The sequence below is a fragment of the Doryrhamphus excisus genome, chromosome 7, assembly GCF_030265055.1.
Source record: "Doryrhamphus excisus isolate RoL2022-K1 chromosome 7, RoL_Dexc_1.0, whole genome shotgun sequence".
Classification (NCBI taxonomy): domain Eukaryota; kingdom Metazoa; phylum Chordata; class Actinopteri; order Syngnathiformes; family Syngnathidae; genus Doryrhamphus; species Doryrhamphus excisus.
In genome coordinates this window covers 16,295,948-16,440,126 of record NC_080472.1, presented here as the reverse complement: position 1 = coordinate 16,440,126, position 144,179 = coordinate 16,295,948, and the positions used below count along the sequence as shown (strand labels likewise).

The 144,179-nt window shown below is 41.9% G+C and overlaps 5 protein-coding genes across 19 annotated transcripts; 3 read left to right on the top strand and 2 right to left on the bottom strand.

The window, feature by feature from the left end:
• Positions 1–75,268: 75,268 nt before the first annotated feature.
• Positions 75,269–78,955, top strand: pim3 (Pim-3 proto-oncogene, serine/threonine kinase). Its single transcript, XM_058078571.1, has 6 exons — positions 75,269–75,732; positions 75,818–75,927; positions 76,012–76,062; positions 76,151–76,514; positions 77,174–77,350; positions 77,440–78,955. Exons 1-6 carry the CDS (start codon positions 75,645–75,647, stop codon positions 77,643–77,645), a joined length of 996 nt encoding a protein of 331 aa, XP_057934554.1. The 5' UTR covers positions 75,269–75,644; the 3' UTR covers positions 77,646–78,955.
• A 1,587-nt stretch (positions 78,956–80,542) lies between these two features.
• On the top strand, positions 80,543–111,011 carry alg12 (ALG12 alpha-1,6-mannosyltransferase). 10 transcript variants are annotated; one of them, XM_058078442.1, is made up of 11 exons: positions 80,544–80,704; positions 81,458–81,582; positions 107,548–107,609; positions 107,690–107,745; positions 107,826–107,863; positions 108,031–108,225; positions 108,302–108,406; positions 108,494–108,716; positions 109,059–109,228; positions 109,296–109,371; positions 109,454–111,011. In XM_058078442.1, exons 2-11 carry the CDS (start codon positions 81,561–81,563, stop codon positions 109,698–109,700), a joined length of 1,194 nt encoding a protein of 397 aa, XP_057934425.1. In that variant the 5' UTR covers positions 80,544–80,704; positions 81,458–81,560; the 3' UTR covers positions 109,701–111,011. The 10 variants fall into 10 exon arrangements, with proteins under 10 accessions (XP_057934421.1, XP_057934425.1, XP_057934419.1 ...); XM_058078436.1 differs by adding an exon at positions 87,275–87,342 and having other exon boundaries at positions 107,477–107,609; positions 107,690–107,863; XM_058078441.1 differs by having other exon boundaries at positions 81,450–81,582.
• On the bottom strand, positions 103,617–106,821 carry creld2 (cysteine-rich with EGF-like domains 2). The gene is made up of 10 exons (XM_058078443.1): positions 106,489–106,821; positions 106,307–106,389; positions 106,019–106,129; positions 105,838–105,929; positions 105,287–105,463; positions 105,121–105,219; positions 104,958–105,041; positions 104,790–104,885; positions 103,971–104,111; positions 103,617–103,902 (listed from the first exon to the last, which is right to left on the bottom strand). Exons 1-10 carry the CDS (start codon positions 106,630–106,632, stop codon positions 103,850–103,852), a joined length of 1,080 nt encoding a protein of 359 aa, XP_057934426.1. The 5' UTR covers positions 106,633–106,821; the 3' UTR covers positions 103,617–103,849.
• Positions 111,012–111,899: 888 nt separating the features above from the next.
• Positions 111,900–118,378, bottom strand: zbed4 (zinc finger, BED-type containing 4). The gene is made up of 2 exons (XM_058077870.1): positions 118,100–118,378; positions 111,900–116,522 (listed from the first exon to the last, which is right to left on the bottom strand). The coding sequence occupies exon 2, from the start codon at positions 116,343–116,345 to the stop codon at positions 112,656–112,658; it is 3,690 nt and encodes a 1,229-aa protein (XP_057933853.1). The 5' UTR covers positions 116,346–116,522; positions 118,100–118,378; the 3' UTR covers positions 111,900–112,655.
• brd1a (bromodomain containing 1a) lies at positions 118,196–128,033 on the top strand. Of its 6 annotated transcripts, none has more exons than XM_058077867.1 (13): positions 118,201–119,128; positions 119,747–121,145; positions 121,614–121,782; positions 121,895–122,026; positions 122,094–122,222; positions 122,302–122,611; positions 123,300–123,593; positions 123,779–124,309; positions 124,412–124,553; positions 124,623–124,756; positions 125,182–125,291; positions 125,524–125,678; positions 126,614–128,030. In XM_058077867.1, exons 2-13 carry the CDS (start codon positions 119,764–119,766, stop codon positions 126,795–126,797), a joined length of 3,672 nt encoding a protein of 1,223 aa, XP_057933850.1. In that variant the 5' UTR covers positions 118,201–119,128; positions 119,747–119,763; the 3' UTR covers positions 126,798–128,030. The 6 variants fall into 6 exon arrangements, with proteins under 6 accessions (XP_057933849.1, XP_057933846.1, XP_057933847.1 ...); XM_058077869.1 differs by having other exon boundaries at positions 118,202–119,128; positions 121,614–121,770; positions 123,782–124,309; positions 126,614–128,029; XM_058077868.1 differs by having other exon boundaries at positions 118,203–119,128; positions 121,614–121,770; positions 126,614–128,028.
• The last annotated feature ends 16,146 nt before the right edge of the window (positions 128,034–144,179 follow it).

Genomic DNA, 144,179 nt, shown 5'->3' with positions numbered 1-144,179 from the left:
TATATATATACATCATGACTGGTTCAAGACTCTTCATCCTTGTATTTAGCAAACATCAACTGCTTGTATTGTTTCTTGAATTGGCTCATCGTTGTGCATTGTTTGAGGGTTTTACTCAATCCCTTCCATAGTTTGATTCCTCGTACTTCACAGTACTTCGGTACGAGGTGCATTATTTAAAAAAAAAAAACAAACAAACCTTAAACTGTATTATGGAAAGCAGGAAGTGAACAAATGTAACAGTTACTGATTGTAAAAGTACCAGATGGAGGGGTAGGATTTAATATGCTTTGCTTCTTCCTACTCCTTTTGGACATGTGGAACTGTGAACTGATTATGTGATGCATTCAATTGTAATCTGATGCATGTTCAAATGAAATTAAACCATTACCATTACCATTACATACTGAAATGCTATGGCTTTTTTAACGTAGTCCTAGCATAGAAGTGTTTCAAATTTAGTGGCTCAATCTGTGGTTCAATCTGTTATCAAAAGTGGCTATTGGTCTTGTTTTGTATCGTGTTTTCTTTTCTCTACTGCCCATTTTTACATTTGAAGAATTCCAATATGAAATGAGCTTGACTCCCCTGCCTCCGCCTATTGACACGTTGTTTGTGCTTCCGCTCCACATTGCGCTGCGCTTGCATTGCCCGCTTGCACATGTTGAGGCAAGACAAAGTCAATGCTGATGCAAACGCTGGGTCTTTACGGCTGAGGAGGATGGAAACTCTTCTGGCGAGGCAACGCTGATGCAAGACGCCGTGTTATGATGTCTCCGACACCTGCTGTGTTTCCTGCTTTATGTGCTTGTTTAAGCTGTTGGACAAAGAGCAAAGCAAATAAATGTATACAAGACCCCAGGGACCAGTTTAGATGCTGCTGGCGTTTGCCACGCGCACATCGCTCCTTGAAAAGAACTGGTGATTTCACATTAACCCCGCTTCCCTCTGGACCCTTCATTTTAACACAATGGCTCCTTCACTCCCGTTTTTGGATCCATGCTTGTCCTTTTGGACACAGGCTGCAAGGAAAGAGCCAAAAGACGCAAAATCCTCAGGTGAAACGTAATGGGGAATCTCTAAATCTGTGTCTATTTGAATGAATGACATCACACCCGCCTGCAAGCTCAGTTCAAAATATTTTTGCAGCATATTTCATAAAGCAGCAGAGCACTGTCTCATGTCACATAGAAGATCTGGTATATTAGTACGTGTGTGGATGTATTAACGAGAGGCATCAACTTAAATGTATTCATAGAAACACGCTTTATGAAGTACGTACATTTACTTGTAATCATTTATAGCAGGGGTCTCAAACTCAATTTACTTGGGGGCCACTGGAGCTAGGGTCTGGGTGAGACTGGGCCGCATCAGGTTTTTAAAAAAAAAAACAAAAAAACACATTTATTCAAAACAGAAAAATGAATAAACTTTGCTTTGGTTCTGATTTTCTACAAGAAAAGCTCTGATAAAACATTCCACTGTTCTCAAATATCTTACTTTTTATTTTTCTACACAAAATAAGATGAAAAATAAATAAACAAATCAAGGATAAAGAAAATCAATCAATCAGTAATAAATAAATAAATATAATAATAATAATAAAACGGCAAATAATAAAAACTTAAGAAACCACATATAGTTGGTGGGTAGACAAATTATTTTTTTCAGATTAAAATTAACAAAGCATTATTAGAGCCCTGTAGACATGACAAAACACGACTATAGTCACATTTATACTTTTTTTTATTTACAACATATTGCGCAACTGCAGGGTCTTGAGACACATGCTAACTCGCAAACTAGAGAGCTAGCGACCTAAACGGTAGCCTTCAAGTTATTTCCTTTAAACTTAAATAGCCAAAAACTTACCACTTCCACACGGATAGGGAGGATAACTATTAACAGTTATTTAACCTTTAACATGAACATTAAACAAACGTAATATTTTTTTCTGGGTACATGATACCATACAGCATCCATATCAAACTTGCGCGGGCCGCACAAACATTAAACTTTCATATCAAGGCGGGGGCCTCAAACTAGTGTCCTGCGGGCCACATTTGGCCCACGGGCCGCGTGTTTGAGACCCCTGATTTATAGCATAGCCTTGACACAGCATTGGAAAAAGCCACTCGATGCTGCGTCTACGTATCTATATGTATATGGCTGCAATGACGTCAGCCTCCCTGAGGCCTTTTTTGGGTCCTTTTCTCAAATGAAATGCATTATGGGAAGCACTTGCTTTCATTTTAAACTTGTTTTGGTACATGTTTGTATATTTTACAGATATACCTTTGGGGTATTAGGTTGCTGTGTGATGAATTTAGAGTTGTTATTAAAGTGTTCTAAGTAAGATCACACCGTGAGTCAGATTATGTTGTTATGCTGTTATAAGTATATAACAATCTTCTGCAATTTTCAATGGGTTGACAAGCGTGCACTGACAGCTGATGATTGGCTCCTGTCAAATAAAGAACTGGTCCTCACGAGGTCCTGGGTGCCATTTTATGACGTGGAAATTAGCCTTTCTGTGCACCACTGTAGCGGTGAACTGTCACTTTTTCACTTTTAGTGCAGACCTGCCAACATGTCTGCATTTATTGTACTCGGCATGCAATTTAACTCTTGAATACGCTTGTATGCTTCACTGCTCTCCGTTTTGCTGCATTTTACTGGTTTCAGTTTTGCATTCAGTCAGATAGATAAATACATATGATCAGGTTCTTGATCTCATTTCAAACCGTGGGGGCATGACAGAAAATAATTGAGAATCAGTGCTCTCCACTAATAAAATGTTTAATGTAAAAAAGTGAAGTGTAGCGGTAAACGTTATGTGTGCTGTGTTAATTATTACAAATCATTAAAAACGCACATGAATTGTAATTTCCTCTCGTATCTCAAAGATTAAAAAAAAAAAAACACACGATTAATTACCCCAATCTAATGCTCCTAACGCAGCCTCGAGCTTGGCGTACAACCGACCCTGCGCTAATTGTCTCTGCCGCTTCATTAAATGGTTTTTACACAAGGCACCGTGTGTGAAAGCATGCTTTGGAGATGCTAATAAAGGGAATTCATTACAGAAACAACGGCAAGGCAGTAATTAGCCCAACCCGCGACCCTCGTATAGAGGTATGCTAATGTGCACTCAGGAGGCCGAGCCGCACGTTTCTATTGTGGAGACAAATGTATGCTTTTTGTGTTGAGCCATATCACAGTCTATCATAGCAATCCCTCAGCAGCATAGAGATATGCCCTCTAGTGGCTGGGATTAGCATACAGGAGGAGGGGGCGGGGGTCAGAACAATATGATTGGAGCGGCCATGACTTTTGAACTAAAATTAATGAATTAAACAGAAATTAAATCAGTTCACATGACTAATCACCCAGAAAAGGGTTGGAAAAATAAACCCTAAAAATAACCCTAACGTCTCTTAAAATCCCATTTTGGTTTTCATTCATTCACTCATTTTCTACTGCTTATCCTCACGAGGGTCGCGGGGGGTGCTGGAGCCTATCCCAGCTGTCTTTGGGCGAGAGGCGAGGTACACCCTGGACTGGTGGCCAGCCAATCACAGGGCACATATAGACAAACAACCATTCACACTCACATTCATACCTATGGACAATTTGGAGTCGCCAATTGACCTAGCATGTTTTTGGAATGTGGGAGGAAACCGGAGTACCCGGAGAAAACCCACGCATGCACGGGGAGAACATGCAAACTCCACACAGAGATGGCAGAGGGTGGAATTGAACCCTGGTCTGTGCGCTAACCACTCGACCGCCGTGCCGCCGCCCATTTTGGTTTTATTTTATTATAATTTTTTTCAACATTTTTAAAATAACTGTTATGTTGTCACCCACTTCATACTCCAATATGTATGTTAATTTTATTTCATAACAACAACTATAATTAATTTTATTGCCATTTTTATTGTTTATTATTATATTTATTATTTTATAAGTTCTGAGTAAACCCTGTCTAAATGTTATGTCTTACATAGGCGTTGTATACCGTACAGCACAGCGTATGGTTCCGAACCCATTAAGCCTCTCATTCGAGAGCCGGTCACAGATGGTGCTGCTCTTTACACCGCCCTGGAAATGACTCCAGAAAGCTCCCCCGCAGCTAAACCTCCACCTCTAACTCACAGGTGGCTTCACGCATTGCACACATCAAGCCCGCGGTTATTAAGATAATAGACCCAGTATGGGGTTTGTCTCTTTCATGACTGATTTGAAATAATATGCAAGTTGAGGTTTTCCCATACGAAAAAAACCCACATTGCTTTAATCTCCTGTTTCACTTCCTTGATCAATACACCTACCCCGGCTTGTCTCTTCCCCCATCTGACAGCTCCTTTCTCTCCCGGCAAGCCCGTTGGGGAGCGGTATCAGGCCAGCCTCTGCCTCACCCCTGCTTGTCTGTCTCCAGGGCAAGCAGCTGTGATCGGGTCTAATTCACTATTGATCCCACGTCACCCGTAATATACCTGCTCATGCACACAAACACACCGGCACGCAGCATCAGAGAGTCATGCAAAATATACACAACCGTGAACATATAGTATATGAATATACATATATGCTAATTAGGCCATATATGATCCATGGGTCACAGGTTGCCCACAGTTGATCTTTCTGTGCCTTTCTGATTTGCCCCGCCCTTCTCTGGAGCTTGTAAATGTCAGCTTGTGTGCTCTGCTCGGTGGGAAAAACTGAAAACGGGTTTAGACCCACTTCTTTGTGAAAACCATGACCAGAATTGAGCTTTGACGACAACATAATAACATAATAATATAATATTCCGATTCACCTCGGTCAACATTCTCCTGATATTTTGTTGTCTTTAACTCCTAAATAAAAGTGTGGATGTACATTTTTGTCAACCCGCCCAAAAAAAGAAGCATTCAGGAACAGTCCTGTGTGGACAGGGCCTTGGGTTCTTGTTTTTCCTGGTGTGCCTGAACTGACGTTTTTGTTGTGTGTTTAGGGGTAGCCTGCCATCGTCTTTAATAAAGGTAAAAGTCATGTTAAATGTTTATTTTATCAATTTTATTTGTCATTTACGTGTATTTTGCAGTGTTTCTTCTTGTAACGCTATAATTATTTTCTATAAAAAGTATTTTACATTAATATTTATGTGTGTGAAGGGATTAATTGGTTTTACACTACATCTACATCAAAAATGTATTCGGTTTTCATACAATTCAGTTTTCAACAGACCCTGTGGAACGGATTAATCACAAAAAATGCCCCTGCCTCAAAACTGGTACAGTCCTGCGTAGATTATAATGCATCAGGGCGTATGTTCCAGGTATTTTCCATTTTATGGTACTTTAGATTCTTGGTTTGTTTATTTCATAACCCCCCCCCCCCCCTTGAGACTTGGCAGAGCGCCTTCATGAAAACCATACACATGCATCATTATGAAATCCAAGTATTTATTTGCAACTTTTCTCTGCAATGGGGTGCTTTGTGTTGATATGCAGACCACAGAGACAGTATATGTAAGTCATTAGTAGTATACTGTGAGCCTCTTTGTGATGGATTTCACTTCCCCGCTAAAGCACCTCCTATAAGACCTCAGAGGAATGCTCCCCCATTAAGCATCCAGGAAGAATTCCTCCTCTTGTCAAGTTGTCCCTCTTTGCTGTTTAGCGTACAATGGGAAAAAAAGACAAGGGATTTTTCTGAGAGTCCTCATTCATATGCACATCATACAGCCCTGCCTGGGAGATGTGCATCTTTATGCTACGTATTGTTCACGACAGATGGATTACTGTAATATACAGCATGGGTTAAATGGGCTTTTCCTCCAGAATGGCGTGTTCTCCTGTGGGTGGGAATTGAGAAGGCTCTTAAAGGGTTTTAGCAATGAATGCATGCATAGAGGAAACACTTGAATGTAAAGCATAATGAGCTTTATCGTGTTAAATGGCATTCAGGCACATTAACGGGTGATAGAATATTCTGGGCTTCTTTCATCATTTTAATCATTTTATGTTTTTTTTGTAGCCGTTCAATACTTTCAATACTTTACATTCAAAGGCAGAATTCTATTGATTGAGGTCCGAGAAGCCGTTATTATTAGTAACAGAAATAAATATAGACATACATATAAAAGAGAAGGAATGAATTATGTATGTTTGTTTTATATTGGAATATATTTGGTTGTCATATTGTTGCAACCGCTCTCTGTCTTATTTCCTACACACTGACAGCTGACTCATCGTCATCATCAACATCATGCAAGATGACGAATACACAACGTGGACATCCCTCAGCGTCCAGTGAATTAATGGCTGCTGGAAAGCTTTGAGATCAATAGACGAGACCAAGCGAAAACCCTTTGCCGTGCCGGAATATCAGCGTGTATTCTTACTACTCATCCACATATGCGCCTCTTCTTGACAGTGATGGCAAATCATTAGCGTTCTTGTTTTTTCTACTATCTGGTCCGTCCCCGCAAAGTGCTGCTGGGGCAGGATTAATTAGTAAACACAAAGTGCAAAGTGGAAAATCCTTTGCAGCACACAGATACGGATCGATGGCCAACATGTGACGTATGCTGGCTAATGGAGCTTAGGAAAGATGCTCACGGTTATTTCTCTTATTCATACATTCTATATAACTGTAAGAATAAAGAATACATATGAATTTAAACACATGGAAATAAATAGGATAAAAAATATATACTGTAGGGAGGAGGGGCATGTCCGTGTTGGAGATGGGATATCATGGTACATGAGCACACACACCCACACACGTGTTTACATGGAAGGTGGAAGTGTGTTTACATTTCCACTCAGCACTGCAGCGATCGGAAGACGACACGTGCGCTCTTTCTCAACACAAACATTTGCCTCATTGGCTCCTGCCTGGCAATGCTTGGAGGTGTGTCTAATTAACATATACACACGATCAATATACATGTGGATACTGGTTTGCAGTATTTATGGCCTTATTTTATCACTGGGTTAGGACATAATTGTGTTAATTTAATGTAAATGTTAATTTAATTTAACATAAAGTCAATGATGGAAAAAGTGCCGTTCAGGTCATGAGGAGCTGTTGTAGTTTTACTGGAAACCACTCTAAAGCTCAGTAGCCAATCACACGCTTTCATAATGTTACATGTCTTTGTATTGGCTGGTTATTGTGTTTTCTGCATATTTAAAGGTGACTTTTTTCAGTTTTCTGTGCATTCTAGCGTAAGAAACCAGTTAATATAAGCTAGCTAGCAACAGACGTCATGGGAAATGCCTATTTTGATGCGAAATCCCTCACAAAAAACCCTAAAAACATTGTGTTTCATTTACATAACTGACTTGTTTCTTAGCCAAGCTAAAGCGATATTATTATTATTATTATTGTAGCAACTAACATAAAATATTTTTATCTCACAGACTAACATGTAGCCTCGCTCATTGCTAGTCTCCTACCTGCCTAGCTCTCCATTTCGCTAAAAGACTCAACAAGATACTGGTTGCCGTCAGCATTCTATTGCGAGAAAAACAGTTAATATAAGCCAGCTACCAACAGACGTCATGGGAAATGCCTATTTTGATGCGAAAAAAAACATTGTGTTCCATTTACATAACTGACTTGTTTCTCAGCCAAGCTACAGCGATATTATTATTATTGTAGCAGCTAACATGAAAAACTATTTTTATCTCACAGAATAACACGCCGTCTCGCTAATCGCTAGTCTCCTACCTACCTAGCTCTCCATTTCGCTAAAAGACTCAACAAGATACTGGTTGCCGTCAGCATTCTAACACAAGAAAACCAGTTAATATAAGCTAGCTAGCAGCGGATGTCATCGAAAATTCCCATTTTGATGCGAAATTCCTCACAAAAATCTCTAAAAATAGTGTTCCATTTACATAACTGACTTGTTTCTCAGCCAAGCTACAGCGATATTATTATTATTGTAGCAGCTAACATGAAAAACAATTTTTATCTCACAGAATAACACGCCGTCTCGCTAATCGCTAGTCTCCTACCTACCTAGCTCTCCATTTCGCTAAAAGACTCAACAAGATACTGGTTGCCATCAGCATTCTAACACGAGAAAACCAGTTAATATAAGCTAGCTTGCAGCGGATGTCATCGAAAATTCCCATTTTGATGCGAAATTCCTCACAAAAATCTCTGAAAATAGTGTGCCATTTACATAACTGACTTGTTTCTCAGCCAAGCTACAGCGATATTATTATTATTGTAGCAGCTAACATGAAAAACTATTTTTATCTCACAGACTAACATGTCGCCTCGCTAATCGCTAGTCTCCTATCTACATAGCTCTCTGTATTTCGCTACAAAGACTTAACAAGATACTGGTTGCCGTCAGCATTCTAGTGTGAGAAAAAACAGTTAATATAAGCTAGCTAGCAACGGATGTCATGGGAAATGCCTATTTTGATGCGAAATCCCTCACAAAAACCCCCCAAAAAACAGTGTTCCATTTACATAACTGACTTGTTTCTTAGCCAAGCTACAGCAATATTATTATTATTATTGTAGCAGTTAACATGTAAACTATTTTTATCTCACAGACTAACACGTCGCCTCGCTAATCGCTACCTACCTAGCTCTCCATTTTGCTACAAAGACTTAACAAGATACTGGTTGCCGTCAGCATTCTGGTGCGAGAAAACCAGTTAATATAAGCTAGCTACCAACAGACGTCATGGGAAATGCCTATTTGGATGCAAAAAAACCATTGTGTTTTATTTACATAACTGACTTGTTTCTCAGCCAAGCTACAGCGATATTATTATTATTGTAGCAGCTAACATGAAATACTGTTTTTATCTCACGTACTAACACGCTGCCTCGCTAATCACTAGTCTCCTACCTACCTAGCTCTCCATTTTTTTACAAAGACTCAACAAGATACTGGTTGCTGTCAGCATTCTAGCGCGAGAAAGACAGTTAATACAAGCTAGCTAGCAACAGATGTCATGGGAAATGTTTATTTTGATGCGAAATCCCTCACAAAAACACCCTGAAAAAACAGTGTTCAATTTACATAACTGATTTGTTTTTCTTAGCCAAGCTTCAGCAATATTATTACTATTGTAGCAGCTAATGTGAAAATGTATTTTTATCTCACAGATTAACTCGCCGCGTCGCTAATAGCTGGTTGCCGTCAGCATTCTTACCTGAGGACTGGAGCACACATCATGTGCTGGAAGACACAGCCATCCCATTGAGAGCGGACATTGTAAGTGTTGTCGCTGTATCTATATATCTACTATATCTACTAGCATAATTATGTGTATCAATGCGCCCGAGGAAAGACGTTTCGGCAGTGTTTTAAATCATCGAAATAAGGCAAGATACGGCAACTATCACGTTATCATCAGTGTACGTGTTAATGCATTATCACACCATGCATATCAATTGATGCAACCCTCTTAGAGTTTTAGGCAGTGACAAACACCTTCCAGTTCATGCACCACCCCTCCCCCTCCAGAAATGACGAGTAATGCAATGTCTGATTAGCAAGAACACTCGAACCACGTTTACACTTGCATGCATTTGCCATGAAATGACCACACTCTCGCGCAATTGTCAAGTAGTGCTTATGTCTAGTGCATGACTATAGTACACACGACATATTTCCCATATGGGGATACATTGTCAACACCACTTCATGGCATTATTTAATACTGATGTGTCCTGTGTGATGAAATCCTCTATTTGCGAGGGATCTATAAAATGTTGAACACCATAGAAGAAGCTCATGAGAGAATGTGCAAAGAGCAGGAAGGAGGCAATAAACAACAAAAGAAGAGGCACTGACAGTGTTGGGGAATTGCTGACTTTGGGCATTATGTCTAGTTTCTAACAGAAATTCACAAGGAAGATCCGAGAGGCTATAAAAATTACTTGGGAATGAATTTAGAAATACTTTGGGGAGTCTGGCGTCTTACATGATAGAAAAGGGTTATTATCCAGTGCGATACACTCCATGATTTCTCCATTGATGTCCTTCACCCTGGAAATCGCTACAAGTCTTGGTTCCGCCTCTCCAAACCAACGCTTTGCAGTCATTGTTTAATATCCGAAGGAGACACGACAGACAGAATGTTAGTCGGGAATGAGCTAGCTTGTTAGTAGCCAACCATGCTTGTTTACACACTTCAGATACGGTTTAATGAGGTCATCATTTGAACGCCAGGAAAATAGGATAGTAAATAGCATAAAAAAAAAAATCATTATAGGGAAAAACCTGATAGTAATTGTGACCGATATTACATTTTAATAATAATATTGGACCAATAATATCGGCGGGCTGATATTATCGGACATCCGTAGTTACTACTAATACAAAACAACATGGAATCAACATGAGAAGTTTTTGTTGTGGTGACATTTTTTTCTTGAATTCCAGTCAGGAAATCTTGGCCTTTCCTTGTTAGAGTCAAGGTGACCCCCACTTGGCTTCCTGACCCCCCCCCCCCCCCCCCCCCCCCCCATTTGACTGCATTTTATCAACTCAACCATTCTTCCATCATCTGTACAAGCACATGGGTGTTTTTCCGCGACTCCATGTTATGACATAACACCCTCTTTTCCCAAAGAGCCGTAAACATGTTCACATAATCCCATTACACATGTTGTGTTACATGATCGGGGCAACACACACACACACACAAAGTCTTTTTCCAACAACACACAAACGCAGAGCAGTCGTTGGTCATTGTTATGAAGATGCAAGCAGCCACGGTGAACCTGGTGAACCAGAAAAACAATCGGCTCAGACTTCCTGCTGGCTTCCTCTATAGCCCCCCCGCCACAACACTCTCACTCACACCACACACACACACAAAAGTGTCATCTCCGCATCCTGTTTTTTACTATTTTGGTTGTACTGTACAGGAAGGGGTAGCCTCTTAGCGTATTTAAGGAAGAGGGGGAAGGCGTTCATAATAAAAACACGTCCTTATTTGGAGAGCTGACTCGCAAACAAAAACTCGTGGCAACAGCTCGGAACCAAAACACACGCTATTGTTTTTTTTACAGTGTCCTTGTCAACCAGCACAAGCCTTTTGTTGTTATTTCAGGACGCACTGAGATTATAATTAGACACTCGTACTATGTCGGCTCAGCGTGACAAACTACTACAACCTGCTGGACTCCGAAACAAAATACAGTCCATCATTGTACTTGTGCGATAGTGTGATAAATTCATTCATTCATGAATTACCAACCTCATAAAATTAATAAATAAACCTTACAATAACCAAGTCTTATGACATGAAAGTCATGAGATTACAAGAAGATAGTCACTATTTATTTAAATGCATCATTTCAATAAATATCATTGGAAAAAAATTTATTTATGTAACTATTCTGTCTAAATAACTCAATTAAATGATTTATATTTAATATATTTATATTTGAATGATTCATAGAAATTGTATATTAAATATATAATAAATATATAAATATATATATATTTTATAAATATATTTTTATATATTTTATATATATATTATATATTTATAAATATATATAAAAATATAAGATGTTATTCATTTGACATTTTTGTCTATACTGTGATATTTTTTCTTTTTTTAAGAAAAGATGACTTTGTTCATATACCATTTAATTACATACATTATATAAAATTATTTCAAACATAAATACTGATATATTATTCTAAAAAATACAGCTCACGGTCATGTATTAAATTAACAATAAAATAAATAAAATTTTCTCCTTATTTATTAAAATAGCCTAGAAAAAATATTTTTCTCAAAATAAATACAAATGTATAATAAATTTGTTAAATTTTTTATATGAATTTAGTTATTTTACTTGTTCTTCTTTTCAGTTTGTCAAGGATATTCTTTTGTAATTATTAATATCACCATTATTATTAAATAGAACTAAATGTGTACTTTAAGACGAGTGACTTTTACAGAACTAACGGTGCATTTAAGAAAACTTTGAACTTTTCAAACTGTACTAGAAGGCAATGGCAGCACCCAATAGGAATATAAAACATCAATTTTCATTAAAATTTATGCTGCTATGGTTAGTTATTTGCTAACATTTATCATATCGACGAGTTTGCTTTGTATCAGGTGACTGTTATGATATGCTGTGATATATTAGCAGTTCCTATAGCGCTTAATTCATTTTCTCAAGTTGTTAACACCAGTGCATCTCCCCATCTTTAAGTGAATTGCAATTTTCTTGTTAATAAAGAGCTAAAACTCCCCCCAGCAATGAAGTGGTACTGTAAGCAGGATGACTATGAGTCACTGGTTAGCATCGACAGGCACGTGGCTGCTGGAAAAACATCCTTTTAGCCAGAGGCGGACTTCTGCTGTTGTTGTTGTTGTTATTGTTGTGTTGAATTAAAAATAGCTGACACACATATAAAGCTCAGTTGTCTTTGAGGATGAGTCAGCATACAGGAAGTGATCATGTACTGCAGATTTGTTTGTTTGTTTGTTTTGCAGTAGGAGCTTTTAAAGGAGGATTTTAGACTGAATTTGAGCATGCAATCACTAGCGTGCAGAGGAAGGTGCCTTCAAGATGCCTTCAAATGATAGCGGAGTACACCCCGAGGTCATGTAGGGTGAAAGTAGGTAGTTTTGATCTACAAAGAGCTCCAGTGTGTTGTCACATGCATGCAAACAACAGGACGTTCTTGCAAATGACAGAAATAAATAGCTTGTAATTGTTTTGATGTGCTTTTTCTGAGTGCTAATGCTGAGAGCGTGCAGAGTGACACGTCCATCGTCTATACCACGTGTCCTCATTGGGGTCACGGGTATGCTGGAGCCTATCCCAGCTGGGTAAGCTAGTGGAACTTAAATGCAGGAAAAAAAATTCTTATTAAAAAAGTATGATGAATATAATAATGTAAGTTTAAAAAAGGTGTCATAATATACAGGACCGGTATCAGCTGAAAATATGATTATTTAATATAATCAATTACAGGGGAGCACAAAAAAAGGTTTTACGACAAAAAATGAATTTTAAATATTATATATTACATATACCAGGGTTCGATTCCGCCCTCGGCCATCTCTGTGTGGAGTTTGCATGTTCTCCCCGTGCATGCGTGGGTTTTCTCCGGGTACTCCGGTTTCCTCCCACATTCCAAAAACATGCTAGGTTAATTGGCGACTCCAAATTGTCCATAGGTATGAATGTGAGTGTGAATGGTTGTTTGTCTATATGTGCCCTGTGATTGCCTGGCGACCAGTCCAGGGTGTACCCCGCCTCTTGCCCAAAGACAGCTGGGATAGGCTCCAGCACCCCCGTGACCCTCGTGAATATATTACATATACCATATCCACCTATTCAATGTATTTTTTGTAAAGAAATCATGTTTTTATGTAAACATATTACATTTATACATATACTGTGATTGTTATAATTTGTACATATTATGTCCATATAAGTTGGCTTGTTTTTTTATTTTTAAAAAAACCTTTTAGTCTGCTCCACTTATTTACATAAATATTTGTATCACTTTTTTAAAATCACATTTCTGAAAAAAACACTAATTATTTGTATTAATTAAAAAAATGTAAGAAAAACATGCATTAATTCCTGAGTAACTACTGTATTGTTGTGTACCTTATTGGAATATTCATTTATTCCATTAAAAAATTTGGCTACACTTGGTCATTCAACAGAATAAAAAAGTGTCTCCACCAATCACCAATCATAGCTGATAGTGAAAACAAAGCCGACCTGCCCTGACCATCACAAGCTTGTCAAGGCGGCGGTGATGCCAGAAAATTGTTTTCTTTTTTGTGTGGGTTGTTAAAGTGACAGCACGAGGAAAACCTGCTTCATGTATGACACAAAAACAAATAGTATGTATTTCTAAACTCCATATTGTACTGTACTGTATACTGTATGTAGTATAAACCTGCATGTAGAGCTCCTTCTGTGCCTGCTTCGAGGTGCCAAGACCAGAGGGGTTACTATGTGTGTGTCTTGACGGCTGCTTTATTTTGGCTCTAGTTACCATAGCGACCCAGTGGGACTTTGTCTGCACCGGTGATCCAATCAGTGATCTCGCCGCAAGTGTGCGTCTGTTTGTTCCATTGCTAATGTATAAATAGACTTTGAATGAATGTCTATTAATAGGTTAACAAAACCATTATTCAAGTTCTGGTAAAGGCTTATCTGTTCCCAATCCTGACCGAGTGTTTACCTGAATGTGTCCTTATTCCGGAAAACTGTGGAAAAGACAACAGTTGAAAGCAAACAAACACAGGAGAACTTTAGAATGTTTTTTGAACAGTGTGCTTTATTTACACATGTCAGGTTTTTGTACGGAAAAGGTCGTGTTGTTCCCACGGAGGAGCATCGCTGCTATTGTGTACTCTTTTCTACAAACTAATTAACACTTTGGAGCCGCTGTTGTTTCTCTCGCCTTGATGAGTGCAGACAAAAAGCATGTGAGGCATGCACCGTGCACGCCTACCTGCTCACTTGTGAAAGAAGTGACGTGAATGCCAGCACTGCCAGCATTGTTTACCTTGTCAACGCATCATTCAGCCCTTCGTCTTCAAACCTTTAGGGGATTTTCTTACATTAAAGCAGTAATAATAGTGATTTTTGGGAACACGGGATTCAAGATGGTTGAGATAATTAAGATGAAAATCTGGTATCCTAAGTAGCACTCGGTTTTGTTGTTGTTTCCTTCTTCTTCAAACTTTTAGGTGTTTTTCTTACATGTTAAAGCAATAACTGTAGTGTTTTTTGGCAACACCGGATTCAAGATGGCTACGATAACTGCAATGAAAATCTGGTATTTTAAGTAGCGCTCTGGGAAGTTTTTGTTCCCTTCTTCTTCAAACTTTTAGGGGTTTTTCTTACAGTTAAAGCAATAATAGTAGTGATTTTTGGGAATGGCTATGATAACTACAATGAACATCTTGTATCCTAAGTAGCGCTCTGTGATGTTTTTGTTCAAAGCAATAATAGTAGTGATTTTTGTATTTGGCTAAGATAACTAGTAGTAGTAGTGATTTTTGGGGAACTCCAGACTCAAGATGGCTGAGATAACTACAATGAAAATCTGGTATCCTAAGTAGCACTCTGTGATGTTTTTGTTCCCTTCCTCTTCAAACTTTTAGGGGATTTTCTTAAATTAAAGCAATAATAGTAGTGACTTTTGGGAACGGCTAAGATAACTATGATGAAAATCTGGTATCCCAAGGCACGTTCTGGGAAGTTCTTGTTCCCATCTTCTTCAAACTTTTAGGTTTTTTTTTTTCTTACATGTTAAAGCAGTAACTGTAGTGATTTTTGGGAACACGGGACTCAAGATGGCTGAGATAACTATAATGAAAATCTGGTATCCTAAGTAGTGCTCGGTTTTGTTGTTGTTCCCATCTTCTTCAAACCTTTAGGGGATTTTCTTACATGTTAAAGCAGTAATAGTAGGGATTTTTGGGAATAGCTAAGATAACTACGATGAAAATCTGGTATCCTAAAATTTTTGTTTTTGTTTTTGTTCAAAGCAATAATAGTAGTGATTTTTGGGAATGGCGAAGATAACTAGTTGTAGTAGTGATTTTTGGGGAACACCAAACTCAAGATGGCTGAGATAATTAGAATATAAATCTGGTACCCTAAGTAGCACTCTGTGATGTTTTGTTCCCTTCTTCTTCAAACTTTTAGGTGATTTTCTTAAATTAAGGCAATAATAGTCGTGATTTTTGGGAATATGGGATTCAAGACGGCTGAGAAAACTAAGATGAAAATCTGGTATCCTAAGGCGCGATCTGTGATGTCTTTGTTCCCTTCTTCTTCGAACTTTTAGGGGTTTTTCTTACATGTTAAAGCAGTAATAGTAGTGATTTTTGGGAATGGCTGAGATAACTACAATGAAAATCTGGAATCCTAAGTAGCACTCTGTGATGTTTTTGTTCCCTTCTTCAAACTTTTAGTTTTTTTTTTCTTATGTGTTAAAGCAATAATAGATGATTTTGGGGAACATGGGATTCAAGATGGCTGAGATAACTACGATGAAAATCTGGTATCCCAATTAGCACTATGGGAAGTTTTTGTTCCCTTCTTCTTCAAACTTTTAAGGGTTTTTCTTACACATTATAGCAGTAATAATAGTGCTTTTTGGGAACACGGGATTCAAGATGGCTGAGATGATTAAGATGAAAATCTGGTATCCTAAAGCGCGATCTGTGATGTTATTGTTTATTCTTCAAACCTTTAGGTTTTTTTTCTTACACGTTAAAGCAATAATAGTAGTGATTTTTGGGAACATGGGACTCAAGGAGGCTGAGATAAGATAACGATGATGAAAATCTGGTATCCTATGTAGCACATGGTTATGTTGTTGTTCCCTTCTTCAAACTTTTAGGGGTTTTTCTTACATGTTAAAACAATAATAGTAGTGATTTTTGGGAGTGGCTGATAACTACAATAAAATCTGGTATCCTAAGTAGCGCTCTGTGATGTTTTTGTTCCCTTCTTCTTCAAACTTTTCGGGTATTTTCTTCCATGTCTTACATGTCTTAGATGTCTTACATGTCCGGGAACACCGGACTCAAGACGGCTGAGAAAACTAAGATGAAAGTCTGGTATCCAAAGCAGCGCTGTGATGCTTTTTGTTCCCTTCTATGTTCCCTTCTATGATTGTACACCTAACAGAAGGTAGCCAAGGTGGTTGAAGCTAAAAGTCAGCATATTCTTTTTCTTTTTCATTTTTTCTGATCAAAACAAAAGGGCCACCAGAGCAAGAGTCCTATTGGTTTTAAAATCCGCCCGTCAGGCTTTGCTACACATCTTTAAATCAAGCCAGCTATGAGACACGGTGGGGCTTTAAATGACGTAAAAACGTGTACACTGTAGCAAAGCTCTCTAAAGGGCACATAAGAAAACAAAGAAAGACTTATTCTACTTAGGAAGCATCCGCTGTTTCTAAAGCTTCCAGTGAGAGTGAAAAGATGAGAGAGGAATGCGGAAAAAAAAAGTTTTATAAGTTGAAAAGCCGATGAGCAAACATCAAGGCCGAGTTCCATTCACTTTTTTTCCTCAAATAAATTATTGACGCACGCTGCTAAAGATGAACCATTCAAGCTTTTTTTTTTCTCTCTCTTGCCTGTTGACCGTGAAACTCTTGGTTTTTATTTTGGTCTCCATTGACAAGTTTTGAAATATTGAAGTTGCGCAACCAAAAAGGAATATAAGCACATGAAGGAAATATTGACTTCGTTAAGTACCTCCTCGACATCGTGTTCTCGTCTGGCAAAAACAGGATGACATGACAAGGTGGTGTGTGTGTGTGTTGAACTGTCACATGACCTCTGCAGCTTCCTGACTTTTGCTCTCTCGATGCAAACATCAGCGAAACTCTCCAACTTCCTGCTGGAACGTGAACAGAACCATGTTAATCCAAGCAGAACAATTCCCAGGAGTTGCGTGCTTATATAATGTCTTGTACTTTCTATATTCATTTTTAGATATCATGAATATGTGTAAATATGTAATGTACTTCACTGTAACTGTGTTTAAGTATGTTCAAAATAAACTAAACCATTACTATTACCATAGGTGACTAATATTTCACAGCACATCATAGCAATCCCGAGCTATTTTGAGAATATCCCTCCTACTTACTTTGATAATTTAATGAGTCATTCTTATGCATGTTTGTCATACTTAAATGTTTCAGATTATCAAAGATATATAAATATTAGTCAATGACAACACAACTGAACTCAAAATGCAGTTTTTAAATGGAACTGTTTATTAATGGGCTGCACGGCGGTCAAGTGGTTTGAGCGCAGACCTCACAGCTGGGAGACCCGAGTTCAATCCCACCCTCGGCCATCTCATGTTCTCCTCGTGCATGCATGGGTTTTCTCCGGGTACTCCGGTTTCCTCCCACATTCCAAAAACATGCTAGGTTAATTGGCGACTCCAAATTGTCCATAGGTATGAATGTGAGTGTGAATGGTTGTTTGTCTATATGTGCCCCCTGTGATTGGCTGGCCATCAGTCCAGGGTGTACCCCGGCTCTCGCCCGACGACAGCTGGGATAGGATCCAGCACCCCCCATGACCCTCGTGAGAATAAGCAGTAGAAAATGAATGAATGTTTATTATTAATGGAGAAAAACTGTTAAAACCTAAATTCAATGAGATTAATTGAGTTCTATCAGTCTGGAAAAGGTTATAAAGCCATTTCTAAATTTTTGGGACTCTAGCAAACCACAATGAGAGCAACTATCCACAAATGGTTCAAACAGCTGTGAACCTTCCCAGAAGTGGTAGGCCAAAATTACCCCAAGAGCACAACAACGACTCATTAAAAAGGTCACAAAAGACCCCATAACAACAATTAAGGCTCGTCTTATTTTTGCCAAAAAATATCTTGATGATGATCCCCAAGACCTTTGGGGAAAAATTATTTATTTGGTCTGACGAGACAAAAGTTGAACTTTTTGGAAGGCGTGTGTCTTACATCTGGCGTAAAAGTCATATGAACAACAGTAAAATATGGTGGTGGTAGTGTGATGGTCTGGGGCGGTTTTGCTGGAAGACCTGCTGCGATAAACGGAACCATGAATTCTGCTGTCTACCAAAAAATCCTAACAGGAGAATGTGCAGTCATCTTAAACTGAAACCAAAACACACCAGCAAGTGAATGTCTGAAGAAAAACAAAACGAAGACCTCGTCGGCGGCCTCGTCAGGTTTTGCAGAACAAATTGCTACTTTGCTCATTCTGAGTGATGGGAATATCACTTCATGTAATTGATGCAACAGTCGTCATTGTGTCGTCACCTTTACTAAAACCTAGAGTACACATCTCGCAGGGTGTGTACATAGAACATTAGTCATTGTACATCCATTCATTCTAATGTAAACATCATGGCCGCCGCTGTGGCAGGTGCTGCTCGTGTGAGCGTGAGTCCACGTTTTGATTCATTTCACACATGATGATCCTGAAGGGGTCTGGCAGTGGCTGCTGTGTCAAATTCATGCACTCAGAACATATAAACCCTGCACGACGTCACTTGATCTCGAGTAGAGGTGGTTATAAATAAATGTTTTATAGCGGCCAATGTCAGCTGCTGGTGTGCTTTTATAAATAAAGACATGTGACTTCTAGATGACAGAGTTTAGCTGATGGAAAACGTGTTTTAATGAAAGCTTTCTGTTGACATTCAAGACTTATTGTGACTCATTATTCCTTCCACCAGGTGAGGAGGCACCGGCCTCTTCTCTGTAGCCAATGAGCTCCCTCTCTGCCCACGTCGTTCCCCTTCAATCTGACCAATCAGCTTTCTTCCTTACACACAGCTGCTTCTCATTTGACCAGTAAGTTCAGAGTCTATTTCACTTTCTGTTTGCTCTTCTTTGACCTTTGCTCATTCTGATGTGTTGTTATTGTCTTCCCAATGTATTATATTTTGAGCTATATCTGCTAGTTAGCATAGCTGGTTATAATTTAGCATAGTAGTTTACTGTTACATGTTGTGGTGTCATTTTTGTGTTGACACTCCAATTCTGTCATGTTCTGTCCAGTGACCCCCTTGCACATTTCACTCTGTGGCAGGCTGCACTTGGACTAATCTTTGTTGTCAAGTATGGTGCCAAATATCGTCCAAAGGGCTACAAATGGTTTGCGGGCCGCAAATTAGACCCCTGTTCTACATGCAAAGATATAACGAATTTTCTGTAATAATTCGCTCCGGAGTATAAGTCGCACAAGGCCAAAAATGCATAATTAGGTAGAAAAAAGCATACATAAGTCGCACAAGTCCAGAAATGCACCATTAGGTAGAAAAAACATACATAAGTCGCTCCGGAGTAGAAGTCGCACAAGTCCAGAAATGCATAATTAGGTAGAAAAAAAACATACATAAGTCGCTTCAGAGTATAAGTCGCACAAGGCCAGAAATATATAATTAGGTAGAAAAAAAACATACATAAGTCGCTCCGGAGTATAAGTCGCACAGGGTCAGAAATGCATAATTAGGTAGAAAAAAACATAGATAAGTCGCTCGGAGTATAAGTCGCACAGGGTCAGAAATGCATAATTAGGTAGAAAAAAACATACATAAGTCGCACTGGAGTATAAGTCGCATTTTTTTGTGGGTAATTTATTTTGCAAACTACTTGACCAAAACAGACATTACGTCCTCTTGGAAGGCAAGTTCTAACAATAAAAGAATAGAGAACAGGCTGAATAGGTGTAAGATATGCTAACACAATGGTTATTCAGCTACACAAAAAATAAACATGAACAGAAAAGGTGTCCAGTGTTTATGTAACATAAACACTTTTTTCATTTATAAGTCGCTCTGGAGTATAAGTCGCAGGAACGCAGGAGAATATGATATGTATATTTATGACAGGACTTCTGTTGTTTTTAAGGACCTATTGCAAAATGCCAATCAAAGATTTTCTATATGAAAGGAGCCTATTTTTAAGATTTTATTTCTAGTCAAAAGATCATCTCCTTGACAGGAGGACCTACTACGAATAGCACTAAAGAACAGCACTCTGCAGGGGATACTGCAAATAGGCAGTTGTATATCTGTAAAACAGCATTATTTACATGTGTTGCATCTTTTAATGTCCCCCTGATTTGAAGAAAATGATACATTTGTGGCTTTTTATGAAAAACCCACACAGCTGTGCATCACAGTGCACTTTGAGGCATGGCTGTGGTTTGAAACAGATGCTTTGAGACACGCACATGCTCAAGAGCAAGAACAAGTAGCGAGTCTGTCAAGGAAAAGTCCCCCAGAGAGCTCTCTCTCTCACCGCTTCTTGAGGCTGATCTTTGTACCCCCTGACAACCACGTACACACAGAAAAACACGTGCACACATGATGCTTTCAAGGAAAAAAAAAAGCACTATCTATGCCTAAAACATGAATATTCATGCACTTATTCCAGACATGCGTAAGTGTGTCCTTTCTCTTCTGTCACAACAACCTTGAAATGACTGGAATCACCCAGTCACGTGTCTGCAGGGCCCATAAAATAATCCACACCTTCCTCTTTCTTGTGCTCATAAACGCACACACACACACACACATACACACATAGTGTTGGGTAATACGAGGACTCCGCTTAACATCCCCTCTCACCTCCGGCAATAAAAACAAGCATATGACAAACAAAACGTGGCAAAGTTCAAGCTAGGAAGGAGTCACCACTGGACTATGCACCTGCCAACAGGAACAAATGTGTTTGTTATTGACAGCATTAATGACACAGAGTCATGCTGCTGAGTGATGCAGTGCTTAGTTTACATACACACTACATTCATCACCATCTTTAGGTGGCATCCATCACTTCAACCTCGTAGCGCCTCGTTCTCTCACTCCAAATTGAACTGCAGCTATTCATGTTTGAATGTGAAGGTATGCATTATCTAACAGCTATATGCGGAGTAAAGCTTGGTTTGTGTTTGTATCCATGCTGTACCGAGACATATTATGCAATTTATTTACAGATTAAAAGAGCCACTAAGTGTCTTAATCACACGCAAGCAAGTCTGTGACATGTGTTGGTCAAAATACCACAAGGATTAGGAATGAGCACACACTTAGTACAACCCTCTATAAACAGCCTTGTTCATAGCAGCCTGTTATACGGAGGGGGCATCCAGTTGCTCACCCCAAATTGGACAAATGATGTGTGTGATTTACTTGTAGGAATATACAGTACAGTGGAGTGAGGATGTGTTGGCCCCCGGAATGATTCCTCCCTTCCTAAATGTTTTAGATCATCAAACAATCATCTATTATTCATCCATTCATTCATTTTCTACCGCTTATCCTCACAAGGGTTGCGGGGGATGCTGGAGCCTATCCCAGCCGTCTTCAGGCGAGAGGCGGGGTACAACCTGGACTGGTTGCCAGCCAATCACAAGGCACATATAGACAAACAACCATTCACACTCACATTCATACCTATGGACAATTTGGAGTTGCCGGTAACATAGCATGTTTTTGGAATGTGGGAGGAAACCGGAGAAAACCCACGCATGCATGGGGAGAACATGCAAACTCCACACAGAGATGGCCGAGGGTGGAATTTCATCTATTATTAAGGGAGAAAAAAAATCTAGTAACTGGTTGGGCCAACCTAAGTAGCAACAACTGCAATCAAACGTTTGTGATAACTTGCAATGAGTCTCTTCCAGCACTGTGGAGGAATTCTGGCCCACTCTTCTTTGCTGAATTGTTGTCATTCAGCCACAGCGGAGGCTTTTCCATAAGGGCATGCCACAGCATCTCAATAAGATTCTGGTCAGGCCACTCCAAATACTTCCTGTTGTGTTTCCTCAAAGGTGGACTTGCTGGTGTGTTTTGGATCATTGTCCTGCTGCTGCAGAACCCAAGTTGGTTTCAACTTGAGATCGCATTTGTAGCAAATCTTCCATGTCCCGAAGTCACAAAACAGCCCGAGACCATCGCACTACCACCACCATATTTTACTGTTGATGTTACAATGACGTTCTTTTACTGAAATGTGCCGTTACTTGGGACACACCTTCCAAAAAGTTCAACTCTCGTTTTGTCAGAGCACAGAGTATTTAGGTAGAAAAAAACATACATAAGTCGCTCTGGAGTATAAGTCTCACAAGGCCAGAAATGCTTAATTAGGTAGAAAAAAACATACATAAGTTGCTTCGGAGTATAAGTCGCACAAGGCCAAAAATGCATAATTAGGTAGAAAAAAACATACATAAGTCGCTCCGCAGTATAAGTTGCACAGGGTCAGAAATGCATAATTAGGTAGAAAAAAATCATTCATAAGTCGCTCGGAGTATAAGTAGCACAAGGCCAGAAATGCATAATTAGGTAGAAAAAAACATACATAAGTCGCTCCGGCGTATAAGTCGCACAAGTCCAGAAATGCATCATTAGGTAGAAAAAAAACATACATAAGGCGCTCCGCAGTATAAGTTGCACAGGGTCAGAAATGCATAATTAGGTAGAAAAAAAACATACATAAGTCGCTCCGGAGTATAAGTCGCACAAGGCCAAAAATGCATAATTAGGTAGAAAAAAACATACATAAGTCGCTCCGCAGTATAAGTTGCACAGGGTCAGAAATGCATAATTAGGTAGAAAAAAAAACATACATAAGTCGCTCCGGAGTATAAGTCACACAAGGCCAGAAATGCATAATTAGGTAGACAGCAAATCTGTCCCAAAGTCACAAAACAGCCCCAGACCATCGCACTACCACCACCATATTTTACTGTTGATGTTACAATGATGTTATTTTTCTGAAATGTGGAGTTATTTGGGACACACCTTCCAAAAAGTTCAACTCTCGTCTTGTCAGACCACAGAGTATTTTCCCAAAGGTCTTGAGGATCATTAAGGTGTTTTGTGGCAAAATTGTTGCCCTGTGTCTTTCTTATTGTGAAGTGATGAACACCGATCTTGACTTTGGATGTTGTTGTGGGGTCTTTTGTGACCTCTTGGATGAGACGTCGCTACTCTCTTGGGGTCATTTTTGTTGGCCGCCCACTCCTGGGAAGGTTCACCACTGTTCAATGTTTTCTCTCTCACTAATGGCTTATAAATAAATAAATAAATATTACTCCAGACCCCATTCACTGTGCAATATCTGATCAACCTCCATGTGCAATATTAAGGGCTCTAAATGCAATATACTAAGTTCTATGTGAAGTATTTCCATAATGCCTCATATTAACTCTCTAACAAGATCTCAGTGTATCGACTGGTCATATATCTCATCTCGTTTCATATTATCTACATACTGTATTGTATATAACTCTGGGAAAAACTGTTGATTTTGTTAATACTTGGGTTGTTTATATTGTTTATTTTTCTATATTGTGTATTTTGTACTGCTTAACTGATTCTGTACTCTTGCTGCTGTGCAATACAAATTTCCCCACTGAGGGACGAATAAAGGCATATCTTAATCTTAATCTTAATCTTAAAGTAACTGTGTAAGAAAGTCACTTCTGGAAAAGACACAATATAATAATGCTGAATCACGGAAATGTGAAGTTGTGTAACAAAATAAATGTAACAAAAATATGTCTCTTAAGAAACAATAGCGGCCTTAAACAGTGATATGCACGACATTGACCCATGTGCATGTAAACATACAGTTGAAAACTTTCAGCTGGCAGGTGCAAAGGATTGCAATCACCATTTTGGTGTATTTGTGAGCTGCCAGCTTATAATGACTGTGCACAAATGTGCGTGTGTGTGAGAGCAGTGCTCGGGGGTCAAGTGGAGTATTGATAAATGGCTGAAAGTGGGCCAATGCGCTCTCAAGCATACTGGTCAACCATCAAGCACCCTTCCTTTATACTGTAGCTTGCTGCCGCAGCAGCAGGAGCCTGCTTGCAGGGTCAATTTCTCTCTAATGGCCCCTCATGCAGTTGCACTAATGATGAGAGATGGTGTGCTGAGACAAACACAAGCGGAGGGAAAAAGCCCAGGGTGGTAAAATAGAGATGAATTCTTTCAAAGAACTTTAACATACCCTCATAGTATTTCTCGCTTCGTAAAGTGAGTAACACGTTATCGTCAGTTGGTGTTTTGTCACGAAACGCCACCTTTTAAATATGTAACGACTTCGGGGTAACGGTTGATTTATTTCCCTTAATGCAAAAGACTTCCATACATGATTTCCATGTTTGCATCATCTTTTTCCACCGTGCAACAAGTGAGCTTCTTTCATAAAATGGAGCAAAAGCCACTTGATTCTCTTTAAAAACACGAGCGAGGTCCTTGGAGGTGAGGGGGTTGACCTTTGGACCAGAGAGAGAGGCCCTGGCTCGGTTATCCATTTGACAACTCGCAACTGTTACAGCTTCATTTTGCATTTGCCTTCATTGCTTCATCGCATGCAACATGACACCCCCCCCCCAAAAAAAATCGTCATATTGACATGCAGTTAAGTGATTAATCCCAGCCATATTTATTTTCCTGGTGACCTTTCCAGTCTTCCAGGCTGCTGATGCCTTTCCCTAATGCCCTATTTACGGTAGAAACATCATAAAGGGCTATTCTTGGGTGACCGACAAAAAAACACTCCAACTGATCTCATAGTGGGGGTTAAGAGGCAACCCCCCCTGCCTTTTTTCGGTGCCAAAAAAAGGCTCAGCTGCGCACGACACATAACTGCTGAGCGGTCAAGGAAGCGACAGCCAAAGAGCAGGACGACATCGTTTGCATTCCGTGGTAGCAGTTATCACTTTGACCTGACAGGCTGCCATGTTCCCCCGTCATATGTTTAACCACATGTATGTTAAGGACAAACTACTAGCGGGACACCACTTGATTTCTTCATATTTCAAGCTTCTCTATGTGCTCTTGTGTCATACACAGGATCTTTGAGTAGTATTAGTAGAGCAAACCACGGGATCTATTAAGACTATGCATGTCAATAATTCCAGTTACACGGTTATTAAACTCGAGCTTTGTCGGTTGTTTAAACAATTGCTTCCTGTTACGTGTTTTTTTTAGCAGGTTTTTACAAGCAATAAAAAAAAAATGCTAAAACATCTCAGTAAATGAGATCAGGGGTGTCCAAACTGCTTCCAGCCAGGACCACACATTGGAAAATGAAACAGTGCAAGGGCCACTTTGGTATTTTGTAAAGCAAAGTTATATATTGTATATATTTTAAGAAAAAGCTGTATCTCAGCTTTGTGGTACAGGCCAACAAATATTTTGGCTCTAAAAATTTTTTTTTTCATTTATATTCAACTATATGGCAATAAAATAGGAAAATGTTTTCCTCACAATATTATGAGTTCATTCTCATAAAAATTGCCACTTTTTTCTTGCTAGAATACAAGTTTTTCTCTCAATTTTTTTTATATTTTGTTTAATTTTTTAAAAATTTCTAAATGTTTCAATTTTCTTTTTTATTTTGACTTTATTTTCATAATAATCATTTTACAGCTTTTTTTTAACATCTTTAATATTTATACTTTACAGCAAAATTTTCCTCATAATATTATGGCTTTTTCACTAGGATGACAATTTTTTTCAGTTAATATTACATAATATATTGTATTTATATATTGGATTTTGCTGTTTTCTTGTTAAATTATATTTTTAGAATTTGCTGCGGGGCAATAAAAAAAACAGCTCAAACACTTGTTAGAATGTCTTTTAGAAGTTCATTTATTTCAGTCGCACAATTCAAAAAGTTAACCTAATATTCACACCTGATGAACTATTTCCGTAATAATGTACTACTTAATATTTTTTATCACTACAGCTCACATCTAATAAAAATCCCTAATTCCATCGGTGTCTTCGTCTGAACTGAACTCCTGCAATCAAATAACATGGAATCCAAAATGTAGGTAAAATCTAAACAAATGTACAGTAGCGAACCAACATTTGAATACCAATTACAATGGAACCTTGGTTAGCATCATGCAGTTGGACTCTAACCAAAACATACTCTAACCAGGAAACTTTCAGTTGACTTTCACTTTGCAGTTTTTACATTTTTATCTTGTTTCTTGTAAGCGCCGAGTTATCCCACTTTGTTTAACGGTCCTTGAATGCACCATCCAACCTCCGTTGCTGCACAGACAGACTATACTGTTTTTCTTTCATCTCATATTTGCTCCCAAATGCTGATACTTTGTGAAAAGCATAAAGATAAGGTTTGGTGATGATATTATTTGTCCACAACCTCAAATAAATTCATGCTAGCCTGTTCTGACACACATCAAAAAGCGACGTTATAATCTTCTCTCTGAAAAACAATTCATTTTGTGTTTTTCATTTGTTGTTGTTTATACACCACAAAATAAATAAAAGTTTTGTGGGAACCAAAGCTGGTCAGTGGTTCCAAAAAGGTTTGGGACCACTGCTCGAGCTGAATGTTTTTCCCATAAAAAAATAACATAAATCCAATTAATCCGTTCCAGAATGCTAACCAGGTTGTATGCTAACCAAGGTTCTGCTGTAATAGCATTTGCTATTTGCAAATCCCCAGTTTTGACCCTTTATTGCCGTGTTGGATGGTTATGAATTGAAGACTTTATTAGGAATAGGCTGCCAGTGTAAAACACGCCTCAATAGGTCAGTCATGCAGCGTGCGTGTCTTCATTTGGACAACTGGACGGTGAGACCTTTAGAAAGGTCAATGTTTGGCGTGAGGTGGCTAAAGATAACACACACACTCAGGGGTCCACACACACATACACACTCATAAACATGCATCGAATGGGAGCATTCCGATCGCTGAGTCACAGTGAGAGAGCAAAGGTAAGAAAACATCAGCAAAAATGTGCTACTAAGTGCACAGAGGGGGGTGGGGTGGGGTTCACTGTTAACTGCAAAGGGGTCAATGCTCCTAGTGCTTGCAATTCAATATGTCACCTAAGATGGTACAGTCTGTTCTGGTTCAAGTGGTATCACACACACACATGCACGCACACACTATTAATCACCATCTTTGCTACACTCAGTGGCCACTTTTTGACAGGACGCCGGCTGATGTTACAGTTGTTTTTGGCAGGGTGACGAAGATGCGCCCCGAAGACCTGCTCTCTCATGCCCCCCCCCCCCCCCCCCCCCCCCCCGCCCCCCGGACGGCACGGACCAGCTCTAACAGTCCAGCATCATTCAAATTCTTGACTTTGCTCTTTGAACGTGTCTGATATACACGCGGCGCTTAACTGAATGAACAAGGGATGACTCTTGGCGGGATGACTCTTGGCGGGATGACTCTTGGCGGTGTGCACAGTTCACATGAATTCACCAGTCATTCGTTTCAGCTGAACTGCAAAGGTTATCTGCGGGGATTCCCGCAATAGCTGACTTACAAGAACACAGTACTGAACATAGTGTACAATGTTCCACCATTGATTTATAGTCCCTCACAGAAGTGAGTCACAAATTATCTAGCTACTCTCTTGTGTTGCCAGGTATTTTGACAATAATCAGAATGTGTTTTCACAGTGCCCCTGTGGGGGAAAAAAATGTGATGAAGCCATTTATAAAGCTTTGGGGCTCCAGCAAACCACAGTGAGAGCCGTTATCCACAAACATAATATTTGTCTTTTTTTAATTAAACGGGCTGCACCGTGGTCGAGTGGTTAGCGCGCAGACCTCACAGCTAGGAAACCCGAGTTCAATCCCACCCTCGGCCATCTTTGTGTGGAGTTTGCATGTTCTCCCCGTGCATGCGTGGGTTTTCTCCGGGTACTCCGGTTTCCTCCCACATTCCAAAAACATGCTAGGTTAATTGGCGACTCCAAATTGTCCATAGGTATGAATGTGAGTGTGAATGGTTGTTTGTCTATATGTGCCCTGTGATTGGCTGGCCACCAGTCCAGGGTGTACTCAACCTCTCGCCTCTTGGCCAAAAGTTAGCACGTTAGCTGGGGGGAGGCTCCAGCACCCTCGTTAGGATAAGCGGTAGAAAATGAATGAATGAATGAAGACATTTGAACCAAAATCATTGAGTGTGAATGGTTGTTTGTCTATATGTGCCCTGTGATTGGCTGGCGACCAGTCCAGGGTGTACCCCGCTTCTTGCCCGAAGACAGCTGGGATAGGCTCCAGCACCCCCGCGCGATTCTCGTGAGGACTACCGGTTGAAAATGAATGAATGAATGAATTCAACAGTGTTTCTCACCTTCCTTATTAAATTTATTTGGCCCCATGGAGGGTTATTTAGCAGTCACACTAAAGCCTAGGTCACAAACGGACGTATGATTCGTCGTTTTTTTTTTTTGTGAAATTGCACAATTTAACTCTGAATTTGTCAAATTATCAAATTTCTGAAGAAAGTCACTTCCGGAAAAGTCACAAAAGCCAACAATTTTTCTAAATAGGACAAGTTCACACAAGGAAGACACTAAGAGGCCTCAATTGTCATGTGTTGTATGATTGCGTGGTATGAACACGATGTGAGAACATCTCGTATCACGTTGGGTAGGGTTTGGTATGTCCAACAGCAGCGACATTTACATTCCTAATACTCTGTATGTATTGCCTTAACTCCCCGCTGCTTTGCGAAACAATGCTTAATCCACCGAAGGCCCCCCCCCACCCCCTTAAATCGTCCCCTCTTTGCACGTGCATGTGTGGGTGACGGTGTGTCGCTTATTTGTAAGCCTGCTCACATGATGAGCGTGGCGCTAATGCGGGCCCACGCACACGCTTGCATTCCTGCCATAGTTCGCAGTTAAACCATTATGAAAGCAAGTTTTGAGCATGTGACCAGGAAGTAAGTGTATGCGTGTGTGTGTGTGTCTGCAAGTGGATTTTATGAAGGATACCTTAGCTGAACTAGGAATGATAGGCATAAGTACTGCTGCCAAAGTGTTTCCTGTTGTTTTTAGACTTGAAAAATATATGTTGTTTTTGCGTGGCTTGTGTGACATATGACATGCAGTATTGCCCAAAATGATGACAGATACGGAAAGGATTCGTCAAGGGCTTTAAATGGACGTATGACTTGACAGGGTTTGTTGCAAACTGATTTTTCACCTTGTTGAGAGTGAACTTTGACCTTAAGGGATCCCTGATGAAGTCAATCACCAGCAACCTCCTGAATGTCAAGATTTCAGACTAGTTATCATTACTCTCCACAATTAAACCACCAATTCAGTGGGGGCTTAACTCGGTGTTACAAACTGGTAAAAAATAAAAACCTTTTTGAGTTCTTGTGTCATCACATTTGGTATATGAACTAAAAATGATGACAGATATGGAAAGCATTCGTCAAGGGCTTTAAATGGACGTATGACTTGACAGGGTTTGTTGCAAGCTGATTTTTGACCTTGTTGGGCATGAACTTTGACCTGAGTAATTTCCCCCATGAAGCCAATAACCAGCAAAAACCAGGCAGTTGGTTGCCAACCTCTAAAATGTCCACCCTTCACACTATTTGTTGTTACTTGCCAAAATTAAACAACCAGTTCGGTGTCGGATTAACTCATAGAAACACAGCGTTAAAAAATTAAAAAAACCTATATTTTGTTTTTGTGTTCTTTTGCCGTCACATTTGATAAAGCGACTTAAAAAATGACAGAGCTGGAATGCGTTCATCAAGAGCTTTAAATAGACATATGACTTGACTGGGTTGGTTGCAAGCTCATATTTGATGTTGTTGTGAGTGAACTTAGACCTCTAAATGCATTGTTGTTTGATCTGCATAAAGCTATTATGCCAAAAAGTTATATGGCAGATATCAAGTGTGTTGGTGCTGGCTTACGAGGTATAAAAGCAATTTTTGGAGACAAACAAAACAAAACGGCATGCTGTATCTGCACCTTTATCCAGATTTGCACCAAAATGTAATATACATGTAGAATAATCCTGAAAACTCACTGATATATAATTCATTGCTGCACTTACAGTAAGGTTCATATCGAGGTCGAAGGTTGACATGCTGACTTTGCCCTTGGCCACATGAACTCTTCACCGTTACGTTGTGCACGTGTGTGTGTGTTTGTGTGTGTGTGTGTGTGTCAGCACTATAGAAGCCATCATCGTTGGGATGCAGAAAAGATACAGTGCTGCAAAGCTTAGTCATCACTATAAATAGAGGTCTGACAGAGTAGTGCTGCCATGAATGGCGTGGAAAGCCAAGCGTGTACGAGTGTGTGTTTATATGTCTATGTATATATGTGTGCTTGTGTGTGTGTGTGTGTGTTGGTGCGAATGTGTCAAATTTGCTCTGACATTCACGTGCCTGAGTGGCCCGAGTGTGACCCGTGGGAGGTTTATTTCAGTGTGGTGTGTGTGTGTGCTTATGGATTCTGGCCTTGTTGAGCCACAAGCCAAGTCATAAGACATGAGTGCAATGGCAGTAATAGGTGAAGTGTGTGTGTGTGTGTGTGTGTGTGTGGTGGTGGTGCCATGGGGATGGAGAACCACAGGTGGTCAAGTGGAGCAAAAGAAGCAGGGTTTGAAGGGTCACTGCTTCATTTTTTTTAGTGAATTGTATGCAATTATTATTTGGTACTTTTCTGAATAAGTAACGTGTCATTTGGGTGTTTATTAGCCAATAAGAAAAGAGATTCCGCCTCCACATTTCAAATTGACCAATAGGTTTATTCACCTGGAAGATGTCATCACAGGAGGTTCCATACTTTATGAGTCCATTGTTTTGGTTCAAATTTGTTCATTCATTCATTCATTTTCTACCGCTTATCCTCACAAGGGTGCTGGAGCCTACCCCAGCTAACTTTTGGGTGAGAGGTGGGGTACACCCTGGACTGGTGGCCAGCCAATCACAGGGCACATATAGACAAACAACCATTCACACTCACATTCATACCTATGGACAATTTGGAATTCGCCAATTAACCTATCATGTTTTTGGAATGTCGGAGTAATACGGGAAGAACATGCAAACTTTGCACAGAGATGGCCGAGGGTGGAATTGAACTCTGGTCTCCTAGCTGTGAGGCCTGCGTGCTAACCCACTTGTCCACCATGCAGCCCCCAAATCTGTTCAGTGAAATCCTAAACAATGGATGAATATAATGAGTATGACAATAATGATGATTATTAACTTTTCAAAATACAACCCCTTCATTGATGATTTTGTCTGATCTTTCAAGGCACATAGATGATTGTGTGTAAATGCGGAACCTATCTAAAGAAAGATTTGATTCTGTTCCAAGTTCTGTTCTTTATTAATCAGCAGTAGAACATAGGTATGTTTGACTAAAAAAGGGAGAAAAACAGCTTTTTGTGAAGATACATTTTCACTTTTTTGACTGCTCATATGTTTAAACAACTATACCAACATAAATAACACAAAAATGGGTTATTTTACATCAAAATATTAAATTTTTACAACTATAACACCATGAGCTATTTACTATTTTCACATTTGGAAGTGAACTATGTGTGTATGCGTGTGCTCGCTTGTGTGTGTGTGTGTGTGTGTGCATGCGTTAAAATTTCCCTGCAATGCGTAACCTCACTCCTCCACACACTCTCACTTCCTCCTTCCTGTCATGAATGATTCTTCCACTTCTTGCACTTCTGATACATTTTAATAGCTTAAAAGTGAAATGCATTATTGGAGAGTTGCATCATCACCTCCTTTCTCTCACACAAAAGACGTGTAAATATCTTGTTGGGATGGGGCGGTTTTATAAAAACGTGTAAATATAACCAGGTTTTTGTGTGTTTTTTGTGTATTAAAGATGCGAAAAACACTTTAATGTAGATCAATATATGATGATAAGCTACTGACATCTTAGCTTGGTGGCAAAGCAAATTAGTGTCATATCTAATAATATATCTCATTATAATATTTTAGTATATGCAGAGGGCCAATAAAAAAAACAGCTGCAGGCGAAAAATGGGCCCCAGGCAGCATTTAGGGCACCAATAGTTGAAATAGTCAGGTTGAGAAGCAGGGCGTGTGTGTGTGTGTTTTATAGCCAGTGTTTAGTGTTGAACAGTGTGTACCATGGATGCAAAAAAGAAGAGGACATGATAGGATGTGAAGTGAGAGGAAGCGGAGGAAGAGGAGGGCGGGAGTCAGAGCTGACAGGGTAGCGTGACATTTTCCTGTGAGGACAAATTGTTCCCAAAATCAACAAAGAGAGGCAGGGTGACACTGCGGCTCCCGCTGCAGACATTTTTTAGCACCCCCCCTCCTCTCCCTTTTTTTCTGATTGGCTGCAATCTATTGCACCTAATAATCAAGGATTTCCTCATTTGGAAGCACGCGTCATGCAGTCAAATCCGTCATATGTGTTGGATTTGCACACGCTAGATTAAAATGGCCTCCCACCCCCACCCCACCCCGCCTATATGTCGGTTAATCTGCTATTTTCACTCACTGAGCCGTCGCCATGTGAAACTGTGGCGACGCGGGGAGGCTGTTATCCAATTCCAAATGGTTTACTAACCTCGTTCCTCCACAACTACGCCGCACTGCTCATCCTCATCTCCACTGCCTCCTCTTCCTCGGAGGGTGTTTGAGGACACGCGCTCAGCCCCTCCCTTCCTTGCTCCCTCATCCTGCAGCTTCTCCTCTCCTCGCCTCACCTGTCTCCTTATTTCCCGTCTTCCTTTCCTAGTGAGTCTTACACCCACACCAATGCGGCGAACCTCCCAAAGGGCAGAAAATAGAAGCTGGCACACACTTGTGAAAAAGAGTGACCCACTGGAAAGGCGGAGTAGCACCCCGGCACACAAGAGGACATTCTGGCACGTGCAATCAAAGTGGAAGGGGGGGGGGGGGGGGTAAATGGAGGTGGTGTATATTTAGATGTGACCGCCGCTGTTGGCACGGGATGGAATTTGGCGTCCTCTCGATGGAATACGCCGCCAGTTGATGCACACAACAGAAGGGGGAGGGGCCAAGGGAGAAGGTGCACAAGATCCTTTCATTTAAAACCACTTGAGTGTCTGTAGTAAACCGCCATCTTTGATTTATGGAGGGAGATCCTTTAAAAGAGAGAGAGAAATTTAAAAATATATATAATATAATATATATGCTTGAAAATTATATATGTGTATTGCATATAATATATACAATATTACATGAAAAAAGAATAAATATTTCTATATAATAATAATAATAATAATAATGTATTAATTTATTGAAATGCATCTACCATAAGCATTCAAGTGGGGACAATAAAAGAAATAAAAAATAATAAAATAAAAATTTAAAAATAAAGATTGAGAAGTAAAAATAAATAAACAAAACAAGAAAAAAAAGATAAAATGTTAATTAAAATGTAAAAAATAAAACTAGTCAGTAAGTAAGTATAAAATTAAAGGGCAACTGTATTATTTGGAATTTTGCCCATCATTCCCAATCCATATGTGAAAAAACATGAACACATATTTCTTTCCCTTTTCTGTGCATTATAACACAAGAAACCAAGTTAATTTCAGCTAGCTTACAATGCTGTCATTGGGATACACCTATTTCAACTATGAAGCAAACTAAAAAAAACTTTAACAATGCATAAATATGTGCATACAATGATGATAACATTTAATCGTTACAGTATCTTGCCCTATTTTGATTATTTTAAACGCTACCGAAACTTCTTTTCACGTCGGATTGATACACATAGTTATGCATGCTCTGTCAACACTTACGATGTCCGCTCTCCTTGGGATGGCTGTATCTTCCAGCACAAGATGTGTGCTCCAGTACTCGAGAAAAACAGCTTTGTGGTAATCCCGAAAACCAACAAACTAGTCAAGTCCAGTTATCTGCACAGAAGCATTTGCAAATGTGCAAATATTAATCACAAGCAGTCTTTGTTTGCGTAGATACTTCACTTGTTTTGTTTATTCCCGGCAAAAGCCCAGAAATGTGGATTAAAGCCATTGTGTGTATGAGTGCGTGTTTGTGTGTGTTCCATAAAAGTATCAGCCATTAACGTCAGATTCAAATAAAAGATGTGTGTCGAGAATTCAGGTTTGACTGTGCTACACAACCTGGAAGGTATATCCCAGAGGACCGTTTCTACACACACAAACATGGCTGCTGTTATCATTATGGTGGCTATCATGATGGCGTGCACCAATTACTCAGCCCGCAGCGGCAAATACGATGTGGTCAGTGCTTCAGAGGAAATGCAACATGGCTCCCAGAACTATTGATCAAAATCTGACACCCCGCCTCTGCCATGTATGTGTGAGCGCATAACTTTCCATTTTCTATGCGCTAAAGAGTGTTTTTCCTATTTCTGCGGCGCAAGTGATTCAATGAAGGAAATTGCTATCATTTATCTCGGCGGAAAACAGGAAAAGGGGCCTTCCACAGCTCGGATAAACAATTTATATTAAAAATCCAAGCATGCAATACACAACGTTGTGTGAAGCTACAGCTGCAGACGTTGTGAACGGTAATGAGCCCTAGCGGCAGATGACCCTTATTGGGGTCAAACGAGGATTAATACTGTACATGACCCTGTCATTCAGGTCTCTCCTATGAAACAGGTATTAGGCTGAGCTGTTGGCTGCAACTAAATAAACTGATTTAATGCTTCTCGCATCACTGCTTCTCACCTGCTTGCTAGCTTAAAGAGAGGGCTTGTATTAATAAGGCTAAAAACCAGCATAAAAATGGATTATTCAGATCACTTCACGCAAAAAAAAAAAAAAATGGATGGCGAGAGGCAAATTGAGTTTGCAAGGCGAAGCATCTTCTCTTGATTGTCCCTTCATTCATGTTTATGCATGCAATCAGTCAGTTATACTGTAGAGCCGCGCGCAATGCGATGGGCAGGCGGCGTTCTGTGATGAGCGTCGCCGCCGTCATCGCCGCTGCCTCTAACGATGATTAAAACGGAGTTCGCAGCCACAGCGGCGTGCTGCTGTGATTGACAGAACAGTGTCAGTCAGCGCGGGTGCACACATGGCTGCACAGGCAAAAAATAAAAAAATAAAAAATGTGTGCGTTCACACAGATTGGGGATTAATGCTAATGCTAATGAATTTCATGGGGTGTTTAAATGTGAATGGAGTTTTGTCTGTTCGTGTATGTGCAGTGTATGAGTGGACAAACGTTTTATGTGTGTGTGAATAGACAGAACGATTGCATTATATTTACATGTTAAAGGACAGACAGACATGTTTGAGAATGGACACGCGTGTGCTTGCCTCGCGTATGTGAACGGACCGACAGGGGTTGGCATGATGTGTGTACGTGAATTGACAGACATTTACGTATTTGCCACATGTGTATGTTGGTGTTGGAATGGTGTTTGGTTATATACAGTATGTATGCGAAAGGACAGAATAGTGATTGCATTATGTTGAGATCTTAATGTTTGGACAGACTTACTGTATGCTAGCCTCATTTTTATATGTTTATGTATATATATAGATATATACGTATCTATATCTATATATATGCATGCATATTATATAAATATGTTGTGTGCATTTTGTGCATAGACAGAATGAAATATGTATATATATATATACTATAGGTATATAGAACATACATTTGACACAAAGAGCTGCTCTGTGAGGTCATAATCATAAAGGTAAATAGAAAATCTATAATATATGAAAATTACCAAGCTGAACTGGCAACCACGCCTTTGCCTGAAGGTTAAAAAGCAAAGAAAAAACTTCCCAACAGTACAGTAGCAATTTGTGTTAATGTTAATATTGTATAATGTGGTAGCACTGCTTGTGAAGGGTTCACAGGGTTCTGATCCACCAGACTATTTACTATCAGCCGCTATTTATGTGTGTGTGTGTGTGTGTGTGTGTGTGTGTGTTGCTGTGCATCCTGTCTGACAGCTTTGGCGGCTCGTCAAGTCCACTCCGCGCACATGCCAATCAAAGCCGGTCCTAGCCAATAAGCAATTAATCATTAGCATTCACAAGCAGCTGACGCAGGGAAGGATGAGGGCGGAGGAAGGAGGAGGAGGAGGAGCGAGGAAAGGGGTAAGGAGTTCATATCTCCTAATGTGACCCCACCCTCTTACACACACACACACACACACACACACACACACACAGTTCCCTGGTGAATTCCACAGTGGCGACAGTATAACAAGGGGATTATCTTCTTAATAAGTCAGGGGATGAATTATGGAAATGAGAATGAGGGGCGTTAAAAACAGAAACAAGCATCTGTTGACTAATAAACTAAACAATTGTTTTTTTTTCTACTCTCCACTCTCAATAATGACGATTAGAGGATGAGTGTGCGGTTGGAGTGATTAAATGGCAGTTGCGAGGGGCGCGTAATTCCGACATGGAAGAGCGTTGGGGTTAAGTAAAGGTAAAATATTAATAGCACTGATGAATGTGGAGATTAAAGCATTGAAAAGCAATGCCCTAAAAAGAATGAATGGCCTGGAATAATCCAAATACAGCGGAACCTTGGTTAGCATCATGAATCAGTTCCATAAGGTCCAACTATATCTAAAATGAATGCTAACCAAATCAATTTTTCCTATAGGAAATCGTATAAATCCAATTAATCTACTTCAGAAAACCAAAAATGTTAACACAAAACATCTTTCTGCAGGTGGTGGTGGTTGATCTTTCTGCCACATCGTGTCTTTGGGAACCGGGACATCTTCAATGAAGGTAAAAGTGTGTAGTATCTTTTTCATTTGTCATTTATATGTCTTTACAACTTAAAATTGTGTTTTGTGTTCACATTTCTGCGAGTCAACCGCTGATGACATCACAGACGAGCGACTTTGCTTCCAGTTCTGGTTGCCATTTTGTTTCGCTAGCTAATAGGATGCTAACAAAGGATGTGATTAAAAAATACATTAGAAACACAGTTAGATTCACACAGCTTATTATCAACACAACAAAAAGCACACCAGATTACCGTAAAATGCACACAAACCGAGGCAACACTGTGTAAATGTTTTACCTTAACTGAAAAACATGCTAACCAGATGCTAACTGTACCAATACGGTGCTTGAGTATGGACTGCAGACTACAATGCAATGTGGCATATTTTTCCTATAAATAAATCATACATAATATCCAAGCAATTCCAGAAAAACAAACAGACTTAGTAACAGGAATTCCGGCGTGGGCGTGAATGTGTGCGTTTCACCAACGTGAGTCACGCTCCCCAATCGGCTTTTACAGCTTCTTATTGCTTCCTGTTTTCTGCTGTCGTGGCGTCCCTTTGATAGCGGCCACGCCAATGTCCACTTGTCTTTCTCTTATTGCAAGAAACTGATTTGTTTTTGTGTTGTGCTGATTTTCTGCCGTTGCCCTAAGGTGCCATGGGGTTGACCTCTGACCCTGGCAGATAATGTCACAGATCTAATTATGTGCATCTGTTAGGCAATCCGAGTGGGGATTTGATGTGACGGAAGAGGATAATGATTTTCCTGCTGTGTCAAGTGACAGTTTAGGAGTAGTATAGATTAAAGTGGAAGGTTTGCTTACATACATACATACATACATACATACATACATTATTATTGTATGTTGCGGTGTCCTGATACGATCCCATGGTAGCAGCCTTGATTACCGATCGGCTTGACCGAGTGACATTTGTCAAACTGAGAGAAATAGTCATAAACCCTATATCGCTCATTGCTCATCAAACATAATAAACGCTACTTTGTTAGCATGTTAGCACACATTGCCGTTGTGATTACGTGGGTTCCATCTGGGCGCTGCTGGATAGAATGGATTGCTTGTAAAATAGTGCTTATATCTGAGAATAACGATTATTGTAATAACTGATTAATCGGTTGATTATTTTTTCGATGAATCGATGAATCGATGAATCGGATTCCGCCCTTTTACTCAGGAGTAAAAAACAAATAAGTTGCCTCTTTGTCAAATAGCTTCAGTAAAACAATGAATGTACATAAAAATACAATCATGATCATTTTCCTAGTCGATTCATCTGAAGCTTGTTGTTTCAAATTATGGATGAATGGGTCAGATGGACCAAATTAATGTGACGCTAACACCTACAGTTATCAGAAAAGAGGGAAAAATGCCCATCACTGTTTTCCAAAGTCAAAGCTGATATGTGTGAATATCTTGTTTTGGCTAAAACACAAAGATAATAGTTCTGCTTTCATGCATGACTCGGGAAATTAAAAAATATTCACATTTGAGAGACTGAAATCAGAGGATATTTACATATTTAAATTTAAAAAAGTAGTTATTGATTAACTGAGTAATCGATTAACCACTGATTTCAAGCTCTATTTTGATACAGGCCAATATAATTCTTTTGCTTGTATTGGATCAAAATTAGGCTGCACGGTGGTTGAGTGTTTAGCGCGTAGGCCTCACAGCTAGGAGACCCGAGTTCAATTTCACCCTCGGCCATCTCTGTGTGGAGTTTGTATGTTCTCTCCGTGCAAGTGTGGGTTTTCTCCGGGTACTCCGGTTTCCTCCCACATTCCAAAAACATGCTAGGTTAATTGGCGACTCCAAATTGTCCATAGGTATGAATGTGAGTGTGAATGGTTGTTTGTCTATATGTGCCCTGTGATTGGCTGGCCACCAGTCCAGGGTGTACTCAACCTCTCGCCCGAAGACAGCTGGGATAGGCTCCAACACCCCTGCAAACCTCGTGAGGATAAGCGGTAGAATATGAATGAATGAACTGATCCAAATTTTCAATAAAAATGTTAGATGGTAGATTCACCTCCAGAACCCTCCCCTTCTCTCGTGACACGACCCAGGTTTAAAGCCCCCATATGCCTCACACATGTATTAAACACATTTAAAGTATATTGTGTGGAGGTACTCCTCGTCAATAGTGAATGACAATGTAAGATAATCAATGAACAGATGGAATCGGAGTCATGGTGTACGGTGTCAGAACACATAATTATGGTGTATTCAAGGACTGTTGAACAAAGTGTGAAATTATGAAAAAAACGTGGAAAAAAATCATTAGTTTTAGAGGGGAAAAAAATAATCAACAGCATTTGAATAGGATGTCATTAGATTTAAATAAGCCACACAAATTAAATAAGCCACACACACATTCCGAACACACATGATTAAGCAAGTGAACCCAGTGACTGTGCCACATCTCTTGGACGTGATAACTTGTGATAGGCGACCCGTAACAATGGCTGCATTGCTCCCCCCCACCGCCCCTCCACCACCAATGCCTCTCAGCCCCCCAGGGCCAGGTGTGTGTGCGTATGTGAGGAAAGTGAAATCAGAATGTTAAAATGAAGTCTCATGACACTTTATGTCACTTTGACCGAAGATGCGGATGATGATAAAATACTGTCGCTATCTGCAATCTTAATATCAGCATGTTTGTGTTTGCAGACGCTCATACACAAGACGGGCGGCATGCAAAGAATGAAGCTCGTCTCTCGTTGATATGACTGCGATGATGATGCCACCAGATAAAGGCAGGCGGGGGACCAACAAACACTACAAAATGCCCAACAAGGAGGTGAGATTTAATGCCGCACCGTCCTATCATCCTCTAATAATTATAAATCAGTGCTACCGAGGTCAATCAGCAATTCATGGAACTTATCAGAGTATAAAAAAGACACGTCAAAAAGTACTCAAAAAGTTGTGGTTTGAGGCCAATGTGAAGGCTGCTATCTGAGTCACGCTACTGTCTTTACCCGAGCTGTGACGCATCCGCCGCAGCTTTAACCTTCAGACGTGTGTGTTTACACTCCTATCTGCAGACACACAGTCTCAACCTGAAGACACACGTTGTTAACTATCGCAATGACAAATATTTATTCGCGACGCCGCACATTCATGCATCCAGACCGCAATAGTGGAACTGCATCATTATCATTTATTTTCTACTTATGTTGTTTTAAACATATCTATCCATGCATTTTCTATGGTGTTTGTCCTCATTAGGGTTGCAGTGTATGCTGGAGCCTATCCCAGTATACTCAGTTGATAGAGTCGTAGTCTCCCACCTTGAAGATTGGAGGTTCGATCCTCATATCGAAGTATCTTTGGGCAAGATACTCAACCCCCAGTTGCTCCAGTTACCATGCATGTTTTTGGAATGTGGGAGGAAAACTTCACGTTTGTTTGTGTACAGAATATGGGAATAGATAAAGTTTGCCTCATTTGTATACTAAAACTTATACCCTACACTATTTCACTATTTGATGTATTAATACAATAAATTACGAGCATTTGTGGTTTTCTCAGGAGCTAGTTTGTTTTCAGGATTGCATGGAGGGCCAGATCGGATGCTCTTGTGGGCTATGTATGGCCCATGGGCCGCCAGTTGTCCAACTTTGCTCTAGTATAGATTCTGAGTGTAGTTTTCCCAGTCAAAGGACTTTAATTCCAGTTTTTCTGGAATGTGTCAGGCAAAGTGCATATGAAACACACTCCATGTGTAACCGGTGGTGTTTGACTCTGCGTTGTGATCGAAGAGTAACGACAGACATTGGGTTGCTGCAGTTGCTGCACTTTACTCTCGGCTGATGGAGGACAACAAACACGTTGTAGTCACAATGTAGCCGAATAACGTGCCCCTCTCACATAGAGATCGTGAAAAAAAAGCGCTACAAAGTGAAACACAAATAGCATACCTGGTGGAGGATAACAAATACGTTGTAGTCACAATGTGGCCGAATAACGTGCCCCTACACAGATTACAACACAAGACAAAAATGAGAAATAAAGTTTTGAACTAAAGACATTTGTTAAGCCACACACATGCCTACCTCTCACATAGAGATCGTGAATAAAAGGGAAGTAGGAAGGAGTGGCCAAAACTTAGTATATACACTAAGCAGTAGTGTACACATCAGGTATCACTTAAATTTGTGTAATTATAACATGAACATATATACAATATTTACAATAACATTATAACCCTGTTACACTGTTATTTTCCATGTTAAATTGACATTGCCAACAATCAGGATTTCACAGTTTATTTTGCCTATGGAGGATGGGAGTTACACATACACAAAAAACACCAATAAAACACAACATCTTTAGCGCACACATGGCTGATTCAAGTTCCCTTTAAATTAACATTCAAAGGCAGCAGTCGCATAAATAAATTGACAGCCGCCTCTGTCTGTCTGCCACTTTTCCCCCTTCTTTTTATTCTTCTTCACCCCTCTAGCAGTTTTTCCTTTTTCTCCCTCCAGCAAAGGGGGACATCTGCTTATCCCTGATAAATGCCTGGCATTTGGCGCCATGAGACAAGGGGCGAGATAGGGGAGGAGGAAGGCGTAGGTTAGGCGGGCCCGCGGTGGCGCATCGACCAAGACGGTGGGTGGAGTGAAGAAGCAGGATTAAAAGACTTTTTTGGCAGTGGTCATGTGGAGGCAGAGCAGAAAGGGAGGGTGGAAAAGATGAATCTTGACCTACATTCCAAGATGCTCAGACATAATAGGCAGGGCCGTACCCCCCACGTGAACCCGCTCCATCCCCCCACCCCAAACTCAAACTCAGTCAAAACAATAACACAGAGAGGAGTAGGAGAGGGGGGCCCAGTTTACGGATGGTTCCGAGCCAGCAAGTGCGTCAGCCCCTCCGCAGGCCTCTCTGTCACTAACTCTCAACATCTGGATGCTGCTCTGGCCCAGAAAACTCGAAAGGGAAAGAAATCTTGCGGGATCAACTTACTGTATAAGCAGCGAGTCCAACTACGTTACCGCTTGGATCAACTCATATGAAGTCCTTACATTCTTTCTTTATTATTCTGAAAGACAAAAACGCACAAACTTGCTTTATGTGTGTATGCGAATGGACAGACAGTGATTTACAGGATGTATATGCAAATGGACAGACTGGTTTTCATGACATGTATGTGGATTGATAGACTAGTGTTTGTATTATGTGTACAAGCGGTTCCACAAAACCGGACTTTTGCATCATGTAAACGAGAATGGTCAGACGGTTGTTGGCTGTGTTTTCATTGACTGGTGTTGGCATTATGGGTATGTGGATGGATATGCCAATCATTTGCATTGTGAATGGAAAGACAGTATTATCTGTGTGTGAATGGACATACTAGTCAACACACAAGGGTCCGACTAGTGTTAATATTAATATCAATATACAATATAATAAGAGATTTTAAAAGATGGACACCGAACAAGGCTGCACTGTGATCGAGTGGTTAGCGCGCAGACTTTACAGCTAGGAGACCAGGGTTCAATTCCACCCTCGGCCATCTCTGTGTGGAGTTTGTTTGTTTTGCCCGTGCATGCGTGGGTTTTCTCCGGGTACTCCGGTTTCCTCTCTTATTACAAAAATATGAATTTTAATTGGAGGCTCTCAATTGTACAGTATGAATGTGAGTGTGAATGGATGGGGTGTACCCTTCCTCTGACCCAAAGTCAGTTGGGATAGGCTCCAGCATACCCCCTGCGACCTTAATGAGGACAAGTGGCGTAAAAAAATAATCAAATGATGCAGGATGGACGAGTGGTTAGCGCGCAGGTCACACAGCGAGGAGACCTGAGTTCAATTCCACCCTCAGCCATCTCTGTGTGGAGTTGTGTGGGTTTTCTCCGGGTACTCCGGTTTCCTCCCACATTCCAAAAACATGCTAGGTTAATTGCCGACTCCAAATTGTCCATAGTTATGAATGTGAGTGTGAATGGTTGTTTGTCTATATGTGCCCTGTGATTGGCTGGCCACCAGTCCAGGGTGTACCCCGCCTGTCGCCCGAAGACGGCTGGGATAGGCTCCAACACCCCCCTCGAACCTTGTGAGGATAAGCAGTACAAAATGAATGAATGAATGAATGACACCGAACAAGCTGGCAAGGCGGGGCTGGGAATCAAAGGTCAAGCCAGAACACGCTCCTGGGCCCCCATTTTGGGGGGAATATTTGTCCATGTCACAGCTATTGATTTTGAAAAACAAGGTCGACTCTTCAAACAGATGATTTTGAATAGTTTGGGACTCTGCGGTCAAAGTTCACATGATTAGTCCACAATGCTTTGCTGGGGAATGGTTTCTTCAAAAAACACTGTGCCCTTATAGACTTTAAGTCTAGACTTAGTCTTTACACAAGCTCGGTTATCCTTCTTTAAAATAAAAGCTCCTATCTGAACATCAGATTTATAGCTGTCTGACTCGGAGACTTTAATTACGACATCTCACTGGGAGTGCTGCACTTAGCTAATATTCACTTTAAACGCTCCTGTCTGTGATCCGGTGAAGATAACTATGGAGTAAGCCTCTCTCTTTGGGCCCTCGGTGCTGAAATCAAAGTGTTATGCAAGCGCAGCTATTTTGCTCCGCAGACTATTTACTCACCCACTCACCACCACTATGCAGCAACAACTAGCGCTGCCACCCACTTCCTTAACTGTAAGCAAAAGTAGACAACCACATACTAAACATGGGACTACAATGTGAGAATGTCTGCTCCTCCCCCTTTCACACTTTATTTTTTTTATAAATATCCCACAATTGTCTACAATGTGGTTGCTAACCTTCAACAAGGCCCCTGGAAAAATGTACTATGTTTGTATATACTTAAAATAAAATAAGCTATTGTATATGAATGGACAAACTAGGGTTTCCATTTAATGTGTCATGCATATGAGAATGGACAGACGCTGTTTGCATGAAGTGACAGACAGATGGCATTAAGGTTGAATTTGGTAATGGTAATGGTTTTATTTCATTTGAACATGCATCAGATTACAATTGAATGCATCCCATAATCAGTTCACAGTTCCACATGTCCAAAAGGAGTAGGAAGAAGCAAAGCTTATTAAATCCTACCCCTCCATCTGGTACTTTTACAATCAGTAACTGTTACATTTGTTCACTTCCTGCTTTCCTAATATAGTTTTTTTTATTTTTAATTTTTAATTTTTAATTTTTAATTTTTAATTTTTAATTTTTAATTTTTTATTTTTTATTTTTTATTTTTTATTTTTTATTTTTTATTTTTTATTTTTTATTTTTTATTTTTTATTTTTACTTTAATTAAAAATAAATAAACAAACTTAAACTATATTAGGAAAGCAATTTGATTAGAAATTATGTTGAATAAATGCATATTCAAAATTATTAGGAATTATATCATAAATTGATATAAAAATAAGTTAATAAATGGTTTTGTGGGCTGCACGGCGGCCGAGTGGTTAGCGCGCAGGCCTCACAGTTCAATTCCGCGCTCGGCCATCTCTGTGTGGAGTTTTCACGTTCTCCCCGTGCATGCGTGGGTTTTCTCCGGGTACTCCGGTTTCCTCCCACATTCCCAAAACATGCTAGGTTAATTGGCGACTCAAAATTGTCCATAGGTATGAATGTGAGTGTGAATGGTTGTTTGTCTATATGTGCCCTGTGATTGGCTGGCCACCAGTCCAGGGTGTACCCCGCCTCTCGCCTGAATACAGCTGGGATAGGCTCCAGCACCCCCGCAACCCTTGTGAGGATAAGCGGTAGAAAATGAATGAATGAATGAAAAAAAATAGCACTTTTTGGGGTAATTTTTTGTGACAGATAAGGGACAAGTGTGCCTCTTTAAATATTCAGTGAAATGTAATTCAAATGATGGTTTTATAGCTGCTCTGAATGCAAATGTAGCCACCCTGCAAGCTGAGGACTGTAGTTGAGGATTCTACCACACCGTTGGTTAACGGTGAGGGAGACAGAGCAGCGCCGAGGTCAGTGGGTTGGTTTGGATTGAACATAATTTGGTCTAGTGAGTCAGTGATTGGGAGTTAGCAAGTGCAAGCGTGGGAGGATTGTGGGTTTCGGTGCTCCCAGTTAGCAAAAAGAGAAAGAGACAGTGACCAGTCATTGGAGTTGCAATGTGCAATCATTCCAAATACATGCATCCATAATAAGCACTCATGCTAAGGGTTCGTTTGCACGTATAAATACAACTGTCGGACAATATGAGGTGCTGTTTTTGACTTGGGGTTGCACGAGTAAGAGCCAAATGGCAAAGTGAGTCTTAATACGGACCTCCAAATGAATGCACGCTTTAAGCTTGTTGTACTGCAAGGCGGGCATGATACAGTCAGAAAGACAAACAACCTGTCAAATAAAATGCACTCTGCAGCTTCTCACGCTTTCCCCCCTGCAGAACACTGGCAGTACTTCACGTCCAGCGGCTGCCACGGAGCTCTAAAAGTCATTATGCAACAGGGAGAGAGAATCTGGCACACGAGAGTCCCAAAAAAATATAAATATATATACTTTATAAAAAAGAAAGATCACAAAGACAGTGGAAATGAGACCCAAACTCGCTGGTGCAATAAAACTGAGAATAACCCCAAATATACGCCAAAGATCCTCACAATCACCCACTCTAAATCTGGCAGATTGGCGCCGAATATAACCCAGCAACTAAAAATAACAGAGGCTAATGTCAGGGGCGCTTCCTCCCTTTGTTGCACGCTGACTTGCCTTTGGGTAAAAATAAAAAGAGAGACTGAGAAGGAAAAGCAACAGTGAAAATGAACTTTTTGCCTTGGATAAACAGACATGAATCAGCCTGGAGCCAACATGGTAGGATGGCCTCTTTAATTAGATCAGACAAAGGAAGGTCCGCATGATGCCGGTGGTCTGCTGCTGGCGGAGGAGCTCGGGCGGGGGCCGGACTGTCAAACATATACTGTATATTATATCCATTCAAAACCACATGCTCGTGTACGCTCATAAAAAACAGACACGGCGCTGCTCAGTGGACTTCATGGAACGGCAAGTAAAAGTGACAACATGTCGGCAGTGAGCTGACAAGATCATTTCATGAAAATGTAGTGTCCAAAAAATATCACAGGGTTGCGTGCAATATGACCTTATTATTTTTAGATCATTTAGTCCTTGCATATTCACTTAATTCTTGTAAAAATATATCCTTATTCTATATAATTCACGTGGCCATAAAATCCATAGCATACTCTTTTGAATGGGGTTCCATTCCTGAAACTGGTTTAAAAAAAAGGACTTTGATGTATTTGGAACACTTGGAGGTTCATGACACAGTTTGACATGGTCTTGCACGGTGAACGCTCTTATTACAGGGCGGGAGTTTGCACAGGCTGTTATTGGCTAAACAGAGGCTGGCACTGAATAATGGATTATTGGCCGCCTGTGTTCATTTTTTAGGTAAACCGGGCGTCGAGTAAACGCGTGGTGCTTGTGGTGACATATGATCCTCGGCTGCGGATGTCACCAACATACACACACACAGAAAAAGGGGGCATGTTTAGGTTGTACACACACATAAACAGTGACAACCCCATTGGAGAGTGACTGACTGCTCAACAATTAGCAACAGGTGCCGTCAGTTCAGTTTGTGCGTTCGGAACTCTTGTGAAACAGAAAACCAGGCCACTTTTTAACCACAGTAATGTGTCTGCGCCCCCACCCATACATTATCTTCCAAGCAGGGGGAAGAAGGAAAAATGGCCCACCACCACATGAAGAGAAATGAATATAACCAGTAGTTTTCCTTACAAATTCCCTGAAATCTTTGGAGAAGCCCTGACGTAGAGGGCTTATATTCTGCTTGGAAACACACATTTTTTGGACTTTATGGATGGTTGATGGTTCTTGAGTAGGAAAAGTGACATATTCTGGAGTGGAATGGTATGAAAACAACATGCGCTAACTTGAATAAAGTAGTTGCAGTATGTTTTTTGACATAATAAGTCAAGTTACCTTGATTACATTTGCTCAAGGGCCAGATGATAATGTTTAAAAAATAAGAATTAAAAAATACTTAAAAAAAGACTGTAAAACTGTTTTGAAAAAGGAGGCGGCACGGCGGTCGAGTGGTTAGCGCGCAGGCCACACAGCTAGTTCGAATCCACCTTCGGCCATCTTTGTGTGGCGTTTCCATGTTCTCCCCGTGCATGCGTGGGTTTTCTCCGGGTACTCCGGTTTCCTCCCACATTCCAAAAACATGCTAGGTTAATTGGCGACTCCAAATTGTCCATAGGTATGAATGTGAGTGTGAATGGTTGTTTGTCTATATGTGCCCTGTGATTGGCTGGCCACCAGTCCAGGATGTACCCTGCCTCTCGCCCGAAGACAGCTGGGATAGGCTCCAGCACCCCCCGCGACCCTTGTGAGGATAAGAGGTAGAAAATGAATGAATGGAATTCAATGGAAATCAATTGAAATCAATGGAAAACGTCTTCTTCTACTTGTGCGTCATTGTGACGCATATGCTTAACTGTTGCCCTCTGTAGAGCTGAGGAAGTACTGCATTAACAAACACTTCCACACTTACTATATAGGTAATTTTTTTAATGAAAATAATAATATATAGACTTTAAAAATATATATTAAATCTATTTTACAATAAGAAGGGGATGGATACGGTATGATGTGTTTTCAATGCAATTCTAGAGTTAACGATGTGGCTTTTTGACACGTAAACATGAGTATGAGTTTTGGTGGGTTTGGGTCCAGAACAAATGTGGTCCTGTGTTGAAAGCTGTGAGTCAAGTCTTGGCCAACATAGTGTCACAACTCCTGAGTTCAGGTTGACCTGTCAGTCAGGAGCTTTTACAGCATTTTACATTTTACGACAGCGTGACATTACCTTGTAAATCAGTCAGCGTGTGCGCTTATGTCTGCCAAATCAAGAAGACCCACCTCTTTTGTGTGTGTATGTGTGTCAGGCCAACCTGCACTGTGTTTACCGCTAAACATTGGCTTTCACAGAAACCAACCTTTTTCTTGACATTTAGCTACAAAAACAAAAAGCAGTCAATCAACTTCAAAATGCAGACACTATAAAGAATCTCACTTTAAACTCCCGTGCCATAATCAGGACATTATGTAAATCTAATGGAGGTTCACCAGTGAAGAGTGACGCTAAGCCCTCTGCCGCTGTCGCCTACCTGCGCTGCATGGATGCAGCCATGCATCCCACCACTGAGTGATGGATGCTCATTGAAGGTCATTACTTAGCCCCCTCCTGCTGAACTCCCAACCTCACGCCGAAGGGGGTTAAAATCCCCTCAATGCAAGGTCGAACAACGGCCGGCTCGCGAGTCTCGCGCATGGTAGCTTCGCCTTCATACACAAGCACGGCCCGCCTGTAAACCCTCACACAATAGCTGTAGCCCAAAGAGGATTCAATATCATATGCCATAATCGGTCTCTAAGCCTGGACAAGGGGAGGGGGTCCCTGCGATAGATGAGATTAAAGCGCTTCAATCCTATTTCATCTGCTTATATTTCCTGCACTCATAACTTTTAAAACAAGCTTGGGTCAATGTAAGGTCAACCTGGAGAGGACCCCCGCTGTGTCTGATGACATTTATTACAGGATAACATCCTCCATTGCGTTCTAATTTGATTTTTAGGAAAAGACATAAACACATGTCGATTCTCTCCTCGGAAGCCATTTACAACAACAGAGAAGGCATCACGTCACAGACATTTGGTTTGGGGCTGCATGAGTGCTGCCGCTACTAGGGAGCTGTGGTTCATTGACAGAAACATTAATTCAAATGTTATGTTATTCAAATGTTATTAATTAATATGTTACAATTAATTCATGTACTGTCACATGGGATTACAACATTTCCGACATATACTGTCAGAGGGGATCACATCTCCCTCATTATTTCTTCTGTTACCGCCCTCTCACTCTGGTGCATGAGTGCAGGAACCGGACATGAATAGCATCTCACTTAAGTAAATACACCCCTCACATTTCAGCAAGAAAACTTATGACACCATTCACTTAGCAAACAACCATTGCTGTGTTATCTAAATAGCTGGCAACAAAGTTAGTCATGGTCTGGGGCTGCATGAGTGCTGCCTGCAGTCAGGGAAACATGAATTCCACAATGTACTGTCACATGGGATTACAACATTTCCGAAATATACTGTCAGAGGGGATCACATCTCCCTCATTATTTCTTCTGTTACCGCCCTCTCACTCTGGTGCATGAGTGCATGAACCGGACATGAATAGTATCTCACTTAAGTAAATACACCCCTCACATTTCAGCAAGAAATTTTATGACACCATTCACTCAGCAAACAACCATTGCTGCGTTATCTAAATAGCTGGCAACAAAGTTAGTCATGGTCTGGGGCTGCATGAGTGCTGCCTGCAGTGAAGTAAACATGAATTCCACAATGTACTGTCACATGAGATTACAACATTTCCGACATATACTGTCAGAGGGGATCACATCTCCCGCATTCTTTCCTCTGTTACCGCCCTCTCATTCTGGTGCACGAGTGCAGGAACCGGACATGAATAGCATCTCACTTAAGTAAATACACCCCTCACATTTCAGTAAGAAATTTTATGACACCATTCACTCGGCAAACAACCATTGCTGTGGTATCTAAATAGCTGGCAACAAAGTTAGTCATAGTCTGGGGCTGCATGAGTGCTGCCTGCATGCAGGGAAACATGAATTCCACAATGTACTGTCACATGGGATTACAACATCTCCGAAATATACTGTGAGAGGGGATCACATCTCCCTCATTATTTCTTCTGTTACCGCCCTCTCATCCTGGTGCACGAGTGCAGGAACCAGACATGAATAGTATCTCACATAAGTAAATACACCCCTCACATTTCAGTAAGAAATTTTATGACACCATTCACTCGGCAAACAACCATTGCTGCGTTATCTAAATAGCGTTCAACAAAGTTAGTCATAGTCTGGGGCTGCATGAGTGCTGCCTGCAGTGAGGTAAACATGAATTCCACAATGTACTGTCACATGGGATCACAACATCTCCTTCATTTCCTTATTTTTCCTCTCTTACCCCCAACCCTAAGCTCCCTTCACGTGAGAGAGCAGGGTCCCTTGGCGGTGGGATTATCCAACTGTGGACCCCCATGGAAAGACAGGAATGTGATGAGGGAGTAGGGTAAGTCAAACAGGGGTTTTAGTAAAGCCTCTCTGTGTTTAAGGAATACCTTTGCTCTATCTTATTCCCACTGCCTCTCCTCCCCCCTGAAAGGGACTACATTTCTTTCCCCTAAATAGACAAGCTGGCTTCCCTGGCCTGCACACACACCATTTACTTAAACACACTCATGCACACCACTAGTGGCTATATGGCTGCAGAGACTGTAACAACAACTCATTTCTCTGCTGTGAGACATTACCGCTACCTTATAAGGCAGAGAGAGGTGAGCCGCGCTTTCCATGATGCATCAGCCTAAACAAAACTCCCCCTATATACATGTTCTTGCTGAGGAGAAATAAATCAAAGATCCAACAGTTCCAGTGATGCACGTGTGGGAGGCACTTATGCAAGAGGTAACCTCATGCAGAAAGCGGCAAAAAATATAAAACGTCTAGACTGGAGAAGCAGGCCTCTATTTTAATGTTCGGTGTGGTCATGACTTCCAAGGGCATGAAGAGTGTAAACAAGAGAGTGTGTGTTCTATTCTACAAGTATTAATGTACTCATTCTAAATTAGTGCAGTAGTACAAGAACCAGACAGTATCTTACAAAAGTCAGTACACCCCTCCCATTTGACACAGCCATTATTGTTGGCAACACACGGTAATTAATGGTGTCTATCACAGTGGTGGTCACCATCTGGGGCTACATGAGTGCTGCTGGCACAGGGGAAAACGTCTTTAGTCATCTTCAATGAGTAGTGCTATATAAGCAGTACACAGACAACTCTCATATATCTCCAAGATTCATTTCTATAGTATTGTCCCTTGAGAAGATACACTGTATTAAAAATGGTTGAAATGGGAGGTCTCACCTTTGGAGGGGGACAGAAAGGGAGGGGTTCCCGCACCCACGGTATATAGAGGAGCGAGTGAGGAGATTAAGATGAAACGAAAAGACAGAGAAAGGGATTGATAAGGAAGGAAGAGCCTGTGAAGTCATTAAGGGCTTATGCTGCAGAAGGTCGAGCACAACCTTGGGTTAGACAGGGTTAACTAATCCGCACTGCAGTTCCTCCCCCGGGGAGCTTGACAATCCACCCCCCTTCTCCTCGTGTGGAATAAAGCTAACAAGATTCCAGGTGATTTCTCTCCAATTCACTCTCTCGTCCGATACATCCTGACTGACGGACGAGAATGACGGCCTCAGGCTTGATGGTTCGTGCCTCCATTTTAAAGGCTGCAATCACACTTTAGAAGACCAGTTGAAGAACCAAGGTGTTTTGATACTCTGGATCAGTTTTATCCTCATCTCAGCTGCCTTGCGGGGGGCAGGATATAGCTGGATTGAGTCCCAACTCACGCCGTAATTTGGCCGGAGTCAGCGACCAAAATAAATAAATAAATAATGAAGACCGGGGGGGGGGAAATAAAGGCAAGAGGAGCGGTAGCTGCCGGCGCCTGGTCACTTTCTACTGTTGATCTTACTGAACAGCTGACCACACTTAAATCCCAGCGAGCTAACCGACATGAGCCAGCATCAATCCCGCCAGTCGTAAATTAGCAGAAAGAGGTTTTGACGCATCATTAGCCAAGACTTGAGTGTTCTTTATAAAGAAACTACCGGACAAATAGCATTACTGGACTGCTTGTGATTGTCCAGGAAATGCAACATGACAGATGGCTGCCTCTCTCTCTCTCTCTCTCTCTGCCATCCCATAAATTGAATTGCCTCATAAATGTTTGTATATGTACTAAACAGCCATGTGCAGCTACTCTGTAGGCATTATCTTCAGCAGATTATTGCTATATTGATCCATACGTATTTTATATATAGGAAGTGTTCAAATCCAAGACTCAATGTTTTTTATGTCTGCACTGTAAAAAAAAGACAAGTTCTTGGCCTAGATTTGTATGCCCTGAGCACGGGGCTGGGGAGGGGGGGCTGTAATGAGAACATAACGATATCAGTGTAGATCTACCTGCATGGGCAGAGTCCTGCAGTTAAATGGGTCATAGGGATGAAAGGAGGATGCAGCTACTCAACAGGAAGGACGGCGAGATGTGGGAGGCTTGAAAAGGCCGTTTAAGTATCAGTTTTGGGAATAAAAAACAGTTTGGAAAAGGCGAGGCTCCAGCCAAAAACGCTCATTCAGTCATAATGAAGATTTGAAGAATCTTGAAGAATGAAGATTATTTTTACTACTGAGAGGTAACGGGCCCCCTAAAAAAAAATGGGATTGGAATTATTACCCATTATTAATTGTATCAATTAGTAATAACAACAGAAACAACAATGGTCGTTTATTTTTATAAATTAATAATAAATAATTATAAATAAATAAATAATTATAAATACATTAACGAGGGTTCAATTCCACCCTCGGCCATCTCTGTGTGGAGTTTGCATGTTCTCCCCGTGCATGAGTGGGTTTTCTCCGGGTACTCCGGTTTCCTCCCACATTCCAAAAACATGCTAGGTTAATTGGCGACTCCTTGAAAGATCAGACAAAATCATCTAAAATGGCCGGGAATGAAGGGGTTGTCTTTTGAAAAGTTAATAATCATCATTATCGTCATATTCATTATATTCATCCATTGTTTAGGATTTCACTGAACAGATTTGGTGGCTGCACGGTGGACGAGTGGTTAGCATGCAGGCCTCACAGCTAGGAGACTGGAGTTCAATTCCACCCTCGGCCATCTCTGTGAGGAGTTTGCATGTTCTTCCCGTACTCCGGTTTCCTCCCACATTCCAAAAACATGCTAGGTTAATTGGCGACTCCAAATTGTCCATAGGTATGAATGTGAGTGTGAATGGTTGTTTGTCTATATGTGCCTTGTGATTGGCTGGCCACCAGTCCAGGGTGTACCCCGCCTCTCGCCCAAAGACAGCTGGGATAGGCTCCAGGAACCCCCGCGACCCTCGTGAGGAAAAGCGGTAGAAAATGAATGAATGAATGAATGCTTATACAGAAAGGTTAACTGTGGATGACCTACACTGGATTAGTTTTAACATCTTAAAGTACAAACATTCTTCAATTACCAGAATAATAACACAGCAGACATGGTAAAAAATATATAACTTTAATAAAGTTGCAAAACAGCAGTATTGCATAATCATTTGGCAAACCTCTCCACCATATTTGCCCCTTTAATTCAAGTCCGTTTGGATTTGATTCAACTCAGTGCATATCAATTTCCTGCTTTGATGTCAGCCAATGATAGCATTATTTGAGCGGTAAAATCAAGCTGTGGCACACACACACGGGGTGAGATGGTGGTGGTGGTGTGGTGGTGGTGGGGGGGTTCCTTTATGTAACATAATCACAGCCTCTTGTTGGCATGTCCGTAAATCGGTCAGTCTATCTTATGTTCGGCCTTGTTATGGTTCACATTGGTGCCATTCCAGACCTCATTCTGCAGGAGGACAGACAGAGACATTGTGCGTCTACATGGCGGATAAATATAGCAGTGACATTTAAAAGAGCCTGTAGTTTAGCTTGTCAATTCGTTTTGGCAGGCGATGGACAACTGGACAAAAAAAAAAAAAAGGCCAAAACTGAGCTCAACAAAGACTTCTTTCAATGATAACAAGATTGCATAAGAGATGTACTTAAAGACACAATTGCATGTATGTACTGTAAATACACGATATGGTGTATATATTGCATACATACAAGTGTGAGCCTGCCTTACAGTCAAGGGAAATTACACTCTCTCTTTGTCAGCTTATACAAGCATGTGTGTGTATTCATTTGGCACAAGATGAGAGGCAGCCTTAAAATGTGAGCGTTAATGAGATGTGTGCAAATTGGATACAGCTGATGGGAACACTGAGTGCAACAAGGGGGCGGGGTTGGGGGGGGCGGTGCACCAACTCGCACCACTGTCAAGACAATAAAGCACACGAAAAATGCTACAGAGGCGCACAATTCAGCGCAAAAAAAAACAAAACGCCTGAGCTCACAGCTCCTAAGCTCGGATTCTTTCTACTCCTTTTCAAACGGTTACTATTGAACTATTACAAGCGCCACAGTTTGCATGCATAATAGAGTTCACTGCGGGTGTAGTCAAATATTTTGCCCCAGTCCACAATTTAATTTCCGTTTATGACTCAGCTGGTGCATCAACTTCCATGTATGCATAAGTATACTTATAGTGTCATTGTTAGTTAAGGTGAGTCACTACTGTAAGTCACTACTGTAAGTTTACCCACCTAAAGCTTACAGTCGACAGGGATATCCCCAGGAATCGGGACACTCCTTGGACCAACTTCTGTCTCCAGGCTTTATTTGACTTTATTTACCCTGGGAGGATCAACAGAGCACACCCAGCACACATAATAACAAATGCTTAGTTACAACCAGAGCTCTTCTATCAAGAAAGATGGAAACCGGAATCTGAAATCCACTCTCTACTTACTGATAAGCAGCTGATCTGAGAGGAAAAGATGGGATTCCGTAACGGAATGTTTCCAGGTTGCGCCCATGTCATGTCAACATTCGTTATTATGGCAGCAGGTCACACGTGGCTCGTGACTGCATCAGTTACTGCAACCTTTGCGTACTCCTACCTGCTTGTTTGTTGCCACATCAGACAATGCTGGACGGTGTCGTATTGACATTCAACACAGATTGTAGTGGACGCTCGTCAATATGTGTCTCGGAAAATAAACGGTCACCAAAAAGGTTACAGCATTTCATTTTGTTAGTTTAGTCAGGCAACTTTGTGGGCTGCCACTGGTCCTCACTGACAAGGAAGTTCAGTTTTATGACTAACAATGGCAGACTTAGAAGAAATAAGTGACTAAAGAAAGAAATAAATTAATAAAAAGCTACTATATTGATTGATGGTAGTCTTATTGAGTTTTATGTTTAGTTTTATTGTAACTTTATCAGTGTCTTTGTTTAATAGCTACTTTAACTGTGATGCTAATGCTATCATTGCTAGTATTATGTAGCAAGGCCTGTCGACGCTACTGGCATTAGCTGGTGGCTATTTGTTTTATTAAATAGCAATGTGCGCTGTGTTAATATATATTGTTGTGTGTACTCAGACAGTGGAGGTCACCAAACAACACTGTTTGGTCCATGAGTACTTTAAATTTTATCCACTATACTGTACCACTACACTTGTACCGTATTGTGTACACTGTACACAATATCTTTTAAGTAGGATATTAACATAAGCTTAACAAAGAGTCATGCCTTTATTAATTCATAAATAATCACTGTTTTGTGGTTGAATGGCCTATGATTAGTTAAAGAATATTGAAAAACAAATTATATGTAGTGTTCTGGTCACTTGGCAACATGGTGTTAGATTATATTACTTTTCGCAGTGTAGGGAGACTGGCGACTGAGCTACTAGAGCTGAGCCAACACCCCATGGCTGAGAAAAAAAGTTCACCTCTCATTCTGTGTTGAAGTGGTACGTTTTGGCTTCTTTGTTCCTCTTCCCCAAGCTTAGAATAAGTACATTGCACAATGTGATGTAGTCAAAGAATAACAGGAGTGCAAAAGTGACTCTTGGGGTGTGTTTCATGTCAAATAATTCTAAAACCCAAAGCTCTAACTGTGAAAGTATTATATTTATTAACATTGCATTCGGTATTGCCTTCTGCAAACAATAAACCGCTATAAACGAGGGATGACTGTATTCTACCTTTGGGCTATCTTATACACAAACTTGTTTGACTGCAAAACCATTTATGATATTGCGTACTCTAGGAGCAGTAGGCAGGTTATTCAGGGTTTTAGCTCCTATAGAAACACTACTCTTCAAACTAAATCCATTCAAACAAATTACGGATAAGAGGTTCAAGCATATTCATCAATACGTCTATTTTCCACCTTTCAGCGCCATGTGAGTTTCTTCTTACCACTTTTGGCTTTTCAACACCTCTTCTAGTCATTCCCTCCCCTTTGTCCCCATTCCTCACCTCTCAGCATCTTCTGGTACATTTTGTGCTTCAGTGCATAAGTACCATTGCCCCGGGGTGAATAGATAGCACACGCATGCCATAACAGTGCAGAGTCTTCCCCTATGACAAGCTATCCAGTGTTGCTCGGTGCCTGTCCACACCTCAAACACAAGGGCTTATGATACTGCAGTAAGTGTGAAAGGAGGTTATAGGTTTATATCGGGACATGGTTGGGTGCTATGGGTGTCTATACATAGAGACATCAGGCCATAGAAGGTAGGTCACAGCTGTTGCCTCTTAGGGAATCATGAATGCTGCATATTCAACCATGGGGGCGGGTGGGGTCCCTGCGCTGTTTGATAGCATATCATAGATATATCAGCACCAAAATTTGGGATGAAGAAGTAGATGCCACGTGGATATGCTAAGACGTTATATATATTTCAAGGAACACAGGTGAAAATGCATTTTTCACTTGGTGGTGGCCAGCCAATCACAGGGCACATATAGACAATTCTTTTGTTTGTTTCTCATAATATCAAAAATGTATTTTTAATACAATAGTAAGACAGTCTAATTATTCATTCATTTTTTTACCGCTTATCCTCACGAGGGTCACGAGGTGCTGGAGTCTATCCCAGCTGTCTTCAGGCAAGAGGTGGCTGGGCCACCTGGACTGGTGGCCAGCCAATCACAGGGCACATATAGACAAACAACCATTCACACTCACATTCATATCTATGGACAATTTGGAGTCGCCAATTAACCTAGCATGTTTTTGGAATGTGGGAGGAAACTGGAGTACCCGGAGAAAACCCACGCATGCACGGGGAGAACATGCAAACTCCACACAGAGATGGCCGAGGGTGGAATTGAACTCGGGTCTCCTAGCTGTGAGGCCACATTCTAATTATGATGTTAATATTTTGACTTAATTCCTTTTCCAAACAATTTCCTTCTCAAGTCTTTGGTATGACATTTGTCATCATGAGCCTCAAATTAAGAATGTTTTCTGATTATAACCAAATTAGCATCGAAGTGTGACGCAGCCACGATTCTATTTTCAGCCATTTCCTGTTGATGTATGATTATGAACTGCACGGGGATGCGATGATGATGCTCAGATGACTGGTCGCTTGGTGACTGCCTCCTATTGTTTGTGCGTCACATGGCACACGCCGATTGCAGGGTTGGCGGAAGCCACGTGGCGCTACACATGCTCACGATGCACTTGTATGCTAGAGGTCGAACGTATGCTCACCCCCACAACCCCCCCCCCCCCCCTCTCATTCAATAATGCATGAAGAGGAGAGCGTTGAAGGGCTTCACTCAGTGATCCGCGAGCTTGTCACCTCGTGTTGTGACCTCTCCGACCCCTTTATGTCAGTGCAGAGGGAGGGAGAAGACGCTTTTTAAGGCGGCTAGTGTACACAATGTGTATTTATGAAGGAGGGTGGTGCTGTGTTCTGTCACAGATGTTCACATGATGGATAGCAGAACATATACTGAAAATACTTGCGCATATGAAGCAAGCAAATCACATATGTTTCTCTTCACAGAAAAAAAACCAATAAAAGAAAATATCATGAAGTGAGTCTACTCCCTAAAGAAAGATTAAGCCTGATGTAATCATCAGGGATCACAAAGTTATTCACAAAGTGTTTTTTTTTTAAATATTATCAGCACACATTATCTCCATTCTAGGTCAAATCACCCCAGTGTATTCTGTCATTGAACATTAATTGAAGCGCGGTGAAAAATGAAGGTGCAGCGGCACAGAACAAAGCATATGAATAACATTTCAAGGGCTAATAATTACATTTTAAGGTGTAAAATCTAATTGCACTCGGCAGTTCCTATTCATCCACATGAAATCAATTTTCCATGCAAATCTCTCAGAGAGGGGTGGAAAGCGGTCGTAAATGAGCCATTGCAAAAAAGCCTAGAGACGGTCTGCTGATTTTGTGGTGGAGGTTTTGCAGAAAAAGGACAGTTTGCACCTCAAGATACTGATGATAGGACATCGTGTTGCGTTTGCTTCAGAACAAGTCAGTCAGCAGGCTAATCTGAGGAGTATGTTATTTTCAGCCTAGCAAATTTTGAGCCTTGAAATTTGTTCACACTTTCAGGAATGAAAAGCTAAGAAACCTCTTAAAGGCATTCAAAAATATGTACATTTATTAAATCCCTCTGGCTTTTTGGAACAAACCCTCTGCTAAATTTCATAATAAAAGTCTTGTTACTGTGACGTTCATTCATTCATTTTCTACCAATTATCCTCACAAGGGTCACGGGGGTGCTGGAGCCTATCCCAGCTGTCTTCGGGCGAGAGGCGGTGTACACCCTGGACTGGTGGCCAGCCAATCACAGGGCACATATAGACAAACAACCATTCACACTCACATTCATACCTATAGACAATTTGGAGTCGCCAATTAACCTAGCATGTTTTTGGAATGTGGGAGGAAACCGGAGTACCCGGAGAAAAGGGAGAACACGCAAACTCCACACAGAGCTGGCCGAGGGTGGGATTGAACTCTAGCTCCTAGCTAGATCTCCTAGCTGTGTGGTCTGTGTGCTAACCACTCGACCGCCGTGCAGCCCACTGTTGTAATTATTAAAATTAAAATACAGTAAAAATTGGCATATTTCAGACATATTTGCAAGTACCCGGAGAAAACCTACGCATGCACGGGGAGAATGTGCATACTAGGACGTTAAATCTACCCATTACAGTCGATTTTTTTTCTCCACAGGCAATAATAGTAAAGTAAAGTAAAGTAATTGTCAACTGAATTTGTAGGAACTCTAGCAAACATCCATCCATCCATTTTTTATGCTGCTTATATTATGCTGGAGCCTATCCCAGCTGTCTTTAGGTGAAAGGCGGGGTCCCCCCTGGACTGGTCGGCCTCCCCGATTTGAACCCGTGCAGTCTGATGTTATCATTACATGACCAAATGTGCCGTTAGTTGTACCAGACACTGAAATGAACCCCAAACTGAAGAAGCAAGAGTGGTCTGTTCCTGTTTTCCATTACTGTATATATTTTAGGAAACCTTGTCAACGATTTTGCTGTTTTTTTCCTCTAACATACAGCCTGATGGCAAAATTCCTGCATATTCAGTAAAATGCAGAGTTCAGTGCTGATGCATGTTGGGTTTTTTGTAAATGCATCCTTGATCATTGATTGGTTTGGACCAGTCTTCTATTTTTCTTGACTTTAAACAGTTAGCGTATATAGCAACATCATCATCTTATTTAGGGGACTTCCATTGGTCTCCCACCACTGCCCTGTCCTCCCCCTTCCTTTCCCACTGGACTCGGGAGTGGTCTGGCTTTTATGGAGAGCAGAATGGATGAAGAAATCAAAACCTCCACGGCTTCAAACGACGCTTTGATCATGAGGCGAATGCATGCAGTGGGGAGCCGGTTCTGGCCCGAGAACACCCCTTACAACGAGCCCATAAAAAGACGCTAACACATAGGTGCCAGGACGTACTGTACAGTGAGAGACACATGGACTTATTTTGACACACAAGGAACTTTGCTTTGATAGCCTATGTGTGTTTGCACCTGAGGCTAAGTCCTGCGGTTTAATGTTTCACTACAAGATCCACTAAGAACCGTTAAAGTCACTAAGGTTTGGCGTTGTCTTAAACCATGCAAAAAGTACCCAATGTTTTAGAACACTGTGGCATAGTCATTTGTTATCTATTAAATGTGAAGCTGACCTTGCAGGGGAAGGCCAACATTACATCTTGCATGACATAGTGTAATGTTCCATCTTATTTTTGCCTTGTCAGCTAAACTGTACATCGGGTCCATACTGCATCTCTGAAAAATGTGACGCTATGATCCAACATATGTTCGTTATTATATACAATGATCATTTGTGGGTTTGGGGCTTTTTGGAACGGTTCATGTGAGGTTTTATTGGTTTTTAGAATTGCACGTCGGGCCGGATTAAGTGCTTTCAGGGGCCATTGACGGCACGTGGGCCAGAAGTTGTCCATCTGCGTTTAAGGGTACATACACACTTGCCGTATTTGTTTCCGGTTAACAGGAACTCTGGTGCGTTTGCTCTGCTGGTACATTTGGTTTGGTCATACGCAAACCTTGCTATGCACCACAGTTTTGGTATGCTTAGATATGAACTCTGGTGCGGTCCAGTTCAGCCAAATGTGACAACAAAACAAATATGTAGTAGGAAAGGGCTGTGGCTGTGCATTTTACAAGCTCGTAAAAATAGCAGAATAGAAAAATAACCTACAACGACATTTTGGTTGGGAATATTTGATTACGCCACATAATATGTGGGCTGCACGGTGAAAGAGTGGTTTGCGCGCAGGCTTCACAGCTAGGAAACCCTAGTTCAATTCCACCCTCGGCCATCTCTGTGTGGAGTTTGCATGTTCTCCCCGTGCATGCATGGGTTTTCTCCGGGGACTCCCGGTTTCTTCCCCCATTTTAGGTTAATTTGCCACTCCAAATTGTCCATTACATTAAAAGTGGACTGTGCATAGTACCCTGAGGAACCCCTGACGGGAGTATCGTCCCGCCCATCTACTGCATTGAAATCACATTGATTTTTAGTTACATTGAAATTTCAACGTTGTTTTATTGGTCACATGTAATTGAAATACAATCGGAATTGTCTTGATCTATGGTTATGAAATCAACGTTATTCCAATGCAAACTGAATCAACATTGTCCGACATTGATTCAATGAGCTAACGTTGAAACGTTAATTCAATTTCCACGGGGGCCAAATAAAAATGCCAGTGTCAGCGATTTGATAAATAGGATGAGAAACACTAACTTTGCCTTTTCTGCATGTAAAAATAGATTTTTCTTCATATTTTTGGGTGTGGCTGCACGGCGGTCGAGTGGTTAGCGCACAGACCTCACAGCTAGGAGACCAGAGTTCAATCCCACACTCGGCAATCTCTGTGTGGAGTTTGCATGTTCTCCTCGTGCATGCGTGGGTTTTCTCCGGGTACTCCGGTTTCCTCCCACATTCCAAAAACATGCTAGGTTAATTGGCGACTCCAAATTGTCCATAGGTATGAATATGAGTGTGAATGGTTGTTTGTCTATATGTGCCCTGTGATTGGCTGGCCACCAGTCCAGGGTGTACCCTGCCTCTCGCCCAAAGACAGCTGGGATAGGCTCCAGCACCCCCGCGACCCTCGTGAGAAAAAGCGGTAGAAAATGAATGAATGAATGAATATTTTTGGGTGTGGCTGCACGGTGGACGAGTGGTTAGCACACAGACCTCACAGCTAGGAGACCAGAGTTCAATCCCACCCTCAGCCATCTCTGTGTGGAGTTTGCATGTTCTCCCTGTGCATGCGTGGGTTTTCTCCGGGTACGCTGGTTTCCTCCCACATTCCAAAAACATGCTAGGTTAATTGGTGACTACAAATTGTCCATTAATATGAATGTGAGTGTGAATGGTTGTTTGTCTATATGTGCCCTGTGATTGGCTGTCTTGCCTGAAGACAGCTGGGATAGGCTCCAGCACCACCCGCAACCCTCATTAGGATAAGCAGTAGAAAATGAATGAATGAATGAACACAATATGTCACCAAAGATGCCCAATCAAGTCCTTACTTCATGCATATGTTCTTCACAGCCCAGCCTTTGACACCATGATTGACAATGTTTTTGTGAACTTAAAAACCGATGTCTCGGAAAATGATGGCATGCTGCCGATTACCCCGCTGAATCTTGCATGGTACATTCCATAGCTACGGTATTTGATCTGAAGTCAGGTTTTAACATCATTAAAGGCATCAAATACATAACATGCCAATCCATCAAGTGAAAAAAAAATCCACCCTCAGGTTCTTACTGCAATAAATCACTGTACAACATTCTTAAAGTATCATTCCTGACAGGGCTACCATGCAAAGAATCAACAGTCTTTTGATGTTCCTCCTTCCTGTGTTGAAAGTGACATTTATCAGATTATTTTTTTGTGCTGCGTCATCTAAATGGAACTTGAACTTTGCAGTGGCTGCGAGCCATTTATCAGCCTTTCACACCATGTGATGTTTTGATTGGCCCGGGGAGAACAAAGCTGCAGCTTATGTCAAATGGCGACAGGTCAGCAAAGATTTCTATTACTTTTTTTTCCCCCCCAACCCCTGAAAACCTTGTTACGGCTGCTTTCATCAATCAGCTCGCCCGTGGAGCTGCAGAGTGTGTTGCCCCCCCTTTAACACACACTGCGCTGCTAATCCGTGTCCGGTAATACACTGCTGATATTGCTATGTAGCCTGTTATTGGACATGTGAGGGCACTGAGCAGCTCTGGAAAAATGAACTTCAACGTGCCGATACAGTAGTTCAGGAGCAGTCACTGTGTATCTTTCCAATGTTTTTTTTTTTGTTTTTATTGGCTGCAAGCGCCTCTGATTCCTGAAACTAATCACATTTAATGAAAGCACAGGTATACTCATTGTTTTTAAGTCTTTAATACATTTATTATTTGTGTCTTTGACCTGACTCCCACTTTCCCCAGGTGACATGTGGCAGCGTTCCCAGTGGACTTGTGCTGATCCATTAAGATTAAACAACGTTGTCACAAGCAATTCCTTTTCTCATTACGGCAACATTCATTTACATGGATATATTTTAATATATACTCATATGCATGCATGTTAATAAATACAGCAGAGTGAAAAACTTCATTTCCCTTCAGGGATTAAAACGAATGCAATAAATTGAGGTGTGGGGGTATTTAACAATAGAGTACATATGCTACTAAAGTAACACTACTATAAATGCATATGTTTCATTATAGTGGTATACATTATAGCTCAACACTCTTGATCAAAATTTTAACACAAGTGGCAAAAATTGACATTTTGCATCGTTGTTTTTTAAGAAGGTTCTAAGTCAAGTTTCAAAATGCAAAAAGAAGAAATAGGAGTCAGACAAAATGTAAATTTAGAGTAAACAATTTATGGCACCCAAGCATTAAAGTCAAATAGGCTGTTAATAAACTCAAATAACCCAAATAAAGCTTTCTACGGGTGCCAAGTGCAGATTAGGGTTTTATGAACAAAAAACGTTGAGTTACTGGCATGACAAGGAGGTCTGACCTCAGATGTTTTCCACACGGCACAGTGGAGGGGAACCATCATGATCTGGGGTGCTTTTTCTTTCAAAGGAACAATGAAGCTTCGAGTTGTGCAGGGGCGTCAAATGGCAGATGGGTATGAAGATGTTGCAGGGGCATCCTTCATGATGGAAGGCCATTGTCTTTGTGGTAAGGACTTCACAAGAAGTTCAAAATGTCCACCCAACAAAGAGGATTAAATTATATACCATCCTGTGTGTTCCCCTCAATTAAATCCAATTGGAAACATTTGGGGATGGATGGAAAGGGAAGTTTACAAAAATGGACATCAGTTCCAGACAGTGGATGCCATCCGTGAAGCCATCTTCACCACCGGGAACAACATTCCCAGTAGCCTCCTGGAAACACTGGCATCATTCATTCATTCATTTTCTACGCTTTTTCCGCGGGGGTGCTGGAGCCTATCCCAGCTGTCTTTGGGCGAGAGGCGGGGTACCCCCTGGACTGGTGGCCAGCCAATCACAGGGCACATATAGACAAACAACCATTCACACTCACATTCATACCTATGGACAATTTGGAGTGGCCAATTAACCTAGCATGTTTTTGGAATGTGGGAGGAAACCGGAGTACCCGGAGAAAACCCACACATGCACGGGGAGAACATGCAAACTCCACACCGAGATGACTGAGCGTGGAATTGAACTGTGAGGCCTGCGCGCTAACCGCTCGGTCGCCGTGCAGCCCACAAAACAATTTATTAACTTATTTTTATATCAATTTATGATATAATTCCTAAGAATTTCGAATATGCATTTATTCAACATAATTTCAAATCAAATTGCTTTCCTAATATAGTTTATTTATTAATATATTTATGAATTTATTTATGAATTCATTTATGAATTTATTTATGAATTTATTTATTTTAAATTAAAATGAAAAAATATATTAAAAAAAACGGAGTACCCGGAGAAAACCCACGCATGCACGGGGAGAACATGCATCTGCGCGCTAACCACTAGTCCGCCGTGCCGCCCCGCAGGGGTTGCTGGAGCCTATCCCACACTGGCATCAAGCATGCTCAAACCAGTTTGAGTCCTTTTTTTGAACATTTTATTTTTATTTTGGGGGGTGCTTTCATTTTTTTGTGAGATTTTGATCAGCTGATGTTTCACTTTAATGCTTGTTTTCAATTAATTGCTCAATTGATTTGTTTTGGTCTCACTTCCATTCCTTCCTCTGCATTGTGAAACTGCACTTAGGGTTATGATTACTATTATTATTATTATATAAAAAGGGAAAAGTGCTCATGGTAATGGCCGATAAAGTAAATATATGCGTTTGTGAGGCGTACTTCCTACCATTTATTTATCATATGTATTTGATATAGAAGCATAACAGGCATGAGAGCAGTTGTTTTGGTGGAAAAACGCAAGTCACTGTTAGTATTGTTGTTGAAGGAAGTGGCTGTTTTGGGGTGGGCCGCACTCTGAAATGGAAAAATGGTCGGGAGAGATGTGAGCGAGGGACTGTTTACACGGCAACACGGCGCGGACTGAAGACAAACACAACCCGTGCGTGTCAAGGTGTTTTTTCTGTTGGCAGGAAAGTTTGCGATAACCTTACTCGTAGTTTCCTAATCAGCTGAGAGCGGGACATAGCGGCCCCTGGAAAGAGTTGGCCCCTGTCAGCAGTGGTCACACACCCCTACTGCTTTTGATGGGTTTGTGTGAGTTTCTATGTATGTGTGTGTGTGTGTTGCTGAGTTCCTGGACAAATAGAGGCAGGGGTCCTGTTGACGAACCAATTAAAAAGCAGGAAGAATGGGGGTGGAAGCGTGTTTTGCCCATCACTCAAATTAAACATGGCAAGCAGAGTAAAAACAATCCGGTTGTTATTGAGTAGGATTTATTAACAGAAACATGAAAAGAGCCAGGGTGCCATTTGATCAAAAAAACACACTGGTGATTAATTTTGGTGTGTTTTCCATGTTAAACTAACACCAAAACCAGTATTTAATTACAGTTTTACAGATAAACCCCCACAGGCTTACCTAAAATAACTATGGAAAAACCTGAATCTTCCACAAACATGCTGTGCTAAAAACGTGCCCTAAAATGCTTCATTTTGCCATCTTTTTGATACTTATTATAATATGGCGTTGTATAATACGTCAATTTCTTTCTAATGAAAAGAAAATAGGAGTAACCGTCTAAATTGTCACACAATGTTTGCAAAAGAAAGCCAAGGCGTCAACATGAAACACTACACTCATACTACAGGCCTTCCCTCTCACTTTTTCTAAATGTATTCCCGTTGTGAACGCATAGATGTACCGTGCGTCATCTTATGAAAGTATGGGTCCTTCAAACCAGTTCTCCCACATCCCGGCCGCTTTGCGACCTGAATGTTTGCACGCACAAGGAAGAAGTTGAACAAAATGTTTCACAGTGTACTTTTCCCATCATTTACACATCAAGAAATGGCAACATTTCATGTAAGGTTTTTGGGTTGCAATGTGTGCAAAGCTGCAATATGGAAGCCCCACCAGTAGTTTGTGATGTCACACAACCACTAAGCACCAACTGCTTTTGACTATTTAGACCAGGGGTCTCCACAGGGCGGGCTGGGGACCATTAGCAACCCAAGGCTTGTTTGTTATTAAGGGCCGCTGCACATTGTAGAAATAAAATTAAACAAATAAACTTCAGCAGAAAGCCATAAATTCTAAACAAATACGACCACTGCGGTACACTAAATATAATAGGAGATACGTGAATAGAAAAAAAAACAATTAGCATCTAACACTCACAATTACGAGTACGCCTGAACACGGTGCAAGGACAACGGAGCAGAAAGGAGGCAGCATGAATTCGTTCATTGCTCTGTGTACATCTTATCAACAAATAAGTACGTTTGATGCTTATTGTGTGCATTAAGAGCATTAAATCTTGAGCTTTATTTATATTGATGTTCTAAAAGAAAATACAGGGTGTGATTGAACACCTCATCAGTGCATGTGCTTGAATGGGGGTTTGTTCTGTGTTCATTCTATAAACAAAGCACACACGCACATAATAATGATGATTAAGGATTCCTTAGCCGGAATCTGTCTACAATGTCCCAACTGTAATTTAACCACTATTCATTCTTCAGAAACACTGAGTCACTTGAATGCTTTGTTTGGGCACTGAACTTAATTTGTTAGGTGCACGAGAACAGACAAGCCGTGTTTGTGGCAATAAAAAAAATGAAAACGACTAAATGCAACCCGGGGTTACACTGTGTAATTTTTTATATATATACCGTATTTTTCGGACTGTAAGTCACACTTTTTTTCATAGGTTGGCTGTTCCTGCGACTTATACCCCAGAGCGACTTATAAATGAAAAAAAGTGTTGATGTTACATAAACACTGGACACCTTTTCTGTTTATGTTTATTTTTTGTGTAGCTGAATAACCATTGTGTTAGCATATCTTACACCTATTCAACCTGTTCTCTATTCTTTTATTGTTAGAACTTGCCTTCCAAGAGGATGTAATGTCTGTTTTGGTCAAGTAGTTTGGAAAATAAATTACCCACAAAAAATACGACTTATACTCCAGTGCAACTTATGAATGTTTTTTTTAACCTAATTATGCATTTCTGGACTTGTGCGACTTATAGTCCAGAAAATACGGTAAAAGTGGCTAACCTGCATCTTTTTGATTTTTCAGTTTTCAGTCCACTGCAGAAAAAATGTGAACATGTCACATTCAAACCTTTTTTGACAACTACCACTTTTGCAAACTCTGACCCTTTTTCACACTAGAATTTTTGCAGGCTTCTTCTTGCAGGCTGCCATTTCCGAAGACCATTTTCACCTAGTACAATTTTCAGGAGGGGCCTCATGGTGGCCCAGTGCGTAGGTTTTCTATATATGTGCCCTGTGTTTGGCTGGCGGCCAGTCCAGGGTGTACCCCGCCTCTGACCCGAAGTCAGCTGGGATAGGCTCCAGCATACCCTGCGACCCTAATGAGGATAGGTGACATAGAAAATGGATGGATGGATGTTTTCAGTATTTACCTGAAAACTTCTACTTTGTTTCCTGCTTTTATCCATGGGACTCTGATGGAAGAGAGGGCCATCAACTGGAGGGAAGGTGAGATAAGAGTTAATGGGTCCGAAGATGTAGGTGGAAATTGGAAGAATCGGCAACGGAAAAAGGTTGTGAAAATACAGGGAACCAGCAGAGGCAATAAAACCAAAATTGGGGCCGGGGGTTGACTCGCAGGTGTTTCTTCCCTTTGAAGAGGGGATTCCACCCTTGCCTTCAAGGAAGAAAATAATTAACACCTTTCTGGTTGCCATGCCAACACGTGGCTTCTCATTGGGTTCTCAGCTGTGCGCATTCCTGCACGTAATTACGCGAAGTTCAAGGGCTCTCCATAATTACCCACAATCCATCTGCACCCGAGGAATGAGGCGTAAAAAGTCGTCAGTGTTTATTTGCATGTGATGTGTCGTGAGGAGGCACGTTGCTTTGAAAAATGGCTTGAATGCAGCGTGAGGGCGTGGCAAAGAGGCTGGGAGCTGCGTTCACATGGCGTTCCCATCATGACCTTATTTTTGGACACATTCCTCAAGAAGAATTGAAGTGTCATTTGTTACGTGACAATTAAATTGCCCTAATATTGACATGGGAGGTGCTCGGGGAATAATTGATCATGTAACATATAATTGTTCAATAAGCGCTGAATCTTGTTTTGATTACAATGCAAAATGTGACCAATTACAGCCACAAAAAGGGGAGTCTTGTATTGCAAAGCGCTGAGTGTGCAACGCCCATTGACACGCAATTAGTTGGCCCTTCGTTAGGAGACATTTCATCACTGAGGCTGATGCATCTCGATAAATTCTCATTAACTCTGCGTGTGGGGTGGTGGGTGTGGTGGTGGTGGGGGTCGAAGAAGATTGTGGCTTTTTGAAGTAGGAGGTCACTGTGCTAATCAGCATCATTAGCCTCAGTGACCCAAATAAAGTATTACATACACAAGGCTTATCCAAAGTCCGTCTCTCATTTTTTTTTATTGGCCGATGGCACACAGAAATTCATTATTATTGAGATTTATTGTCAGATATTAGATTTGTGGAAGAAATTTTTTTATTTATTTTATTTTCTCATCATGAGTGAGATTGGCCGACACTGATCACACGTATTAACTCATTTGCTACTTAAGACGTTTTTAGAAATGTTTTTAATTTGTCATTATTAGATTACAATTTTTAATCAGATTAATTATGGTTTTTGAATTAATCATGATTAATCACTACTTGCAAATATGTCTGAAATATGCCAATTTTTACTGTATTTTAATGTAATAATTACAATAGTGGGCTGCACAGCGGTCAAGTGGTTAGCGCGCAGACCTCACAGCTCGGAGACCCGAGTTCAATCCCACCTTCGGCCATCTCTGTGTGGAGTTTGCATGTTCTCCCTTTTCTCCGGGTACTCCGGTTTCCTCCCACATTCCAAAAACATGCTAGGTTAATTGGCGACTTCAAATTGTCCATAGGTATGAATGTGAGTGTGAATGGTTGTTTGTCTATATGTGCCCTGTGATTGGCTGGCAACCAGTCCAGGGTGCTGGGATAGGCTCCAGCACCCCCGCGACCCTGGTGAGGATAAGCGGTAGAAAATGAATGAAAATGGATGAACAGTCTATTTTATTGCAAATGTTCATCCAAAATTGAAGGAGAAAGCCAACATAAGGCAAAACAGTCTGGGGGTTGGTGGGGTGCTAAAAATATATATATATATTTTTTATGGCTCACGGTTTTCTACCATTTTTGAACATTGCTGTGTCACTTTCTATAGAACACAAAGCTTTTGTTCAAATAGCTTAGCATATATTGACCTGTACTGGATTGGTTTTAGCATCTTTTTTTTTAGCCTTTCGAGTCACACCAGTGCTGTCCAACCATTAATTAGCCCGATCATGTAAACCTGGACGTAACCAAATTGAGTTTGAAGATCATGCACACCCCCCCTCCCAACCCACTTTTTATCTCTTCTTTTGACCACATTTCAGCGTGAGCGCTCAGGTGTTAAGGATTGGAGCACGGGGGCGGAGCAAAGGGGCAGTTTTTTTTTTATGCTGGTGTCACAGTAAGAGAGTCTGAAGCTGCCTTTCTTGCTATTGTCACCGTGTTGTGACATCGGGACCTGGGGATTAAGGCTTTCAGTGGGTTACAAGCTCGGAAGTGACATGTGGCGATTATCCACGCTAGTGAATTAATAATGACCATGGGCTCCATATCGGGGAGGTGTGTGTGTGGATGCAAATGTTTGTCAGTGTCTTTGCACATTTTAGTCAATTTTCTTCTGCTAAATAAGTGTGTGTTCATATATACATATACATATGTGTGTGTGTGTGTGTGTGTGTGTGTGGTTTGTGACAGACTGCTGACCAGGCAGCTTGTGGCCGAGCTCGGGCCCTCACAGACACAGAGTCAGCACTACGCCTGTCACAGCAGCTAGCCAATCACAGCGCTGGAAGTGCGGGTCAAAGGGTAGAAAGAGACCACTGGTAATAGTAATAGTAACGGTAATGGTAATGGGTGTAATGGCTTGACTTGTTTCTGCCATGCTTAGCAAAGTTACATGGAGAAACAGCACCTGTTTACAAGTCAACATGGTGGAAGAGGAGCAGGAAGAAGCTGAGCTTATTTAATCCTACTGTTGAGAAAAAACAATGTTTCTTTAATTATCGCACCTAGTGCTCGCTGGACCTTTTCTATTCATGGTGCCCCCCCCCCCTCCCAGGGTCGTGGGCCGGTTGAGTGGGGGGGGTTTAAAGGTTTGGTCTCTGTATCCTCTTAAGACAGGGAAGGGCAGTTAAATGGATCAAGTCAGCGAAGGGAAGTGGAGCACTTAGCTAAAACTTCTATGTATACAGTATGTGTAAATTATATACGGCCGCTTTGCCGCGGCGGATTAAGCAGCTGCTTTTCTTAACAGTTTGAGCAATAGACTTACAGAGTGATTACTGACTGGTAAATAACAATCTCTTAATGAGGATGAGCGCAAATTCCAATTGAGAGACCATTTATGGAAACTGTTAAGTAAAACTTGCAATGTCACCGTGATTGCTGCAATTGTAGCCATACTGTATGTTCCATCCAAATCCATTAGAGCAGGGGCCGTCAAACTTTCACCGCGGGCCATATCGCGGTTGCCAGTTACAGAGGGTTGCCTGTAACAGTGAAACCATATAAATGTATTAGTATTGGTTTGATTCTTTTTATATATATCTCTTTGGGAATTCACAGCTAGTTCAATTCCACCCTTGACCATCTTTGTGTGGAGTTTGCATGTTCTCCCCGTGCATGCGTGGGTTTTCTCTGGTTTCCTCCCACATTCCAAAACATGCTAGGTTAATTGGCGACTCCAAATTGTCCATAGGTATGAATGTGAGTGTGAATGGTTGTTAGTCTATATGTGCCCTGTGATTGGCTGTCTCGCCCGAAGACAGCTGGGATAGGCTCCAGCACCCCCCGTGACCCTCATGAGGATAAGCGGTAGAAAATGAATGAATAAATCTTTGGGAATCATGCTAACTATCACATCTTCAATGAAGGTAAAAGTAGTTTAAATCCTTTTTATTCATCGTTTATATGCATTTTGACTTAAATTCTGCATGTCAAACTAGAATTGCAGAACTATAAACACGTTAACATTTTGGCTTTCTGGAATGGATGATTCTGATTTACATTATTTTGCATGGAAAAAATCGATCACCGTCCATTTCAGTTGGAGTCGCAAGACGAATAAATGAGTGAATGCTTAAAGAAAGTCGAGAATAAAGGAGGAGTTTGGAAGCAGGCGTAGACTGTGTATCCTTGTTTGTCGTTGTGTTCTGTTTGTGTATTTGCTAGAAGCTATATTTCTTTGTTAATTAAAGATAACAGTGACCTGTCGGATGGCGATGACGCATAACGTAAAACAACCCACGGGCGTCCAACTCAATATTTTTATTTGCCTTTTAGCTGAACCTATGATTGTTCTGCAAAAGTCACTTTGCCCTGCGTTTGACCTCCTTCTGGCCGCATTTAGTACCAAGGTACAACGCCGGTTGAGTGTCTAGTGTATCAGTGGATGTTATGTATTTAACATGCATGTTATCACCCTATGGACCCAGTATTGTCTGAGACAATATTCATACACAGGAGGTGTGAGGGAATGTCTTAAAGGCGCTAATGAGTAGTTATGCAATGTGGCTGACAGATTACCAGACTGACTAAGGCTGACATTGTTACGTAATGTTGAGAGACGGGACTGTAATCCATACAGCGACCTGGCTGGCATGAGCAACACATGACCACAGTACAGCTGAATGGTTCATAATGTTTATCAGTGGCGGTCCATACCAGCCAACACAGCACTTGTCCTGAGTACCTTGCATGTCAAACACTATTCCCTGGTGAAGCGCACCAGCAAAGCCAACTGGATCGATTTCAATGCTCGGCTTACCGAAATGACGCAGCCGCTACGAACTAGCATGGTTGGGGCTAAAAATAACCACGGGTGACTCCGAGACTCTGATGTGGCCACATACCCTCTGGTGTGTCTGGTTTTTGTGTGTCCCGAGTCAAAGTCATCAAATTAGAGATGCAAATGCAGTTGGACCCCTTTTGGGGCTGGCTGACATGGTTTACTAAGGTGGTAATTACAGCAAAGGAAAGTGGGAGGCATGGCAGCCGCCACAAGACAGGAGGGTGGACAATGACAGCCCATCACAGTGCCACAAGCCATTTTTCTTCTTCATGGCTTTTTTTTTCTTTCTGAGAAGTGACAAACATAAACATATCCTGTGTATATATACATACACGCATAAATACTCTGATGAGGATTTCCCATGAGTGCTGCACAGCATGCATTGCTGCATTGCTCCGGGAGCCCACAAGTGGTGTCAATAACATGAGAGGAAAAACACAATCATGAATACTTCATAAACGTGACTAGTCATGTAAATTTCTCAAATATTCCAGATGATGGGATTGAGAGATGGATACTGTGTGTTGAATGCATTATTTACTAGGCCTATGTGCAGGTATTTTTAGGTGGAGTCATGTAAGGTGAGGCACAACACTCATTGCACCCATTTACATGTCAGCAAACATTATAAAATATACATATATATATTCACAAGGGAAAATAGTTTGGTTCACTTTGCATGTATTCCAATGAAAAAGTCGAGAAACCGACTTGCACGAGTGCTCCCTTACGCGAGTGTAATGCCTGACACACAGATGCAATACAGACAGTGAGTCCATCACTGTGTGTGACCTGCCAATCACAGAGTGAATACTTGATGAGGATCTTATAATGGGTCTTACAATTTTGATCAGGAGTGTAATTTAAAGAAAAAAACAACCTGCATGGTGGGTGAGTGGTTAGCACGCAGGCCTCACAACTAGGAGACACAAGTTCAATCCCACCCTCGGCTGTCTCTGTGTGGAGTTTGCATGTTCTCCCCGTGCATGCGTGGGTTTTCTCCGGGTACTCCGATTTCCTCCCACGTTCCAAAAACATGCTAGGTTAATTAGCGACTCCAAAATGTCCGTAGGTATGAATGTGAGTGTGAGTGTGATTGGCTGGCCACCAGTCCAGGTTGTACCTCTCGCCTCTCGCCCGAAGACAGCTGGGATAGGCTCCAGCACCCCCGCGACCCTCGTGAGGATAAACAGTAGAAAATGAATGAATGGACAACCTGCATCTCCACCTCGTGTTCTATACTGTATTTCTACTGCTGTCTTGACATTTAACAGGCACCTCACCTCAGCCCACCCTTGCTCCCGAGTTGCAAATCACACTGTGGGCCATCCTGAGTCTCATGTTGCACCTCACATAGTCTGTAAATTGCAGCACATAGACTTGCGATGACCTGATCCGATCTTCAGGATCGGGATCAGCTGCCAATCTGCTGTATTATAAAGATCGGACCTATCCGGTTGCTGTATAATGTTCGTAACTTTGGGCCACACTCTAACATGGTCGGTGCGCTAATGCGCCTCATTGCTGCTTGACACCCGCCACTCACAAGACATGTTGGATGTTGGATATTTGGCTAAATAGCTACAGTTGTAGTTCCCCCTTTGTGTCTTGGTGCAGGGAAGCATTTTTTGTAACCATATACAACTATCAAGAGTGGTTAGCATGTAGGCCACACAGTTAGGAGACAGTCAGGAGACCTGGGTTCGATTCTCTCACATTCCAAAAACATGCTAGGTTAATTGGTGACTCCAAATTGTCCATAGGTATGAATGTGAGTGTGAATGCTTGTTTGTCTATATGTGCCCTGTGATTGGCCGGCAACCAGTCCAGGGTGTACCTCTTGCCTCTCGCCCGAAGACAGCTGGGATAGGCTCCAGCACTCCCGCAACTTTTGTGAGGATAAGCGATAAAAAATGAATGAATGAAAAACAAGTTCAGTACCTGATCAGAATGTGGATCAGGACATCCCTAAGCCAGGCTGTAAATAGTTTTGACATAGCAGTAAGAAGCCACCCAAATGTAGTGAGACATTATGAGTTAAAATTCTAATCCACAAGGTCATCAAAACATATTTTGTGTTCGTCCTTGACGAAGGAAAATTCCACAGTGAGTGGAGCTCTTTTTGGGCACTATGAGTCATGCCGGGAATGCATGCATTACTTGGACAAAAGCAAGGTTTTTAAACCAACCACAATCCATATGGTATCCTTGCATGTATACAACCTTGGTTTGAATGATTGTTAGTGTTGACTTGAATGGGTAATACTGTATAAGCACTGAATAATAAACGGTCATATTCATGCAGATGCTTTGCAGGATTAAGATGTGTAATTCCTCCATGCAGTCGCTAATATTGAATGCACGTTCACAGTTTTTCAGAGATGTACATTGTGCATTTGGTTAAGAAATCTAGTCTGCACAGTAAGGAATACATAGAGCATCAGTCCGTTATATATGTTGTTTGCATTGCGTGTGGACATTTACATAACGTTGCACTGAGTCGGTGTATGGAAAGATAAGGTTCTCTGGAACTTTCAAACTCTTGTGTTTGGTTAGCGGTCAAAAATACACACGTACAGTACATGCACAGGTTATCGCAGGATGGGGGAGATAAAGAGTGGAAAGTTCACAGTGAGCCAAGGTCATGTCATGATGGAAAAGTGGGAAAAGGAATTGGACAGCTGGACCTACAAACTTTGGAGTGTGTGTCCACTCTTTAACCTATTTTCTTTGTTGTCACTCTGATGTCCAATTTCAATCCAAAAACACAACACGGGCTGTCACTTTTGGTGTATTTTGAGTCTGAAGATGATTTTCATTGTTCATCTGTGTGCTCTCAATTGTTCCCCACCATAGCTTACATGTTTAAAAAAAGAAGTAGAGTGCCCCCTCCCTCACAAAGAATAGCAGAATACAAGCCTATGAGTAATTTACACTACGAAATGAGCTTTTCTTTTCCATGCAGACTGTCTGTCTCTTGCTGCAGAGCTGAGACAAGAGGGTGTGGGGGTGCAAAGAAAGGCGATGGAGGGAGGGAGGGAGGGTTTGTGTGTGTGTGCGCGCGCGTGTGTAGGGTGGGGTGGGGGCATCCCAAAATTGCCGCCACGTGGGCTCAAATGTCTGCTTTATAACAACAACTTTGACCTGATTGGTCAATAGGCGGAAGCGAGTATTTATATGCGACATCTGATTGGTCGCCGCCTCTGAGTCCTATAGTGAACACAGTGCAAATCTTTCAGACAGGGAATACTTGCGCGTCTCGTACTATAAGAAAGTAGTCCGTTGTATAAATAGGTAATATTTCCTATAAAAGAAGCGCGTTCGAGTGATATTATCAATTATGATTTGTATTCAAACGCGTGTTTGGTGAAAAGTGATGGTTGTGATGATATTGAACGAAACGGTCGGTTTGTATTGGTGGCGGAGGGATACGTAACGTCCCACCGCGCGTCAAAATATTGGCTGGGGTAGACCGCGTCAAAGCTCAGACAGCGGCAACTCTTCAGGATAACAACACAACGCTGAGGACATTTAAAGTACTCCAGTCGGGACTCTTCGCTGTTGTTGTTTCATTCTGGGAAGATCGTTGGGTTTTTTTAACTTTGTTTTTTTTTTTACTGGAACTACCACCGAGTCGAGAAGCAGCTTTAATGTCGGTTTTCGGGCAACGGCGTGCGACTTTACGGTCGTGACACGCATTGAACGGGCGCGGTGCGTTCACTGCTGGACGCTCCACACCACTATTTTAGACAGCGCCCGAATCCCCTAAGTCTTCAATATTGCTTATTTATTTGAAACCGCCTTGGAATCACTACCACCGGCTTTTCCCCCTCTCTAATATGTTGCTGTCAAAGTTTGGTTCATTTTCGCACATTTGCAACCCTTCAAGTATGGACCACCTGCCAGTGAAAATCCAGCTTCAGTCTGGTGGGTATAACCGTCTTTCATCTACAAAGACATAAAAGAGGTTGCTTAACGGCTAACGTGGAGCTCAATATGTCGTCCCCAACAGTCAAAGCGGAGAAGGAGCCCTTCGAGAAGGTGTACCAAGTGGGCTCGGTGCTTGGCAGCGGTGGCTTCGGGACGGTGTACGCCGGCAGCCGGCTCTCTGATGGCGCACCGGTACGTCTACCGTGAATGAAGGTTAAAGGCTAATAAATATGTACTGGTTTATTCACATGGCTTTTTAAAAAATAATTTCCCCAGGTTGCGGTAAAGCACGTTGCCAAGGAGAGGGTGACCGAATGGGGTTCACTTGTAAGTATTTGTTTTGGTTCTGTCTGCGGTTTAATCCTTGGGTAAAAACTCATGGATTCCCGCTCTCACCCCACCCCCTTCCTTCTAGAACGGAACCATGGTGCCGCTGGAGATCCTGCTGCTCAAGAAGGTCAGCTCGTCTTTTCGCGGAGTTATCAAATTGCTGGACTATTACGAGCGAGCGGACGGCTGGCTCATAGTCATGGAGAGGCCGGAGCTCGTCAAGGACCTGTTCGACTTCATCACGGAGAAGGGCGCCCTGGACGAGGACACCGCGAGAGGGTTCTTCCGCCAGGTTTTGGAGGCGGTGCGGCACTGCTACAGCTGCGGCGTGGTGCACAGGGACATCAAGGATGAGAACCTGCTTGTGGATCTCCGCACCGGGGAGCTCAAGCTTATTGACTTTGGCTCCGGGGCGATTCTCAAGGACACGGTGTACACCGATTTTGACGGTAAGCTACTTCCTGTTTAGCATGCGTGTTTGCCCTTGATGGCACTATATTCCGACGCGGAGGCGTTCACAAAGCATGTGACGCAGTGCTGTGTTTTTGGTAGAGGGTCGAGGGCGATACTACACGTTTTTGGTACGATCCAATACCACGTAAACACAGAACCAGTGACATCGATACCAATATCGATACTTTTTCCTTGATCGTTTCAATCATTTTGTTATTTTTGCCTTTTTATATGATGATGTTCGTCATACACGGCATCCGAGAAAAGTATCAACGTACTTGAATATTTAACAATATACGACAATAACGTAATAAAATGATTCTTTATTACATACAACTGACTTTCTAACAATATAACAGTATATGTTAATACATATATACGTAACCAACGTCAATATTTGGATCGACCAAGTCACCTCTTAAGGCTTCACCCCCCGTGCATATATTTGAATAATAAAACTCATGGAGTCATACTGTGCGGGAAGTGAACGTGGGCTGTGAGTCACACTCAGTGCCACGTAACATCTGTTTGTTGTGAAATCGGAGCCTGGGGTCATGTGACCGGGATCACGTTCCCTTCCCTGCAGGTTGTTGTTGTTGGGTCATGTGACCTAGCGTTTTCCACTTTGTCATGCCCATTTGTTCCGTGTTTTCAGGCACCAGAGTGTACAGCCCGCCCGAGTGGATCCGCTTCCACAGGTACCACGGCCGCTCCGCCACGGTGTGGTCGCTCGGAGTGCTGCTCTACGACATGGTGTGTGGAGACATCCCCTTCGAGCAGGACGAGGAGATCCTCAGAGGGAGGCTGTACTTCAGGAGGAGGGTTTCAATGGGTAAGCGTTGACTCTGTCGCCCCCTAGCTGCAGCGCGCAGTACAGCAATGGTAACAGCATCTCATTTAAATGGTCTCTTCATTCTCCAGAGTGCCAGCAGCTGATCAAATGGTGCCTGGCCCTCCGCCCCTCCGATCGCCCCACATTAGAGCAAATCTGCGACCACCCCTGGATGAGGAAGCCCACCGCCGAGGCCCCCCAATCCGCAGAGGAGCCGGATGCTGGCGACATCCGCCTCAGGACCATCGACACTGACTCCTCATCGAGTACAACCTCAAGCAAGGAGAGCCTCTGAGGGCGGCTCTTGCTGGACTGAAAAGACTCTGGCGTTCTGGAGCCCAGCTGGCCAATCCATGGCCGGGAATACAATTTAATTTTCCTCTTTTGTAGGGAATTTCTAATTTATTACAGTTTGTTGTTGCTTATCTTAACCCCACCCAAACTCCTTTTCTTTCATTCAGTTCTAGAAAAAATACTTGTTTCCTAAAGGGGAACATTTATGCTGTTTGGGCGGTCTTACCAGCACTATTTATTCACCCCCTCCCTTATCTTGTTTTTGTTAGTAGGCTGGTATATGCAGCTGGCAAGGCCTTCCTATTCAGATATGGCTGCTCTCATAGAGCTTTGGAGAAAACCTTTTTTTTATTTCATTTTTTGATTTTGGAGTGCCTTTTTTTGGAAAGCTGCTTTTCTGGGGGGGGCTTTCATCTCATTTCGGAGTAGCCCGCGGTTTGTGCGCCAAGCTTGACAGGCTGTGATAGCATTAGAGAGGGGGAGGTTCCCAAGAATGGAATACTTGAAACACACACATATATAACTCTTATCACTCTTCGAAGCTGCTCACTCACTCTATAGCCTGAACAGGTGTTTTTTGCAAACTGGATCCAGTCTTTTTCTGAATGTCTATCAAATGTCAACACACATACACCTCCACCCCGCTCTGCCTTTTCTCTCCCGTTTGCCTCCCGCCATCTCACTGCTTGACACTTCATGGCCCCCCCGCCCCTGGTGTTCTTGAGGGGGCTTGTTTGGGGTGTGAAATGCACAATCAATGCAATATTCATGATGTTTTGTTTTTTTTTTCCCCCTTTTTTTGGGCAAATATTGTACAGCGTGTCCCCCCTTCCTTCTCTTTTAGTGTGTGTATATTTTTCCTCCTCATTTTCATTTAATTTATTTGTAACATGTAGACATTCCACAATCTGTGGTTATTTATTTATTTATTGTCTGTGCTTAAACCCGCCCCTTTTCTTAAAAGATTTTTGCATATCCTATTCTTGGCCTTTAGTTTGCATTCCTTTAACTTATTTTTACATATCGACAATGTTTTTTTTTTTTTTTTTTTTGAGATGTGGAGGATGCACTGACAGTTGTCGATGTAAAGCAGAATAAAACAAGTTTACTTAAATTTGAAAGAGCATTTGAATGTTATTTAACTACTGGTAGCGTTGAATGCCATCCATCTGGTTTCTGTACTTTCAAGTTGCACAACAAAACAATGGCAGTTTTCACACAGCCTCACTTGATTGACACCTCGGGGCTCTGGCGAATGATTATTGCTATTTTTTTATACTAAATTTTCAATTAAACTCCCATTTTTACGTACGGACATAACTGTTGTGTTTTATTTCTAAGCATATTTGGGGAAAAATATGGTCCTTGAATGTAGCATCCATGGAGACACATCTAATGTAGCTCATGGCGCGGTTCCCTTGTTGTTTTTTTTGTATTACACACAGGCCAGCCTGACCGAGAGACATCACAGGGGCCATCAACTGGATGACAATGCAGAAAGCACAGCGCTAACAAGAAGCAGAGAATGATGCTGCTGTGTCAAAGCGAACTCAGTGCTACCCTCTCTGGCGATGCACTGTCACTTGACCGGATTGGTACCAACGATTGGTACCAAATTACATTAAAGGAATGATGAATTTCACAAAAACCCCTCTGATAATTAAACAATAACTTAACACTTCCCAAGCTAAACTGTTATAAAGCACCCCCCGCTCAGTCTGTTCACATCTGTATTGGTTGTATGAGGCCCCGGCTAATCCTCCATTGTCTTTTTTGACATGCAAATGACGGCCACCTTCATTAAAATCCTCTCCACTCTCACTGTGAAATCCTCATTAAGTGTCGCCGGGTGTGCATATGGACCCCCTGCTTTAGTTGAGGAGTGGCTTATATCATCCGTCACAATTTGAAGGAGGTGTTCTGTTAAAACTCTAGTTGACCCTGTTATAAAATGGTATTTTTTCCCCTAGAAAACAGTCAGGTTGTCTCAAAATAGGGAGTTTGCATGAACATTAAGCCAAAAAGAGGGGTGACTTATATATTAGGTCATTATGGTATATCATATGAAAAATAAACAAATATATAATATTATATGCAAGTTAACTTGATTTGATTTTTTTTTTTTTTTTTGAGGCGCAGTGCGTTCTCCGTGTTCTCTCGGCTGTCTGAGAACGCGATAGTTGTAGGTGATAAACCGACAGACACAATCGAAAGACGCCAGATGGACCCCTGGCACCCAAGGGGCCCCCGGTGGGCGCAGATGGGCCGGTGGGTGTCAACCCACACAGGGCAGCACAAGGCCGGCACACCAAGAACAGGAAAAGACGAGACGAAGAAGAAGAAGAAGAGCGATCACACCACCACCGCCAGTGATACTACACTTCACACTAGTGTCTTTGTTTGTGTGTCCATGCGGCTGATGACCCTGCTTTGAGGACATGCTGCCACTACAATGCATGGCTTTGCATTGGCACATTTGGTTGTTGTCGACTCATCCGCATCAAGAAGTTCTATTTATATGCTCATTGTTATCTATTTGCAACGTTAAGGTAAAAAAAAAGCAATCAAATATGACAATGCTCCTATATTTTTAGAGCTTCAGCCATAATTTATTGTTGCACTTCCTTCTTCTACCACACGAGGCAGTATAAGCAATATGAACTCGCTACTTTCGTCTCCCGGCACACCAGGCAGTATAGCTAATATGAACTAGCTACTTCCGTTTCCCACCACACGAGGCAGTATGCTAATATGAAGTAGCTATTTCCGCCTCCCACCACACGAGGCAGTATGCTAATGTAGTGTAGCTATTTCCGCCTCCCACCACATGAGGCAGTATAGCTAATTTGAACTAGCTACTTCCGCCTCCCACCACACGAGGCAGTATAGCTAATATGAACTAGCTACTTCTGTCTCCCACCACACGAGGCAGTATAACTGCCATGAAATAACTGTTTATTTTGACCCTTGACTCTTTGGTCTTCTCTTCTCATTGATCTAGGTTTTGCTCATTAACTTCAACTTTTACAGCCTATAGCACCATCTCGACCACAGAAAACGGTAAATACAGCTATCATAGCATCCAATAGTTAGCCATATTCGTTACATTACATTACAGTGTATGTATATTGTACCCTTTTATATGCTAGAATATAGGACTGTAATTCCTTGAATTAATGACCTTTACAACTGGAGGACATAGCCTCATCATTCTGACCACAGGAAAAGGTAGAAAGAGTGCAAAAGTTAGCCTTGTTGCGTACATATATATGTATGTAAACACAAGGCGACCTACACAGAAAACTTTCTAGATCTTCCAGACTGCACTTCCTTAGCTTTCCTGCCTTCTGCTGAAATGGTCTGTGCAATTTACTGCTTACATGGGAGTGCACGACAATAATACGCGCAACACCCATTATTCCTGCATGGGTATGCATTGTCACCAACACTTCCTGCGTCCGCGAAGCTGTTGTTGAATTATTTGGTCCCACTGTATCCCGCATATAGATACGTTAATCCTACAAAGGACCAACAAAGCAGGGGTGTCCAAAGTGCAGCCTGAGGGCCATTTTCGGCTCGCAGCTTGTCTTGTAATGAACCTTGGCCCTGTGTTACAACCAACTTGTCACTTGACCTTGACATGTTTTTGACCACAAAACGTTGTCCCTACTGGGTATTCCACCTCAGTTTGTGACCAGATTATTTAACAGAAGACTCATAATGAACTGAGATGCTTCTTTAAGGGCTATGTGCTGTGGTTTAAACCTCGTCCCTGTGTTGTGTACATGTCTCTACCCTTGGGGAGGTTGCAAGACTCTCCACTGGGACTTTCCACTGGTTCATTATCCAGGAGAGGAGTACCTGGTTGCCACACCATGAAGGAAGCCTTTTTTCTGCTGCTCACAGGACACTGTGTATGGACGCTGTAAACATGAAGGGTAAGTGCTGGCTTCCAGTGACACACACACACACACACACACACAGACAAAAAGTTGTCGAGGACACACACTCGGGCACAAACAGATCCTTGAGATGAAACCAAGAAGAACAGCTAGGGGATTACCACCACAATTAATGACACAAGAGTGAGAACAGATGATTATATTATGCGTACGTGTGTGAAAACAAAGAAAGGAGGGACTGTGTGCAGGAAGTTTCAAATCTCCAACAAAAGATGCCCTGCGGTCATCCAGCATGATGACAGCTTGGTGATGAAATGCTACTCTATTTCGGGCAATACTTATACTGACAACAATAACATATCTCATTTGAGATGTGAAACTGTGTTTGCAAAGAAAAACATTCCCTTACCCGCATAACATTTATGACACATTTTACACGGTTTAGTTTTACAGCATCATCTTTGCATAAGATGTCACAACACAAGAGAAACACAGAAATGCACTTTCCTAGAGGAAAACTAACATATTTCAGCAAATCATCGTGTATCATAAAAAATCAATACACATTTTACATTAAAAAGAATAAATGAGAATTAATGAAAACCTCATATACAGTATTTTGGCAAAATTTTTAGCAAGAGGATTTAATCAAACTACACACAAAAATGTGCTGTAATAGTAGAAAACCTGCATATATTTAAATCATATATGTTATATTTCAAACAATACATGTTTTAGATGAAAAAGTCAACAATTAATATAATTAAATTAAGATTAAATATTAATAAAATATAAAATATTATATAATTTGAAATATTAAAAAGATATATAATTACAATAAATTAGAATAAATGAAAACTAATCTATTTTGGGTATATTTTTAGCATGAGATCTTAATGAATCTTATTAAATGATAAGAAATACAAGTAATTTAAATAAAAAAATGGCATTGTGTGTATTACATTATGCTGTATTTTGTCACTAAAGCAGCACTTTTAGGCTCTGTTTGGACATATTTAAACATCTACTGAATCTATGTGTAGGAAACTTGGTGGAGTGGCGAAGCATTGGTCCATGAAGAACCCAAACAACACTCGGATGGTTCCTGGGTTCATTCCTCGGACTGTCTCAGGTTTCTGTCTTACAGACAAGGTCACATGTTGTTAATGACGAATGCCTCTGAAGAGCACCATGCTGCGGTGTCTCCTTCTTGGCCCAATGCATGCTGGGATAGAGCCCATCCACCCGTGACTTGGCAACAAACAGGTGAAAAGGATGAACAATTGATTGCCGTCATGGTTGAAAGCGCTGACGGTCCCTGTCAGTCAGTCTTTGTTTTTACAATCCTTTCAGATTCCACTGAACTAAAAAATTAAGCAACATCTTCATTGGTTGTTTCCTTAAGTCTGCTACCCAGAGTTCCCGATGTGCTCGTCAGACAGTTTACTCAAGCGAATCTAACATAATAATAAACGATGGCGCGCCTCCTGGATGACCATGATTAAAGGGCGAAGGTTTGCCACTGGTATGCTACGCCCACCTCAAGCTGATGGAAGCTACCAGGAATGTATGGGAGTACTCTCCCAATGTGGTATGGTGACGCCCCTAAAATGGGCTGTTGCCACGCCTTCACCATGGGAATGACTATACTGTACTTTCTAAGAATGCTCCAAACTGCTACAGGCTTTAGATTTAGACCAGGTGTGTCCAGAAAAAAAATCCATAAAAAATAAACAGTAATTGTATAATAATTGAGTAAAACTATTAAGAGGAAAAAGTCATAAAGAGAAATGTAGTCATAATATGAAAAACTAGAAATCACATTGCAAGTTTACAAGAACTCCTAATGTTACGAGGATATTAATGTCACTTTAGTAGTGTATATTTAAATATGTTTTAAATGAGAAAGTCAACAATTAATATAATTAAATTCAGATTAAATATTAAAAAGGACCAAATCATTATATATAATTACAATAAATTAGAATAAATTAAAACTAATGTATTTTTGGTACATTTTTAGCATGAAATCTTAATGAATCTTATTAAACGATAAGAAATAGAAATAATTTTAATAAAAAATGACATTGTGTGTATTACACCGTGCTGTATTTTGTCACTAAAGCAGCACTTTTAGGCTGCTTTAAAAAATCAACAGTAATTTTATAATAATTAAGTAAAACTATTAAAAGGAAAAAGTCATAAAGAGAAATGTAGTCATAATATGAAAAACTAGAAATCACATTGCAAGTTTACAAGAACTCCTAATGTTACGAGGATATTAATGTCATTTTAGTAGTGTATATTTACATGTGTTTTAAATGAAAAAGTCAACAATTAATAGAATTAAATTCAGAGTTCAGATTTAAAGAGTTAAATTCAGTTTTTTAGAGTTGAATATTGGTCACATCCCAAAACTCACCTCAGGTTTCTGTTTCTTGAGTTCTAGATAGGATTTTTGCAGAAATGTGAACTTGAGTCACACGTCTTGGACAATTTAGATGACTTAAAGACTTTACGTTAAAGTCACGTTAAATGTGTCCCCATTAAAAGTATTCAACTAATGTGATCAGTATCATGACTTTTTTTCCAGCAAGAAAATATATTTCACACTAGAGACTAAATAGTGCTTATGGCTTGTAAGGACTCAAGACCATGATTATGACTTTGGACTTGAATCGACCTGGTTTGTCTTGACTTGAGACCTGACTTGTACTTGCATGTCTTCGCTTGGGATTAAAGACTCGAGACTTGCAGAGCACTGACTTTGTCCCACCTTTGAAATACAGCATAACATTTTTTAATCCATACAGAGGAGGCATACTTAACATGGATTGAAATAAAGTGTCCTGGTTTCCGCGAGTCAAAATTTGGTGACCCTACTTGAAACCAGTAAAATCCCAGGAGATATCTCACTTGTCGCTTGTCATTTTACTTGAAAAGGAGTATCTAGAGTGATGGGATTACTTGCTAAATATAGTTTGGAAACACTGATACCTCTTGCTACATCTTCTTATTCCCTGGCAGACCAGGTGTGTGTGTGGTGTGGTACACAGACAGTCCCATTATTAGACAGGCCCATAGACATAATGTGTCTATGGGTAAGGGCAGGCCGCCACAAATAAATGAATGCATAGGCAAGTGTAGCATGGAATGGTCGTCACAATACCAAAATATTACCGATAAACTCCCAGCTGTCTCTTGTAATGTTGTTAGGCCTTGCGTATTTAGTTCCCGTGGTTCCTTACATTGTGTTCTTTGTGGCAGATTTAGTTGTTTTTTTTTTGTCGAATCTGCTTTCGGTTTTGCCGGTTCTGTTGCTTAATGTACACTGAAAAGCGTCTGACGGGCCAGATGCTCAAACACAAGGCCTCGGAGTGCAATTAAACTCAACGTTGAATGTGTGACTCAGCAATATCTCCGCTTCTCTTATTAAAAACAAACAAAACAATAAAAACCTGGAACACTCTGATCCTGTCACACAGTCGCAGTTTCAGTCTTTTGTGGGACACTTTTCAATTCATTGGAAGACATGTGAGAATGTTTGGCACCCCCCGGGTGGATCAGTGTAATACCTGACCCATCAATGCAATCCATTGTCTTTCTGTTTCACGATGCGCCTCCTGTTCAAACAATGCGTCATTAACTTAATGCATTTTAATTCATATTTGAAAGTGACCGACGCTCATTGTGTCTACCTGCTTGTCCCCCTCCCTGCTCCGTTGTTTACCTGTGCATGTGTATCCACAGCGATGGCTGCAGTTGTCACGGTGATTATGTTACAACTAGGACAGTCTGTTCCGAGAAAAGCGGAAACAAGCAACAATAATAAGCTGCCATTGTTCCCAAAAGGCTCCCAGCGCTCCTTCCCTCCCAAAACACACACATGAACATCCAGTAATTACATGATGTGGAACATACAGTACATTTGTACTCATTGAGTCTCTCCTGCATCTGAGCAACAACTCCTTGTGCTAAAGCCCGGCATTCCGCAGCAAGCCGACATGCTTAAGTGACTGCTTTAGTTTTATCGGAGGAAGCGAGTTTAGTGCAGCCCAGCGCAGAATAACCTGCAGCGGGGAACTCAGATGCGGGCCGAACAGAACTAGGTCACACGCACGCACACACGTACACAAGTGCAAATATGGTTGTGTGAGAAGGGTCGCCGCCGCCGCTCTCGGCCTACTTTATGCTCTGTTCTGCAGCGCTTTGTATGGCACGTAATAAAGATGGGAGTTGAGTAATCATGATAGCGCCGCAGTGGAGCGTACATTTATACACCAGCACAGCCAATAAAGAGCTGCGTTTGGTTAGTCAATATAATTTAAGAACAGCATTGCCGCTACTAATGGGGTCATGCTTTTACTGCAGTTTGGGTGGAAGCGGGCAGCACGGCGGTCGTGTGGTTAGCTCGCAGACCTCACAGCTAGGAGACCCGAGTTCAATCCCATCCTCGGCGATCTCTGTGTGGAGTTTGCCCCGTGCATGCGTGGGTTTTCTCCGGGTACTCCGGTTTCCTCCCACATTCCAAAAACATGCTAGGTTAATTGGCGACTCCAAATTGTCCATAGGTATGAATGTGAGTGTGAATGGTTGTTTGTCTATATGTGCCCTGTGATTGGCTGGCGACCAGTCCTCTCGCCCGAAGACAGCTGGGATAGGCTCCAGCACCCCCGTGGTAGAAAATGAATAAATGGGTGAAAGCGTGCGGCTTTACGCAGGGCAAATTAACCAATTTCTACCAAACTTTCCTGGAGGGGTGGGGGCACCGGCCAAAGAGAATCCATTAAATTTGAATGTAGATCTAAATACAGACTAACATAGCTTTTTTTAAGGTATCTAAACATGAAATAAAATGGTCGTATATTGATGTTTATTCGTTTTTACAATGCCTCTCATATTATTATTATCATATCAAATGGCAACTCCTGGCTGAGTAGAATATCATCCCACTCTTTGGATATGACATCCAAAAAACAAACATAACTCAATGGGAACAGCAGAATAAGCTGGTGAAAAGCACAAGTGCCAATCTTATTGTAGTAGTTGTCGTTCTACGTTATTGATTGCCCAGCGCTTGCAAGCTTTTTTTTTTTAATACCAGTGTATTCAGGTACATGGAGAAAAAGGAAAAACAGCCTACAGGTCACGCAAGTGTTGTTATCACTTTGTAGCAAACAGCCTTCTTCCTTTCCCTGCCAAACAAGAGGATAAAACACCACCGGAAAACTGGTGGAAGCGATCCAAGCGTGGGTGGCAAAGCGCTCAGGTGGATGGCAAAGGTCCTGAAAAGGACTTTGTTACTCAACAAGCCATGCTGCTTGCTGCTACTGCTTCTGCCAGGACACTTTTTTTTGGTTTATAAGGGAGAGGAGGAAGCCATTAGCTCAGTAGCTTAAAAGAATGCACTCAGTGAGCAGCGAGAAGCTGAGATTATTTCTGCTCCACTGCCTTGAGTTCAGCATCACGGCAACACAGGCAGCGCTCCCTGATTAGCAAAGCACGCTTGGCTTCGCGTGTTCGCCGCCCATATCTGCATGGAGAGGTCGGTCGTGCCGAAATGCATATGCACTGTATGTTTGCATCTCACCAGATTATCAGCGGTGACGCTGGACGTAGAAGGTTACAGGTATCAAGTAGCCCGACTGTTGTCGCATGTCACGTCCATGTGGGGGCTTTTCCATTGTGCATAAACAATGTGCTTAAGCTTGTCAATTTGTGTTGGCAGATATGGGATAAGGCAGCACTGGGATTGCCGTCATTGTGACCTTCAAGATGATATGGGTGGCCATCTTGGTAAGGTCATGGTTTTTTTTTTTTTCTGTTGGGTAATACTGAAGTGGTTTGTGACATCATTTATGGTTAACAATAGCCAGCTGTCACTAAACATACGGATGACATCATGGAGAGGCAAATGGTGTGTGTGTGTGTGTGTGTGTGTGTGTGTGTCTATGCACCATGTGGACAAAAGTATTGGGGAAATGTTCCTGTTGGAATTTCTGTCCTCTTCAGAAGCACACACGTGAGGTCAAAGTTCAGGTTCTTCCACACTTACCTTCCTCAAGCTGTTGCTATAAAATTGTCAGCGTAGAAATAATCTAAAATGACTTGTAAAGACGAGCCCATTAGGCATAACTAATCAATCTGCAGCAATCCTTGAGCACATGAGCACCCATTTTGATCTCGAGGTAATATATATATATATATACGAATTTAGGCTAGCATGGCGGCCATCTTTGTGGAATATGTCATCACAAGGACTTGCAGTTGTGCACATATTTTGTGGGGAAAACAATATCAACACAATAATGTCTGAAAGATTTAGTGTACAGTCTAGGTTCCAGAAGATGTACCGGTGTCTAAAAAAAGAGTAATGTAGTGTGCTTGAACACCTCATCATGTGAGCGGTGCCTACACAGAGCAGAAAAGAGACAGGAAGTTGTTCATTGCTCTGTGTGCGAGTATTTATTTTATTCATTCATTCATTCATTTTCTACCGCTTTTTCCTCACGAGGGTCGCGGGGGGTGCTGGAGCCTATCCCAGCTGTCTTTGGGCGAGAGGCGGGGTACACCCTGGACTGGGCGTATTTATTTTATATTTGTATTTATTTATTTACTATGTATTTGTTCAATATGAACAAATACATATTCTTGTATTATAATATATAATTTATTATATAATATATTATATATATATATATATTATATATATAATATATATTATATAATATATAATTATAATAAATCTTCATTCATTCATTCATTTTGGTGGCCGAGATGGCCGAGGGTGGATAACAAATCTTAAATAATTAAATTGAATACATTACATCACACAAATTAAATTTAAACAATCAATAATTAAAAAATAGGGCGGCACGGCGGTCGAGTGGTTAGCGCGCAGACCTCACAGCTAGGCGACCAGGGTTCAATTCCACCCTCGGCCATCTCTGTGTGGAGTTTGCATGTTCTCCCCGTGCATGCGTGGGTTTTCTCCGGATACTCCGGTTTCCTCTCACATTCCAAAAACATGCTAGGTTAATTGGCAACTCCAAATTGTCCATAGGTATGAATGTGAGTGTGGATGGTTGTTTGTCTATATGTGCCCTGTGATTGGCTGGCCACCAGTCCAGGGTGTACCCCACCTCTCGCCCGAAGACAGCTGGGATATGCTCCAGCACCCCCTGCAATCCTCGTGAGGAAAAGCAGTAGAAAATGAATGAATGAATGAAATATAATAAGTACAACAATAATCCATCTAATAATTTCTGTGCAGGAGTAGATGTTTTTTTTGCTTCAATAATGATTTGGAGTGCATGAGAAAGTGGCAAGGAAAATGTAGCTGTGTTTGACCAAACATCAAACATGCCTTTTAATGAACCTTGCTCAACAGTAAAATCCTTCCAAAAGACATGGAAAGATGAACAGTTAGGATCCAGGCATGACTAATCAATCTGGTCCAATCCTTAACAAATTAACCCATTTTGATACTGATTACTAGAGAACAGAGGACATAAAGGGGTGAAAAGTTTATTACACAGATTTGTACTCTATATATACATTATATATAGCTGCTGAGGAGGTTTTACCCAGCAGGCTTTTGGTGATGGGGGGGTTCAGTGGTAGGCCAGAGCACAAGTGGCAGTCACCAGAGGCTTGGGGCTAAACAATATCGTCTCTGGCTGTATTAGTTGCTCGTCTGCAAGATGGAGATTGTTACGCTTTAATGTTTGGCTTTGAAATCGTGAATTTAAATCCGAATGAACAGAAGTGTAATGTACTACAGTAGTACGTTCAGGTAACACACTGTTCTCTAAACAGTAACTTTAGAATCGTCTTTTTGAATGTGTAAAAGTTCATAAATTATCGTTTATCGGACATCATATTGCCCGCTAAAGCATTTATAAAAAAAAAAATTATGATGATATGATATTTTCTGTGCGGCACGGTGGTCTAGGGGTTAGCGCACAGACCTCACAGCTAGGAGACCAGGGTTCAATTCCACCCTCGGCCATCTCTGTGTGGAGTTTGCATGTTCTCCCCGTGCATGCGTGGGTTTTCTCCGGGTACTCCGGTTTCCTCCCACATTCCAAAAACATGCTAGGTTAATTGGCGACTCCAAATTGTCCATAGGTATGAATGTGAGTGTGAATGGTTGTTTGTCTATGTGTGCCCTGTGATTGGCTGGCCACCAGTCCAGGGTGTACCCCGCCTTACGCCCGAAGACAGCTGGGATAGGCTCCAGCACCCCCCGCGACCCTCGTGAGGAAAAAGCGGTAGAAAATGAATGAATGAATGAATGATATTTTCTTCCAGGTCATCCTTTGTAAACAGAAGAAGATATGCAAATTGGTTAGAAAATGACAACTCAAACGGTGACCTTTAGTGAGAACAGGCTCTAAAGTCCACCACGGTCCACCACCATTTCCCTGGTCTTGGTGGTGTTGAGGTGAAGGTAGCATACGTCTCACCATTTGGCGAAATCCTGGATCACTTTTCTGTACTCATCATCCTGTCCATTTGATGAGTTTGTAATTTGTACATGCTATGTCATGCTTTTGGTACCCTTTTCAGCAGAATGAACCAGGGTTGCCGTGGCAACACCAGAGTGGCTTGTCTCCTTTTTAGGAGCCGTTGTCAAATCTGTGAAGTTTACTTGCCGGGTCACACTGTTACATAGTGCAGCTTTAAGCATCACGTCTCTTCTTTCCAGCTCCAGTGTCATCAGCTTTTATGGGTTGTTCGTTTGGTGCGTTAGCTAGCCCTTGTAGTTCCAGGGCATAAAAGTGAGACATTTATTGCTTTGCTGAGGCTTAGCGAGGAACAAAGTGAATCCATTTTCAGCCTGCACGGACGTCACTGGAATGCCGCAGAGAAGGAGCCATCGTCAGATTTATGACAGGGCTCTTGTATTTGATGTTGGACTCGTTTTGGTTGCGGGCATCATGTGACTGAGTGTTTGTGTTGCATGCAAATGGAGAACGCGGGAAAACACGATATCCTCCCTGCCAGGGATTTTACGCATGTTTGTCTGTCGTATGTTTTAATGAGTCATGACCAGCTCCTGATGGCTAAAAATAGACTTTCAGAGATCTGCTCAGTGGACTGCTCAGTGGCGCTTAATTATTCAAGACCTGGAAAAAGGGCTAATGACTGCCATGCTGTCCCTCCTTCTACTCCTATTTGCTGCATTTTGTTTCCAGGACAAAATGGGAGTGTGTGTCACTGTGTCATTCACTTGCCCCTGCATGACAATAATATCTTCTTGCACCACCACCCCCCCCACCTCAGCGTCACTGGAGTACGTCACATGTTTCCCTCGTGAGGACAGACACGGTTCTTTTCCATATTTACTTTCCGAGACAGCCTGCTGTGACAAAGCATTTATTGGGTCAAGTTTACGATGCAGCGCTCAATGCTTGCACTGTTTTGAAATGATGCAAAAATATGTTGACTTGGCAAAACATAACCCCCCCCCCTCCCTTACCCATCTGTGCTTTCATTATGCAAGGTGCAAGTTGAGAGAATTTAAATAGGTCCCTCATCATTGCAAAATATGAAAAGCAGAGAATCGCTTCTTGATAAGAAATGTTGGAAACATGCAAATCCTGTATAGTAATATATAGCCACAATGTCCATTTCTTGATATCATCTTTGTTAGGATGAATAGGGAAGTGCAGTTCACAGGAATTTAATATGAGGTGTATAGTGAAGTATTAACTTTGATTCAGTCATCTCATAATGACTAGGCACTGGAAAAAGAGGTTCAGAATATACTCTCAATATTAACTTGAAGTCGAATTAAATTATTGGGATTATTATCACCCATATTCAGAAGGTTAGTGATGATTTTACATTTTCAATTAAAGGAAGCCTCTCCCCCCTATTCTTTAGAAGGGTGAAATATGTTGTAATATCCTTTCACTCGCAGCTCCATGATGACTTCCTGTAAACGAGTGCCTCTCAAAAACAAAAGGCAATTTTGGCAATGGGGGCCCTCATGTAGATTCCTCATTTCCAGTTTGCACAGCCATTCCATTGCAGAGTTCACTCAGGTCGCTGGTTGGCAGCGTCCATCCAACACGTTTGCCCTCAGTCACACGCACAAATGCGTGAACCCCTTTGAACCCTCTGGATCACGTAAACAGGGAGGCATGCCGGGAATGCTCATGTGCATTGACAGACGTGTTTTTGTGCCACCAGTGGCATTTGTTTGGTTAATCACGTTGGCGTCCATTGTTATGGGCTCCTGGGCAGGGCTTTGTGGCTTGGCTGAAAGAACCTATGAGCATCAGCAACATGCGGCCTCTTTCATCGGGGGATTGGAACATGGCGGCATGGTGGCATCACAAGATGAAGCAGCATCACTCCTCTGCATTTTTGGGGCCCCGCTCACCCTCATTTCCAGACGCTCGGGACTACAGATTGACACGTGCCTGCGAAAAAGGCGACAGACTATTTTTAACTGAGTCTCACTTGTCTTTTACAACTGTTAGCAACATAAGTAAAGACAGTTGCCCATCTGTTGAAGGATGTATTGTTTGCAAAGGTCCTCTCGATTGGTAATTAATTGTTAGATGTTGGGGTTGTTACACAAAAAAATAATTTCCGCAAAAACCCGTGTAGGGGTAGGGCGTTTTGGTGCAGATTTGGATATAATTTGCATGTTTTTTTTCACCACAAAACACCTGGAGGCGTGAGTTAAGAGGGTGGAGGTGATGGTGGTGACAGCACAATCCCTGCGTTTCCCTCTGGAGCAATGGTGCCAACACAACAAGGCTATTGTGTTCCTTTCCGTGTGATGTGACCAGGTGGGGGATTTTGCAAAAAAAAAAAAAAAAAACTCCACAACACACGCATTGTTCCACTTGACGACAGGTGTGTGCAAATGTGTTACAAAACAAAAAAGGTGCAAAAACAAGAACTTTAATGGTATCTCCTCGTCCGGGTGGTTCCGCTTCACCTAAACAGACCAGCCAGTGTCCAGTAGAGGAGCAAGGTGACGCCAGTGGGCCACACTGAGGCCCGTTGTTTAAACCCTGAGCATGAGAAGCGGGGGCGCAAGGAGAGGGCCTGGGAATGTGTGGTGGTGATGGCAGGAATTTAGGGGAGCATGGGTTTTAAGGGGAAGGACGCCATTGAGACGCAAGGATTAGACTCTATGTGAGCACTGTGTGTGTGTGTGTGGTCAAAGTTACATCTGCTCCCAGTTACCCTCCTGCCCTGCAACCTCCAACCGCTTTTCCTTCCCCCCAGCTTGTCAATAAATGGTAGCATTCTGCGGGGGGCTCAGAGGGTAAGGAGTTTTCCGACTTGGCGGGAGATGAGGCGTCATGTACAGGATTAACGGTCCAACTACTCTTTTTTTTTTTTTAAAGTTGTGCAACCACCTCCTTGACGGGGTGAAAGTTCAAATGCAACTCGCTGAACCAATACAGAGATCAGCTTTTGCAAGTGAAGTCAGTTGCGGAGATGCAGAACTGCTCTCCATCTGCTGTTTTTGCAACCTATTTCAGGGCAGATCGTTGCTAGGCTGTAACCCCCCCCTCCCTCTTGAACACTCAATAGCCTTTTATCAGGGTTAGTGTATCTTTAATATTGTCAATATCACAATGAAACTGTCAGCCTCAAACCTTACATGTTACATTTCGGTAGAGCACGTATGAAACGGCGAGTATGAAAAATTATTGTACTTTTACATGTTTTTACAATATTTTCAATGTTTTAATTTAAAATGAAATGCTAATAGGCTGCATGGTGGACAAGTGTTTAGCATGGAGGCCTCACAGCTAGGAGACCAGAGTTCAATTCCACCCTCGGCCATCTCTGTGTGGAGTTTGCATGTTCTCCCCGTGCATGCGTGGGTTTTCTCCGGGTACTCCGGTTTCCTCCCACATTCCAAAAACATGCTAGGTTAATTGGCGACTCCAAATTGTCCATAGGTATGAATGTGAGTGTGAATGGTTGTTTGTCTATATGTGCCCTGTGATTGGCTGGCCACCAGTTCAGGGTGTGCCTATTGCCTGAAGACAGCTGGGATAGGCTCCAGCACCCCCCGCGACTCTTGTGAGGATAAGCGGTAGAAAATGAATGAATGAATGAAATACTAATACAACCACTAATAATAATCTGGATATATTTGTATAACGTATTTACAACAGGGGTGTCATGGGACCCTCAGTTAACATGATGAGACGATACACAAGATTGGGTCTCCACGACGACACAAGAGTCCAACATTCATTTTACATTTCATAGTCCAATGAAAAAATATATGATAATATATTGCAGTCTACCAATTTACAGTAATTTCTACTCTTCTGCACTCTGTGTGTATGCGAGCAGCCCCGCCTCCACCCACCGACACAAAGAGGCTGTATGACTGACAAATTGCTGTTCCTTAGTTCCTCAGAAACTGTATTTTTGTGTACCTTGTTGTAAAATGACACCAACAAATTCCAAATGCATGTAAAGAATGGATGAAAAGGATAAATGATTTACCTTCACTGAAGATGTTATTCTTGATGTGACTGTTCCCAAAGACACACTGTGGCAGCGAGACACCACATGCACCACTTTTCTATCTTGTTGAGTCTTGTTGAGTTCAATGAGTTCAATTCACCCTAATAACAACAAATGTAGTCAAAAGTAGTTTCAAGTGCCAGTATTTTGATAAAGAAGGTGACAAACACTATTGAATGGTACTGATTTCAAGAAATAAGTGGTTGGTGCCGTGTTTTGTGTCTTTGGGAACACTCACACTTGAGAATCACGTGTTCAATGAATGTAAAAGAAACCTTTAAATTTCATTTAGAATTGCTTTATGCAGAAATGTGCTTTGTGATAGCAGTTTTGAGATTCAACATCATAGACAACATCATAGCGTCTTTGTTAGAAGCTAAGAAGGTTTTGTGATAAAAATACATCAAGGACACAGTTGGGCTCACACAGCGTACTTATAACATGACAAGACGTGCACCGTATTGTATGCTAATTGGACGCTAATTGGACGCTAAGTGGACGCTAAGTGGACGCTAACTGAGGTTCCACTGTGATTATATTTAATGAAACCTGTATTCAACTGCTAGCATTGGAAAAATTATTGTTTTATGCATCGATTGGTTGGGAGAAGTCATGTGATCGTACTGCCAACAACATTCAGTCTTATGCTCTATGAAAAGTGTTCAATTTGGTCCGACTGGGATTATTAGCGAGGTCTTCACTCTACATAGAAGCATTCTGGATGAACAATCCTATTATTTTGGTTTTTAGCTGTACACGATGAGCCAAGTCGGAGTATGTAGTAGCTAAAAAATGCCTGGAAGATGACAAACGTGCATCCATGCGGAGCTCAAGTTTGGAGACTGAAATTGTTACATAATTCCCACTCTGCCAGTATCCATCTGGGAATACTCTCTTTTGGCCCGTACAAACGTGTGTGAGTGTGTGTAGGCGAAGGAAAGATGGAAAAAGTCAAGTGAGTTGGTGTGTGTGTGTGTGTATGCATCAAGCTCATACGCTTTTGCAGCAAGCTTGGATGCAACTTATAAATACATTGCCGTGTTGAATATAGTCACCGGATGGTTTGAATAGAGTGACACTTAAGCATCCTTGTGAATGTAATTCAGTGAGTGTGTGTATTAGTGTGTGTGTGTGTGTGTGTGTGTGTGTGTGTGTGTGTGTGTGTGCAGGCCCAGCAAGCAGGCTGGTGCGTGGGCTCCTCGCTTGCCTTCAGTTCTCCAATGCCATGTGAGGCACTTCCACTCCGTTTGTCGTGATGCGGCACCATTCACAGCTATTTGCTAAAGAGCTCCAGAACCAGGACCCAGGCCAAGCCGGAACCGCGCTGTCGCTTGGCCACGGGAACTCGTCTCTGCTCCAATGTTATGTAAACCTGCCAGATCAAGCTGTGCAGTCATTTGGTCACACGCTTCATTTACATTTGAAGTGATAGGAATGAGCAGAGGACACTTTTCTTCTTCACTTTGGAAGCAGGAGAGAAAACCCGAAGGCTTTAAGCGAGGTTGATTGAATATTGGAGCACAGAACAAGAACGTCTACTTTCTACTAGCATGTAGAAAAATAATACTGATGAAAGCGGTGCGGCTAGAAGGCCGAATAGAAACATTTACACACCAATCTGACTTTAGCTAGTTGCATTGTGCTAAAAATGAAGAGGATTGTTGCTTTTATGGTGAACAGCAATCTTAGAGCTAGTTAAAACATGTGACGGGTCGAGTGGCGAAGAGAAATACCTAAAATTTTGACCTCCACATCTGTGGATGGATCCCTGTTAAATGCAAATCTTGCAAAGTGTGGTGATAATTTGTTAAAAACGGTGACAGGTACAGCGCCAAAGAGAAATATGTACCCACCGATTTGACCTTTACCTTCAGCCAGCTCTGTCGATGGATCATACTCAAAGTTGTTGCATTTCTCTTAAATGCAGATTGTGGAAAGTGCAGGGAATTTTTTTTTTTAAGTAGGTCGGGTAGAACGCTGAATAGAAACATAACCACCAATGTGACCTTTAGCTTTAGCTGCCTCTAATATATCAGGTTGGATGTAACTAATAAATCCATAAGGTCGTTGCTTTCACATTAAACAGCAACCTTGGGAAGCATGGATACGATCAGTTAAACATTCTGACGGGTTTTGCACCAAATAGAGACATACCTCTGGCTTCCATTATCTTGAACATAATGATCTATCTCAGAAAATATAATTCGGGTTCTTGCTTTTACCATTGAACAGCACACTTGAAAAGATTACCATATTTTCCGGACGATAAGTCGAACTTTTTTTCATAGGTTGGCTCTTCCCGCGACTTATAAATAAAAAAAGTGTTTATGTTACATAAACGCTGGACACCTTTTCTGTTCATGTTTATTTTCTGTGTAGCTGAATAACCATTGTGTTTGCATATCTTACACCTATTCAGCATGTTCTCTATTTTTTTATTGTTAGAATTTGCCTTTTGATCATAAAATAAATTACCCGAAAAAATGCGACTTATACTTCAGTGCAACTTATGTATGTTTTTTTTTCTACCAAATTAATGGTGATGGTAATGGTTTAATTTCATTTGAACATGCATCAGATTACAATTGAATGCATCAAATAATCAGTTCACAGTTCCACATGTCCAAAAGGAGTAGGAAGAAGCAAAGCTTATTAAATCCTACCCCTCCATCTGGTACTTTTACAATCAGTAACTGTTACATTTGTTCACTTCCTGCTTTCCATAATACAGTTTAAGGTTTTTTTTTTTTTTTTAATAATGCACCTCGTACCGAAGTACGAGGTGATATGACCATACAATGACATAATGGGTACCATAGTAAGTGTCAAAATAGTGATATATATAGCACATCATGACTGGTTCAAGACTCTTCATCCTTGTATTTAGCAAACATCAACTGCTTGTATTGTTTCTTGAATTGGCTCATCGTTGTGCATTGTTTGAGGTCCTTACATTTTTGGCCTTGTGCGACTTGTACTCCGGAGCGACTTATAGTCCAAAAAATACGGTATTTAAAATATATTAAAAAATTGCAATGCTAGAGTGCCAAATAGAAACATATACACATCAGTTTTACCTGAACTAACCTCAGTGGAATGCATTGAACTTTGCAGGCAAGCCTTCGGAATTCTGTGCAGATGGGTTGATAATCATAAAATGCTTTGTTGAAATAAGTAAGCACCTTAAGGTACATTCATCAGAAAGCACCTTGACAAAGTGGATCAGTCAATGAATGTGTGCATGCTAATAAAACAAACATGCTTTTATCTGAGTGCGAGATCACCACTGGAGGCCCTGTTCCTTCCAGAGGAAACCATAATGGGAAGTCACAGTGTTCTTTATGTAACTACAGAGAGGATCGATGTCTTTTACTGCTTCTGCTGTAAACTCAAGATTGGGGTCCTGAGGCGAAGCAGCTCACACATGCACCGACTCAGAACAGTAAATCAAAAGATGAGTTCGGCCGCCAGGGGAAACAAACTCTACTGGATGAGTCCCGTCCGTCTATATGTAGCCGTGTCCAACCTTTGAAAGTCACTATTTGTGCACGCCACTGAAGCATCGACACCTGAAGGTCACCACTTGGTTGGATGTGTCACTGCAGCCCGTTATAGACCATAATATGCAATATGAGTTTTGACATATTTGTAAAGGCATCCATTTTCATAGAGCTATTACGTCCAGTGAATGTACGCTACATGATAAATGGTGCAAAAAAAAAGCATGCATGAATGCATTCAAGGCTCCAGTGTGGAATGATTGGCATGTCATTGGCCCAGGCAGCCCAACATGGCAGATATACAGTATGTCCAAAAGTGCTGAGCGGACAGAGAGGTGATGTGGGTAAGGCTTAGCTGACCCAGCATCCCTCACTGTGTCTGAATGTAAACTCCCCACCAACACACAAAATGCGGCCTTGTATCAGGTTCAGGTTTTTTTTCTCTTACTCGATAGATAGAACAATACTACTGGAAAGCTTTGGGAAAATTGGTTGAAAATTAGAAAAGGGGAGAGTCGTCTAAGTTTAAGACCATTGAAGTCCGTTACCTCGAACCTAACCAGTGACATCTCAATAGGGTTCAAGTATAGAGAACATTGGTTAAAAATGACAACGACTGGAGAGACAAATGAACTTCCTGAACTTAACTCAAACAAACCGAGTCAGAGCGATTCTTTTAACATTTGAATGGGTAGAACTCTGTACAGAAACGTTTAATTTACTAATTTACCTCTGATTTCCTTGGTCACATCTAACAAGAATATATCAATCGTACTTTACAGACAGAACAACAATCCTGTACATTCATTCATTCATTTTCTACCGCTTTTCCTCACGAGGGTCGCGGGGGTGCTGGAGCCTATCCCAGCTGTCTTCGGGCGAGAGGCGGGGTACACCCTGGACTGGTCGCCAGCCAATCACATATAGACAAACAACCATTCACACTCACATTCATACCTATGGACAATTTGGAGTCGCCAATTAACCTAGCATGTTTTTGGAATGTGGGAGGAAACCGGAGTACCCGGAGAAAACCCACGCATGCACGGGGAGAACATGCAAACTCCACACAGAGATGGCCGAGGGTGGAATTGAACCCTGGTCTCCTAGCTGTGAGTTCTGTGCGCTAACCACTAGACTGCCGTGCCGCCCCAATCCTGTACATTTGGTTGAAAATTGGTATCATTCTTTTTTTTCTTTTGTACTATGTACAATACAATGACTAGTAATGAACTGGTTGCTCTTGGCACGCAGTTGGGTGCCTCAAGCTGGGTGAGGGTGGTTGGATGTGGGGCATTCTTGTAGACAAGGAATAATATCTGTTTTGTTGGGATGAGGTTGGAATCTGGGTGGTTAGGGGGGTGGGACTAGATAAGTCTTGACTTATTTCCATTCCCTTTCGAACATGTGCACGTTTATATGTACATAGGTATATTTATTTGTGTTGATTTATGTTTGGTTTGTTGTGCTTTAGATGATGTTCGAAATAAAGAAGGAAAAATAAAAAATAAAAAAATAAAAATTGGGGCAAGTAAAGCACTGAAGCAAAACACCAACAGTGTTGACCGTTGACTTGTGGTAAATGGAAACACCGATCTGCCATTTGACTTTTGCTACTTTCAAAATCTCGAGTAACTGATTTACATAGAAATATAGGATTCTTGCTTTGGTTGAAAAATTTGTACGGTTCGAGTGCCGAAAAGAAACCCGACCAACCAGACTTTTGATTTGCATTACCTCACACCTATTGAGTCTTTGATTTCCATTGAGTCAGATCTAGTTGAAAAATAGACAGAATACTTGTGTTCTGGTCCAACAATAGCTTTAGTAATTCTCCAAAGACCCCCCCCCCCAAAAAAAAAATAAAACAAATGGAGGAATTTGGCATGGAGCTGACCGAAAGTGGCCTAGCCGGTTGCGTAACTGTTGTCATTCTAGTGTGGTGGTCGGCCCGGGATTAAGCTGCTTTTCTAGAGTTTCCGTCCAGGAAAAACAAAGCTCTATGAACTGATAACAGTCAGGAAATTAGCCACGTAGAAAACACTCAGGCCTGTTTCACATCCAGACCAATATAATAGAACAAAAGTGGAATTGATGTGTGGTGTTTGTTGCTTTGACAGGCCGCTTTTTTGCTCCCTTTGGGGCCATGTGGTTTTTCGAGTATCATCATAACAGTCTCATGTTCTCCCTTATTATGCCGCAGCCGAACACACCCACTGAACGACAAAAAAAAAAAAAAAAATGTCAGTGATGCTTCTCTGCTGGGCAAAGATGATGACCCAGGCAAGCGTTGCCAGATCTTCCAGGGGCCAATTTAAAGCTATATTAAGCAAACAATAACAACAACAAAACCACAAAATACAACACGGAGAGTCATACTTATATGCACACTTGTTATTTGCAACCCATTCATCTGCTATAACGCCAACAAGCATGTTACTGTCTTAATTTCCAGGGCTATTTTCAATTCTCTGAAACATGCACTTACTTGCACATACTTCCTGCTGCTCCTCTGACGGAAGTACTTCACAGCAGCAAGGGGTGATAGTCCAAACTGGTCATTCTGAAAACAAAACTACAAAATATGCTGTTTTGATGTGTTTTGATGTGTTTATTTTGTTACAGCTACTACACTCGTTTATTGCGGTTAATTGGAATTTCCGTAGTTAGAGTACAGAAATTCTGTTTATGACTTTCGAAATAGGAGTTTTAACATTATTAGTCACTTTTACACTCCTATTATTCTTTGTTTACATCACATTGTGCAGGCCATGGTATCACTGTAGGAACACAAGAGAAAAAAACTTTTAAAACAGCGTTTAAAACAGAGAAGGACAAAGAAGCCACCCAAAAATAACCACTTCCACACTGAATGAGAGGAGAATCGACCTGCGGAGCCCCCCCTCCCCCCCTCTCTCCCAAAATAGGTTTGTAGGTCACACTACTAAGCAACTCGTGGACTTAATGTCAGGGATGCTGTTGTTCTACTCCAGCCCTGTGGGCGGCAGTAATGATCATGACAAAGGGGTTGCCAACTGCAACACCCTCGTCGGTTTTGCTGGCCCAACCATAGAGCGGACCGCATCACAGGGCAGTCAATTGAAGGAGCACCCAACATCATAGGCAATGAAAGCTGAACAAAAAGCACACATCTGGCTTATAGTTTAGCGTCCATGCACCTCAGCTCTATGATTATCTCTCTCCCACCGCCTTACAATGGAACAAAGAGGATTGTTGTTTAAGGGCAGCCATGGGAAACAGAAGCTGTAAGACGGAGAATCACTTTTGATGCCAGGGAGAAGAGAGCAAAGGGTTCCGGTTTGGCGCTTGTTTAAAAAAAAAAGTTTGTGAATGGAGCTTACAGGGCTAACAGTGCACTCTGTTACCCTGCATGCTTCTGGGTTTCCTCAGTAACCCCGTTGGTGTCCTCATCCTCACCCCTACTGAATCTTGTAGGAAGTAAAGCATGTGTGCTGCAGATGAAACCACCATAAAGTCTCAAAGAAAAAGTCCCTTAAAGTTACTGTATGTTAATGCATGTGGCCGAAACATATTGTTCTGATTTAGATTCCAGTGGCTATTACTAGGCAAACAATGGCATCACTATACAGTGAATACAACCGTGATTGACAATGATGGTCACTATAGTATCACGTCTTAAATCATAGTAGTAACCATCAAAATAAATAACATGATGGTGCATAATATTATTCATTCATTTATTCATTCATTCATTTTCTACCGCTTATCCTCACGAGGGTCGCGTGGAGGGTGCTGGAGCCTATCCCAGCTGTCTTCGGCCGAGACAGTCCATGAGTCTGTGATCAGCCAATCACAGGGCACAACAACCATTCACACTCACATTCATACCTATGGACAATTTGGAGTCGCCAATTAACCTAGCATGTTTTTGGAATGTGGGAGGAAACCGGAGTACCCGGAGAAAACCCACGCATCCACGGGGAGAACATGCAAACTCTACACAGAGATGACCGAATCAAATGGTGGAATCGAACGCGGGTCTCCTAGCTGTGTGGCCTGCACGCTAACCACTCCCCCACTGTGCAGCCCCAATTTTAAAACATTTATTACATAATATAATTTAAATAGTACAATAATCTCTGTGTGGGGTTTGCATGTTCTCCACCCGTGCGTGTGTGGGTTTTCCCCGGGTACTCTGGTTTCCTCCCTCATTCCTAAAAAAGTCAGCTGGGATAGGCTCCAGCATACCCCCGCGGCCCTAATGAGAATAAATGGTATAGAAAATGGATGGATGGAAAAAGTGCAATAAATAATTGAACATACAAATTCATTCATTTTCTACTGCTTTTCCTCACGAGGGTTGTGGGGGGTGCTGGAGCCTATCCCAGCTGTAACATACAAATTGAAAAAAATATTATTATAAAATATTATATCATTATTAAATATATTTAATAAAAATTTTATTGAAAAAATATTATAAAACAATAACCTAAAAATATGTTTCCAATACTATACTGTCTCTGAAGCTATAAGAATGTTGTATGTTCTAATGTTCCCATTAGAAAGTCATCCAGTTATTTCACGCTGCATCATCATGGTTGGAAAAAAAAACCTCTAAGGTGCTGAAAAGTCTGTCTAGCTTCCTGTATCAGGATATCCAATATTTTCCTCCATCTGTCACTTCTGTACGGAACATGAGCCAATTTAACCAACACTGACTCATGCATTGTTAGTCAGTATGCTGACTCATGGTAAGGACGCCTTCTTCAAGCCCAGTGTGGGCTTTCCGCTTCCTTTTCTAACACGTGGACAAAAAAAAATACTCTCTGATGAGACAGGTGACTGTGGAGAGTTTGTTTTTGTTTGTGTTGCTCAGTCTGACATCATAATGCAGATGGTGATCAGCACTAGTACACTAGCCAATCAGAGAAGAGCTATGACTGTTTTCGAGGGATGGATGACTTGTGCAGTCGTAGGAGATTATGTCACCCCCTTATTCAATCATGATGGGTCAAGGCCTGAATGTGTAAACTTCCTCCACTTGCATTGGTGTGTGTGTGTGGGGGGGGGGTCCAAGGTGCTCGCTGCAGCTTTATAGCGTCGGACGTGAAATAGGCGTGAAATGGAGGGGTTTAGGATTACATGTGTTCACGGGCAGGTTTCAACTGGCTGCTCCTGCACCTTGGAGGGCCTGTCAAGTCAAAACAGCTGACATCATTGTACAGGACGTCCTACCGCAAAGGGGAAGCAAGGGTTAGAAAAACACGCTTTGATCTGAACTCACTGGACGCTTTATTAGGTACACCTGCACACTGTAATGACACACCGTGCGTATGTTTGGTGTGGAACAGCGCCGCATCATCATGAAGGGGCTTTCTAATATTTTGGTGATCTTATCAAGGAAAAACATGGCATGCAGTGTGCAGTGTAGATGTGTACCTGATGAAGAGGCCACTGAGTTCACAATATATGACTGGTGGCCCGCGGGCCAAATCCCGCCCACAAGGTGAGTTCCAAACTTAGGAGAACGATATCCAAAAATTAGCAGATCCTTAAAAACAGCAGTGGAGGATTGTTAACTGCCTTTTTTTGCTGTAATGCCGTAAAAACAGCAGTGTGCTCCTGTAATGGAGAGAATCTTTGACTTTTTTTTTTGCTGTAGATACTTTAATACAGCAGTGCGCTCCTGTAACATAGAAGATCTTTGACCAGTGTTGTTGCAGTCAATCCTTAAAAATAGCTGAGCGCTCTTGTCTATCTTTTGACTAGCATTTTTGTAATAGGTCCTAAAAAAGTGGGAGCGTGTCCTCCTTTTATGTAGAGGATCTTTGACTAGTGCTTTTGCAGTTAGTCCTTATAACAACATTGCACTCCTGTCATGTAGATGATCTTTGACTAGTGTTTTTGCAGTAGGTTGTTAAACAGAACGGTCCTGTCATAAGAGTGGATCTTTGACTAGCGTAGTGTGAAATTCTCCACGGTTAAGACTGCCACCCTGTGGCCATTATAATGTCAACAAAAACGGGAACCATACAGTAAAATGTGCATGCAGTATTTGACGACAGCTGCTTTATTGGAAACATCTTTATTTACTTTAAAACGTCACAACAAATAAAGACAAGTGGTGGTTTGAACACAGTAGTAAATAAGCCACAAGAACAGCATAAAATCTCATTCAAATAGCAGGAATTCATATTGGATTCTGGCTTAAGTGCTTTTCTTTCTTTCTTTTTTTTTTTTTTTTAATGAGCAGTGTTGAATATCCCAAATGTTCTGTCTGACTGGTACTGCTTTTCACACCATCAGAGCTCCGTGTGAGAACTTTCTGCTGTCTCCTCTTCTTCTTCTTCTTTGTCTGATGAGAAAGATATAAATGTTCAGACGTAATTACGTAAACAGCTTTTAAATAGCAGTGACGCTCACCTTGCAGCTGCTTTTGTACACACTCTCCATCTTGGTCCTCGTAACCAGGGGAGCAAACACACTCGTAGCTGCCTTTATTGTTGACACACAGCTGGTGCTCCTTGGTGCATGGTGACTCCGGCTGGGAACATTCATCAATATCTAGTGGAAAAACAATACCAAGAAGCACAAATTTAATATTTTCTTTTATCATATATGCATATGGTACAACAGATTTTTCATTGCTTTGATTATATTATATTTGAGATTATATTTTGGCCAGGGAATTGTTTACTACTTTGGTTTGAAGTGACAATGGATGACGAGCCCCCTCATGTGGACAAACTATGAACTATTTTGATTTTCTTGCTCCCATCTTTAGGAATTCATTCATTCATTCACGAGGGTTGCTGGAGCCTATCCCACCCTGGACTGGTGGCCAGCCAATCACAGGGCACATATAGACAAACAACCATTCACACTCACATTCATACCTGTGGACAATTTGGAGTCGCCAATTAACCTAGCATGTTTTTGGAATGTGGGAGGAAACCGTAGTACCCGGAGAAAACCCACGCATGCACAGGGAGAACATGCAAACTCCACACAGAGATGGCCGAGGGTGGAATTGAACTTGGGTCTCCTAGCTGTGTGGCCTGCATGCGAACCACTCGGCCGCTTTAGGAATTGAATATGTTTAATACAGATTTTGCATTTTAATATCGGTAGTATTTTGAAATTTTAAAGTAAAATCTTTTTTTTTTATTTAACTGTACAATTTAGCATATAGTAAACCAGTGTTTTGCTGAATGTTTTCTAGCTTGTTTAAACACGCCCAACCTGTGCAGGTGCCCTCATTGTCCTGGTAGCCGCTGGCACATGCTTGGCACTTGTCAGCACCAACATCAGTGCATCCCGTGCACGATTTATCACAGGCTGAAAAAAGCAAAAAGACAAATAAACATGTGTCCCATCATTTTCATTGTTTCTAATGAGGCATGCGTTTACCTTTGCAGGAGTAGGAGCCTTCGGTGTTGAGACAGTATTGGTGTTCTTTACAAGGAGATGAGTCCTTGGAGCACTCGTTTATATCTGGAACATATTTAAATGTATTTGATCATGTAATAATAGTGTTGGTTTATTACTTTGAAGGCACATTATATTTCAATACCAACACACGCTTCCTGGTCATCCTCTTCCCAGCCCTCCTTGCACTCGTCACAGTCCTGATTGGTCGCCCCACTGCACGTCTTGCAGGAAGCATGGCATCCTACAACAAAATAACACATTTATCATCCAGAACGTGACTATAAAAAATGCAGTAGATATTGTTGTACCTGTGCATAACGAGAAGGAGTCGTTCCGCACTTCGTTGAAGTAGCCGTCCATGCAGTCGAGGCAGAAATCTCCTTCATAGCCAAGGTCGCAGCTGCACTTTCCAGTTCCTCCGCGGGTTCCGTCACCGTTACACATGCCGTTGCCGTGACAAGGCTTCTCGGAGCCTCCCACACAAGCTTAAACATGAACGACATAAGTGAGCAAGTCATGTACTCGTGTGCCTGGTTAATACCAGTACTGTATTCTAGCCATATATCAAGCACAGAGGTAAGCCAGGGTTACTGGCAGTGAAGGCAGCAAGGAGGCTGACGTGCCCCCTGGAGCCATGGGTTGCCGACCACTGGCAACTGACCACTATAGTCTCAAACTTATTTGGGTCAATATTGTAATTTTTTATTTAAAAACAACAAATCCGCAGTAGTTGATGGCCACAATGTGGATTTTCTAATTCATTCCAAAACACAATAAGCACAGCTTGTGAAAAAATGTGACAGGGAGATATCATTTTTGGCATGTATTAATGGAAAAGCAACAATAATGTTTTTCTCACCGTTGCAGTCAGGTCCAAATGTGCCTTTAGGACAGCATACTTTAATTGTCTCAATGCAGAACCATTTATGAAGATCAGGGTGTTTTGTTTTCCTGCAGCACAACCACAATTTGTAGAATAAAAATATATATATTGACAAATATTTCAATCAGGCAACATTTTGGGTCAACCTGGCACTGACCTCTTGAACCACCATGTTTCAAAAAGCTCCTCATGTTCTTCCAACATGCGGTTGCACTCAAAACTGCTGCTGTCACACAGATCCTCCATGATCTCCATCAGACGGATCTCGCTACATGCAATAAAAAAACAGCTTTACATTGAAAGCAATTGCAAAAGCTTGCATGTTTCACCTTATATAAAGTTATCATCTAATTAACTTAATGAGTGTATGCAATATTGGCATTAGGCACATGTCTCTGTTGTTCCAGCTTTGATGACCTGTGGCAGGCTGACCTAACCGTCTCACCTTGTTTCATATTTGGACAGTTTCCTCTCCTCCCACGCTGTGTTGCCCCCACCAAAGTTTTGCTTTGCAGTTCTGTCATAGCCCTAAAATACACATAATATTCAGAGTTATGGGGGCTATTTTACGACTGAACATCACATTAGCTAGTTCATTGAAATATGCGCAGAATCTTGGTCTCTTACCTTGTTAAAGTTAGTTGTAATTTGGTTGCAGGTACTGCAGGCGCTTTGTAAATCCCTTTCTGCATAAATAACTTGGAAAAGTAAAAAAAGAACAACACAAGACAAAAGCCACAGGAGCTTCAGTTCTGGATTGGTGGACAGCATCTCGCCGTTTCATCGGGACTCACAATACAAACCACCCTACAACGAACTTATATAACAATACCGGATACATTTAATGGCACTGTGGGCAATGATAAAGAAATTAGCTTTTATATAAAGCAGTATTTACATGCCGGCTGAGGAAACTGTCCACCACGGCTTCCAGTTTTCCGCTTCAGCCCATCTGCCGACTTGTGGTGTGGTAATTGGCTCTTTGTATATGCCAATCAAACTTACAGCCAATCACTTGCCGCCACGCTCGGGACAAATCGCTACCTCCACACCAGGAAAATCCATAAAGATCAAATAAAATAAAAAAATATGTATATTTTTATATAAATTATTATCCTCATTATTATATAAGTAAAAGTTGTATTTAAATTGCTTTTGAAAAATATAAAAACGAAAACCTTTTGAACAGACATCCGGCCAATACCGGAAGTAGAAAGTATTCGTCAGCTGTCATGGCTGAAAAAATTGGTGTTTTGGGTGTTTCGCTGCTGCTTTTACTAACATCTGTGGCATTTTTACACTTACTTATATGTCCGTTCACAAAAGTGGAAGAAAGCTTTAACCTACAGGCGGCCCATGATCTTTTATATCACAAATTGGATTTTGACAAGGTAAGCAACAGCAGGTGTTGTACAGCAGTGATCCCCAAACTTTTTGAGTTCCCGTTCTAACAAATCTGTGGTGAACAGGTGGTTATTTAACCAATTGTGAATTTACACTAAGTTTAGCCATGTTTTTCAACAATTCTAAACCTGTATTTAAGAGTAAGACACTGTGTAATGAATGAATATCGCCTGTAAGATGCTTCACTTAGCCTGTACATTATCTCTTCCAGTATGACCATCATGAGTTCCCTGGTGTGGTGCCTCGAACTTTCATTGGCCCCCTGTTTGTCTCCGCTCTCAGCTCCCCTGTCGTCTTCCTGGCTTCTCTGCTGGATGCACCCAAATTCTACACCCAGCTCATTGGTAAAATCACCATAATCTCACCGAGTTGTCATAACTCAATCCCCAAAAATCTGATATGGTTTCTAATTTGTTGTGTTCAGTCCGAGCCTCCTTGGGAGTCTGCGTCATCGGTGCGCTATGGCACATGCAGAGAGAGGTGAGGAGGCAATTTGGCTCCACGGTGGCGATCCTTTTCTGCTTGACATGCGCGTCACAGTTTCACCTAATGTTCTACAGCACCAGGACGCTCCCTAATGTGTTTGCATTACCAATAGGTAAGATACATTATAGGACACCCACCTGCATCTTCACCCCAGGCCATGAGGCAAAACCACACATGTGTGCTAACCACTTGTCCGCTGTGCAGAACCAATTGTTTTACAATGAAGCAGAATTTGTTTTCTTTTTATATCTAAATGCACCGTTAATTTTGTTTTTGAAGTTCTTACAGCATTCACCTCTTGGATGGCTCACAAATACGGCAGCTTCATCGGCCTCTCTGCTTTTGCCATCATTGTGTTCCGGTCCGAGCTCTGCATCTTCATGGGTCTCATGTTGGTATCGTCACTCCTGAGCAGGAAGCTTGGGTTGTTAGAGCTTCTCTACCATGCTGTTCCTGCTGGATTGTTATCATTAGGTAAGTTGGGACCATACATGGATACTTTATATTGGTAGTATATTGGTTGGTTGTATTTTCTGTGTTTTCTTTTTAGCTCTAACAGTGGCCGTCGACACCTTCTTTTGGAGGAAACTTTTGTGGCCTGAAGGTCAGGTTTTTTGGTACAACACCGTTTTCAACAAAAGTTCCAACTGGGGAATATCCTTTAAAACACTTCAATGCACTGTTGCATTTGTGTCTGAATTCCTAATCCCTCTTAAACATCCTTGACTCCCTTTTCAGTAAACCTCGCCCTTTCTCTGGTATTTTTACTCCGTTTTACCCCGCGCCCTTGGATGCACGCTGCTGTTTGTCCCGCTGGGCCTGCGGGATCGGAGGATGAGGCCCCTGTTGCTGCCCGCTGTCGGCTTCATTCTCGTGTACTCGCTGCTGCCGCATAAAGAGCTGCGCTTTATCATATACACCTTCCCTGTGTTCACTCTGGTGGCTGCCCGAGGATGCTCTTTTATGTAAGTTCTTATGTAGAAACTTCAGTTTGGCTGTAAGTACTTCATCTAGCATCACGAGTCACTTCTTAAACACAAACAGCGGCAGTAGAGCGTAACATCGATGAGACAGTAGCCACCAGGAAGTACGCTAACTTATTTCATGCCGGCTTATTTTCTACTATATTGGATAATACAAGTGTAAAGGTGACTATAGGGATGTTATTTCATGTCTGCAAGGCTCTTAGAATGGTAAAGGCATATCAAACAGGTTTTATATGCTCTTAACTACAAAAATACCAGATTGTAGATGACTATACTGTATATAAGAAAAGACATTGTAAACGTATTTTCTTTGCAATTTAGTTTGTGCAACTACCACAAATCCTGGATGTATAAACTTGGATCAGCTGTCGTGGTGGGTCAGCTGTTGTTGAACGTCTCCTACACCAGTGTAGGTCTGTCTGTTTCCTACCACAATTACCCGGGAGGCCGAGGAATGCAGGCGCTTCACCGGCTGCTGCCTGCCACAGCAGGTAGGAATGACCTGTGGACTATTTTTGACTATTGTGTGAACAAATAAAAAGTACATTGTCTTCTCAGACGTCTTTGTTCATGTTGACACCTACGCTGCTGAAACTGGAGTATCTCGCTTCATGGAGCAGCATCCACACTGGAGGTCTGCCTATTTTGCATATTTGACCATATTTGCTGTACTTGTTTTGTCATAACTCCCCACCCTTCCTTCGGGTTCTTTGCAGATATGACAAACGAGAAGATTTGAGCCCCTCAAGTCCTGAAATGAAAATGTTCTCACACCTGCTGATGGAGGTAAACGCCACAAAGATTCTTCTACTCCAGGACACTCACAAACCTCTGACATTTATCGAAGGCTACAGCAATATCGCCCTCAATTTGTTTAGTTTCCCTCCTGTCAGTGTTAGACTGGAGAGAAAAAGCGTGCTGATGCAGAGTATGGCGTTCAACAGGTCAGAGGTGTCAGCTTAAAATGCTTATTTTAAAGACTAGACCATGATGCATTACCGTTTGACGACAGGTGTTCTTTAGCATCTATGCAGAGGTGCAAAGAGCGGGTAAGCAATACATGCAGTGCATTGGGGGGCTATTCACGGTCCGCGTTTTAAAACATTTTACATCACTTTATGCATGTGTAAAGGATGTGATCCATAACATATATGATCAATGTCTTGAGGCATGCCAGTGATGAGTTTTCCCCAGGCGCTGGTTGGAGGTGTTTTGCGTTGAATTGTTATCATATGATGGAGGGAGAGACAGAAAAGAAAATAAGTAGTTGAACGACAGTAGGTAAGATGTTTGGCTGTATAAAAAAGATGGAGATTTAAATCTCCCTAACATGGGACTCTATCAGATTGCAGCTCAAATGTTTTATAAGAATGTGTAATAATAATAATAATAAGACTACCAATTACAACCGGCTAGTTTACTGGCCGCTGTCTTTTCGAGGGAAAAAAACATCATTTTGTTGTCAGTAGTACCTGAAGTGTGTGGAAAAATCACAAAGAGACAAGAAATTACAAGAAATAGGGACTCTTTACCCATCCAAATTTGGAATAATCCATCATTTAAAGTATGAAATAAGATATTAATTTAGAAGCCTTGGGAGGATAGTGACATTCATTATAACCTCAAGTAATATTTTGTCATTTAAAGACCTTAAAAATAAATTCAACCTCAAGGATGTAGAACAATTAAAGTACCTCCAGCTAAGAAATTGGGTACAATTCGTGTGTTTTCCACTCCTTTTCAAACACTTCAACTATAGGTTGCTAGTTTGCCATGCTAGCGGTGGCCATCTAAGTCTCGGCAATGTTATTTCATGTCCACAGGGCTCTAATAATGATAAACCCTGTATTTTGAAAATCATAAACAGGTTTTTAATGGCGTAACTATGAAAACTATGAAAAAATTCCATTTATTAACATTGAATCCTCCAATTATCACGGTCGGGTCTGGAACCAATGAACCAAGATAAACGAAGGGACACAGTGGAATGGAATTATTGAGATCTTGACTAAATGATATGCGGTTAGTGGGAACTGCTTTTTGTGCATCATGTGTAAGCGATACAATAGTCAGTCAGTTGAAATGATGGCTGATTGTTGACATGTCATGCGGGAACTGTGAATTAATTTTCATTTCTATATTGCTTCATTTTGTATTGTTTAAAACACCATTTTCACATATTTTGTACTTTTTTGTTGCTTCATATTAGCTTGTTATATTGTCAAATTGTCCCGCTGGTTTATGTTTCACTTGAGTTTAAAATAAACAACTCTGATGCCCTGTATTCTTTATTATTTGAAATACACTAAGCTTTAAAATTGACCAGACACATTTGGTGTATTGGCACCAAGTATCGCCGATACCAGCCTGGATTTTACTAGGCTATGTGAGCAGCAGCACGAGAACCACAGCTACGACTGGCAGAGGAGATCAAAGTTGGAGGATGACAGGACCATCCCTTCGTGGAGGCACCATGGATGCCCATGCTAGTTGGATGCAGACTTCTAGTGATGGTAAGACCTTTTCAATAAAATTCAATATTCTTTTCCCAGTATGTATGGACTTTCCGTCCGGATGAATCCGGTCGGACATCAAGACAGTTGTTCAGGACTGTGCGTATGCCTGCAAGCCCTGTAGGTAAGTTAAGTTATGCACACATTTAAGGAGACTGTCAATCAACCATGCAAGGTGCATTCAGGAACACTCCGAATCTGAACATCACATCTTTATTATGAGTGATTGTGTGGTCTAAATAGAGAAAAAACTATGTGGATATTTTTATCACAATTTGCTACATTCAAGTATGTGTGCTTGTAAATCACGTGCACTCAAAATGTGAATTTCAGTGACGTGTCTTTGAACACAACCTTGTACAAAAGTGCGATTTAAGTGTCGAGAGACTGGTGTTAAACGGTTTTTCAGATATATATTTTCAGTTTAAGCTGTATTTACTGTTCATAAACTACATTACAAATGGGACTATTTCACAATTTTGATTAGATATTTGAATCAGTTTACAGTCCTAGTTATTAATTTTTTGTTTGAGCTAATTACCTGCAGTAATATGCGAAATAAAAGTCTGTTGGGAGAGTTGCACATTCTTATTTTACATACAAATAAAGCAGGAATAAGCGAACTTCATTTAAAATATAACAAGACATCTTGTGTATCTAGCGTAAAGCAAAAACTTTATTTACAAACTGGTTCCAGTTTCAATGCTAAATCATTTATCAAATTAGGTTCCATATAAAAATGTACAATACATTTTTACTCAAACCCATAAATTAATCCCCTGAACATACACCTAAATTGTGCTTAAGAGACACATTGTAAATTCCAAATGTCTTAATCCGAAAATACAGCAATATCTTAAGTCTTATTAAAAACACTTCAGCAAGTTTAAGAAAAAAAAAGTCTAGCTCTAAATGACAGTACCATGAGCCACAAATTTCACAATGAAAATTAAATAACATTAATTTAAAACATCTTTCAGTCACAGCATTTATTTTTGGGCCATGTTTTCACAAAGAAAACTGCATCAGTAATATATTCAAGAGCAACCTGAAATGGATTGCGCAGATTTGAACAAAAAATATTTACAGCATTTTTGACCTGAAGTAGATTTGGATAAGGCACAAGAGAGTCCAGAGAAAACACACATGAATAATTATGCAAACACACAAGAGCAAGAAAACCCCTCCCTCCCTGATACACTTCTTACTGAGACAGTTCATGATCTTCAAAGTGTTCAAACAGTAGTACACACAATAAAATTACCCCCCCCCCCCAACCCCTGTTGCAGCATTGTAAGAAATCAGTGTATACAATGATTCTGTACATCACACAATATAGAAACCCCCATTTCACAGCTATGTCACTTGGTCCTTATTATTAAAGGGCTTTCAAGTTAATGTGTCATCAGTATTGAAAGTAAATCAGAGGGAGGTTGACCTTGAGGAAGATCAGCCCCTCCATGTTTTCCAGTAAAGGCCTGGGGCGGTTAAGGGCGCAGTTGACGCTTGCCGTGCTGAACAGCGCCTCTGCTGGGACGATGCTGGGAGGGCAGCCCACGTAACGGGCGGCTACTTTGGCAAGCTCGGGCCACAGGAACTTCTTAAGGTTCCAGTAGTCAAGCGGGTCACAGCTTTGATCCAGTATGTCCTCCTCAAGGTACTCCAGCACTGCCAATTCGGAGGACTTTGACTTTTCCTCGTGTTTTACCTTTTGTCTCAAGTCAGCCATCAGGGACCAGATGTTGTCCTTGTCGGAAATGGCGTTGCCGTCAGACACGAGGGCTTCCTTGCAGCGGTTGGGCAGTGAAGACTTTTCAGATGAGGTAGAAGAGAACAAGTCTAACTCCTGGATCAGGTCTTGCTTACATCGCTCTGCCTCTTCCTCTGTGAACAATGAAGTCTTGTAACGGGGGTCCAGCATGGTCGCCCAGGTGAAGCGTGGATCGTGCAGGGTGGCCGACATCCTGCTCACCATGGCTTCTTTCAGAGATTTGAGCATGGTGTCTATGCCCACGGTCTCATCAAACAGCAGGTCTATCTTTCTATTTAGGATATGAATGAGTGGTATCACTTGTCCCAGAGTGGCAGTGCGGTTGCTGATCTCGTGGTAGGCCACCTCGAAGGGTTTCAGTGCATTGCAGAGGGACTGTATCACCTCCCACTGGTCACAGCTGATGATTTCCCTGAAATTGCACTCGATTGACATCTCGTCAATGGCTTTCTTTTGCTCCATCAGCCGCTCCAGCATTAAAAAGGAGGTTCTCCATTTGGAAGGGATGTCCTGAATGAGTTGGTTTTCCGGTAAGTGGTGGTCCCTTTGGAGCTCGGCCAGCTTCTCCTTCGCCTTGGCAGAGCGGTGCACGCGCTCACATATCTTTCTTGCGATACTCAGAAGGTTCTGAACCATTCTCTGGCTCTTTATGGCTTCGCTAACGATGAGGTCAATGGTGTGGCCAAAACACTGCACGGCGACGAGGCCGTGGTCCTCCAGATTGTTTCTTATGCTGGCATTGTCGGTCACAGTGAAACCCCTCTTCAGCCCCGATGAGGTGATCCAAGAATCCCACAGATACTCCAGCTGCTTTGGGATGTCGTGCATATCCTGATCACAGTCTATTTGGGACACACTTAGCAGAGCTGAACAGTGGAAATCCTGGCCCTGGGGTCTGACACTGGACTCGTATGTGGCCCAATGCGCAGTGAGGGTCAAGTACTCCCTTGTCTGGCTACTGACCCAAATACTTGTCGTGAAGTGGACGACTCCACCTTCAGCCTCTTTTAGGTGTGTCAGCACAATGTCTTTGACCTTCTCGTACATATCTGGTATGGCGGTGCTGGTAAAGTAAGAAGAGGGCGGTAGACAATACTGAGGCTGGAGGTACTCGAGCAATCTGTTCAGTCCAGCATTCTCCACCATCGATGATGGCTGAAGATCCAGCGCAAGCATTTCAGCAATGAGTTTGGTTATTTTTTTGGCAACTGGGTGGTGTTCATCAAACCTCTCGTGGTTCTGCTCCGTATGGTTAACTGGCATATCCACGCGTTCCCGTTTGACCCGGATTTCAGCAGACGGCACGTCACCTGAGATAGTATTGTTGCTTTCAAGAAAATGTTCGTGAAACCTCTGCATGTGCCTGAATAGGCAGCTGGTGCCGAGGTTTGTAGTCTTTTTGCCTCGGCTTATAGTGCGGCTACAGTGCAAACAAATCACCTTGGTGGGGTCAGTGGGCGAAATTGAGAAATGGTTCCACAGTTTGGACGTCTTCTTACTGAAAACTGTTTGTGGCTTTTTCTCACTGCTGTGGCTTTTAGTTTCTTTGGTTGAAACTGCGTCTGGCGTCATGTCAACATGGGGCTGGGGGGAGGGCTCCTTGTCGTCTGTGGTTTTTTGGCTTTGGAGGACGTCTGGGTGCCGCCTCATGAGGTGCCTCATTAGACAGCTTGTGCCAAAGTCCCCGCGTTTCCCCCGACTGATGACGCATGTACAGTAACGGCACAGTGCTTTTAACTGGTCAATAGGTGATACAACGAAATGTTGCCAGACCTCTGATTTCACCCGTTTCATTATTTTCTTGTTCTGCTGGAAAATAACATGATTCTGGTTGAGGTTGGGAGCTTCAGAGATATCACACGGTGAGGAGGTTGACGGTGTATCCTCCCCGTGAGCGCTGAAGGGCAGCGTGAGAGAGGACTCTTGTTCCGACAGTTGCATGTCTTCATTGGATTCCTCTTTTATATCCATGCTTTCCATCATAGCTTGTGGTACTTCATCTGATATGGTTTCGGGTGAAGACGGAAGTGGCGATTCCTTTTTGATATCCAGTGGGTCATGTAATGGAGTGCGGGACAAGAGTGATGGGGGATTTGAGTAGGGCGGGGGAATGAGATTGCCCAGTCCATTTTCCTCAATGACGACCTCTTTGTGAGCTCTCCACATGTGACGTATTAGACAGCTTGTGCCAAGATCTTTCCCATTTTTGCCTCTGCTGAATTCATTCATGCAGTGGATGCATACCGCTTTGGAACTGTCCACGGGTGAAAGGTAGAAATGTTTCCATACGGCCGATCTCCGACGGGAGCTAGAGCCTTTTGTATGGCCGGGAAGGGGCTCGGTGCCTCCGTCAGGAGGCATCTCTTCAAGGTTGTTTTCACTGGAATGGGAGGGGGCGAGCGTGTTGCTAACAGGTTCGGGTTTTGTTTCAACTTTGGATAACACATCCTGGGACGAAAGGTCGGAATTTTCAGCAGACGATGTGGACGTTGAAGTGTTCTTTGACCCAGAATACATGACATTGTTTATGTCACCGTTTTTAGGCGAGTTTGGCGACGGGGAGACGGAGGATGCTAAAGTACTAAGATTATGTGCTGATGTGTCAGCGCCATCTTGGCAGAGCATGATAGGGTGAGCCCTTCGCACGTGCCTCATCAAACAACTTGTACTAAGGTCTTTCTCGTTCTTGCCCCGACTGAACTCTTTCATACAATACAAACAGATTGCTTTGGTGTTATCTCTTGGTGATATGCAGAAATGATTCCAAGCGGGGGATTTTTTCCTTGGGTTAGTTTGACTTCTCATCGACGCCAGAAGGCTCTGGGTGACTGCATCCATGGCAACATCATAAAGTGTGCTTGTGTAGCCACTTAATATATTATTGTAGTCGTCCCCATCTCTTGTCAAAAAAGGGCCGAATGAGTTGCCAAATTCAAATTTTTCAAAGTCCTGTGTTTCATCCTCCAAATCATTTGTATCCCGACTTTCTTCTTTAATGTGCTCATTGCCGGTTTCATAGTTTTCACTCTCTGTATTTTCATCAGTGCTGACGCCAAGCCATTTGTTTGAATGAGATGGAGACGCCGGATCTTTTTCTGTGTCACCCTGAGATGCACGTATGGCGTGGGGAAGGTCTTTATCCAGTGTTATTGAGGAACACGACGACTTGGCATCCACAGTCTCGCGTGGGTTCATGCTGTAGGATTTAAACACATAGCCGTCCTGACCCTCAATTTTCAGGCAGGTCCCCTTCGCCTCTCGTTTCTTGTCTATGGAGCTGAGCACGTCCTCACCCGTGTGCGAGACATCTTCCTCCCCGTCCATGACGGTGGCTGCCCCAAAAGGTTTCTCTCTGTCCTGTTTGTCAGGTCTGATCACTTCTACACATCCACTGGGCAGCTTTCATGCAGGGCTTGTGTTTGTGCGGCTGTCCGGGTCATTGGGTGACAGCTTGTCCCTCTCCATTTATGACCCAAATAGTTGCACCTCTCTGCACACAACCTAGAGAGAGGGGAAACAAGATCAGAGTCCATTCTGAAACAATCAGTGGCGTGCGTACTCTGTTTACATGACCAGTTGCATAACACCCAACTAAAACCCTAGATCGCTTATCCTTGTGGAGCCCGAGCTTAAAGCGCAGGCGTCTCCTGGGAGGTGACATATGACTTCAGAGGAAACGCAAAACCTCCCTGGTTACTCTGTGTTTTTGGTTAACATAAAATGTTTTGCCTCGCTTAGCGTACAATATAGTGTACATCTTGTCATGTAATACATGGAAACAGCAACCGGAAGTCAGCCATGTCAACTATGATGTCATCACTGGTTGACTAAACTTTTTTTAGAGATATATATACACATGCATAAAACCTTTCTAAATGCATGTTTTTTTTAATCTTTTGAAACATGAGAACACACAATTACATGTCCAAAGTGAATTTTAAAGTAATTAAGGTATTTCACTAAGGAAATGAGGAGAAAACATCAAATAGACCACAAAAGCAGACATTTCCCACAACTGTCTATGTATAGTGTTGTCACAGAACATATACCCAAGAGGGGGATGACTCACATATAAGTAAACTTTAATTAGAAAATAATTACTAAAAATCAATTGTACCTATATGACATATTTGAATGACATTTATTTACCCACCCGGAATGGATCCGCAATCCACTTCTAAAAATTGCAATGAATAGGACCAATGATTATATGAAATATGAATATAAAATAATATAATATATTAATTTAAATCTAAAAAGTTAAGACATGGGTTCCAATTTTGGGTCCTAGACCACCAGTTGAGAATCCCCGGACTAGAGATCTGAAACTATGTAAAACAATAGTCTGCATTGTCTATCAAAGTAATTAATAGAAAATAGCACTTAATGTTGTCATTGTGTGCTATTGAGCTTATTGTATCAAACCTTCTATGGTAAAGCACTGTCAGCACATGGATAATTTTTACACAAACAAAATATTGGTTATATATGTTAAAGATGTGATTATTTGTGTTCATTTGCACTGCCTTTGAACCAAAAAAGCAAGGGATTTCGTGCGTGCTAACTGACAGCAAGCTTTTCCGGGTTTGGCTAAAGTGCTAGTCCGGAAGGACAACAGAATACGGCCAACATATTGCAGTAGTGGCGCCTAATTTAACCAGCTTTGACTTGAATGTTAGGTCAATAACCGCACATAATAGCAAAACGTACACACATGCACAATACCCTAATAATAACCAGGTAGTTACGCTACATCATCAGTAAACATGGTGGCTATCCTGGTGCTAACAACTAGCATGAAGGCTAATACTCACCAAAACAAACATCAATGTATAACATTGCTATTGTGTATGATAGATAGTATTCTGTAGTCGTATTCTACCGAAGCGCTACTGCTAATAAAACACGTTTCGCCACAAATTTGTCACCGATCCGGTTAGCAAACAACTAGGCCATACACCCAAAGGCAAACAAGCGAGGTAGAACCTAGCCGAACCCAACCCAGTTCGGATTAGTTCTCCCCAACTATGACCAGTCCGGCATTAAAAGTTCCCCATATGTGTCTTTATCTTACTTACAGTTAAGTGTTGGGTCCATAAACGGTTAAACGTGACACATTTGATGATCCGGCTGCAGGAGGTGGTTCACTTGGTTGCTTTTGTCTCCTGGTGAGGTCGGCCGGAGCAGCTCCACACAGCGTCGGACGGAAGGAACCGTTTTTAATGATGTCACCGGCCGGGCGCAGAGAGGTCTTTAGGGTAGCAAAGGTGTGATGTATCTTTTAATTCATCGCACGACATGACTTTGATATGGACGCGCTTATAAAATATCCATGTTGCAGAGGTTTTTGTGATGATTTGCGTCACGTTAAAGACCTGGAAGTGGTAACGTGTGTTGCGTTCAGTGTCATTTTTAAATAGCTGACTGTGTGCATATTTTATGACCGTTATATGTTTAAGTTGACATTTTCAAGGGTTTGAGTATGAATTTGCAATCTGGGTTTGTAATGTAGGAAGAAAAAAGAAGAAAAAAATGTTAATATGGACTTCGCGTGCTAAATTATTAAATGACCCAGCATATGATAGTACGTAAAGTCACCACCGAAATAAATTCATAGCACTACTGCTTTGTTACAATATTAGCTGTGTGTGTGCGCGCGCGTGCGTGTGCGAGAATGTCTATGTGCGTGTGTCGTCAGAAGGCCAAATGCATTGATTGCGTGACAGATGGGCTTTTGTGTGAAATACGACTCGCTACCAACATGACCTCCAGCGTCACACGCCGAACGGTGGGAGTTGTCTGGTGAAAAAAAATGCATTGTTGTGTTGGGGGATGAGCCGTCCAGGCTTGGCTGCCGTTTAGCTCGTCTCTCCGGCTCTACTTTGCAGGATATGAACGGCCATTTAAAGCAAATATTAGCGTGGACCACACTGTGGGGGAACAAACAGACACCCAAGCATCTTTTATGTTTGTATCTGATTTAAATCGCCCGTTGAATGAGAGCTGTGTGTTCGGAGAGAGAGCCACTTAGCAGGCCGTGTCGCCATTGCTCTGTACGGCTGGTGGCTGGCTGTGGTTTTCAACACGCAACGCTCTTCACCAACAAGGTTTGTCATTTTAACTTTATTTATGCTTTATCACAGTACGACTCCAAAAGTAACGTTGTGTTGAATTTTGTGTAAGTTGCGGATAGCTATTCATGCTAGGTAGCGAAGTGGCTGCTAGCTAATGTTATTGTTAGCTGCTTGGCTACTTGGGAGTCGCTAATACTGAAGCAGTTGTTTCTGTATCTCTGATTTGAGCAATACCCAAGAATGCCAGCTTCCCACTGCAGTTAACTTTATAGAATGCTTGGGAGTAAGGTGCATATGTTTTTCATCATAAATACATGTATTAAAGGCATGCACCGGACAGAGAATGCCCGTGTTGACATGGACAAATCACTGCATACTGAGGAGTAAAGCTACGTTCACAGTTGACCATTTCGGTTAAAATGGCCTGAAGCAGTGGTTCTCATCTGGCATGCCTGGGGGATGCAACGTCACCCCAAATAAATTGTAAACACGCTCTTTTTTTCACAGCTGTGTGTAGGGCAGCACATTAAGTCCCCACTCAATGTCCTTCCCTTCCTTCACAAGCTTGACAAAGTTGCTGAGAAGATTGGCATCACCCAGTTTTATTCTGTTTGTGTGAACACACCCCAAATATGTCTTATTTACCAGCAGAAACACGGAGCAAAAAGATGAAGAAGAAAGCCCGGAGCCACCGTGCCGCGGCACCGCCGAGGCCACCCTCACCCATCAAGCCCTCGCCCAACAAGCAGATCCTGACATACGCCCAGGCCCAAAGAATGGTCGAGTTTGAAATTGATGGCCACATCCACCGCCTCAGTATCTTCGACAAGCTCGACGTCATCTCGGATGACGACCCAGTGGTGCAGGAGATGACGGAATGGGCCAACAACAAGGAGAACTCTGAGAAACCGCAGCAGCAGGTTCTGTTACGGTCGGTTCGGTTAAAAAACAACCAAGAGAAGAGAAACGCCGCACTGGGCATCGCTGCACATAAAGGAGGCGGCGGACATCCTGCTTGTGCTAATCCTGAACCCAAACTTCCTGAGCCTAAATTTCAGACTGTGGAATATAACCTACCTGCGGTTCCTAAACGGCCTCCTTCTTATTATAAATTCGAAGTGAAAACAGAAGAAGAGCTTGATGAGGAGACGGAGTACGACATGGATGAGGAAGATTACGCCTGGCTGGATTTGGTCAACGACAAACGGCGAAGTGAAGGTGTCAGTCAAGTGTCTTATAATGTCTTTGAGTTCTTAATCGACCGTTTTGAAAAAGAGCTGTACCTGGAGGGCTTGGAAAAAGGCAGCGAAAGGCAAGCTTCTGTCGACGAGGATGCTGTTTGCTGCATCTGCATGGACGACGAGTGTCACAACAGCAACGCCATTCTTTTCTGTGATATGTGCAATGTGGCCGTGCACCAGGAGTGCTACGGCGTGCCCTACATCCCAGAGGGCCAGTGGCTTTGCCGACACTGCCTGCAGTCGCCCACGCAACCCGCAGGCTGCATCCTTTGCCCCAGCAAGGGCGGAGCTGTGAAAAAGACAGACGACGGTCGCTGGGGCCACGTGGTCTGCGCCCTTTGGGTCCCCGAGGTGGGCTTCTCCAACACCACCTTTATCGAGCCCATCGATGGCGTCAACCACATCCCGCCCGCCCGATGGAAGCTCACTTGCTACCTGTGCAAAGAAAAAGGCGTGGGGGCGTGCATTCAGTGCCACAAAGCTAACTGCTACACAGCCTTCCACGTCAGCTGTGCACAAAAAGCCGGCTTGTTTATGAAGATGGAGCCCATTAAGGACTTGACCGAGTCTGGAGAGCCCACCTTCTCAGTGAAAAAGACTGCCTACTGCGGCGCTCACACTCCAAACGGCTGCTTGAGGAGGAAGCTTACAATCTACGATGAGGCCAAACCCAAGAATGGACTTTGCAGCCAAGTGGACAAGGCGAGTCGAAAGCAGCAGCAGCAGAAGAAGAGGAGGAGGAAACATGAGCCTGAAGTTGAAAGTGAAGATGCAACCCCTTCTGCCGTGCCTTCGTTTCCTGCTTATAGGTACACAAATAAAGATGCCATACTTCATCAATACACACACTACATATGTAAACCCGCTCTAGTTGATCAATTGCAAAAATTATATTTTGCACTATTTTTGCGTCATTCTAAGTAGAGCTTCAAAATGCAAAAGAAAGAAACGGGAATGTGACAAAATTTTTGAGTAGTTGCACATCGAATCGTTTGGCACAAAGAGATTTCCCCTCCTTATACTTAGCTAAAAATGTATTTCCATCTGCGATTAAATGCAGTTAATTGTGAATTAACTATGTACAAAAAAATGCGATTAATCACGATCAAATATTTGAATGTGTATTTTTATGTGTATAATGTGTAATATTTTAGTGTGTGTATATATATGTATACACATACACACATTTATACACACACAGTCTTTTGTTGACTGTCAGATCATGTGCTAGTTGTTAATGTTTGAACCCCTCTCGTCATTCTTCATGCCTCGGCCAGGTTACAAGCCATTTTGAACCAGGTGTCCATCCAGAAAAAGAAAGCATTTGTGGAGCTGGTCCTCAATTACTGGACTCTCAAAAGGCAATCCAGGAACGGCCTGCCATTGATACGTCGCCTCCAGACGAGCCTGCAATCCCAGAAGAATGCTCAGCCGGTTTGTTCATCAGTCAGTCAATCAGATGATTTTTGGTCGTCTTTTCTTTCTGGAAGTGTAGTTTGTAGAGCAGATTCAGCCAATCTTATGTTGTCAAATGCATTTATTTATTTGTCGTTGGCAGAAGCAGAACGAGGAGGAAACGCGGGCGCTGAAGGACCAGCTGAAGCAGTGGCACCGACTCCGGCACGACCTCGAGAGAGCTCGGCTCCTGCTGGAGCTCATTCGCAAGAGGGAGAAGCTCAAAAGGGAGGAGGTAATAGAACAACTGGTGCGTACAAAATCGAGCGCATGTGGTTATGTTGCTTTGCAATGTGTTGTAGATAAAGTTCCACGAGAGCCTGCTGGAGATGCAGCTCACTCCCTTTAGTATCCTGCTGAGAAACCTCTTAGACCAGCTACAGTCCAAAGACCAAGCTCGGATCTTCAGTCAGCCAGTTGACGTCAGCGAGGTGAATTTCCTGCACCTGTTTCCTCCGCATGCTGATAAAACCTGGCAGAACTAATGTGCCGATGTCTTATCTTTTCTAGGTGCCCGACTACCTCGACCACATCAAACACCCAATGGACTTCTCCACCATGCGTCAGCGCATCGACGCCCAGAACTACACCAACTTCAACCAGTTTGAGCTGGACTTCAACCTCATTGTCGACAACTGCATGAAATACAATGCCAAGGACACATATTTCTACCGGGCAGCTGTCCGCCTTCGAGATCAGGGTGGAGCCGTGATCAGGAAGGCTCGACGTGATGCAGAGAAAATTGGCTTTGACGCAGAGAGCGGCATGCATCTTATGGATATTCCTGAAGTGAAGACAACATCCTTTTCTTGGGAGGATGGTAGGCAGACATCCATCTATACGTCCATTTTTTTTTTACATTGTGATTGTCCATATTAGGCTCGTCTAAATTTCAAGTGCATTGTATTTTTATGGATGCTATGGGAATTGCAAATTAATTTTCTTTGTTGTTATTTTGGGTCAAAGTTGAAGGAGACAAGTGCCAGACAGACAGAAGTTTAAATGATCTCACAAAAGGCACAATAATAACATAATAACCATAATAATACTGTTGGGGCCATAACCCGCAACAAGCAAAAACTCAAATCTGAATTTCCCATGTCACATCCCCTCCTCCACATGTGTCCGCCCGCCACTAAGGTCTGCTTGGGAACACATTCACTGTGACACGCACAAAGAGGAGTTTTATTTACGTCTTAAATGGCTTATTAACTTTTATTGTCCACCATATTGGGTAATAGGAGTAACTAACCATTCACTTGGATGTTGGCATCCTTCTGTTTGTATCGGTTGTATTCATCTTCACTTTTGTTGTGGCTATGGATTCAGTCTGCTTATTAATTTAATACCACATCTAACCAATGATAAAGCCTTTTCACAATGAAACTTTTTGCTGTGCCGTGCAGGGATTGGAGTTAATATAAATTTACTCCATACAGACAACCCGCCGTCTCCTGTGCAGGCAGAATAACTGAAACAAAACTGATCATCTCCCATCTTTCCCGCAGTGGACCGTCTCCTCGTACCGGCCAATCGCAATCACTTACCCCCGGACAAGCAGCTGCAGCAGCTCCTGGAGAAGTTCGACCTGACTTGCGCCATGAAGTCCAGCCCCTCTCGCAGCAAACGCATCAAGCTGCTCAAGAAGACCATCAATGACGTGCGCAGTGAAATGAGCCTGAAGATAGTCCCGCCGTCTTTTGTAGCCCCCTCCACATCAGCATCGGCATCTACAGCCCAATCTAAGGGTGTGAAGAAGGAGGAGAAATGGAAGGCAAATGGACATTTACCAGAAGATGAGGGTATGTGCTGGTCCTGAAATCAGCCGAATTCCATAAATAACTTTATTTGAGTGTGTGAGAGACAGTAAGACAAGCTCTGATTCGTGGTGAAGTTTGATGCCACCTGTATACATTTTTAGATGTATCGTCATTTTTATGTCATGTTGAGAAATATATAGTAATCTGTTGTTTGTTGTTTCCTCCAGCAGACAAGTCTCTCCCGCCTAAACTTGAGCCTTCAGACGCCATCCCTCCTCTTATCCACTCAGACACAGACCCCGGGCCCCCCACCCTCAAACCGATAGATGCCGCCCCAGAGTGTGACGATAAATGCAACGGTGACCTATCCGACCCCCCGCCATCGTCGCCGCCACGACTCAACGGCCACTCTCACGACGGCCCCCAGGACTCGTTATTTGACGGCGACGTCAGCGTGGTGGCTACGTCCACCCTGGCCGAGCTGGCGGGCACCATGAGCCGACGTACCGCCGTGCTCTTCCGCAAATCCAAAGTCGCCGTTCCCCACGTGCCAAGCGATGACAGTGCCAACAGTGCTGACCAAAAAGAGAGCGAGAGGGAGGTGGATAATGGCGGCACGCAGCTGGGTACCAAATCCTTCCTGTCCGTGGTCATTCCGAGACTGGAGACATTACTTCACAGCAAGAAGAGGAAGCAGAGAGACACTGAGGGTGAAGATGAAGAGGAGGGAAGGTCTTCAGTTAAAAGACTTGATATGGGTACTTTATGGACTCATTCAGTTCAGTGCAGCATTACTGCACATCATTACAAATATGTCCCCTATTTTTTTATTGACAATGTACATTTTGTCCCCCGCTCAGGGCTGTCGAGAGGTTTCCTGGACGTAGAAGAGATGAAGGAGCCTGAGCAGCCCAGTAGAGCCAGCCGACCCATGGAGCCACGAAGACGCTGTGCATCAGAGTCGTCCATCTCCTCTTGCAGCAGTCTACCAGGAGGACCCAGGTTTTGGTATAAACCAGCCCATGTCACGCTTAGGTCCATCTCATTTACACCTCGACTTCTCATCTGTAGCACCATCCTCAGTCTTCCGAAGTGTGGAAAGGGGAAACCGGCCATGGTGCGGAGAAACACTGTAGATGATAAGAGCGAATTAATCGCCTGCATAGAAAATGGGAATTTTGCCAAAGCTGCACGGATTGCTGCAGGTACGTACGCTGCTCTTTGCCACATAAATGTCAAGGTAGTGTAGTACATTGTTGTACACAGTCCCAGATATCTCCAGGATGTCTGAAAATAAAGCAACACTGACAATTTATAAGGTGTATTTCATTTAAATGTCATATTTAAATGCATTAGAAAGGTGCAGACACCTGGTGTTGGAGATTCACAGTTGCTTCCCGCCAAGTTCTTGTGGTGTTCTGGCAGTGTCTGCAACTCCTGCCGCCATGGCATCCAACAAGCCAACATCTGGACCATCAGAAATTCCCATTTGGCTGATTTAAATGAACAAGAACATGGCGTGTAAAGTGACTTATCTGTCTGTTCCATATGGATGTCCCACCCTCCTGCTTGTGATGCTCCTGTGTTTTAAACCCACCTGTATCCTTGTTCGGTGTCCCCGCTTCTGTAGAGGTTGGCAACAGCAATATTTGGATGCCCGCTAGTGCTGCAACTGTTGCGCTGGAACCCCTAAAGCTAGTTTGGGCCAAATGTAGTGGATACCCCTCCTACCCTGCCTTGGTGAGTGTTTTGTAGGCAAAGAAAGCATCACCAGTAAACTTTTAGCCTATGGGTTATGGATCAAGCTACTGTATAGATTTTACTGTTCAATTTGTCCTCTAGGTGGCAGCATTAAACTGCATGCTATTTAATTGCATGAAAAGACCACCGTGACCAAGTTGTTAGTGTAATTGCATGCACACGTACATTAAGAGTGGATAAAATGACAAGTGAATTGAATGCACCTTTGCAGATCATCGACCCCCACATGCCGCGTGTGGGCTGCCAGCACAACGGGGTGTCCATCCCCATGCCCCCCATGGACGTGCTCCGCATCGGAGAACAAATGCAGTACAAATCGGACGAGAAACTCTACCTCGTGCTCTTTTTCGACAACAAACGCAGCTGGTAAGGTTTTTATTTTCATTTTTTAAGCAGGGACTTTTTGTGTAAACCATGCAGGTTTGCCCCCAAAGCCACTTTTCCCACTGGGTGCAACTTAAGCAATGTACTCTTGTACAGCCGCCGTCTGTTACACATGCATGATATGTTGTATACGTACACGTCCCTGAATATGAATTATTAATCTAGGACCTTTCTGGGAGGGGGGAGTAGCTTTGAAGTTACAACTCAAAGAGCGGCAGTGGCTCAGGTCGTCCTAAAAGTGAAAGGTTGGCGGTTCGATTCTCGCTCCCTCCACCCCAGTCACTGTTGTTGGCACTTCACCCACCTTGCCTCCGGTGCTGCCCACGTTGGTGTATGAAGGTGGTGGTCGGATAGGCCGTAGGTGCAAATTGGCACCTACGTTCCCGTCAGGGCAGATGAGTCTACAGATGGTACATCTAGCCTAGCGTGGGTGAACAACAGCCCACAATGTCTATTCCGCTGTAATATGTCACTCACTTGGAAATAATATTTCTAGCTATTTCTATTCCTAGCTGCTCAACATCAGCATTATCTCAACTTCAAACTGCCTACGAGCCTTTAAATGGTGAAAACCAGATTCATCATGTTCACCATGATGATTGTGTCATTTGTAAGCACTTTCAGAGCAAAAGTGAACAGTGACGCATGACACCACCTTCCAAATGGTGGAGGGGGGAAGCCAATAGTGCCATCAAGTGGCATGAAGATGTCAATCATACCTTTGGAAAGACCATGTTGTATGACAACTTTTTGAGAGCGGGAATTGGACACAGAAAAGCTCTGACTCGCTTGAGGTGAAGTCATTGGGCGCCCCTGCATGTGTAAATCTCCAGACCCCAAATATAAGACAACCTGGAAAAACATAGCGTCTTATATTCAAGTGATTGTAGTATTTCTTACATGTTGCAAAACCTCAGGCAGTGGCTTCCTCGGTCCAAGATGGTCCCTCTGGGTATGGACAAGACCATCGACAAGATCAAAATGATGGAAGGCCGCACGTCCAGCATTCGCAAGGCGGTCCAGGTGGCCTTCAGCCGCGCCATGAACCACCTGAGCATAGTGCAGGACGAGCCGGTCAGCGACCTCAGCGACGTCGACTGACGCCGCGCCCTCCCACCTGCACAAAACCCACACCTCTCCTGTACCTCTTCTTCTACGGCGGCGACCGACTATTCCTCACTCCATTCCCACTTGAACACACTCCTCAACGTGCCGATGCTGCTTAAATGAATGTCCCGCCACACGTGTGTCACCTCCAGGCCTGTCACTGTGCTGAAGAGACCACCTCCACTGTCCACGCCACGATTTCCTCCGCCATTTCAAGCCAAACGTTTCCATGTTGGCCGTTTTCCAGCAACATTTATATCCATACGACATTCACACGTGAAAACTCCCTCCTTTGTATTTAAACTGTAAATATGTATAGTTGCTCGACACTAACTTATTTTCTAGAGTTTTGTTGTATTTATACCTCTTGATGCATTTGTGGCGCTAAGGCGTGAGTGCTGAGGAAAAGAGAAAAAAAAAAGCCTTACAAAGCCTGAACATGTATGAAAGTATTTCCTGTTTTAAATTATTGACCTTTATAATCATTTGGTATTAATCCTTTTTTGTATGAAATAGTTTTAGTCTATTTTTGTTCCTATATAGTATATTTATATGGTTTGGATACAACGTGATACAGTATGTATGAAGTCGGATTTTGTGGACAAACAAACCAAAAATGTTGCGACCCAGATTTATTTTTTGCAGGGTTTTAAGTGTGCGATTTTTATTATTTTTATTATTTTGTGTTTGCTGTAGTTGTAGGGGCTGCACTAACTTATTTGAAAGTATTATTACTTTATATTCAAGGAACAATTGTGGTAAAGTGGCACATTTAGTGATGGGATTCTTCTGAATGGTTTTTAAGGTTTTTTTTTTTGGAGCTGTAGAATATAATTTTTTTTCTGGGTATAGCATTGGTTAGCGTCATTTCATTTTGTATTTAGTAGTTTTTATGAAGTCACATGAAAAAGCAAAAAAATAAAAAAAATGATACAACTAGCAAATGTTTCTCTCACGTAACTAGGCTGATGTCAATCTCTTGTTAAATGCTGTGCGATCGATAGGCGACTTGCTGATCTCTACTGCATTAAGTAATAAGACTAATATAATAAGACTATGAAATTGATTATTATACGTTATTATACTACAGGGCTTGGGTTACTTGCTGACAGTCAACATCATGGAATGCCATAAACGCTTGCATCAAAGTTCGATCACATTAATTAGAACAAAATGTAATAATATAACGACTACTGAGTGGTTAGTGCGCAGGCCACAGCTAGGAGACCCGCATTCAATTCCCTCCTCGGCCATCTCTGTGTGGCGTTTGCATGTTCTCCCCGTGCATGCGTGGGTTTTCTCTGGGTACTCCGGTTTCCTCCCACATTCCAAAAACATGCTAGGTTAATTGGCGACTCCAAATTGTCCATAGGTATGAATGTGAGTGTGAATGGTTGTTTGTCTATATGTGCCCTGTGATTGGCCGGAGACCGAGGACAGCCGGGATAGGCTCCAGCACCCCCGCAACCCTCGTGAGGATAAGCAGTAGAAAATGATGAATGAAGACTACAGCACCTTTACTACTCTTGGTATTGGTATCACCCCGCCATCCCCTACCAGATGTCACGTGTCAATCATGTGACTGCCATCCTCGGTTTCCTCAGCATGAGGCAGGCACGTGAAGAAGCTAGCTAATTTACAAAAGCTTAATTTTTTTCATTTTGCTTTAATGGGATGCAATATATTACGTATTACATTTACAGTTCTAACTTCTTAAATGAATTTATAAAGCTCTGAAAAGCTAGCTGGCGTGGAGCATTAAAATTTGCTATGGAAGCAGGAGCACCTTTTTGTCACAATAGCAAACATGCTGCTAAGACACTCAATAATAATATAATAATAATGATATAGTGAATATGTCTCGCGTTTTCAATTTTTTTTAATCATTGTATCCATACACAGCAAATAAATTTTAAAAAGCATGTTTTTTAAACTATTTTTTTTTTTTGCTATGGACTCTACAGGATGCACTTCTCATCTTTACCGCAGAGTGGCACTGTGGCCCCGCATACATCCGTGATTCCACTAGGATAGCTTTGCCACACACTAGACAATACTAAATCTTGCTGCAGATAACGATAATAATAATGATCAAGCAAATATTTACCTTTAAATTGTGCACTGTAGTGGGAATGCTAGTTAATTCAACAGAAAGTGTGTTTAAAAAAAACCCTAGACGGTTTATTTTAGGGGTCTTAAATGCTAATGTGGACAAAAAGTGATGGGGAAAAAAAACTATTTTTCATCCAAGCCATTTCTGCTTTTGTTATTTGGAGCCCTAGGCATTTAGAGTAGCATCATGGGGATTAATAGCCATTCAGTCAGAAGGGAGCCACCTTCAAGACATTTGAAAGACATCTCCCATCTTTATAAACAGCTAATGAAGTCTCTCTCACACTCACACACACACACACACACACATATTGCATCTTTGTCTGTCTGTGTGCACCTCAAGACTAATTGTGCAGGGAGGTAAACACAGCAGTCAGGTGGAGAGGACGTGGAGTCAAGCGTGAAGATCAATCTACCTGCGTCAGGTGACTTTGACTGAGGTGGGCTCATTAGGAGCCTAAAAATTCTGGAAGCCTGCAGAACTCACCTTTTAACACGTGTGTGTGTGTGTGTGTGTGTGTGTGTGTGTGTGTGTGTGTGTGACTGACAGGGCCAGCCCTCTCCTGCTCCCAAGTGTCACCACCCAGTGTCCATGGAGGGACATAAAGACGTTCCCACGCAGGTCTGTTCCATTTTCCAGACACTTAAATCCCACATGCAGTGGATTATTAGCAAGTCCATGTCAGGTTGGGGCAGACAAAAAATTGGAACAGTGGGTGTCAGACATTGCAATTCATTCCAAATTTGGCAGAAAAATGATAATACATGAAAAGTGTAATAGAAATGTGTAGTAAATCTGATGAAGAAATAATATGTGTGATGTCACTTTTAATCGCGTAATAGACACACGATGGTGGTCGAAGATTGGGCGTCCCGCCAAACATGAGACCACGTGACACATCCAGGAAGTGTGAGTAAGGCGGGACCGGCTGGAGGAGGAGCCTACGGAAGTCCTCGTAGACCGGGCAGGCTACTTTGTTTTTACGAATATTATTATATAAATATGTTTATTTTTATTATATTTGATTTTAAAAAAGGGAATTTAGTGGATTTCTTTAATTTTGTCCAAATTAATTCTATCATTCAAGGTGTTTGAAATCGAGCCGTCTGTTTAAATCAGTTGTTTTAGCACATAAAGTTATTTCAAGTGTTTTTTTTAAGGCAGCACATGCGAGATATGTCACCTTATTCCAGTTAAATGATGCTGTATGCTTATGAGTTTACATTCAACCAGAAACTCTGCGTCCCCTTTGGCTGCCTTTACCTGTTTGTTTATGGAAAAAAAAAGTTTTTAATTTAAAGCTGAAAAAGAAGAAGGAAAAAGTTCTAGCCAAGCACAAAATAAAAGTGCTGAGGCTCATTTGTGAGGTGTGTGGGGTGACTCGTGAAGGAAACGCACTCTGAAACTTGGCCTGCTCCTTCTGCATTAAACATCACGCAAAACCATCCACTTTCCATTTTGGAACATGCACACAAATATTACCCTCCACCACTTCCCAACTCCTTTCTCCCGGTTCCCCCGGACCCCCCCGCCCCGCTCTCTCTATCTCTGCGGGTCCCTGATAGGTCCAATCTCCAGTGGCTATGTTCAAAACACTGGGCCAGAATAGCACAGGCCCTGGGTAGACACTGTAAATATTTATGGGGTGCGTCTTACCACAGAGGAGAAGTAGAAATAGTGTGTTTCCAAGGTGAGCAAAACAAACAACTTCAAAGGAATTTAAATGCATTCCATGTAAATTTCCACTCTGCAGCTTACTGCGGAGATTAGCGATTGTTAGGGAGAGATTCCAAATGACCTGATTATTGTAGCTTTGCACACACAAAAAAAAAATCCATGAATGTAATATTTGCAGGCGTGCCATCAAGCAATTTCAGGCGCCAATCAAGGCAGCGGCTTCATTATTCATTGATCAGCTGTGATCAGCCCTGCTAATGGGGGGAGATGAAAGCACGGCTTGGCTCACATGGGATCTCCAAGGGAACGAGGGGGAATATCGTTGACAGCCCCCTGGGGTGTCATTTATTTATCGCTAATCTAGTCATATGCGGATTAACGCCTCATTTTGGCTACCAAATTGCACGCCAATGTTGGCATTCGCTTGTAGAAATATGTGGGTATAAGTTTTTGGATTGGTGCAAGGTGTGCGGGGGCTGGGGGATGGGTATTCTGTGTACCTCTTTTGATGTGAAAGCTAATTATTACTCTTGAAGTTATGGTAATTAGCCAAAGTCCAGCATCAAAGTTAATATAATGTGATGGCAGGTTCTGAATGGATCACAGAGACAATTAGCAGTTGGGCTTTTTAAATTGTTGACATGTTCGCATGATAGGAGCTTTGTCTATGGGTCCTTTGTATTGACTCCTGGACTTCTATAGTGCAGCGACACACAATAACCCCCATAGAAAGCTTTCTAGATCTTCCAGACACTGCGTCTCTTTCTGGCGGAGAGTTTGTCCTCTGATTTCTTGCCTCTCACTCAAACGGTCTGTGTAATTAACTCCACCTACGACCCACCTCCGCCGAGAACACTGCGATGTTATTGGTCACATTCGCAAGTACTCTTGAGGACTTCCGGACAGCTGCCGAACCCCTTTTGTCCGATTACTTACACTAAATAAACACTTTTCCTGCAAAGACATGCAACACAAAGTGCTTTACAGAATTAAAAACAATTACCACAATTAAAAGGAAAAATAATTACTAATAAAGCCCCTCCCTCCCACCCTCTATACTAGACACACACACACACACACACACAATCACACACAATCACACACAGTAGGGAGACATGGCATGGCACTGAGGATCAAGGAAACGCCACCTTTGGGGCCGTCCACACTGGGAGGAGCAACATTTATAGGTCAGAAAAGAGGAAAAGTATAATAATTCTTTAAAATACAAAATTACCATTGCTATCCTGTTGTTTTACATTGAACTAATAAGCTGTTAATACTACCTGAGCTTAGCATTATTACAACATTGGTTCTGTTGCTGCTGAGTTGGGCAACATATGTAGGTAGAGTTTGAATGGTGGCCCCATCTTCCGCCCCCCTTCTCCGAGGCTTCATCTCGACTCTCTTGGAACAAGAGACTCCCTGCCACTCGTCGCTCTCATCGCCATTCCGCCGCATCCCAAGGACACTGTTGTGATTGACGGGCCTTAATGTGTATCTTGCCAGAATTGGATTTGATCCTGGGGGCTCTGCCACAGGGCCCTATGTTAGATTTACGCCGCCCCCCACACAACCCCCCACCCCCATCTCCTCCCAACAGCCGTCGCCCCCGCTAGCAGCTCCAATCTTTTCCCCTCCTTTTCTCTGTCGAACAAATAGAAACAGAATTACCTCTTCTGCGTCGGCTCAGCTTGCAGCATTGTGGCGAGGAGATCATGCGCGGATCTGTGTCGCTGAATGCCCGTCTGTGTTTTTCCACGGAAATGTAGGAGAGGATTTGTGGAAAGCCCTTAAGACTCCTTCTTTTGATAAGTTTGACTTTTTATACCGTGTACAGGTATCTTTACCTGCCATGGGGCTATTTGATGTTTTTGGCGGTTTGAATAGTCCACCTCCATAACACCAGGTGGCGATGTGGCACTATTACTTATTTTTACATATTTACGTATTTATGTATTTACGTATTTGCTCACACGACAACAAAGTATCAGTCTATCAATGACTCTTTGAGCTACCATTGCTACCTTTGTAAACGATTCTTGTAAATGACTCTTTTAAAGTAGTTCCAATTCCTTGTTTCATGTAAATGTCTAAAGGATTCTAGTTAGCATTGTGAGTTAAACGACTCTTGCTTTTTCTGTTGTCCTGTCCAGCCATCGGGGCAGATGGTTTTATTGATCGAAATGCCCTAACATGCTAAACAGATTGAAACAGAGTGGAATCTACACCTTCCTTGTTCTATTGAGTATTATTTGGCTCTTGCTTAAACGACTCTTGCTTCACCGTTTTTGTTTCTTGTAAACGAGTCTTGTAAACGACTTTTTAAGTAGTTACCATTGCTCGTATTGTAAACAACTGTGGTAAAAACTTTGCTAAAACGTTGCTAACTTATTGTAAAGGAGTCTTATAAAAAGTTACCATTGCTTATTACTTGTAAAGAACTCTTGGAAAGAAATGACCATCGCTGGTGCCCTGTAAACGACTAATTTAAAATAGTTACAATTGCTCGTTTCATGTTAATGACGAGTGAACGAGTTGTTAGTAGTTACCGTTACTCATTTCTTGTTAACGACTCTTGTAGGTACTTACCGATACTTGTTTCTTGTAAGCAACTCTTCTTAATTAGTTACTGTTGCTCATTCGTTGTAAATGACTCTTCAAAAGTTACCATTTCTTCTTCTTCTTGTAAACAACTCTTGTAAAATGTGACCATTCTTGTAAATGACTTTTGTAAACTTTTTGTAATTACCGTCGCTTTCTTGGAAACGTTTGTTAACTAGTTCTAGGTACTCGTTTCTTGTTATTGACTCTTCTAAATAATACTAATGCTTTTTACCTGTAAATGACTCTTGGTAACTCTTTACTGTTACTTGCGTCTTGTTAATGACAGTTAACTTGTTGCTCTTGCTTGTTTAAATGTTACCATTGCTGGTTCTTGCGAACAACTCTTTTAAAAGACTCCTGTAAATTTAGTTTTTTTTTGTCAAGGATTCCCGTGAACTAGTTACAATTTACCTTTATATGTCCCCTCACACAAAAAGAAGGTAATTGTGGGTAGATGGTGGCCTTGCTGCAACTCTTGTAGCTAGACGAGTCTTGGAAGTGACTCTTGTAACTCGAGGTACCATCATTCATTCATTCATTTTCTGATGTTAATCCTCACAAGGATTGTGCTGGGTGCTAACCACTTGAACACTGTGCAGCCAAGATACCATTATTCATTCATTCATTCATTTTCTACCGCTTTTCCTCACGAGGGTCGCGGGGGGTGCTGGAGCCTATCCGAGCTGTCTTTGGGCGAGAGGCGGGGTACACCCTGGACTGATCGCCAGCCAATCACAGGGCACATACGTATAGACAAACAACCATTCACACTCACATTCATACCTATGGACAATTTGGAGTCACCAATTAACCTAGCATGTTTTTGGAATGTGGGAGGAAACCGGAGTACCCGGAGAAAACCCACGCATGCACGGGGAGAACATGCAAACTCCACACAGAGATGGCCGAGGGGGGAATCGAACCCGAGTCTCCTAGCTGTGAGGCCTGAGTGCTAACCACTTGAACACTGTGCAGCCAAGATACCATTATGTGCTTGAAAATATATTTCCTCAAAAAAAATCAACGATAATTTTTTATATAAATCAATACATATTGATCAGAATAATGTTATTTTCACTGGTGCTCTATTTTAGTGAGTTTGGAAGCCCGATGTGGGATTAAGACTGAAAAACAGCAACATCCTTTATGACCTTTATACATGAAGGCCTGAACAATGGCAGCATGGCATAGCGCTGACATTGGCTGTCAGCATCTACATAAAGAGATCGTCTCACACACCCGAGACATCAATTCCTGAGCCGCCACCGTAAAGATACATCAATGGCGAGCCGTCACTGCGATACCATTCAACATCCCTACATGAACGAGGAGGGCCCTTTCTCCTTGGCCTTTTAGATAGCGGACTTGTCTGGCACACACATCTGCGCCGGTAACATCCTTTAAAACAAGTGCTGAGGCCCGCCGTCTCGGCTTATTCATCTGGTGGAGGACGGACATTACCGTGGCGTCCCACCTTATCTCTCCCTTGCGGCGAGGGAAACAAATGCAAGACAGATTCCTATTTCGCCTGAGAGCGGAAACAACTTGTTTGTGTCCACAAGTGTGCAAGGTGAGGGAGCACACACACACACACACACGTGCACGCTGCATTTCTTGTCTATAACCTATTGGAAACAAATATTGCCATAAATATATCTACTTGACTGGCACTTGAAATGAATAATACTGGAATGGAAATCTTTCTGATTGCGAAGATGAAATGGCATCCATCTTGCAAGATGCTTTCTCTCGGAGAGGGTGCTATAGTCTACTGTAAAATACACTGCCCTTCCAAACTTTGGGAACACCTTTGGGAGGGGTTCCAGACCCGTCTAAGTGGTCTTAGATGTTTTTCTACGATGTAAGATTTCTAAGATGCGGCAAGTAAGATTCAGTATTAATAAAAGTAATATTGTAAATAGGCTTTTAAACATTATTAGAACCCTCTAGACATGATATAACACCCCTATAGTCACATTTACATTAGAATTATCCAATGTAGTAGACATAATAAGAATAAATAAGACATTTAAGATTTCCTCCCACATTCCAAAACATGCTAGGTTAATTGGCGACTCCAAATTGTCCATAGGTATGAATGTGAGTGTGAATGGTTGTTTGTCTATATGTGCCCTCTGATTGGCTGGCGACCAGTCCAGGGTGTACCCTGCCTCTCGCCCGAAGACAGCTGGGATAGGCTCCAGCACCTCCGCGACCCTCGTGAGGAAAAAGCGGTAGAAAATGAATGAATGAAGACATTTAAGATGTTAATGAAACTCCTGCTCATGTGTGTCACAGTAAATGTGTCCTCTCGGGGACCTCAGTGGCGGACTGACAGGAAGTGCCAGTGGCCAATGTACAATACTACATTCACAATTAAAATGCTTCTGCCTTTTATTGGTATTTTAGATCATTTATCCAGTTTAATGTTTGAAAATGCTTAATTTAAGCGATCATCAAACAAGTTATGATATTTTCACATGTTAGTGTTTGTGTGTAAGCAGTATTATTACTATACAAGTGTGTAGTAAGCGTATCAAATGATCCAAACCATAGGCCAGTAGTATCCTACACTGGTTACGAGATGGCAGTAATGTTACATTGATGAAACAGCAACATTGTGATAATGCTAACGTGTAATGTCTACATTATGTCATATTTCCATCTTGTGTCTCATTTTCTGTTATTATGTGTACTATCTTGGGTAATACAAATGTCAAGGTGGCTGTAGGGGTTCTATTTCATGTCTAGAGAGCTCTAATGACTGTATCAACTTATTTTAAAGGTTATAAACTATACTCTATGTACATTTTTGATTTGCAGAAATTCACTTATCACGGTCCAGACCGCAACCAATTAACCCCCCCCCCCCATGAGCATGTGTGCTATTTGATTGAATAACATAGTCGTTGGGTGGCACGGCGGTCGAGTGGTTAGCGCGCAGACCTCACAGCTAGGAGACCAGGGTTCAATTAACGAGTTCACCAATTCCACCCTCGGCCATCTCTGTGTGGAGTTTGCATGTTCTCCCCGTGCATGCGTGGGTTTTCTCCGGGTACTCCGGTTTCCTCCCACATTCCAAAAACATGCTAGGTTAATTGGTAACTCCAAATTGTCCATAGGTATGAATGTGAGTGTGAATGGTTGTTTGTCTATATGTGCCCTGTGATTGGCTGGCCACCAATCCAGGGTTGTACCCCGCCTCTCGCCCAAAAGACAGCTGGGATAGGTTCCACCACCCCCCGCGACCCTCATGAGGAAAAGCGGTAGAAAATGAATGAATGAATGAACATAGTCGTTGGATGGTGTACCACTCCAATCCTGTAGGTGGCTGTAATACGCACGCAGTTCCCTTTAATTCGGGTCCCAATGCAAGCTGACTCCTGGATGGCGAGTATATATTGGGAATAATTACCTGCCGTCCCCATCATCGTGCATTGTCTACTTAACTCCAACCACAGCCCGAGCCGCTCGGGCAAAAACAGCAGCTAAATTAAACATGTCAGCTTTTTAATGGAGTTTATTTACTTTGCTGTGTTTACCTATTAACGTCGGCCCTGATTTCATCTGCATACTGGTTGTGTGTGTGTGTATACACCTGCCTTGGGGCTTCTATTTGCAATTTATACGTCCTTGAAAGGACACTGTTGTTCTATAAAAATGCTTAAGCAATGGAATTTTGGTAAAACTTACCAGTGTAAAACACTCAGAGTCAATATGTGCTGCAACATCTGCAATTAGGAACAAGGAAAATAACATTAATAAACTGTATCTTGCTGTGTTTTGCATGGAGGATCAGCAACTTCAGATTGTAGGCTGAGATTCTTTGTGAAGGGTAACAATTTGTGTCATCAGTCAGAGGCAGAGATGTTATTTCTATAGGCTTTTGTCCTTCTTACTCTTTTATTACTTTTCATATGAGTCTGTTTAAGCCTTGCAGCGCAAAGCAAAGCAAGCATTGTGATAAGTACACCATAAGTACTGTCAATACAAACCACATATTATACGGTCAACTGTACCACCTTTTGATTCATTGCTCTGGGGGGAATGTTGAGAATAATCTATAAGTGCTTGCCCGCTCAGGAAAAGTTTGACTGAAGCACTTAACTTTTGCAAGATGCCTTACAAGAGCAAAGCGTCCTGAATAGAAATACACTAAAGTGCCTCGAATGTGAAAGTAATACCACAAAAGCAAGTCTGCCATTTGTTTTGATACGACCCATTTTATATTTTCTTATTTTCATTCAGGGGCTGCAAGATTCATTCATTAATTTTCTACTGCTTATCCTCACGAGGGTTGCGGGGGGTGCTGGAGCCTATCCCAGCTGTCTTCGGGCGAGAGGCAGAGTACACCCTGGACTGGTGGCCAGCCAATCACAGGGCACATATAGACAAACAACCATTCACACTCACATTCATACCTATGGACAATTTAGAGTCGCCAATTAACCTTGCATACCCGGAGAAAACTCATGCATGCAAACTCCACACAGAGATAGCCGAGGGTGTAATTGAACTCCGGTCTCCTAGCTGTGAGGCCTGTGTGCAAACCACTCGTCCACCGTGCTGCAAGATTCATTCATTCATTCATTCATTTTCTACCGCTTTTTCCTCACGAGGGTCGGGGGGGTGCTGGAGCTTATACCAGCTGTCTTCGGGCGAGAGGCGGGGTACACCCTAGACTGATCGCCAGCCAATCACAGGGCACATATAGACAAACAACCATTCACACTCACATTCATACCTATGGACAATTTGGAGTCGCCAATTAACCTAGCATGTTTTTGGAATGTGGGAGGAAACCGGAGTACCCGGAGAAAACCCATGCATGCACGGGGAGAACATGCAAACTCCACACAGAGATAGCCAAGGGTGGAATTGAACCACTCGTCCACCGTGCAGCCGGCTGCAAGATTATTAGGATAATTTCATGGCGATCCAATCCAAACAAACACAGCTGCTGCGTGGTGTCGAATGTACCCGACGTCCCGATCAACCTGTGAAAGTCGTCACTGCCACTTTTGTTGTTCAGCATGTCATTTTGAAACTGACACTTGTTTGGAGGCAAAAAAACAACAACAAAAACGACTAGATTGAGTTTGGCACCTTCAAAGCTGTCATAAGTGTTTTCTCACACACCACGGAGATGTAACACAATAGTTAGCACGTCGTCACACCGCCCATGTCACACCGTGCATGTGATGATATAAAAGGGATACAACATACAGTAGCTCTGGGGTAAAGTCATTTAACACCACTTATTGCTTTGCAGATGGAAATCTTTTTAACCCAAATATAAGTTTCATATCCATGCCATTATGGTATGTAAGAAAATGCAAGTTTCCCACAAGCAGTATGACATGATAAAGTGAAAAGCACTTCTCCTATTCCATGTGGAAGTGGTATTTTCTTTTTGGCTTCTTACGTTCTTTTTTCTTCTTCAGTCTGTTGAAACCCTATAAGTTTTATATCCATGCCATTATGGTATTTAAGAAAATCCAAGTTTCCCACAAGCAGTATGACATGATAAAGTGAAAAGCACTTCTCCTATTCCATGTGGAAGTGGTATTTTTTTTTTGCTTCTTACGTTCTTTTTCCTTCAGTCTGTTGAAACCCTTTCGTAAGTTTAGAATAAATAAATTGGAGGCTAACTTGCTCGCTTAAATATTAAATTATTGCGCTCAACTATATGCTTGTGTGTGTGTGTGTGTTGATATATCGTCCACTGCAGTACCAATGAAATAAACAGCAAATGGCAGCTATTGCAAACATGTTGCCAAAACTGCAAAGATTTTAATCTCTCTGAAAGTGAAATCAATTAAATCCTGACGCGTGTACCTCCTCCTTGCTTGCTCCGATGTTGCAGCATTGAGAAAGCAGCACAGGGCGAGCAGAAGACAGACGCTTATCTACATTACATCAAAAAGGTCTGCTGAAGGTCATCTCGAAGGGAGAAAAGCAGCCATTTCTCTCCACCTTGTTTGCCTGGAAAATAAGTTAAATCAACAAGGTGAATTTGATGGAAATTGGATCAAACCTTATGGGATGCGGCACTCGAGTATGAATTCCATATCCTTCGCATGGTGGCGTAATTCCGGAGCACTTTGGATCAGTCCAAATAACAAAATACGAAAAAAAGACGCAGTGATGTGATGGTGTTATTTGATTTTTTATTTTTAAAGAGTACACTTTCAGTGCTGTGACAGCGGTGGTCAGAGATGGAAAGAGACAGGCGAGAGGCGGAAGAATAAAGTGAAAACAGTTAAGCGGTCAAAGCGCCACCTGCGATCCGACTAAACCCTTTCGGTCCCTATCGGCTCCTCATCCTCTCATCACCTTTTGTATTTTAAGGTCCTCCTAGGACACCATATCACCTCAGTGGTCCCTAGACACGAGGCTATTTCACTTGCTTTTCTGGCGAAAGTGATAGAAAAGGCCTAATTTGTTTTGATTTGGCCTCCCGCACAAGGCAATCTCTCTGTGTTACTTAAGGCCTCGCTCCTTGTGCTCAGCAGCATCTGACAGCAGCACAACACATCTCAGGTTGCCATGGATCTCCTCTATTTATAGTTGCTGTGTGCCTTTTCATGCACTCTTGCTTGTGCATACGAATCAGAGGCGCCCCCTATGGGTTGTGATCAAAATGCTTTGGCAGACATGCGGGCAAACATTTAATACAAGTACAACAGCACTCATCTCCCCAAGTACACCACTCCCCCGCCTTTCATCATGACTTCCGAGCTCAAGGCAGGCAATCACGATGGCAGCGCGCCAAGGAAAAGGAACGCCATCCATTCATTCATTCATTCATTTTCTACCGCTAATCCTCATGAGGGTCGCGGGGGTGCTGGAGACTATCCCAGCTGTCTTCAGGCCTGGACTGGTGGCCAGCCAATCACAGAGCACATATAGACAAACAACCATTCACACTCACATTCATACCTATGGACAATTTGGAGTCGGCAATTAACCTAGCATGTTTTTGGAATGTGGGAGGAAACCGGAGTACCCGGAGAAAACCCACGCATGCACGGGGAGAACATGCAAACTCCACACAAAGATGGCCACGGGAGGAATTGAACTCGGGTCTCCTCGCTGTGAGGCCGGCACGCTAACCACTTACCCAAAGCCATCAATGGAACTGAGATTATATATATATTTATTTTATTTAATTATTAATAATTAATTATTTTATAATTAATTATTAATAATTAAAATAATAATTAAAAATAATTAAATAATTTTATTAATTATTTTTTAATTTTATTACCAGGGGTGTCACCAGATATCGCAAGATTAAAATGAAAAAAATGTCCCGTGTGCACTAGGCCTGGGACAATAATAAGTCAATTAATTAATCGCACCGTAAATTAAAATGAATGCAATACTTTTGTCAGCCTCAATGTGCATGCATGTCTGTTTCATATCTGGCCTCCAAACAGGCATTGCTGTATAGAACAATGGCATGAATAGAGTGAGCCCTTTTGTCAGTCTCTTTGTCACAGACAAGTGTGGGTAGAGGCGGGACTGCTAGCATACGAGTGTCACATATGAGTGTCACGTAGTAGAACTTAAATTGGTAGAATGCAATATATTGTATATACTAGTTTTTGTATATTTTCATTGTATTTTTCTTGAAAGTAATCTTTTGTAGTGGGACAGGACACTTTACTCAGTGACTTGTGGCCAGTTATTTGTTATATAAGTCCCAAATATGTTGTGGTTGATGGTGGCCATATTTTAGAAACAATATTGCTCAAATTTGACACATATGTGCTTGTCAGTCCTCTAAAGGTGTATACCAAATTTTATGGTAATTCGGCTACAAATCCTAAAGTTACAGTGGGGTTTTTTTTGTAAAGTGTTGTGTGAGAAACATGACAATCAGATTCATAGGCTTTAATCACAGCGTCTGAAAATTAATATTTTAAAATCATATTTTCACCTCTTTAATGGGCTCCATTTTTTGTTTTTCAGGTGAAAAGCTAATATGGAATTATATTGATGCTAAGTAGGGAATAATAACTAGCAGCTGAAAGAAGTCAGCTGCACGGCGGTGAGTGGTTTGCGCACAGGCCTCACAGCTAGGAGGCCCGAGTTTGATCCCACCTTCGGGCATCTTTGTGTGGTGTTTGCATGTTCTCCCCGTGCATGCGTGCGTTTTCTCTGTGTACTCCGGTTTCCTCCCACATTCCAAAAACATGCTAGGTTAATTGGCAACTCCAAATTGTCCATAGGTATGAATGTGAGTGTGAATGGTTGTTTGTCTATATGTGCCCTGTGATTGGCTGGCCACCAGTCCAGGGTGTACCCTGCCTCTCGCCTGAAGACAGCTGGGATAGGCTCCAGCACCCTTTCGCAAGGGTGCTGGAGCCCTTGTGAAGATAAGCGGTAGAAAATGAATGAATGAATGAAAGAAGTCACTTTTTATCTAGATTTTTGTAGCCTAATTCTTCTAACTAACAAACCAACAACGATGGAAACAAATCCTTTCTCCTTCAGACGTGGTGGAGGTTGTATCAAAAAGCTTTGTTACCAATTTCAACAACGTGCTTCTTCTCTATTCCCAGTGCTCTCGTATCTGGGTTGGTCTGATCCGAGCATACAAAGCCAGAGAGAGCCTCGGAATAGCGACAAAGCCTAAAAAAAAAAAAAAAAAAGAAAGAACCACCCGATGGTCCCAAAATAGGAAGCATCATTATGCCATCCATCCCCAATCAATTCTTGTGAGTTGCACGTTTCAGCCACGCACTGCAGTTTGCTTCACGCAGACAAGATGTCACATCGATAACGCTCTTAGTTTATTTTCTTCTCTTTTTCAAGCCTGCTTTATTGTCAAAAAGTAATTTGCTATCCTCAAGGAAAAGCAACAGCAAAAGAGAAAAAGCGTGAGAAGGATTTTGATGCTCCCCTCCCACACAAGAAGTGTCTCCCTGTCACACTTTTTGCAGCCGACACAAACACTTTCATCACTTCCCCCGGCGTCATGTAAAACAGTGGATCCCGACCTGTGTTGTTTGTCGCCTTCTAGATGTGCCTTTATGCAATTGTCACTGTTTGGCTTGCTCTTGTCAGCTTTCTTTTCGCACCATTAACACTAATTTGACTATTTGTGCGTCACCTTTAGCTCGGCCGTTTAGCATTTGAGCTATTGGAGTGGTTTGGCGGTATTTAAATCTTGATGAAAACATTTTTTTTCTTTAGTGCACCTGTTTGTGGAAAGAATTTACTCTCATCTCATTTTTTTTTACATTTTAAATCAAATCAAAATTTATTTATATAGCAACTTACAACATCCTAATGGTGTAAAAACAAGTTACAGAAAAATAGATTAAAAAAAAATAAGATCAAGAAAAACAAGAAACAACAAAAAAAAACAAGAAAAAACACAAACAAGAATAATACAAGCACACAATCTAAAATACTTTTAATCATCATGTGCCAAAAGCCAGTCTAAATAAATGAGTTTTAAATTCAGATTTAAAAACTGACATCTTTGTAATAAACTTTAAAGAAGTCCAGCCCTTTTTTGTGAGAGCTATTTTTACAAAATAAAAATGGCCTCATATCCTCATTTTTGTAACATTTATTTTCATAGTTTATAGCTGTTAATTAGACCCAGATGTGACCACGTCAAATACATTTCAGTGGAATCGGATTCAATGTTAATAAATTCATTATTTACGTAGTTAGAGCATAGAAAACCTTTTTAACATTATTAGAGCCTTGTAGACATGAAATAACACCCCTATAGTCACCTTTACATTCCTATTATTAATTGTTTACAGCACATTGCAACATTTACTCTGCAGGGACTTAACTTAAATTACTTTTATTAACAATTGGAATGTATTTACATTTTTTTCACTGAATGAAATATTCTTTTTTAATCATATTTAGTTTGCTTTTTGCTCTCATTTACTCCACGTGATTTATTTTTAAATGAATATTAGTAATACTAATGAACTGTCTGTGCTTTTATTTATTTTGCCATTTTTGTTTTGCAAATTAGTATTTTTTTCAACAAACCCAAGTTTCCAGAAATAATCAAGCTTAATTGGATTATTTGAGCCAAATAATGTATTTAAATATTTAGTTCCCTTCATCATTTACTCCATATAATTTAATTATTTTGTATTTTTACATGGTGCAGTGCAGCCCTCGATAATATAATATACAATCCTGCTGCTGCTGCTCCTGTTGGGCCATTTCACCATTCATTTTGGGTGAGGAGGAAGAGGAGGAGGTGGGGCGGAGCCCCATCATAGAGCCAGCGCTCTAATTACTTCCACACGCCTCCTTCATGTCTTTGATGGATTCTCAGGAGCCAGAAGTGGTGGATCAGCACTTTCCATCCTCTCCTACCTCTTCTTAGGTTTTTTTTTTCCTCTTCCCTTTTGTCAGGGCAGGGCTTGTGTTATTAACCTTCCGTCTTCTCATGCAAATATAACGCCGTCGTCCTTCCTCTCTCGTCGTCGTCGACGGTTGAGCTCTTATTTCCTGCTTAAGTGTTATCCCGTAGTGTTTGTCAGGGGTTGAAAACGAGTGGAAATTCAAACAGGGCTGCGGCGGGAGAAACCAGACAGATTGACTGGACACTGTGGTTCAATTATGGTCGGATTTCACTTGAGGATAAAGGAGAAAATGGAAAAAAGGGGGGCTGTGTTTGGAAAGAACAAAATGGAGTGGACTTGATGATGGAGTCGAGTGTTGATGGTGTCTGCTGTGTGGGCCAGTGCAGAACAAAAAGGGGTCAGGGGTGCACTTAGTTTTGATGGATCGAGCCCTTCACCCCAAAGTCCTGCTCCGTGTCTCGGTCATTACCACTAAGTGGTGATTGGACCTCTCGTCGCTAAACCCGGGTGGGGATCGCAATAATCATCACATGTGAGTGACATCTTTACACCCCTCCAGGCTGATAAACGGACAACCGGCAGCTAAAGGAATCGCTAACGTCCTCATTATCCTCCCTCTGCCTTGCA

Excerpts from the sequence above, each read along its gene's own strand:
- pim3 (XM_058078571.1), top strand. The coding sequence starts at position 75,645 with ATGTTGCTGTCAAAGTTTGGTTCATTTTCGCACATTTGCAACCCTTCA. Across the intron at positions 76,063-76,150 it reads TGACCGAATGGGGTTCACTT|AACGGAACCATGGTGCCGCT; the intron begins GTAAGTATTTGT and ends CCTTCCTTCTAG. Across the intron at positions 76,515-77,173 it reads GGTGTACACCGATTTTGACG|GCACCAGAGTGTACAGCCCG; the intron begins GTAAGCTACTTC and ends CCGTGTTTTCAG.
- creld2 (XM_058078443.1), bottom strand. The coding sequence starts at position 106,632 with ATGCTGTCCACCAATCCAGAACTGAAGCTCCTGTGGCTTTTGTCTTGT. Across the intron at positions 106,130-106,306 it reads CTGTCCAAATATGAAACAAG|CGAGATCCGTCTGATGGAGA; the intron begins GTGAGACGGTTA and ends TATTGCATGTAG. Across the intron at positions 104,112-104,789 it reads CAATGAGGGCACCTGCACAG|ATATTGATGAATGTTCCCAG; the intron begins GTTGGGCGTGTT and ends TTTTTCCACTAG.
- alg12 (XM_058078432.1), top strand. The coding sequence starts at position 107,094 with ATGGCTGAAAAAATTGGTGTTTTGGGTGTTTCGCTGCTGCTTTTACTA. Across the intron at positions 108,226-108,301 it reads TGCTGGATTGTTATCATTAG|CTCTAACAGTGGCCGTCGAC; the intron begins GTAAGTTGGGAC and ends TTTTCTTTTTAG. Across the intron at positions 109,229-109,295 it reads GCTGCTGCCTGCCACAGCAG|ACGTCTTTGTTCATGTTGAC; the intron begins GTAGGAATGACC and ends TTGTCTTCTCAG.
- zbed4 (XM_058077870.1), bottom strand. The coding sequence starts at position 116,345 with ATGGACGGGGAGGAAGATGTCTCGCACACGGGTGAGGACGTGCTCAGC.
- brd1a (XM_058077863.1), top strand. The coding sequence starts at position 119,764 with ATGAAGAAGAAAGCCCGGAGCCACCGTGCCGCGGCACCGCCGAGGCCA. Across the intron at positions 122,027-122,093 it reads AGAAGCTCAAAAGGGAGGAG|ATAAAGTTCCACGAGAGCCT; the intron begins GTAATAGAACAA and ends AATGTGTTGTAG. Across the intron at positions 125,679-126,586 it reads TTCGACAACAAACGCAGCTG|TATTTCTTACATGTTGCAAA; the intron begins GTAAGGTTTTTA and ends AAGTGATTGTAG.